Raw genomic sequence first — 126,058 nt, forward strand, 5'->3', positions numbered from 1 at the left:
TTTTTTTTTTTTATAATGTGCCTAATTCTTTTCTAATAGGCGTGACTTCAAGAAAGGCTCGAGGGCTGTGATTCTGAGAGAATTTGCACATTTCCCTGCTAGTAAAGGGCCAGAGAGGTGAAAGGCCACTGTCACCAGCATGTGAGCAACAGCTTTAACTGCCTCAAGAATGTGCTGCTCATCCTTCCCTCTCACAGGATCTCTTCTACAACCACACATTGCACAGGGCCCCGTTGCCAGACTTCAGAGACCTCTGCAGGAAACCCATGGTGTAGGCATGTCAGTGCTGGGTCCATCCCAAGTATGTGACCAAGATCAGGGACCATATAACCACACAACATGGAACAGTGAAAGTGATTCTGTTCTGCCTGTGATCAGAGCCTTCAGAGTATGAAATTTTGTGCCAATTTTATGGGGCAAATGAGCTCAAGGGCAGGCACAGAGCAAACTGTACAAACACCACTGCCTCAAGGTAACCACCAAGGTCAAAGCAAAAGCAGATCTGGTTTTCAGAAAACAGGTAGTCTCTTGTCTCTGGCCCAGGAATGGTGCATGTGGTCCCAGACTCTGTCAGTGAGAAGCAGAGCAGGAAGAAATACTGTTCTTTTAACCATGGGCAACACTGTTCTATGAGCTTGTATCATCTGCGCATGTACTGTGTGTACAGCTGTGCAACTCTTGCATTTCTATGAACAGAGGAGTATAGAACTGTATCCATACATAGGGGTTTTTTCTGCTGTCGTTTGGTTGGGTTTTGTGCCTATCAATCAGGATCAAGTCAGATTTGTGGCAACAGTTGATAATTTTTCTCTGAAAAAGCAATTATTCATTAATTTGGAAGATAGCAGTAAAAAACAACGATCCTCTCCCATAACAGGAAGGTTTCTGTCCCCACAGATGGAGTATTGCCACACAAGCAGTTGTTTGCATCCAGTGTGTTAGGCATGGGGAATTAAGGAGCACAGGATCCTCTAAAGGGAAATCCACTGCTGGTGGAGAAAGTTTCTATTGCAACAGAAGCTGTGTGACACAAGGCTGCTGCCTCTTCCCCCTCACTGTGCATTTCAGCCTCCCCACCTCCTACAAATCCCTTCTCCCCCCAGCATGAGCCAATAGCACAGCCTTTGCAGAGATGTTTTAAGTCAGGGCTAGAAGCTTCCTGGAGGAGTTAGGAATAAGCAGCTGGGGCTGCTGGCAGAGGGAAATTTAAAATGATAATAAAATGCAGTGGCTACTGTTTAACAATTCTGCCTTTGATTTAGATTACACTAATATTAAAAACAGGAACACCAGAGATGGCATGTCCTTGGGAAAACGTTACATATGAACACAAAGGCCATGAAAGGATCAGTCACAGCATCTCGCCGACGTACAGGTTTCAGGCCATTCACAGATGTATGAAGCAAAGGAAAGGACAGATACTGTAATTACTGGGATGTACAGATATGCACATGCTCCAACCTTCGCTTCAGAGCAATAAATCTTTGTTAGATAGATAAATCTTCGGTTGATAAGAGAAGACTCTTGCAGATGGTTCTTGTAAAGAAAATGTGCTTTCACATTAATGAGCCTTAATAGTGAACAGTTCCATCGATTTTGGTGGGTTTACTTGCAAAATTGAAGATGGTAACATTTCTTTGTAAGAAACCTGACCAGGGCATGTTTTGTCATTGCATTTCAGACACATTTTCAGTGATGCTTAGTAACTTTTCCAAACTGAGACACCAGCGTGTTGCTTTTTTATCATTAAACCACTGATCTATAGCAGTCATTATTTTTCTCTGGAATAGTCCTCAATACATTTACTGCCGGCAGGTAAGGTATGATGGTTTTACTACCACACCAGGGAGTAATTGTGCTACTACCATTCTGTACTGATGAGTTAAAAATAAGTGTACAAGGCTCACAAAAATGCCCCCAAAAATGAGTGTAAGTATCTTCAGGGTTTACTACCATGTAGTTAAAGGACTCGGTGAATCTCAATTTAACTCATGCAAGTGGCTGTCTTACCCATAGCAGAGTTGGGCAGAGTATGCAGCAATATTAATTTCATCTACCCATCCATGCCTTTGTTCTGTTCTTCCTTCAGTCTTCAAAGCAGAGCCTCAGCCTTTCACATCTCCCTTCTCACAGAAGCCTGTCCATGTTTCCATCACTTTTGGTAACCATTTTGTTATCCATTTATTTCTCCCACAGTTATGGTCAGGTAAGCAGTTCTAGCTCAACAACAGCATGGGCATGCTGTTTCCTGGTAGTACTCCTGTCAAGTCTACATGTATAGAATGGCATCTACCTCATGTTGTGCCAAGGAGCTCCAGGGAGCCAGGAATGCCTTTTTGCACTGTTTGGACAGCCTTGCAACACTAAGAGGCTTTGTCATCAGCAGAGGTTACTTAAGCAAAGTGAATAATTAACCATTAATCATCCAAGTAAGTCTAACCAAACTCCACAGCTTATAGGATTGGCTCTGACAAACTTTCTCCAATTAGGCAGTATTTCAAAAGAGGCTGTGGATTTGGATCATTATATGTGGCAGTTCTTGTGGGTTCCGAGGAAAGGGCCAGAGGGAATGCCCCCCTCCCCCCCCCCCACATAAGCAATGAAGAGTCTTCCCTGGAAACCACTCCTTTTAGTGCTCTATTAGTATTCTGACATACTGTTCATCCTATTAAAAATTACCTTGTCACCTGTGCCTTTACTAACTGTCATTGCACAGATGGGGCATTAGCAGGCAATTCATTAGCTCTACCCTGTTTGAGGCTATCTCACAGCTGCTGAGGAAGGGTGTGTTCTGGATGGGACATGCCTGTAAACATAAAAATGCACACACCTTTGTGTTATGTGACCTATGGGTCACAGCACTATATTGCTAAGGGGACTCCCTAAATCAATTTCAGACACGTTTCCTCCCTCCATCAGAAAAGGGTGAAAAATCAATGATGCTAACAGCTTTGTCAGGGACACGGGTTGAGTTTTTCTGCTGTATTTTTCTGCTCATGTTTCAGTTACTTTTTGGACATTAAGAAATACTCCGTTTACTTTCTTCTTTTCTTTCCAGTTGTTTCTTACACTCAATTTACATAAATTCTGATCCTAAAACGAAATTTGTTCTATTTGTTCCTCTTTATAAGTTTGTGGTGTCTTGTATTCTCTGGCTGACCCAGGCCATGCTACAAAAAGGCATATTTCTAAATCCTTCTTTGTTGTTTATTTGGTTTCTATGGTATATATTCTGCAGGAAATCTGCACATGCCTTTTTATTTGGGAAAAGGAAACTTCATTAGAGGGGCCTTCTTTGTGCATTAATACTTTACAGAATGGAACAGAAGCAGTTATGTACAAGTCCAATGCAGAGTCAATTGAAACTCCTGGTAATCTCACTGCTAACTGCTTTGTGTGCCCTCTCCTCCCCCCCCCCCCACACACAGTCACCCTTTATCACAAGTGGTGTCTCAGCTCCCTCACTGCCAGAAGCACAGGGGAGATGCAGCCTTCATCCTTTGCTCTGCGAGTATAAAAACAAAAACATGGAGAAATCATCTTGAAATTATCTGGGATTAACAGATCTAATTCAAGAAATCCTCACCATATTCACTGATGGATGCACTGGGTCAGTTAGCATCTGCTTCCTTGACAGTGCACTGTTTCCCAGGGCCTGCATTTCTCAAAGCAGATAAAGTATTTGCTGAGGCACTCGGCCTGTCACAGCCCAGTAAGGGGGCAGCCCCGGGTTTACCCACAGCAGAGGTAAATGTCAATCTGAAATGAACTCTAGAGTCCATAAGAAGAACAGCTAAGAAAGCTGTTTCCTGCTCTTTACCTAGGGAACAAGGAACAGTGCTCTGGGACCTGGCTTCCCACTAAGTATCATAAATAACTACACATAGCAGTTAAAAAAAAAAATAAAAAAGAAGCAAGCTTCTTAATTTATTTCCACGAGTTAGGCACATACTTCAGGAATAAGTGAATCATTCTGTTTGCTTCCTGTCTCCTACCAATAAAAGGGGAATTATTTTAAGCATTATGTATGCTGATGTACAACAGAGCTGCTCCATTCTTACAAAGAGACATTGAGTAATTTTAGCAAAGTCCAGCAGCACAGTGATCCCAGGTGTGCTGGAGCTGTCAGACCTGAGGGCTGCTTCCCAGCAGGGAGCCACAGCTTGGAGAGCAGAAGGTGAGGGATTGCTCACAGGTGAGGGAGGCCCTCGGTGAGATCATTTATTTAAAGATGAAATGCGCTGTTTGAGCAGCCCAGCAAGAAATCCACCTGCTAGCAGTGTGTAAAACTCTGTAGCCTCATGATGGTGGCAAACACCATCTCTGGAGATCCCTCTTATGGCAGCCCTGGGACTGAGGGGCTCTGGAAGGCGTGCTCGCCCTGCCCGAAGCTCCATGAGGAGAAGCAGCCCAGGGACAGCGAGTACAAATCTCCTCCGTGCCCTGGCGGCTAAGGCCGCCATTTTCTCCCCTGCCCGGCCCACAAGGGGCGCGATCGGACCGCCAGGTCCCGCCGGTCAGAACCCAGCCCCGAGTCTCGCCGCGGGGAACCGGGTCGGGAGGGGTTCGGCATCGCACCCCACAGGGCTGCTGTTTGCCGGGTCCCGCGGCGGCCACCTGCCCGGCCCGCGGCTGACACCTTGTGGCTGCCAGGCAGCGCGCCCGTCCTTGGCGGCGGTGGGTGAGACCATCCAGAGACGGGGGCTGGATTTCGGCTCGGCGGAGCGAAGGCTGTGGCGAGTGAAGCGGTGTCTGTGTCCGGCCCCTCGCACTGCTAGCCCGGACACTCATCTGCCCGAGGCCGGCGGCTCCACGGCAGCACCGCGAGGTGGCACCACAGTGCGGGAGGTGCCGGCGCCCCGAGTGAGATTCCAGGATACCTGCCGCAAAGATTGTGTTGTCAGGGTCAGAAAGCCCAAAGTTTGGCTTTTTTTGGGAAGAGAAATAACGCATGTTTGAACAAAACAGCCCAACTAAGGGCTGGCTGTGCCATCTTCCATCTCTCTGACCCCCTGCTGTGAGCTGCCGGTCTCCCTCTGCACCATTATTTGCCAGAAGCATCTGTGACTTTAAAGAAACAGATCTCTGCAGTGCCACGTTTACCACAGCAGCCTTGCTCCCTGTATTGCATTCCTGGCTGTGGGAGCCAGGATGGACCTGGCTCAGCAGGGCCTGGCACGCAGAGGGGCATGGCAAGCTGAGGTGAAGTCGCTGAGGGGCTTCATCTGCCTTTGCTCATGTGGCGTTTCATTAAAGGACTTTGCACGCATCGAAATGACGGAGCAGAGGCCAGCATGTTGGCTCTGCAGGCTAATTAGTCTCTCAGACCTTCTGCTCCTCTGGAAGTCCCAGCCCTGCTGGGTAGGATGGGGCTTTGTGCAGCTCGTGTGGAGTGGCCAGGTTCCACATCTGCGGTGCTGGTATTTCACTGGTCTGCAGGGCTCTCATTTGGCCTATAAACTGCAAACATCTGCTGGGGTTATGGTCGGCTTGTTGGCTGATTTCAGCAGGGGTGGTGACCTGCTGTACTGCTCCATCAGTTCTGGAAGAGCAAACTGGAGGCAATGTGGAGGAGTATAAGAGAGCAGGAAAAGCACTCACCCGGTCCAAAATTAAAACTAGGTGAAAAAAAAAAGCTGTAGAAATAGTAAGATGCTGCAGATTGATATCCCAGCATCCCTGGCGTTTCCCACGCGTTCTCTCCCTTGACGGCTCGATATTATTTTTTAATGCGTGTTGACAATGGAGCAGAATACTTCATCAACCCAATAAGGAAAACAAAAACGTGAAGTCACTTAAGAGGAAGTAAATTATGAGAAGCAATTGTGCCTCACGCCTACGCTGATAAAGTACACTTAATTTGATTTAGTTGGGGAACAGTTTGTTTTAAAGTGATATAGTAGCAATTAATTCACAGTAATAGCCCTGATCACAGTGACGTCTTCTGCTGTTAATGCAGATGTCATGTCCGTCTCAGAGACACGTCACCCCAGTTTGGCAGGCCCTGTAAATGAAAACTGTGCTCTCCACCGCAGAGAAACCCCATCAAGCTTTCCCTCTCATTACTTTGGACTGACAGAGATGTACATGAAGGCAGGACTGGGCTGTCAGACTCTCAGCATTCACCCTTGTTTCTTTACAAAGCCCCTGCCTCCAGTCCACCTCCCTCCCTTACTGGGCTGACCAGCAACGTCTCTGGATTTGCTCTAGCTGAGAGCAGATCTGGCCTTTCTTCAGTTGAAATATGCATTGTTCTTCCCATATAAATTTGGTTTAGATGCTGTCATTTGGGTGAACAACTGCAGAAGATACTTATCCTGCCAGTTATTCTATAGTCTCACTGAGCATTTATTTCCAGGGCAAGCAGGGCAGTACATGCCGAGAAGGAGCGATGGAGCACAGCTCAGTGAAAATAATACATTAGGCCTGACCTGGGCCTATTTCTACTGGCCAGACAGTCTCTTTTTTTTTCAGGAACTTTGTCCATTTGGGATTATTCAACAAATGGAAGTGTTTTGTAGCACAGCCCTGTAAACTACACAGGGGTTTCAAAAATAAACAAATACAAGAGAAGACTCTGATGCTTATCCTCAATGCCTGATAATTTCTCATGAGTGTGTATGGCAGAAGAAAGGAGAGGAAAGAAGAAAGATTTCCTTTCCTGTGGTTACAGATCCTGCCTGTGTGATCCTGTCAGTGAGTGGCTGTCACTCACTGACCTGCATTATAAAAATACATGTAATTAAGTCTCCCCTTGGGTTTGTATACCTGAAGAAAGCCACGGCAGCCCAAAGTACAGCTCACACCAACAGAACTGCTTCCCGTGAGCTGGGCGAGCTCCTTGAGGGCACACACACAGCCTGTGTGCCCAACTGCTCATGAAGGCCTGGCACCTCTGCTGGGTGTCCCTTAGGGGAAGCACACAGAGAGGACACCTTGGTATGAACAAGCCAACAAGCCCCTGAGCTTAATGGAGAGTAGAAGACATGATTTTTTTAAATCAACCATTGTAAGTCTTGGAGTGGGGATAAAATTTTCCATTAAGTTCTGTATGATGGAAAGGTTATCACTGTCTATCGAATTTTCCTGGATTTTCCTGTGAGAGCAAACATGCCTGACTGATAGTGCGTGGCTATCAGGCACGAGGAAAATTATCTAATTTATAGCCAGCATTGAGAAAGCCACCAGAAGCAGAATAAAATAGTTCTCCATATGGTATCGTAAAGCTTCCAAAAACTATAGTTAAAGAAAACAACAACGTAGGCAGAGAAATTCTTCTTTTGTGTATAAAGTAAGGGGTGACAGTGACAAGGCTGGTAGCAACCAACAGGAAGGAGCGACGTCTTTGGTTATCCTATATGAAATTATTGCTTTTATGCAGAGGATTACAAGTATTAGATGCATCTTTGTGCTAACAGGGCTCATGTTTTGAAGTACAAGAAAACTCTACAGTTACATTCTGTGGAGGCTTCGGGACATGGTTTGCCAAATGGAAAAACATTTGGAGGTTTGGAAAAATCTTGCACATAAATTACTAAAGGCACGAAGCGCCTGAAAGATGGATGAAATCAGAAGCCAAGGAAAAGCAGCGTGTGTGCCAAGGAACAAAAAAAAACATGTAATGATTTCTTTTAATGACTCTCCTGCAAAATGGAGAGCAGGCTTCCAGGGCATGTCATATTCTCATAAAAGCAGCTTGCCTGGGTGATGAGAAATACCCTGTGAGTGGTCAGACCGAGACCCAATTTTTCATCCTTTCTGCACGTAGCTCTCCATTGATTATGTTAAGTGCTACCCACTGGTTAAAAACACAGAAAGCTCATTGTCTCTGCCTGTGGCAAAGGGCAGCTACACACTTGTTAATTTCCTGATTTATGACACCTTATAGAAGGAACTGAAAGCGGGCACATGGCGGCAGGGTTGGGGGGGTTAGAACACTATTAAAACGGAGGGAGATCAGGAAGTTTGTGATAAAGAAAAGGCAGGCTCTCGTCTGACATGTAATCTCTCTTTTGGCTTGGAGTAAACCCGCTCCTTCAAGGCAATGCCATCAGCAGGGTCTGGCTCAAGTTTCACCACTAAATCTGAGTCAACAATCTCTAATCTGGACACTGGGCTTGGGATCCAGGCTCAAGTTGCAGTTGGAAGCAGACAACAGGGACATGGGAAGGTGGGGGCCAGGGGGAGTGGGTAGAGGAGGAAAAAGACAATCTTTGTTTCTCATTTGATTGTCCACACAAGGCTGAACCGAGGTCGTGTGTCATTATTTATTTATTTATTTATTTATTTATTATTGGTCATCTCCCAGCTAGAACGTCGCACCTCTCTGGCCTTGAAATTGCCTTCCTGACACTTAATATTAAGTACAGAAGATATATGTCCAAGAATCAGGAGACGTAAGTTTGTGGAGCAGCTCAGATTTGGAGTTCTTTTCATCTTTCTGTCATGCGATACCGTGACATAAGCTGCCTGCAGTGGGGTTGCTATGCAGATATACAATTTCTGAAAAGTTACACCAGGAAAACTAAAACCTACCGATGGATTTAGCATTTCACGAAGAAGCGGGGTAAAATGTGCAGCGCTCAGACGAAAAAGCTGGGGAAAAAAAGAGAAAGAGGTGAATTGAACTTTCGTGAAAACAATCTCCCTTAAAAAAAATAAGAAAAAGGATCAATAAGTATAAAAGTATCTTGTTGCATTCTTAGCCTTTGGGATAATCCAGCTACTGTATATAATAAAGGAGACACTGTGTGCTTAATGGCAGGAGCAGAAAGAAGGGGGAAGTACTTGGGTACTGCTCCCCCTAATTCCATCCTCTTCTCCTTCTTTGTTGCTGCCTCGCAATGATTTTATTTTGAAAAATAAAGACTAGAATAAAAAATATGTTGTCTGAGGCTTCGAGCCAAAAATGTGCCAGCACTTTCCCTTCCCACCCCACCCCCCCCCAAGTTCCTTAGGCCAAAAGCCTTAACAAAAGCTGTTTTCTGTTTGGAAGATCTCTGGGTCCTTCGCTCTCTTTCCTAACCCCTAACACAGGAAATGATTTTATAATTCACGTTATTAAGGAATTCAACTCATGCTCCCCCCTCCTGCCCCTCTCGCGGGATGCTGACCGAAGAGAAGCCTGCAGCCTGGCACTCGGCCTTGCCGACCCCTTTGTGTCAGCAACTCTACCTGACCCTGTCGTAAATCAGTCCCTCGAACTTCTCCAGCAGGCAGCCACTGTTCCCAAGCCTCCAGAGGTACTTGTTTATGCTTGAGCCTAGAAGGTTACCTGTAATCTAGATTGAGGGATGCTCTTGACTCCCCCACCAGAGCATTATGTCTCGTGCATGCACCAGTGCTCGTCAGTGGATGCTATGACACAGGTTGTGCTAGTGGGCCGTAAATCAGTCTCTTCGTTTCTCCATCCCAGTGCTGATGGGGTGATGCTGGTGCAGCCTGGGGACTGTGTACTCCAAGAACCAAAGCAGTGGTGCCAAGACCGAATGATACAGTGTGCTGGGGGGTGGACTGAGGTGCTTACACAGAAATGTGTTTGTAGAATGTCAGGCTTTTTGAGGTGCCTTCTCTGAACACCTTATCATGGAATCACACCACGATTAAGGTTGGAAAGGACCTCTAAGATCATATAGTCCAACCCCAACCCATCCCTACCATGTCCACAGATCACATCCTTCAATGCCACATCTACACATTTCTTGAATTGCAGGGACAGTGACTCCACCACCTTCCTGGGCAGCCTGTCCCAATACATTACCACTCTTTCTGAGAATATTTTTTTCCTAAAATCCAGCCTAAACCTCTGCTAGCACAACTCGTAGCCATTGCCTCTTGTCCTAAATCTTGAAGTGGTCCCATCAGTCCCTGTGCTTCTGAGCCCTCAGCTGGCTGGGAAAGACTCATTTCGCTTTGCAATATATCAACATTTCCTGCAGCAGCTCTGAAACTCTTCTGGGAGCAGAAGCAGGTGTCCTTGTTGCAGGATTGAGCCTATAATATCAGCCTGAGGGCTGTACTCACATACACTGGCCCTATAGATGCCAGGTCTGTATCTCCCCCACAAGGCATGGAGAATTATGTTCCTCTTGGCATAGCTCACATCTCAGTGGGAAGCTGGGGGAGACTGTATCTCATCAGTCCTGGCCCGGGGCAGTGGGACAGCTGAGAACTGCTCTCAACACCTTGCTTTATTTGAGCCTCTGTGGGCTTGATCCTGTATCTAGAGAATGGAAGAGGACCTCTGTACTCTCACAGTCCCTCAGCAAGGTGTCCAACCACAAAGTTTTCTGGAAGAGAAGAAAGAATTTCTTCTTCCTCAAGCCTTCCCCTTTTACTAAATAGGTCCAGCAAGGTCTTTCAAAGAGGATGCAAGGCTGTGAGGACGCTATACTGGTGAGCCCCACATACAGAGTGTGGTGAGGATGTCCCTTCTCCTATGAAAGCCATGTGTCTGGACATCCCAGGTAAGCAGATGCAACTTTTAAATACTTACATCATTTGTAATGAAAGGTCCTGGTCAGTGGACCTGGCTCTGTCTCTCTCACTGTTGTATTTCCTTAGAAAACTATTTCAGGAGAGCAGCAGGTAAAGCAGCCTTGACACTAACCTGCTCCAGCCAATAGATGATGGTAGAGACACAAGGGAACAGCTTCAGGAAAACAGGCTGTCAGCAGCCTAGGTTTTTTCTTTGCATGGTGGCTCAGTCAGCCCTTCATGGTGCCACAGAAGTGATCCCAAACACCGAGTCAGGTTTGGGTGGGAGTGGAAAGCAAAGTGATTCAAGGGGCATTTTGGTTTTGAATTAGACCTCTGTGAATCCAGGGTGACTCTGAGGGAATCAACCCGCACCAGCACAGGCAAATGAGTTCCCTTTTTGACCACTACTTGTTTGTCATAGTTGTTATTAAATGATGCCTTTCCATATTCCAGGCCTATTTTTAAAACAAAGGCAGTGAAGTTAGAGCATCCAGTTCTATATATGGACACTCCGAATGGCACTGAAATGCCTCATGCATGTGTTTGGCTGAGTGTTGATTTGGGTGTCCAAATATGGATCTCAGAGTGGGATATCTCACTTGGATAAGCATCCTTGCAAATTTGGCTTGTGGCGCTTATTTGAACAAAGCAAATTTATTTCCATCATTTAGCACAAAAAAAAAAAAACAAACCAAAAAACAAAACCAACAAAAACCAAAAAAGACACTAAATCCTTTCATTGTATGGGACCAATCTTATTCATGGAATTGAGATAACCAAATGGCAAATATATAAGCCCTTATGCCCATCTAGGACAACACGAAGGTAAATTAATGCAGAGTGTTTGCAGCAAGGACAAGGCTTGATGGCAACAAGAATTCAGTGCCAGCAGAAGGACCCGAGCAGCTCGATTGCAGCAAACCCCTCTGATGAGGGGGTGCAGGTGGGGCAGAATTCAGGGTCTTGAGGCAAAGCCACATCTTCTGCTTGTAGCACAGCCTCTGCAGCTCCCAACAGCACATGTGCAATGGTTGCTGCAGGCAGAACCTTCCCATGCATCTCCCAGTGCATCAGGATTTTCTTCATCTGCCTCCTTGACGGTCAGTTCTCTGGGAAAGAGCTTGGCTTGGTTATTGTGAGTTAGTCTGTAATAAATAACGTCAGTGGCGAGCGAGAGCCATTCTGCAGCCCTTTGCTGGGTTCCTGTTAATTGCAAAGGACCTTCTCACGTCCTTTGTGTAATTCCACTCATTTTGTTGGCATTATGCAAGGGGTGGATTTGGCCTCAAAAACAGAGCAGGTTTCTTTTGCATAATGTATCATACCATTTGGTCTGCATTTCGCTGAAGGTTTATGTGTGCTTGGAGATTTCTCCACAGATACGCAGCTGTAGATATTTTTAAAATAGCAAACAATGAACCAATTCAACTGTCTCAGTCAGTTGTTCGTGTTCCGAATTTGGGGTTGGGGGGGAGGAAGAAAAGCATAATGCAGGAACATTAGAAAGCTAAGGTAAGTTTGTGATCCTTTGGAAAACCCCAAACCAGCTTCAGCCCCCATCACTTTCTGCACCTCTGCCGTCCCGATTCCATTAGTGGAAAAAGCGGCTCACAGGAGAGGAAGATTTCTCTGTAGAGTCTGTTGTTTTTCAGAAGAGTGAAAAATGTGTGCTAACAATTCTGGACCACTGACAAAAGCAAAATCAATACACGCGGCCTTCATTTTATAGCCAAGTTCAGATGAATAAATAGAGATGTAGCAAGCTGTTTACTAGCGAGACGAGCTCTGCTCTGCATGCCCTTCCAAGCAGCGCGCCTCTGCTGCTGTTGTTTTCCTTACATGACTGGTTAATGAAATCAAGTCAGAAGCTGCAAAGCTCACCGGACATTTCAGCTCCCTCTGTCAGCAGCACTGGCCAAGAGCTGGGAAGCAAACACCCTCCTGTGAGACAGCTCCGGGCCTGCAAGCATGTTGCCGTTGCAGAGTTAGGGGCATTTGGGAGGAGTTTGGTTCTTCAAACAGCCCAGGCTTGATTTCGGGGGGAGCTCATGCACTGAAAAACCACATCCTTGCAAAAGGCACGTGGAGCACACTCCATGAACAGGCCCCAAATGCATGGGCATGAGCACACTGTGCTCACACATATCCCCTTGAAGGGAACAAAGCTGCTGTCAGAGCACCCATACGGGGCTCTTCTGTATATTTCAGGGCCTGAATCTTAGTGCAAAGTGAGATGTTGGGTCCTTTCCCCACACCCTGAATACTGCAGAAGCTGAGATATGGAGGTGCGAAAATGGAAGGGACATAGATATGGCCTCCAGGATCACTTGGAATCACTGAATGGCTTGAATTGGAAGAAACCTCAAAGCCCACCCAGTCCCACTCCCCGCCATGGGCAGGGCTGCCACCCTCAGCTCATCTGCCCAGGGCCCATCCAACCTGGCCTTGAGCGCCTCCAGGGATGGGGCACCACAGCTTCTATGGGCAGCTGTGCCAGTGCCTCACCACCCTCCAATTTAAAAATTTCTTCCTAAAATCTAACCTGAATTTTCCCTCTTTTAGTTTAACGCCATTCCTGTTTTACTATCGCTAACAGACCGTGTCAAAAGTTGGTCTCCCTCCTGCCTGTAAGTTCCCTTCAGGTACTGGAAGGTGGCAGTGAGGTCTGCTCCAGACTGAACAAGCTCAGCCTTTCTTCACAGGAGAGGTGCCATCACTTACGCACATTTCTCAACCCTCAGAGTGACCTTTGGGTCAGCAGTGACCAGGCAGGTAGAGGACAGAATAACCACATGTGCAAAAAGAAAACAATAATAATAATAAAACAACAGCACATTTAAGTGCATTTTTTTTTTCTTGAAGATTTATTTTGTTTTAATAAATCTGACATCAGTCAGGGAGAGAGAAAAGTGTTGCAAGCCCAGAAGGAAAGCGGAGCACACGGCGGGTGCTTGAGGTTCTTGCTCTCTTGAAGATGTTTCATCGCTGTCTCTTGGAGCTCTCTCCCTTGGCTCAGGAGTTGTCGAATCCCCCCTCCCCCCCCGCCCTTTTTTCTTTTTTTTTTTTTTTTTTTTTTTTTTTTTTTTTTTGTCTTTTTTTTTGTGTGTGTGTATTTTTTTTATTTTTTTTAAAAAGCGAGCTCGCTCGCCCGGTGTGTTTTCCAAGCTTTCACAGCTCTAATAAATAAGGAGCACCTGTAAAACAGTAGCTTGACTTAAGTGAATCTGTACAAAGGAAAATATAGAAATACAGTATATACATAGTGCTCACAGTGCACCGTCGCTACAAGGCTCTGGCTCAGCTGACTCGGAAACCCCATTCATTCCCAGCACCGCCAACACCGTCAGCCCCGCTTCTGCCAACTGCTCTCACTGCCCCTCAGCAGCCTTATAGAAAAGGTGTGCTCTGAACACTGGAGAGTGAACAACTGCTTTATTCGAGTTAGTAAACAGTTACACTGTATCACAAGGTGATCTGATTTTTTTAATTTTTTTTTGTTGTTTTTTGATTTTTTTTAGTGTTTTTTTTTTCTCTTATGTATTTTTTTGTTGTTGTTGTTTTGTTTTGTTTCGTTTCAGTTTGTATTTGTCAGAATGGGATACTCCACGACTCTCTTACCAATTCAGTGCCAGTATAACATGCTCTAGTGTACTTTTGGACTCTTGGCTACGACTGTACAAGTGCACACAAGTAAATTCTACCCTGTTATCCTCCACCCACTGATTGAGGATCGAATTGCACATTTCTCTTAACCATGACAGGAGAAAGCAAACAGTGAAACAGAATCATGAGGGATCTTTCTCACTTTACCCTTGTTTTCATTGGTTTGTCCATACCATTCTAATTATCATGAAAGGGCTATGCATATGGAGAGATTGTCTCACTGCCTTCCTGGATCACTGAAAACCATCAGGGTTGAAATTTCATCCGAGTCTTTCGTGACGCCCAGCAAATATTCCCCTCAGATTATTTTACACCTTGAGGGAATTTTGGTCTTTAGTTCAACACTCTTGCTCTGTTCCCAAATGGGGCGCTATTTAGGGGAATTTAAAGAGAAAGCTGAGAAGAATAAACATTTACTGAGTTCTCTTGGCATTCAGTCTCTGAAAAACCACAGTATAAACTATTCATGCTGCTTCTTACATCTGTCAAATCAAAAATTAAAAGCCATAAAAGTGTAACACTGAAAATATGGCATTAGAAAGGATAAAGGTGGCCTTTGTAAAAATAACAAGGAAAGTATATTAGCCAATAAAATATTCTACCTCTTCATTTAAAAGTGCATCGTGGGTAGGACAGAGATGACTCTGAAGCGTTGCTACTCCAGTATTACCCCTTTCCCCCATCAAAAATTGAATAGGTCCAAAACCATACAATGCAAATCACGATTCTTAGTGTAGCAGCAAAACCACAGCAGTTTTTCGAAGGAAAAAAAAAAAAAAAAAAAAGGAAAAAAAAAATCCATATCACTGTCCAGTCTCAAATATCTGAACTTTGAAGTTGGGGAGGGAAAAAGTACCTACGTTGGTCCATGTGGTTTTTGAAACCAGGGTGAAAAATCCCCACAGCAAGAAACCAAGAGGAGAAAGCGTTCCTTGGAGGAGAAGAGGGGCGGTCGCGGGAATGCTGAGCACACTGTGTGGGTCCATGATGTGCTGTCTTCTGGGTCAAAGGCACCCGTGGGACTGAGGCTTCCTCGGAGGGACTTCGTGACGGGAAGCTGCGTTATTTGTTTGACTTTTAGCCAGAGGGGTGGTGAGCGGACCAGCTGGTGTCGTTCGGTGGAGCGATGTGGTTTGCTCTGCTCCCTTTCTCCATGCAAGGTACCCTGTCGGCGAGCATTCCTGCAAAGCAGACAAAGACGGCGTTAACTCCCTGAGCACCCAGACCACTATATATAGGGTAAGGGGAGACATTTGGGTTTCAGGGCGATGGGCCCAGAGCCATGTGAGCAGAGTGCTGAGGACAAGAACTAGACTGAGAATTGGGATGCGTCCACTTCCTGAGTACTCTTCATAAAGTACAGGGCTGCTTTCTGTCACTTTTTGGCTTGCGGCCTTGCTCTGAGATTAACTAAGAAGTGAAGCAGTGAAAACAAATTCTACATCCTCTCTATGAAACCTCCCTCTGCACTTCAATTGTTTTGTCTGTTTTTTAACATACATCAAAGAAAATGACTGTCCATCCCTCATTAGTTGGCCTCAAATGGCTCAGCAGAGTGAGAAGTGATTTGGGAAGGAGCACATGAGGATGCTCCCTGGCTCTCAGTGCTTTCTCTGTGGAGCAGTCAGCTGGCTCTGTGCAGCCAGTTCATCTTCCCCCACTGCAGATAGGCTCCATGTAACAGCGCACAGGCTGGAGAAGCATCTTCCCCGGTGACTGGTTCCCATGACAGTCATTGTGTTTGATGAATGCATCTTTGTAGCAATCAAGTGACAGAATAAAAATCCATATCAGACACAGCATGCAAAGTTTTATAAAAAACAGATTAAGTACTGATCATTACCACTTCACAGTCAGATGTTCTACACCTTGTGCCAACACCAGTGCGCATGGCCAGCACAATGCAATCAGCTAGTTGTATCTCCCCCCAAAAACAAATGACTTCTTAGGAGAACAGCATAGGGAAGGAGAGTAGCTCCACTGAATGATGACCCAGTTCAGATGGGTAATGTGGAAAGTCCACCTGTGTGGATGTGGATATCATCAAGGTAGGTGAGAGCTGGGCTAATGCCATGGCAGTACTAGCAGATGGGAATAGCTGCTCCTCTTGTGCCCTAACTCCTCAGACAGCCATGCCATTGACCTGGCTTTGGACATGTGTGCACTCACAGAGGGTTTTTTTTCATGTCTGCTTCCCTCTCATTCTGTGCTCCACTGAATGTTTCTGTCTCCAGATTTGCATCATATTGTTCAGGAAAAAATAGATGCTGGGTGGGGAGGGGCAAGGCAGCCATTGATGTGGGCAGAGTTGGCAGAGTTTTCATCATTTAGCACAGCAGTTAATTCACCCGGACAATGAATGTTGATGTGCTAGAGGAGGCCTGGTTCATCTGGGACATGCACGGCCCTGGAGAAAAGGCATCACAATTCTTTTCTCAGGGAAACTGCTCTGAAAATAAACCACAAGTGTGCATCTAAAGTCAGCATGGGAGCAAGCTCAGCCGTGGAAACAGTCTGGAGTCATCTGTTACTTGTAATAGTTCTGTAGTTTATTCTATTTTTTTTCAACTATTCTTAAAGCTTCTTCATTAAAACCTTCCCTTTTGAATTCTTGATGATTTATCTTCCCATGAAGGGAGGCCACCATACGGCAAGAGTCAGGGGAGGTCTTCAGTACAAACGGGATAACAAGGTTATTCTTCTTCTGCACCACCCCTTGATTCTGAGGGTGGTGTTTTCTTTCTGCTCTGTTCTTGCAAGCTATGGATCCTTCTTCACTTTCAGTCAGATAGACAACCTGCGCTCTACCTCCCACTGGAATGTCCTCTAATCATCAGGTCTGTATTTTCCTATACATAACAGCTGTCACCAGCAACTCAGGCTGCAGCATCTTGGATTTCCATTTTCACACCTCGAGTGTCCTTGTCCTCTTCCTGCAGAGCAGGTGCTGCCTTAGGTACTCCAAAACATGCCTAGAAGAACCTCTCTATCCACCAGCCAAGGTGGGCAGATAGAGAGACCATCATATCAGCAATTTCCCCAGGACCTCTGTAAATATTTTCTTAACATAATTTTACACCATTTCAAAGAAGTTTATCTTCTTTTAACCTTTTGTAGGACAAGTGTTCAGGCAGTTCAATTAAACTCCCCTTCATTTTCACTCTGAACTAATGACAAAACCCATGTCAGCTACACTTTTCTGCCCAGCCACACAGCACCAACATTCTCTGGGCTTTCGCTCTGATTCACATTTGTGTGCATTTTGAGGTACGCAGGCAAGTCATGAAAAGCAGAAAATGCCATGACAGCTCTGGACTTCCAATCTCAGCCATCTGTGGAACACCACAGAGCATGTGGAGGGAGGTGATCCTCGCCCACTACTCTGCCCTGATGAGGCCTCATCTGGAGTAGTACACAGTTTAGGGCTCTCCAGTTCAAGAAAGACAAGGAACTTGCTTATCAGTATCTAAAGGGAGATTGTCAGGTAGATGGGGCCAGGTTCTTTCCTGTGGTGCTCTTTTCTGTGCTGTTCTTGTTCTGTCACTGTGCCCAGAGAAAGAACAAAAGGAAACAGGCACAAACTGGAACATCATGAGTTCCATATGAACAAGAGGAAAAACTACTTTGATGTTTTACTTTGATGGTGACATAGCACTGGAATAGGCTGCCCAGATTTTCCCTGTTTTTTATGTGCCCTCCATCCCCAAGAAAACAGAAACAATATCTTTACCACCAAAGTAACTGGTCCAGCAATAACTGCTGAACTGCTTCAAATAAAACCTAATTGGCATGTTAATTGAACTTTGGAAGTTAGGGTCAGAATTCAAATCTTCAGTGACCTCATCATGTACCTTTTATTTATGCTAGCCTTCAAGCATCTCTCAATTGCAGAATTCCTGTGGTGAAGGGTATTTTTTTTTGCCTTTGGATAAGAAACTTAGAAGTGGCAGCACAAAGTGGTTCACGAAAGCTTCTAAATATTTGGAGTGTAAGCAGGCAGCAGATCACAGTGACACAAAGTTTTGCATTTTACCATGTGGGCTCCAAATAAATAGCTGAAAATTGCTCTAACCTTAGGTTTAAATATCAGTTGACCAATGATGGGATGCAGATCTTTCCAGAGAAGCTGCAACTTGATATTTGTTTTATTCTGCACTACCCAACCCCTAAAACACTGTTTGGTTTTTGTTTTGGTTTGGTGGTTGTGTTTTGTTTTTTTTTTTGGAGTTGTATGCTTCTATAGGAGCCGATTACATTACACAGCCTGAAAGTCCAAAAGCAGAGCTGGAAGAAGGAGCACAGCAGAGTCTGGGGATGTCCTCTCAACAAACACAGCTCAGCCTCTTTGCCGCTGGATAATTTGTTGTTGTAGGTTGGCTTGAATTTAAGACAGTAATGTTTCAGAAACACTAGGAAAAGCAAGCCAGCTGCAGAGAGGATATCGTTACAAATTGAGACACATGTTGTACAGGGACACCATTCTTTTCAAATACCAAAATTGTGTCTGGGGAAGTAAAGCTATGCAAATAAGTCAGAGACAGAACCTCATTCTGTAATGTGCCGAGAGCCTTCAGCTTTCATTAGAAGCTCCAAGAGCTAAGCGTGTACACTGCTTCAAAGGATCAAGCCCAGGCATTTAATTAACTGTAATTGTCATGGCAGAAGAGAATGTGGAATATGTGAGGGTTTTGTAAAATGCTGGAGTTTGATTCATATCTCTTACGAGATGGTCAAATGTACTTCCGCAGTCCCTGGTCCCAGGAGCGAAATGCATCTTCTTATCTAAAAAGTATGAACAAGGTAAGGTTACGGCTCAGGTAAGACTGAGCTGTGAGGCCTTGACTGGTGGAGGCATCCAGCAGCGTACTGAACTTCCCTGGTTTGCTGTAGTTAACCTAAGAATTAGACAGGAAGAGACTCAGGAGGTAATCTGGAAACATAAAAAATGCTTCAGAAAATCTTGCTTGGCATAGCCTTGATTTCCTCCTGATATCTTGCACAAACAGCTTTGCTTCTGCTTTGCTTGATTCTCCCATAGATTTCTGAACAGGAATTCTCTTTTTCTTCATCTCTGTCATTCACTGCTTGATTATGTCCAGCTCTTTTGCAACCGCCACCTTCAAAAGTGTTTTGCTCCTTCCTGACCCACATTCAGGTATTTCTCATAACACTGAGAAACAGTTTACAAGCTCCTCACAGCTCTTCAGAGTTCACCACTCAGCTCGGAAGTTGGCCATGGTTGCCTCAGGGTCAAGCTTCACAAAGGCATTTGAGCGCTTAACTCTTTATCAGATTTCAGTGGCAATGAGGCACGTGCTGTCTAACACCTTGTCCTCTGAATTGTAAAAGGTAATAGTTGGCTCTGATTATGTTTTTACAAGGATGGCTGTCTGCTTAACTCTGATCTTTGTTGTTGTACACTCCGTATTTAACCATGAGCTGTGCTTTTCTCCCCATAAATTTTATGTGCACCACTGGCTTTGGTAGTTCAACAGAATGAGAACACACTGATGGAGAGCTTGAGCTTCTCCCTACACCTATTACACACTCACAGGCAGCGGAGGGGCAGTGCTGAGCTCTGCTATGTGTGACAGTGACAAGGCCCGAGGGAATGACATGGAGCTGTGTCAGGGGAACTTAGGTGGCTGAAGATGTGTCCTTGTGTTTTATTTGCCAAGAATTCTAGATACCAACTACTTTCTGCAAAAGACAAGGTGTAGGTATTTTCTAAACTGCGTTCAGGAATCAGATTTTCTATTTAAAACATATGCCCTGGGAGGTTTTATGGAAAATCAGGAGGAAAATCAGGAGAAACTAGCACTTGTTGAAAGGATTTCAAGGCATGTACACTGATCTACAGCACTGTACCACAAACATACTATTTACTGCCACCGAGATTGAAGCTATCGCTCCCACATCCCAGCAGCAAGATGTGGGAGCTGAAAGCAGCTCTGCAAGTATGTCATTTTATACTTCAATATTTTGAGAACCCTTTCTTTTTTCTGTTTATTTCTTTCCTTTCTCCTCATTTTTGTTTCTCTCTTTTCCCCTTCCTTTCCTTCTTTTTCTCTTTCTCTTTCTTTCTTTCTTTCTTTCTTTCTTTCTCTTTCTTTCTTTCTTTCTTTCTTTCTTTCTTTCTTTCTTTCTTTCTTTCTTTCTTTCTTTCTTTCTTTCTTTCTTTCTTTCTTTCTTTCCTTCCTTCCTTCCTTCCTTCCTTCCTTCCTTCCTTCCTTCCTTCCTTCCTTCCTTCCTTCCTTCCTTCCTTCCTTCCTTTCCTTCCTTCCTTTCCTTCCTTTCCTTTCCTTCCTTCCTTCCTTCTCTTCCTCTCTCTTCCTTCCTTCCTTCCTTCTCCTTCCTTCCTTCCCTCCTTCCTTCCTTCCTTCCTTCCCTCCTTCCTTTCCTTCCTTCGCCTTCCTTCCTTCTCCTTCCTTCCTTCCTTCCTTCCTTCCTTCCTTCCTTCCTTCCTTCCTTCCTTCCTTTCCTTCCTTCCTTTCCCTTCCTTCCTTCTCCCCTCCCTCCCCTCCCTCCTCTCTTTTTCCTTTTCTCTTCTCTTCTCTTCTCTCTCTCTCTCTCTTCTGCCCTCTCTCTGTCCCTCCTTCCCTCCCTCCCTCCCTCCCTCCTTCCCTTCTTCCCTCCCTTCCTCCCTTTTTCCCTTTCTTTAGAGAAACACTTTTTTCTGACTCCATATACCTGAAAAGCTACTCAGGCCATTTTTAAACGTAAGATCACACTGCTTGAGCCAGGCAGCTCTCAAGGGCAAAACATCAGTTTCAACCAAATGTGTTTAAGGATATGTGGTGTTAACAGTCTCTCCTCTCACCCTTAGAATAAATGGAAATATTCTGTAGGCTCATAAGAAGCCAGATGAAGGAAAAATTCTGAACCATAAGAGTAGGTGTTAAGTGTATTAGTTCAATTACTTAGCCGATTTAAATTAATTTAACACCAGTAAAACTATATCCAGTTAAAATTAGCTAAGGCTCTGGCCCATAATAGCTTGTCAACAAAGATGACTGGCATAAAAATGTGTGCAACTATACAAAATCTGTTTTGAAGCAGACCTTTAAGGTCAAATTCTAGCCTGGTCAGAGCAATAAGAGCAGGGTATGATGCTGGTAGATAGATGCTACAATGATGGGTTAGCTATAAAAATTCTTAGGACAGAAAGGGAGGTTAATAGTTATGGCTCTTGCCTCAGGAATTTTGACCAGAGAAGGAAATCTTGTGCTGGACCATTATGGGCATGGGAATTCACAATGGAATATATATTACTTCTAGCCTAAACTGGAGTATTCTGCTCATTGTATACTTTTATGACTACTATGTAAGGATGACCTCAATATATCGACTAGACAGCTGGAAGTTTGGGCTTATAACTCATCAGATGCTGACCCCAAGACATATGAGTTGGTTCAGTAGGTGGCCACACTCCTACTATCCCCATTACTTCTGGGAGAAATTCTGTTTATACAAGCAGAAAAGCTCCTTCCTTTCTTTACCCCTCTGCCCCCAACTTAGGACAAGTAACAAACATACACACACATGCACATACACAGAAGTTAGATGTGAGTTTAGCCTGCGCTGTGTCATTTTCCATTCAATTTACCAGTACTATTACATTAAAGTCAAGCAATCTTTGGAGTTTTCAGTTCAGTTTTCCTTAGGAAACCATATCCTACACCAGAACTGTGGGGTTAAGGCTGAACCCTCCTGCACATAGAGAATGCAGGCAGGCAACACTAATTTAAAACTATTTTTGCTCAAACTCAAGAAAACTGAACTGAACAGTCTTCCTTGCTTCAGTGCTCTATCATAGTAGGACTCTGGCACTGGGACATCTTTTACCACCTCTTTGAATTGCATCAAACTAGAACAGCTTGACAGTTCACATCCTGATTCAGAGACTAAACTTTAACATCAAGGATTATGTTGCTGATTAGCACTTTCAATAATCAAGTAATTGGTACGTTAAATAATCTGGAGTTTGGCAACTTGCCTGAAAAGGTCACGCTTACATTGATTCCTTTATAGAGAGTCCACGTTGCCATTACTTGAATTCAATCTGTCTGTCAAGAACTGTAGCATAAAAATATTTGGCTAATTTCCTTCATTTCATACAATTTGATAGGAAATAAAATCCAGGAAAAGCTGCACGCTATGGCAATGTGTTCAGACATTCCTGCTGGAGGAGGGGATCAAGAGAGAAAAAGACAACTCTCTGGACATTTTCTTCTCTCAGGTCAATGTGACCAGTGCAATGAACAATGCTGAGGGCCCCAGTCAGCACAATTAGTAGTGCAGAACCTAATCTTTTTGGGTTTTTATTAGAGTTTTTGTCAGGCTGGGAGGCTCTGGTGTTTGATATTCCCCACAGCCATGTTGCTGATAGAGCAGGCTTTTCTCTCCACCCTTCTCAAGGCATGGGCAGAGAAGCCATGGGAGTGGTGGAAGTCCAGGCTGTGGCGTAAGCTTGAAGCGATACTGCGCCCAACATTTGTCCCCAACTGTGTGGACACAGAAGCTCTGAGTCCTGCACAGCTCTTGCAGACAAGCTTCTTGAAGGCCAGAAATATGTAATATAGAAAAATAGGTCCCACGCCCCCCCTGGACTCATTGTTACCAGCGCTAGTGAAAGGAGGGCTCTGCATGAAACCAAAGAGTCCTCACCTCAAATCAATCATCGGGCCTACACAAATCACTTGTGCGTGCCTTGAGAGACTCAAAACCCACCCGCATTTCACTGAGGTACCCACTGGAATGAGATGCTTATCAAACTGTTTATTTCTGCAGCGCATTTGGGGTATCCTCTTTCCTTCGAAACACACAAAGATCCTGGTTTCACGTGTCTGCATAGAGGCTACTTCTTTTCTTTTTTTGTGAAGAAAGGAGGGATGAGCACAGCTTGACTAATAGCCACTGCTGTGCTATGCCAAGCTGTTGCATGAAGCAGCAGTGGCATGACAGACAACTAGGCTGGGCTTTGTCTCCCTTCAATTCCAGTGTGTATGGGGATGTCGAGATCTGCACCAGTCACCCTCAGTTTCCTTCACAGCAGAGAGAAATAGGTGCTCCTAGGGCACAATTCATCTCAGCTGTCTGCACTGTGGATTCAGGATGAGCTCAACTGTCTCTTTGAAGCGCCTCTTTCTCTAGTCTGGCTTAAAAGAGAGTTCAGACAATGAGATCAGCTGTGTCTTCATTACTGATGTCTACATAGGGTCAGATTGGGTTTGCCTGGCTAACCAAGAACCTTCCTGTAAGGTAGTCCTTACACTGAGACAAAGGACTGTGTAAAACTGGGTGAATGGGAAAATGGTTATTCCTGAGGATAACCGAAGTGCTAGCTATTGACATTTAGAGAATATAAACAGCCGAGAACAATAACCGAGTGGAAAAGCATCTCTTTTTTCAGTGCAGACTGTACCATTTGCCCAATCCCTCTGTCAAACACCATCCTCGATGTCATGCATTATCATGTCAACAGGTAAGAGTACACAGCTCAGTGAAGCCACAACTCTCCCTGAGTTTAAAGGCTTTGAATGACACTAAAGCCATCCCACTGCTGAGACCTCAGAGAAGTGGCATTAATGCAGCCTGAGTGGTCCAGGCAAGCTATGCACACATGGAAGTCAGTGCACGCTAAGAAACAGCCTGTAAGAATACAGCATCAGCACACAAGTGCACAAGTCTTTTAGCACTGGACTGAAATAAAGCACAGTGATGGAGAGGTGGATTGAGGTGGGAGGAGTTGTGTTAACCACACTTGTCTTAAAACTAAATAAAAGGGATTCAGTCAAACAGTGGGCTTCTCATTTGATCCAGTCCCCACCCCTCAGTAAAAGCATATGTACATTTATGCAGAAACGAATTTTCAAGCTCCAAAGGCGGGACACTGTGCTATACAAAAAAGATCTTGCTGCTTAAATAACCAAATAATAGAATATACAGACATACAGTGCATCCAAACCAGGGAGAGTAACAAATACAAGGGAGTCCTGGCTACACTGTGGTTTCTTTGATGGTGCGATTAGCCCGCACTGGTGGAGCAGGGAGATACTGCAATGTCTCAGTTCCCACAACAGGCACTATCTACGGCTGTAGATGCCAAGCTGCTCAAGGTAATGTTCATACTGCACTGCTGCAGTCACTATTTGTGCTACCAGGGACACAGATTTACTGGAGGCTACAGAATATTCCATGGATTATAATGAAATCTGGCATCTCCCCAAGCCACATCCAGCAAAACATCAGTATTTTGCTGCTGAACAGATTTCTACTAACACCCACCATTTTCCCTTTTCCTGAAAGAAATTCTCCATGCTTGTGAATCTAAACAAATGCAATTACATTTGTTTCTTGCTTACAAGTCTGAAGCAATAGTCACGTATTAAGCTAACAGCTTTATAAAGGTGCTGTTTTATCAGAGGGATCGGTAAGTTGGGAATAAGTAGTGAAGAGTGGGGGAGGATTCTGCCTCTCTTGCAGAAACCTTGGCCAAGCCACCTGTTGGTGGACTTACCCAAACTGCTGCCTCATTTTGCAGCTCTCCCATTGACCACACACCCATAGCAACTGCAGGGCTGATGGAAATCTCAACTGCCAAAGACAAGTGCCTCAGCTAAGAGAGGAAAGCCCCGTGGCAAGACCCACAGCTGCATGCTACCTATTGAGTGCCCCTTAAGCTAAGCCACAGTGAGCAGGTGCAACAGCAGGTAGTCCCCAAGTGCCAGCACCCGAGGAAGGAGGGCTCAGCAAGAGAGACTCAGCCCTGGAGAGCATCCTGGCTGGAAGTGAGAATACGGTCTGGAGGCAGGCCAAAACAAGATGGCTGGAGATGACCATTTGGTAAGTCAACTGGATCCAAGCTAACTGTAAGCAGCTGGGTAATCCTGCTGTATGCCATGCTGCAGGGCAATTTCAATCATCATCATGAAGGCTTGAGTTGCTGGGTAACTCAGCTGGAATAAGTAAGCAGATTAATGGCCCAGACCTAAGCCATATCCTAGGCAGAAAACCACTGAATTTGACATACACAACACACAGCCAGCACCATCACAAAATGTTCTCTGAGCAGAAGTGTAATGAGGCTACTGACGGATGGAGTACTGACAAGAACAAATGCAGTGCAACACAAAGAATAATATTAAAACATAAATACCAATACTTTTCTTAAAGCGCTGATAAATTGGAATGTGTGTCCTTCTGTTTTAGAAAGGCCACAGCCACATTTGACCTCACACCTGCAAATAACCATTCCACTCACACAGAAGGCAGTAGTGATGACACAAACCTTTACTTATTCTGATTTCGAATTCGGAGACACCTCCTTTTCAATGGTGGCTCCAGATCCTCTGGCCCTGTGCTGAGGATTGGCGTTGACATAATACACGGTGCGATAGCAGTCTTTTCTGCTGGTTTTGGCACAGGTTGGATCACGCAACCTGTCTTGGGCAGCATCCGCAAAGCATACGCATGGTCCTCGTCTGCCGGGTTATTGAGGTTGGGGTCCTGCTTGTCTCCTCCAGCAAGGGGCTCTTCCCCAGCCTTCTTGCCAGTGTCTCCCTCCAGGTGGCAGTTGGATGCGCAGTTATTCTCCTTCACAGACTCCAGCTCGCTCACCGCCAGCTCCTCTGGGGGCTGCAGCTTTTTCGGATCCTGGGGTGGCTCTGGGTTCTTGGAACCCTCTGTGCTCTTTGTGCCATTCACAATGACATTGCACACGGCTGCTCCAGCTTCCAGTCCCGGTGTGCCGGAGGCCAAGGAAACAGGGCAGCAGTGGGCTGCGTCACCACATGGTAATGTCTTTGAGTCAATGGGGCTGCAATTGTCCCTGCAGTCACTGCAGTTCCTTTTGTCTGAGCTACCAAAAGCCAAATTTACAACACTGTTAGGCTCACGCTCGACTTTCACTTGGGCATGTAGAGCCCTGTGGATAACATTGTGCAGCCTAGACCGGTGGCCTACCGTTAGGTCTATCACACCATCCTGCGGACCCTGTAGCACACTGGGGAAACCAAATTTACTGTTCACAGGACTACTAGGTCTGACAGTCAAGTCAACAACTTCATTTTTACTGTGCTCCTGAAGCACTTGAGCTTGATTTAGGGACTGGCCTGAGCAGCTCGGAGAAGAGTCGGAGGGTTTGGACGATCCTTGCTTTGACTCTCGAGGGGATGAAGAGCTATTGGGTGGCTTTGCTCCAGGTGTCTCGCTGGAGTTACTCGGAATGAAGTTTTCACCGTTGCTGGAGAAACCACTGGGGGGTTTGGAATCGTTGATGTGAGGGATAGGGATGGGGATGGGAATGGGGACGGGCAAAGGGACAATGACAGGATATGGCACTAGTAGAGTCGGGGGTGGCACCAGCGGGGCAAGGGATGGCAGCCCAAAGTTCATCATCTGTGGCATAGGCATAGGACCATTTGGCATCATGCTGACGGGGGGAAAGGGAAGACTGGGCAAAGGGGCTCCAGGAGGAGGGGGTGGCAGCAAGCCTGGAGGGTTCCCAGGCATGGTCGGTGTCGTGGGGGGGTGGATGTGAGGGGAAAGCATTGGCCTGTGCATGGGGCTGGAGGTGGGACCCATATTTCTGGGGCCACCTGGTGGTGGACCGATTCCAGGGATCATCGGATTTGACAGAGGGCTGTTAGGATTTGAAGCATGGTGAGGCGGCCCACGAATAAATGGCGGACGGATTTGCTGCATAATTTGCTGTTCCATGAATATGGGCAGCGGAACTGGCCCACGGTTTGTCATCACCATGGGAGGACTGCGAGGTGGGACACCAATTGGAGGCACAATGCTAGCAGGTGGCTGGACAGAAACCGGCGGAATATTTGGATTCTCACTGATGGGAATAGGTTTGGGAACTGGCGTGGGGATTTTAGTGACAGAGCAGTTGGCAGTGTCAGACGGAGAGGCAGTGGTAGAGGCTGATGGTCCAGGACCTTGAATTTGGCCAGCTGCAGACGCTGGGGATGGGGCTTTTCTCCGAGCATCTGCTAGCGGTATATTCCAAGAATCTGGAGTCAGCAGCTGTACTCCAGTGCCTTCTGCTTTATTTTCGACTGGAGGATGTAATGTACTGCACAGTCCAGCTGGAAGATTGGCCTGTGTCTCTTTGTAGAAAATGTCCATTTTGTACTGATTGAGACATTTTGCACTGCAGAACTGAAGCCTTCTTTCCCCGTCCCCAAAATCCAGATACTCTTTTGTGTGTCTTATGTGCTTACACCAGTCACATACCTACAACACAGTAATAAAATCAAATCAGGTAAGAAAAGTAATTTTCTCCTCATAGTGTTATTTTAAAAGTCATTTTTCAGTTGCTTTCTAAATGCATTATTTTTATAGCATTAAAAAAAAAAGTTACGTTTGTGAAAACTAACATTTTTTCACCCAAAATATTGGAGAATGGAATACTGCTTCCTTTACTGGCTATTACGGTCTCAATTCTGTCTTATACAGTACGTCACATATTTTATAGCCATGCCACAGCAAAGATTCCTCAGCTGGCATAAACTGTTATAGCACACATATGTATACATAAAAAAGCCCCATATGAACATGGCTGTGATTACTCGTCAGTGGTAAACTAAACACACTGTTACCATCTCCAATGCAATACTAGATGGTAAATATAACAAGAGGGAAAGGACACTGAAAGCCACTGGAAATGAACGTAAACCATTGCCACTACATCATAAACTGTAATATTTTATACTTTATTAATGGTATTAAATAGTAAGGTGGAAAGGGTGTGGTATTTTAAAGTGGCATCACAAAGCAAGAGCATCATTCATCCCCTGCCCATTATTCCAGACAGTAACTTGGAAATAGTCAGGAAATCTGTGGGACATTCAAGTTAGTCCTAACTCACGATGTTTCTGAGCTCTTTGCCCTCTTTTGCATAGTGGTCACTTTGGCTAAACCTTCTTGGCGATAAGGCCACAGTAAAAAGTTTGCACTGTGGGCTTTTTCTTTTCTTTCTTTTAAATTCACCTCCTTTCCATTTAATCCCTTTCCGTGTTACTACTGGTGTGGTAAAGCTATAGCCAATTTTTTTTCTAAAGTGAGGCTGCAGAACTAATGAAGCTGTGAAAGGTTTTCTCAGTTGCAAACCACCAGGCACCAAAGTTCAAAAAATAGTCATTCCAGGCTTCAGAATCCATTACTTCAGAGAAATTATTGTGATTTCATTAACACATTAATTTTGCAACACCAACAGCTCTCACAGATGGTGAAGACATGATCTACAATTCAAATATGACTCTTGTTTGCACAAATGCCTTTCCTTCATATGGCATTTTAAACAAGAATTAATATGAGTAATCTTGCCATAGCTATAAACAGATAAACAGATGTCAGAATTTTCAGTGCCTCACTTTTTTGACAGAATTTTACACACACAGTTAAAAAAAAAAAAGCCTCCTTGTCATTTACATTAGCTCTCAAAATACTCCACCGGCAGAGATCCGCGGTGCTTCCTATCCGCACACTGAGCCTATGACCATGTCAGAATACACTGGGGTATCATTTGCTCTGCCTTTTCCAAACAGGCAGTTTGAGCCCGCTTTGAATGACTGCACCCTTTGTATGAAAACAAACAAAAAAAAAAAAGGAATATGATTGTGAAAAGTCTGCATTAAAAGGATAATTAATTTTAATAACGACTGGCCATATAAACAATTCAAAACAACATATGTCGGGCATCTGATTACCCATCTCATTTAACTCTCAGCTTTCTTGTAATATAAACAGTGGTGACATTTTTGAGTTTTCAGTAATATATCTTATATATATATACGTACATATACACACACATGCACACACACCCCCAGCACACTATCAGACCGCCGATTTTGGCTCTGCAACATTTGGGTTTCCCGGTCTAGTTGCTGTTTGATTCCTTCCCTGCCTCCACACCCCATTCACACCCACACTCCTTTTCTCTAGCAGGAAGATTTTATCCCAGGTTTTAAATCAAACTGAATAATTGCTGGAGGAACAGCTATGAAGTCACTGCTGAAGCACAGCAATTCCAGGCCCAGGTTGGGCACAAGGATGAGGCACAATGGGAGATAAACCACAGGGCATCTAATTCCATGGTGCTTCTGCAGCCTTCCTGTGGGCATGTTCCCCCCATGATGACTCACACAAGGAAGAATGTCCCTCTGTGTGTTACAAATGAGGCTTTACGTGGCTTTGCAAGGCGCCATCTCTCCCTTGGCTCCAGCACTGGGGCCTTGCAACCCCTTGCTGCAAACACGTGGCCATGGGCATTGAACCATCTCAGGTATTTGGCACTGGATGGATTGTGCCACCCCCTTGGCAAATCAACACCACACCATCCCACGATGAGCTGATGGAAACACCTTGTAATTGACCTCCTGAATTTTTTTGGCTTGCCACAACCATCCGAGCTGACAAAAGAGGAATCTGTGAGTCTATGCTGTGAGTTAATAAAGTGCTGTTTGCCTCGGTGATGCTGATGGATTTACCTTAAAGCAATTTTTGATGCAAAACTCACTCCTACAGTAAAAAACGCTATCTATCTATTTTGCACGTATGTAATCAGGACATAAAGCACTCTGCAGCCAAGGCTTCACCTTCCCCCAGGAAAAAGAAAGGAAACCAATTCTCAACTTGTACACCTGGTGCCAAAGAAGCACCTGAGAAATACAAGGGAAGATACAGCCCTCTTACCACCCCAGGAAGAGCCTCCATTGGTGCCTTCAATTAAACAGTCCAAAAGAAGAATACAGCAAAATCAAAACCAAACCCAAACCACTTATGACATTTCTCCTAATCATTTAATTTTATTAGTCAGCAGTTGATCAGTTCACTGAAATACTCTCCTGTTTTATTGCTGCATTGATTTGTTTATCCCAAGTGGACCCCTATGTCACTTGCAGCTAAACAAATATTTTCTCTTCTTGGGTAAAACATTTAGAAATCCTGCTTAGAAATTCTCTACTGATTTTTCCTGTTTTCAGTAATTCACCAAGGTACAAGAAAATCTGAAGTCTGCCTGCCTCCCTCATGCATTGATCACAGACCATTCTGTGTATTTTAGCACTAGATTCAATCAATGAAAGCCACAGAAATTAAAGGCAATAACTGTGTTCCTCTGAACACCCTGGATGGACCAAATATCTCATAACTATCTCCTTGATTTTATGCAGCATCCCAAAGCGTTGAAGTTAACATCAGTGAGAGATGTGTATCTGCCATGTCTATGTGTTTCATCACTGTGTTTCTATTTATCTATATAGGCAGTCACTCTACGTGGCTTATTTAAGACACTCGTATAAGATGTGCATGCTGTATGCAGGTGACAGGACACCTTAGAATAGCACACTAAAACGCAGAAAAACAGTCCCTCCGATGAGGAGGAAATGACTGGTGGAGAAAAAAATGTCACTTAAGAATTAATGAATCGAGTCTGTCTTACAGGATTGATCATTTAAGATGAGGTCAATGAATTTATGATACAAATGGCTGTATCACTGGAGGTAATAAAATGGAGCAATATCATTCATTTTACATCTAACTAATGACATGCTCAGAGTAATTACAGACTTCTTCTAAAAGCCTACGCTGATTAGTTCAGATGTGATAGGTGAAACATATATCTTTCAGTTTAATACAATAACATTTTATCTATAAAATACACAGCAAATGTCTTATTTTTTTTAAGTGCTCGCATCCCATATAGAGCATCACCTGTCTTTGTAAGCGTTCAGATCCTCTCTACTCACCTATTCTTTTTGCTTCCTTTTTCTGCCTTACCTTTCCTGTCCACTGTATAATGGCAAGGGGAGCTAAGCTGGTGTAAAGGGGCTGTGAGTGCGGAGCCATTTGGCAATGCTCCCCCACAGCAGGGTTAACCAGGAGAGTTCATGGGGGGGGGGTCACAGCTATCGGGTCTGACCCAGTGCCCAGGAAAACTATGGAAACACCTCTCTTTATTGCACTCAGCTGGCTTCGGGGTTATGCTTAACACCTGGGGCCAGTGAGAGCTTGGTCACTGGCCACCATGGGAATGGACATGTGGATAAGAGATTTCCAGAAGAACCGCAGAAGTTAACATATGAGATCCAAGGGAAGAAAATACATGCTGAAATTATGAATTTCAGACCTTTTCTAATACAGATAAAGTGACCATTTTGTACATTCCTATGCAAAAAGTGAAATCCTCAGCACTATGACTGACAAGGGATATAGAGCCCTGAAGATATCAGAGAGTAAGGATCTGGGTTCACAAGGTGCTAACAGATCCCCTACACATCTCTTCTCCCTTGGGGAATGCTCACAGCACCATCACTGGGCAAGCGCACTGCACACCGCGAATGTCAGAGCACAAAACCTGAATGACAGAAAGATCGGTAATGAGATAAGGGTCTATCTCATTCAGCTGTAACACAACAACCCTTGAGAAGATTAAATTTACCTAACTGGGGCATGTCCAACGCTAAACAACAGAATGAACATTTCCTTTAGTACATTTAATGTATTTATATTTTAGTGGCGGGTTGCCAGTGTGCTACTTATGAGCTCAATGACTTGATATCATTCATCCGCTTTCCTGTGAAACACAGGGCAATCTACACCACAGCGCTACTCAGAAGACACCACATCAGCAGAAACATGACTCGGTCTCGATACGGGAACACCAAGAAAGCCAGGCCTGAGCGATCATGTGTCATTCGGATTCCTCTCACACAAAGACGGGAATAAAAGCCATTCCTGTTGGCATTTGTATCTTTCATTTGATAGAGGTGTCCGACACAGAGCTTGGACTTGGCCATGAGGTGACACTGCAGGCACAACACGGACATCCTGCAGCCTGAAAAGAGCTGTGCCTGGGCCTTCAAGCATGGGATAATTAATGCTTTTACCAGCTGTCAAACACAGGCACCAAGTTCATCCATTAGTGCCATCTACCAACAACCTCTGAATGATAATCTAGTAGTAAACACTATTTTATTAAGAAATATGTTTGTTAAAACATATTTTCAGCAGGGGCTCAGAGTTTTGAAGTCTGCCGAAGACTAGGGGAAGCAGCAATCCATATACTACTATTACTATGAAGTAGTTTGAAATGCACATTGAGGTTTCTAGCAAACACCCAAATTAGTCATACCAGTACTTACACACCTCAGCTTCACTTCCCAGTTCCCTCAGCCTTTCTTCACAGCATAGGTGCTGAGAAAGAATAACACCTCCCAGATACCCCAGCCAGTCCTCCCACCCAGCTTTCTGGACAACATGTCTCCCTGTTGCCTTCCAACCTTCCCTCATTTCTTTACCACCAACACTTGTCCTCAGAGCAATCCACCCAAAAGGCAATAGTAATAGCTAAGCAAATCTCCTTGCAGATCTCCTCTGTGATGATAAGCCCTGTGCACAGCCCCATCTCTGCAGCCTGTTGCATGACCAAGTCTCAAAAAAGTTTTGGGTCAAGAGCCCCATCTCAAGCACTGATGTATTCAACACTTGTGAGCAGGATGAATCTTTGGCATCAGCAGCCTGTAGGTCTGCCTCAACACTTCATCCTCCACCCTGGGGGCTTGCCCGTAGAATGATTCTCACCGAGCCCCACCAGGCCAGGATAGCAACCTCAGCAATTAGTGCTCCAACACATGTGTGTTTGACATCAGGATGTCTCTGGTGCAGGGTTCCCAGTAGTGATGCAGGCTGTCCAAAGAGGCACAGGCATTCCAGAGCATCTACTTTTTAGACAACTGTAGCCAAGGCCATGCCTTAGTCACCATTACTGGGAATTAATGCTCTCTCACTACCAGATCTCATATACTAGGCAGAAGCCAGCATAGTGGCTCTGAACAGTCATCCAGGCTTGATCACCGTTTTCAATGTGCTTATTGAACAACGTTCAGCATGTTTATCATGGCAGGGTTTTCCTGCCCAAGATGGCTCGTAATTTTTCATAATGATTGTTCTACTTGAATGGAATGATTATTATATATATAAAAAAAAACCCAATCATTCCAGCTGAAACCTGCTGCGAAGGAACCCCGAGGCAGGCTCTGACACACTCTGAATGTGGTTATAATACAGCTCGTAGCAATGCTAGGTGTGAATGAAAACAGACTTTTACAATGTTTGCAGCTTTGTGCAAAAAAAACCCCAGATCTACAAAACAAAACACAGCAGCTGCCTCCAACTTAAAACCATCCTGTTGGAATTGGAAGTTTTTCTTTCAGTCCTCCTGCTTAAAAGAGAACAAAGCTTCCCTCCTTGCTTGCTTTTCCTTTTGACCATGTAACCCTCCCAGTCTCCTTTTCCTCCTGAAAACCTTGACCACGGTTTTCTGAAGAGCAAACACAAACTTGGTGTCATTTAAATGCAAGACCCACTGCCTCCATTTTTCATTCTAATTATGCAAAAGTCTAAGCTACATGAAGCAGAAGGGGAAAATAGAGCTATTTGGTAATTAATGGCTGATGATAAATTGATTTCATTTTTGAATCATTGCAGTTGTCATCTGTGGTATTTAAAACACAGACTTTTCAAAGCACCCATGTTCCTTTGTTTTGAGGGCTTTTTCACTCTTCCAGCCAACAGCAGCGAATGTAAGCTATGCTAATGCCCGATGGAAATCCAGGTTGGCTCTTGTTTCATCAGAGTGGCTACATATTTGATTTTGTGTATAAACAGCTGAGCTCTGTGTTTTCAACTTCAGGCTGAGGCTTTGAAACCACAGCAAGAACGCTGGATCTGAAACCACTGGTGAAGCCCACAGTACGGTGGGCGCAACTAAGGGAAAATGAATGTAGTGGGAAGCAGGATTTGCCAAGAGGGAAGTTCTTCTCCCCAGAAACCTTCCCGTCTGAAATAACACAGAATGGGACAATAATAGCATTTAAACCTTGAAATCCACGATGTGGGGTTTTTACTCATGTTCCATCCAGATTGCTGTCTCACTACTGGCTAAGGACATTTCTTCAGCAGCAACAGAAGCCCTAAATAAAATTAATATGCTGTAGAAGACGAAAGGAAGGTGAGAGTGGGAGAGACAGGGCTGTAGCAAGCAGCTCCATTCAGTCTATGTGTGCACTGGTCAGCCTGAGTTCTAGCAACTCATTTCTAGGCCAAGACTTCCCATGATGTGCATTCCTCAGCTTCCCCTGAAGTGATGAACATGAAAACTGAGTAGCCAGAAACAACTCAGTTGTGTAGGTGGAGCTGGGAGTCTCAGTGAACCACAGTAATGTGCCTTTCTCCGGACAGGTGGTTTTTCCCTTTTGCCATCCTTAAGCTGATAGTGCCACAGTGAGAGCTCTACTTCCTCCTAAAGGTGACGCTAAAAAGGCAAGCTGTAAACTGGTGGAAAACGAGGAAATCGCAGTCTGTGTGCTTCCCAGAACTGCCTGCATGGAGCCCCAACAGCCACAGAAAGAGAGGAATTAAGAGCCATTAACACTGTAAATGGTTACTTCAAATTGTTTTGAGAATTACTGATGCTGTTAAGTACAGGAAAACTTAAAAGGAAAAGAGAAAAAGGGGCACTTTATTAACCTCGAATAGCATCTCCCTTTTAGCCCTTAATAACTCCCTTATAACGGAGTGACCAAAACCTTAACGCTCACTCTCCCACATCTGCAGATAACTTAAGAAGCCAGATGAAGACTTACATTCTCTAATTAATTCACTTCCTTGTTCAGTATCTGAATAAACAACATCACCCTATTTTTCCGACCAAAACTTTATTCTGGTCATATAGCAAAGCAACATTGTGAGATGGGAAATAACCCATGTGGCTCATCTGTCTAGAATTTATATCTAGTAATATCTTACATGTATTTTTTCTCCAATATATTTTCTTTTTAATATTCAAGAGAATATAAAAATAACAATAAACTCCCTTCCATTATGTATCCAGTGGCTCATAAGACAGTTGACAGGACTATAAATGTAATAATGAGGAGGTTTGAGGGGCAGGTTAATGTTTTTTTCCTAACACATGATGCTTTTAGCCTAAGGCATTGCTGGAGGCCAGTACCACTTCACCTGGACCAAAATCACCAGTGAACACCCATTAAATCACTCAGACTTAAATGTAATATTACCGGGTCTAGAAAATATTGCTGTAATCCAGATTTGAAATGTCATTAGCCCATAGAATAGCAAGCAGGAATGCAATTTGAAGCCCCAAGAAATCTTTATTTACCTGCAATGAAGAGTTCTAAGTCCAATTCCTCCTCTCACCTATGGTATTTTATAGTGGAATAACTCTCACAGATTTGCATGTTGTTTCTTCTGATTTATGCTTGTGTAAGGAAGAGGCTTATGAATAAAATCTCTGTGTGCTTTGGACTATATATATGTATGCATATATATATATTTATACAAGGACTACATATATATATTTTCCCACCTATCTATCTAGGTCAGGGATCCTCAGACTTTATTATTACATGTTAATCTGCATCATGCAATAACATTTCTAGACTAGGAGCCCTTGTGCCATGTGCTATATAATGCACATCACCACAGTCATAGAGTCACACCAGCTGCTTGGTTTCAGAGCAAGACCAAGATGTGCCTCATTTCTTTCAGATGGAGCAGGAGAGTAGAACTCATGTTCCCATTTCCTGTAGAGCCAGGGGTGGGAAGAAGACAAAGTCAAGAAAGAGACAGGAGGAGAGGAGAGGAGAGGAGAGGAGAGGAGAGGAGAGGAGAGGAGGGAGAGGAGAGGGAGAGGAGAGGAGAGGAGAGGAGAGGAGAGGAGAGGAGAGAGAAAGAGGAGAGGAGGAGGAGAGGAGAGGAGAGGAGAGGAGAGGAGAGGAGAGGAGGAATGAAAAGAGAAAAACCCACATCTGTTGCTGGTAGAAAGGATTAATTATGGCCACTAAATATCTTAAACCACTGTTTTCCAGGATTTTAGTCCTAAAAATAATAAACAAGGAGTGATGAAACTCTGAAACTGCAGCCCACAGCCAAACATATGGAGAACTAATGTACATGAAAACTTCCCTGTGTTCTGCTAATGCCCCCTTTGTTTTACTGAGAACATTCCTGCCATGAAATTAGGCCTCCTGCAAGGGGCACTCCCAGCTTGCTGCTGGCCCAGGCTGAGGGAGCTGCCTCCTGCCATGCCGTTGTCAGGCCTGAAGCATCTGCTAGTGTTTAAGCAACGGCAAATGCCCCTTCTTCCTCAGTCATTTGTACCTACTTCTTTCTAAGTAGGGTAATGTGTGGGAAAAAAAGGTCCCGCTAGGTCTCTTCTACTCAGATGAAAAGAGAGAATATGCTTTGTTTATCCCTCTGTTTAGTGGAGCGTACCTGACACCCAGCTATTACATAAATCACATCTATTCTTAGCAACCCGGGATGAATCTGGGATAACTCCACTGAAGCCAGTGTTGCTTTTTTCAGTTTGAACCATGTAGCTGAGAGCTGAATTTGGCACAAAGTATTTGTTTCTCACCAAGGAGGGTATGCCGCAGCATAGGGCATCAGACACACTACTTGGTAAAGAACACAAAGACAGGGACCCTGCTAGGAATGAGCTGTGTTACTGTAGATGGCAAACACTCCTTGCCTCTGTGTATGATGCAATCAGTGACTGCCGAGATTTTATCCCATGAACACATCGTGGAAGGCACGTTCACACTCACAAGACCACTCAGATGATTCTCTAATTGCATAGCACAGAAGAAGTCAATGTATTTAAACCCTCACCCTACTAATATACTGCATGCTAGGTCCTCAAAAGTGCTGTGTCCTTTAGACTCCTCCTCAAGAGAGACTGAGTCTATCTAGCTTTCTGCAGCCCTTTTCCTTCTGTAGGTGTTTCCATGCAACTCCTGGACAGCAGCTGAGGCTTCAAGGGACAGCATGGCACTGGAAATGCTACTCATGAAACTAGCTGAAACCCGGCTGCCCAATGGAAACCAGCGGCCACTGCACTCACAGCCTCCTCCCTGTGTGTGTTCAATGCAACCAAAACATTTGCTTTTACTTTAAGGGCTTTTCTTCAACATTTATGTTAACAACCACTCTGGGTTGAATGCTCCTCCATCAGTGTGGTACTGTAATAAAAGAAGGAGGGTAAGTAGTTAGGGGCTGAGACAGGACTTACCAGTTGGCATCAAGCTCAGCCTTTAGGTTTTGCTATAGGAAATGCACATTGCAGGATGCAATATAGTAATGGGGGAAAGGAAGACAGAGTTAAGAACTGCATATTAACTAGGAGACCTGACTGGCAAAAATGACTACTCTTCACATCTACCCTGCACATCTATCACCCTGTGACATAGGAAGGAAGAGGACTGGGAGGTGGGGAAATGCCAGTTAACCTCAGGCACTAGTCCAAGCACAACGAGAGATCTGAGGGATGCGTGAGGGTTGAAATTCCATTATAGGTTTTAAATAATTAAGCACTACATGTTTGGAAGCTCATTCCTTCCTATTACTTTTTAAATAATTAATCTGTATTTACATCTATTGAACTTCATGGCGCTATACACATAACAAATTTGAGTCAAGCTGCAGAAGGGAGATTTTCCTGTCTGACAGCACCGCAAATGTTTCTTGTTTCAGTGGCTTCAGTCTGTGGGATCAGTCAAAATCCAATTCATCTAGATGCTGTACACTGCAGACACACATATAAAGGCTTTTCTATCAAATTATTCACAAGCAATCAAAACACTAAGAGGAGATGTAAATCCCTGGAAGAAAAAAATACGCTCCTAACAAACGTCTTAGAACAGCAAAAAGTGATTCAAGTTAGAAGAGAATAGACAGATATGAAAAGAGAGAGAGGAATGTACTTTTCCAATTGAGCACAGCCATTATGTTCAGTCTAGCGCAATCACTTCCATGTAACCTCTGGTCCAACTTCATAAAAAATTTAGAGATTGCTGTGATTGAAAATGCTAATCTCAAAAGCTAGAATAACAGATAGACAGAGTAACAGAACCTAGAACAGTAAAAAAAAAAACACCTATCTTTACCTAGAGCACTTCTCTTCCTGCAACATATATTCCCTAATACACCCAGCGGGTTCCGCTCACTGGGAACGACACAGGATGCACTCAAGAAAGCAGCCACTGCTGCTCAGACCTTAGAAACAATGAAGCACTGGAACAGACTCTTGAAACCATAGCTCTGCCCTGGGAAACCAATCTGTAGCGCTGGCATCAGGACTGCATGTTTGTGGCAATGTGATTTGCAGATCAAGTTAGCTCCTATTTACGAGTAAGCAGATATTTATGCATTCACTTATGCAATTCTAGCTGGCATTCCTGCAAATTCTGTATGAAAGTCCAACTAAGTTATTTCCGTTTGAAACAGCATTACAAGGAACAGAAATGCTGCCAGCCAAACAGTTCCTTCAATTACAACAAATGGAGCAAAGCTGCCTTCAAACTGAGATCTCGGTTACACCTGCACAGCTATTCTGGAAGTTAATTAGATTGCACAGGGGTAAATACAGACTTAATGCGCTCTTCAGAGGGCTCATAATGGCAGAAGACATATTAGGGATAAAAGAAAGAAACCGGCTTCACTTTCAAATACCCGGGTGCTCTTTGCCACAAAGGTGGGCAAAACATCTTCACCTGTAGGTGAAGCAATCTGGTGGTAGAAATCATGGAAAGAAAGACAGTAACCATTTTGCTCTGTGATAATTCTACATTGTCGCCTTGCAGGGGAGCAGGACACTTAAAACACTTCTCGCAACGCTCTTATTTTGCAATTGTTACAAGAAAAAAAAATGCAATATCACATCCATTATGGACAGCTATCAGCTCTCATAATGACAACTTTCCTGCCTGCTCCTCTGACCCGTGCACCTCTAATTCAGAGCCCTATAGACAGCAGCTCAGCCTTCCCGAGTGGCAGAGCTGGAGCAGAACTGAGCAAGAAGGTCAGCCCCCAGCGCAAAGCAGGCACGGAATCAAGGGCCGACTAACTCAAAGCACAGGAAGAGCCCGTGCCTCAGATGTCAGCTGCTTCAAAGCTGATGGCCCCACTGCTGCTAGAGTGGAGGTAACAATCAGAGCAGTGGATGCAGCAGGCTCCTCGCTGCCATAGCCAAGCCCGCGGCGCTGTGCGCGGAGCCAGTTTGGGGATTTTGCTTCCCTTTTAGACAAAGCCAGCAGATCACGGTATTCATATTTCAAGCCCGTTTTAAGGATCAAAACCCATCTTACTTAATAAAAAAGACGAGCAAGATTCAAAGTGAAAAATTATATGGGAGCTTCACATGCAGTAGGTAGAGAGGCAGCATTGTGTGACTTTTATCAGAGGTATGCGTTAGAGATTGCTTCTAATGACAGCTTCTAAAAGCACTCCCCCCCACCCAGCATTCATGTTTTCACATAAATCCAGATTCTGGCATATTACTTTACTGTGGAGACATCTTCTGTATACAGGATGGCTTATGCAAATTAACCACATGTCCTATAAATTAGTCCTGAAATGCCCGGGATAATGAGCTGCCTGCATGGTGAGTGGTGCGTGGTGCTCAAAGAAGGGTTCCTTCCAGGCTGGGAGAGCAGGAGGGCACTGTCAGTGTGTACGTGAGCGCAGCGAGGCAGGACGCTTCGCTGGCACCGTGCCGCCATCCTGCTGGGCAGAGCTCACTGACTAGGGCTGGAAAACGCAGTGCTAGGAGATACCTACAAATTGAAAACCCCATTAATTATTGGGAAGGAAGACAATGCGCCCCTGGCTGCTGAAATCCAAGCCTGCAGATCTGCCCAGCTGACTTGGCTAACACATTTAAGCTGGCTGAAGGCTGGGTTTTCTTCCCTGCAGAATTTGGATTTTCGCTGCAAACTTTTTGACGTGTCTGTGAATGTTACTGAATTCAGTGCCTTTGCTGGAGAAATCTGCCTGCCTACATAAGCTCTACCTTCTCTGCCCTCCCCACCTGAGATGGGCAGCACACCTCAAAATGAGCTCGAAGCTGGATCTCAAGAAAAAATGTTTTATGTCAGCTGCTGCTTTCTTGTGAAGTACAGGTTTAGGAGGAAGCTATAAGCACATGGGCTGCTTTCTGTGCCCCTGACTCAGGCAGTGCTGGCTCAGGTGAGGGAGTCGAACTGTAATAAATCAGATGACAAATCAAAACCACACCACTTGGTTTTGGTGTGTGCTTAACTGGCACTAGACATGTAATAATTAAAGCTATATTGAATTTGTGTGTGGGCAACTTAATTTGCAACACTACGATAATGAAACGACATTACTGCTCGGAAGTAGGTATCTGAAATATGAAGTATATTAGCATGACTTGGCAACACCAACAGACTTACAGATGCTTTACTTCGCACCCAATGCAGGCTTGGCCCTGAGCACGGCTACTGATGTTTGGACTAGACGGTCTTAGTGGACTTTTCCAACCTTAATGATTCTATGGTTCTAATCTGACGGCATCTTATTCCACCGGCCAGCAGTTGGGCAGAGGGGTGAGATAAAGGCAAAGCAGGTCAGAGGAATTTGTCCCCACAATCCCATAGGAACTTCAGAAATGCAATGACGTCAATTTTATGAACAGGGAGCAGAGACAAAGAGAGAGCAGGTGACTTGGCTGGAGTGATAGGGAGTAGCTGCATCAGAGCCTAGAGGTGAGCAGCTGCCCCACTAGGTGCTGGTCTAACACCACACATCAGGGCCATCTTCCTCCTATGGAACTCATGGTTTGCACTCAGAGTCACAAGCCTCACAGGCTGGTGGTTAGATGTTAAGAAAAAATTCTTTACTCAGAGGTGGTAAAGCACCAGCACAGGATGCCCAGAAAGGTACGGGTGCCCCATCCCTGGAGGCACTCAAGGCCGGGTTGAATGGTGCCCTGGGCAGCCTGAGCTGGGTGGTGGCGGCCCTGCCCACAGCAGAGGGTGGGACTGGGTGGGCTTTAAGCCCCTTCCCATTCTAACCACTCTATGATTCTATGACATAGCCAGATATCAAGTTGTGTACTGCAGCAGGCAGCAGCCTGGCCTTTCTTTGATGTTAAGAACTCCATTTAGTAACATCTGGGCATTTAGGAAAGGGGTTTTCTACAAGCACAGAACTAAGGAGATAGAGAACACAGGAACTTGACATACCAAAAATATGTGACACAAGTTGCCTTGTACCCATGGAAAAGGATAATTAAACTGAAGGAAAGTAAGTTTTCAAGGAAGGAAGACAGAAAGGAAGAGGGACCTAAGGAAAAGGTTGCAAGGAGCAGAAAACAAAGAAAATGAATTCTGAGGAATTCTGTATGGAGAAGTGTGCTCAGGCTGGGTACAGGCCTAAGGGGATGGGCGCAGAGGCAAGCTGTTGGGCTCCAGGGCCCAGGGCAGGGGGAGGCAGTGGCTGTGCCCTGTTAGGACTGCTCAGCACTGCTCAGGTGCAATGATAGCAGCAGATGTTTCAAAAATATCTTAAACCTTCCTGCCCTCCTTTTCAGAGCTCCTGCATGCAGATTCAAATCCCTGCATGCAGATTCAAATCCCTGGACATTCAGAAGCAATTATTTCCTAACGATGCTAGAAGCAAAGCTTCCAGTCCTATAGCTTCAAAAAACCCTGCTCGCCTGTGTTCTGCTGTTGACCTTTTCAAGACCTAAATATACACGAGATACCTAAATAGGATAATTGGCTAGAAATAATGCTGCTGTAAGCCACAGGCCATTCCCCAGAGGTGACACAGGCCCACGGTAAGCAGGAGAGAAGTTACAGGAGCTCCATCCTTCCTGCTTTGCCCCCTGCATTCAAAGGCCTCTCTGCTGCTCACAGCTCTCTTGACTTCGTGTGAATTTATTCATGTGCATCCCAGGGTTGGGTTTCACAGTGGATGTGCTTGGCTGTACAAACTGTGCCAAGAGAGCTTAGTGGCACGGCACTGTTTTGTGCGCAAGATGTTACTTTAGCAAAGGCAGGCCCAAATCCCTATTTCTAGCATTGCACAGTAGCATGTCGTGCAAGAAATAAACATGCAGTGGCCATGCAGACAAGCCAGATCAACAGCTCATCCATCACAGTGCTCCGCATCCCCACTGATGGAAAAGGGACAAGGGGCGATGCTGATGGCTTCTACACAGCAAACAAGCAGAGGCGGTGTTTGCTCATTCCAACGTGCAAAGCTGACTTGTTTAAATATGAATATGTTGCTTATAGCCAAATTTTAGTGACAGAAGCCCCATGGCATCTATCACTGTTTGCACTTTTGCTAAGAATAGTTGCACTGGCTGGGGAGCTTTTTGGATGTCACATCTGTAGGATATGTTTGTTCCCCCTATGCTGTCTCCACCCACTATGGTTCCCCCATGCTCCTAGGTGCCCTGTGTCAGGAGACATCACACACACAGCTTATGTGGTGTGGCAGTGGCCTGTATTCACTTCCCTGCTCTCACAAAGTCCTTTTCTCCTCCTGTCCCCTTCTCACTCTTCACCCATCCCAAATGCTGGCTGACCTGCCTTGAGCCAGGCTCCTCCCAGAGCTCACAACAATGCTGTGTTTGGAGCTATAAGAAGGAGCAAATCCCACAGCAGCAGCAGCAAAATATATCACAGGAACCCCAAACACTGCTGCCTCCCTCCAAGAGCCATGATCATAGAATCACAGAGTCATAGAATTACCCAGGTTGGAAAAGAACTTGAAGATCAAGTCGAACCATAGCCTAAACCATAGTACCCTAACTCTAACAACCCTCTGCTAAATCATATCCCTGAGCACCACATGATGCTGATGCCCTCCAAGTCCCGTCTCTGAGACAGAGCCACACAGGTGCCTGGAGGATCAGCAAGGCCCTCCATATCTCACCAGATAGCATAGCAGAATCAGTGGAATCATTGGACTGGATTTTGATGCATGTGGTATCTTTTCCTCCATGGATATGTCATCTCTGCAACACTCCTGCTGTGCTACAAGTGCCCTGGCACCCCAGAAGAGGGGAGCAGCACAGAATATTAAGACAGGCCACCAGCAGGGATCACGGTTACTTTGGTCGGCTGGAATTTCGGCTGGGTGATTGGGATGGGTTTTCACAAAAAGGCAGACAAATATCTAGCTTTGCTCAGGGGCTGTGTGGGCAGCCAGGCCCTCTGGTTATCTCCCTTCAGTGACCACAGCTAATCTGGTTTGACCTCTGGACAGCTGGCACTCACCCAGGCCTCAGATTTCAGCCTGCTTTGTGGCTGCAGGAAAGAGAGCCAAAAAGCAGGACTGCTGGCCTGTGCAATCCTATCAGCTGTGTAGCCCTCATTAAATGAACTCGGCACACTGGATAAGGACGACAGCACAGCACCTGATGGCAATACGCTGTGCAAACCCTGTGGGGACAAAGTATTTGTTCAGCCCAGTCTCCCGCAATATCTCAGAAAGCAAGGACCAAGGCGTGCATACAAGAAAGCTGCAGATGTTTTCCAGGCCCTGAACAACCCCTGTGCCTGCTACAGTGTGCATGCACCTGCCATGAGGGAGGCTGCTCCCAGGGGCACTGCCCAGCAGCAAACATCCAGCTGCGTCATGTTGCTGTCACGCACATCTGGGGCCCACATCTGGAGACTGAGATGAGAGGGAGCCCCAGAGATTTGTCAGAAGAAGGTGAAAGATAACTGATAGGGGAGGCATTTACCTTTTCTCTATACTCAATCTATTTGCTATTATTTTCGTTTCTAGCATCCTTTGCCCTTACAACACGGTGCTAGGAAAGCTGCAATAAGATCCACCAGCCTAAAGTCCTGCCACCACCTCTCAATACTCCACAAACTCTGGGCCAGATTCTCCCCAGCTGGAGACTCCTTTGCATCACTCCAGCAGCAGATAGGCACCCCAGGAACACATCACATGCTGTTACACCTCTGTGGTGGAATGAAGGAAAGAGATCTCTCAGGAAATGACTATTTCCCATCTTGAGCAAAGAGACATTTATTTCAGTGCAGTAATGTTCATTCAGGACTGGGCACAGGTGGTCAATTATTTTTCTGCCTGTCTAGAAGAAGCACGTTGATTCCTCATAATAAAAAGTATTAGTACAATCCTGAGTTTATTGCTCAATTAGGGAAGTGACATGGAGTTACAGCCTCTTGCAGGGAATACAGCTAGAAACACGTTTTTGCTGCTGAATGAAATAACCAACCTCCTCCCCATCAGACACAGAAAGTCTACACAACCATAGAACCAACTGACAGCTTTTTTAGGTCCTGTATTTAACTGGCCTGTGCAGCACTATACTGTACCACATATTGAAGCTCTACGATATAACTGCATTGCTTTCTCTGTTTAACACATATTTAATTGATCGTTCAAGCACAGATTAAAAATAAACAACCGAGCACAGAATCTAATTTTGGTGCCCAGAATAAATAAAGCTGTGCAATGAGCAGGATTTGAGAACAACGTACATGTGCACAGTTTGAATGCTTTGTGGGATCCTCATGGACTGCTCCAGCAGAACGTGCTTTATTGCCTGGGCAGTCAGATGGTTTTTAAATGCCTGAAGGTAAAGCTGGGAATCTGCTCTCCACTACTGTGTCAGATAACAATTCATAATAGATGAACCTCTCTTTGCAAATACCAAGGGTGCCGTTGTCAGCTATTTGGAGTACCACACAACTTTAAATAATAGATATCGTTTTGCACTTCCAACATTTTAATCTCAATCTCAGATTGCATGCAAAAGTAATTAAATAACAGAATCCTCATTTCAAAGCTGAAGATCAGACACCTAGACATGAAGTTAGCAGATAGCTCGCTGTACCAGTAGTACCTCTACTACTGGTATACTGGTATACTTGAACTGAATGGCTTTATGTGCAAACTCAAGGAGTACAGATGCAAAAACATGCTGCTGATCTCATGGTTACGGCTGCCAAAAATGTGGATGTCATATGGAACGTGTATCTAGTTAATGGACAGATACAGCACCTCTAGAAGCGGTTTAAAAAATCCTATATCTGCACCTAATTATTTTGAGTAAATCGTGCTCTCAGAGTTCTTCCTTTCCTTCATTAATGTCAGCAGACCCTGAACAGAGCTCAGCCCTGAGGTGCTGCAGTAGGAACATGAACCAAACCATGTCCTAAGCTGAGGGTGCTGTGGAACTGGAAAGACACGAGATGCAGCTGGAAACGAGAGTGAAATACCCGCTGTTACAGCTGTAGTGCATCTAACCATAGAATCATAGAACCAATAGGAATGGAAAAGACCACTAGGATCATCTAGCCCAACCACTGACTCTACGAGAAACGTGTGACCCCCTGAATCTATCAGGAGCATCACCCTGCCAAACACAGGGGCCACCCTCACACAGAGAAGCAATCTCCACCACACTGAAGGTTTCACTGAAGTTGCTAATGCCAGTTTAGTGCCAGGGTACAGCATTGAAATCGAACAAATTGCTACAAGCAAAATGGACCCTCCTAGTAAGGAACAGTTCTGCTCAGGGTATCGCTGGGCACTAATCTGTCTGTACACCCACCTGAATCTACAACTGAAAGCAACAAGAATGCTTTGTGTGGGGAAACAGACACTTCTTCCCAAAGACGATGACAACAGCACATCAAAATCACACTGTGCAAGACAACATTTATAAAAACCTTGACAGATATCATCGCTTGTTTGACTTATGGAGCCATCAAACGCTCACTTCCACGGAGCATTTCTGGGCCCTTCATCTGACTGAATCACCAATTTAGAATCTGTCAGACTTCATTATGCAGATTAAGAGCCTCTCCTTGGTTCCATTTGTTATGCATTAATAAGAGAGCATTGGTGAATGTATCCCCTCACACAACCAAATCCTTTGTGCCATTACATAGTAAATTTTGTTCTTTCGAGTGTTCAGGAAAAAAAAAAAGCCTCCACACAACAGCAACATGGCTTAGTTGCTATGCACAGACTGAGAGCTGCTGCATAGGGATCAGCTCTGGAGTTTGGCCTAACTCAAAGCACTCCAGGTGAACTACTCCTGGGTGCAATCAGACATGGTCTGCCTGTTCCTTTCACCTACACAAGTGTGCTCAGTCCCGACTGCTGCAGTACTCTCAGAGCGATGTGAGGTCCCCAGGCACAACCCCTGCCCTACTGCTCAACATCCAGTGCTGCTGCAATGCTCAGCACCAAAAAGCAGATTTATTATGAATGCTGGTAGGGCTCTTTTTTTCTCTCTCATTGACTAGATGTGACTCAAAAAGTTAATGGTAATTGCTCTCATCTTCATTTAGCAACGTGAGAGAGAGAGAGAAATGGGAGCAATTTGCAGATCTGAGAACAGGTCATTACAGGTGTGTTATATTAGTGTATTCATGAGCCCCCTGGGACAGCCATGCTGAGATATCCAATAACTTTCTTAATGTGTAATTACACACCATTGGACTATAATTGATTAATTGAGAAGAGAATGTAGGCAGATGCTAGGCCGAGGCTTCTGCTGCTCATTAAATGAATATGTCCTTGCTTCTTTCTAATAAGTTAAGTGAACTACTCAAAAGCAATTAAGTAGGAACTGAAATTCATTAAATTTTAAGTAATTATTGGTATTAACGTTTATAGTAAAATGCAGGATTTATATTTTGTAGAAATGGCATCCTACTGCAGAGAGCAGTGAAGCACCAGCTCCTTGCAGACAGGCCTGCTCCTGAGTGCCCTCAGAGCACAGCCCTGTGAAGTTAACCTGCCCTGCTCGGGAGTCATCTCCACACAGTTCCAAGTGTTCCCAAAGAGAGGGCCTTGTCATGGGATGGACCTCAGATCTGATAAATGAACGGACCATCACCTCCTGATTTTTGGGGGGAGATTACTTCTTTTTTTCCAGACATTTTTACTTTAAGATTTGCAGAAATCGTCATCACAAAACGGCCTTCTAAAATCAATTTTCAGCTAACGGTTTGCTAACTTAATTGCTTAAATTCCCAGCCAATGAAAAGATCATTATTTTTTTAAGATCATTTTTGAAAAAGCTATTTTTCAATGAGAGCATGTTCAGTATATTCTAAAAGGGAGCTACAGGAAAGAAGGGAACAGACTCTTTATTAGGGTCTGTGATGACAGAACAAGGGGACATGGCTTCAAGCTCAAAGGGGGTAGATTTAGGTTGGATATACAGAAAAAGCCTTTTACAGTGTGAGGGTGTTGAGGCACTGGAACAGGTTGCCCAGAGGTGTGGTGAATGACCCATTCCTGGACACTTTCAAGGCCAGGCTGGATGAATGTCCTAACATCTCCTGTCACCTCCCAGGGAAACCACCTGCCTACCACATTGCTTAATCCCACCCTGTACCACCACTGAGTAGGCCCTCATTCCACTCCAACCTGTGGTTGCTCGCCACCCCCAGCAGCCCTTTGCATCCAGAAAATGAGACATGCGTCTTATTTCCAAAGCTGCTCCCTCAGGTGTGACTATCTAGTCTGACACGGTGGCATTTTCTGCACTGTTCTCTGATCACAGCGTTCACATTCAATGTTACAAATAAAGACCACGATACGACCTAGGCTCCGCTGTTATTTCAGTCACAGAAAAGGTTGAATTTCATGCAGTCAAGATTAGTGAGTTTTCAAGAACACCAGTACCAATTCTCTGCTAAAATTGCTTTGCTCAATATTTCTGTTCCAGAGCCATAACTGCAGTTCTGACAGTTCTTTGGGCCTGCTCCAAAGCCCCTGAAGACAACGCTGGGCTCTCCATCGGCAGCCATGCCTTCCTACCAGCCGCAGGCCTGGATGGCTGCTGGCACATCCGACAGCGTGCCATGGGGTGCCTCCAGGATGTGGCCGCAAACTGAGCAAGAAGCTGATGAAACCCACTGGTAAACAACCAAAAAATGGCACCAGAGGAAAGAGGCAGCAAAAACCAGGTGTCGCTAGCAGGCTCTGGTGTGGAGGTTCTGGCTGGTGGTTGGGTACTACCACCACAGGGTGCTCCAGCTCTGGACTGCTCTCTCCTGCTACATTCCCACAGGGCAGTGGGATCTCCTTCAGACCCAACTTGGGGTACTGCCCTGAAGGCTGGAGGTGGCCAAAAAGCCTCAGTGTCCCAGCCCTTGGGAAGGCTGAGAAGGTGCTCTCCTTCTCTCTCTGTTGGTTTGAACCTAAAAAGAAGGAGAGAGACCATGGAGAGCCTCTGCTTTTGCTCTTTGCTAGGAATAAGGAGGCAGTGTGGGCAACAAAAGGGGATAGGCAAAAGAGAGGATAAGCAAAGCAATTTCCTCCTAATTTGGTCCTCTTTTAAGGGTCTGTGTTAGCAAGTGTACCAACAAGCAGTTCATTTCAGCACTGAAACAATAGCTGTTTTACTCGACAATGGGGCACAGGAAATAGGTCAGGTACCTTGAAAAAAGGGAAAACCCAAACCTTGCTTTCTGAAACCCAAATTCTTGTTGCTACCTGAGAACAATGATACACTTACTTATATTTAATGTGCCTAGGACTACAAAAGCTACAGGGCCTATCCAATCACACGTATTCTCAGTGCCCTCTAAAGCCTGTCTAATAAGTACTGAAGAGATTCCCTCTCCAGAACTGAGTCAATGCACACTGGAGTCACAGATTTATCCTCCTGGAGCAGAACTGCTGGGAGCAGACTTTTGGATTTCAAAGAGAAAAAGACTTTACTGCAGCACAGCCATGGATCACAGCTGAGTGTACGACTGGAAATGATTTTCTTTTTCAGTCTGTTTGTGTTTTTTGGGGTTTTCTTTTTTTGTTTGTTTGGTTGGTTTTGGTTGTTTGTGGCGTGTTTTTTTGCCTGCTTTGCATATAGTCCCAGAGCAGTGGGTGGTACTCAGACCATCTCCATAAACAAATGATCTGGAAAGTAACCTGGCATTTAATTTCCTCAGCCCATTGGACCTTCCTGAGCTTAGAAAGCAGCACACTGGTCTGAAACCTTGACTCGGTATTCTGGGCAGCCCAGAGGGGGGAAGGTTGATCTGTTGGTTTTTCTCTCCCACTTTTGTTAAAAGGCACCCAAGCATGGTTCTTCCTACTCTGACTACCCTGGGTAGGTGCCAGATAGATTTCCCTTTTCTCTAGGCAATGACTGAAGAATTTCAGCTGGCTAAGGCCAGGGCTGGAGGCTTTTCAGTGGCCTTTTCATCCCAGCCTGCCCTTTCTCAGCAGCTAATCTCATCTCTGCCCAGATCCACTATTCGCTGGACTGGACCGCTCCTTTACAATCAGATTCCAGAGGACTAAATTCTGCCTTTTCCTTGTGGAAACAAAGAGATCTGTCTGAAAGAAAAGCTTCCAGCCACTCATGGAAAAAGGAATTAAAATCCTGAGGCAGTGCCTATGGTAGTAGGGTGGGTGGCTGGCCAAAACGGCATGCTGGCCAGGCTCTTTAAAAAGAAATTTGCATTATGCACTTCTCAGTATTTATCATGGGTAACTAATCTTAAGAAAACACGATCCTCAAAGCTGCTGAAAAGCTCACAGGGAAAAATATATCTCCTCAATGACTGGAGCTTCTCATCCAGTTTGCTTTCTGTGCTGTACGACACAGTACATGACACAGAGCACACCTGGATTTAGTGCGTGACATTATGGCCCTTACCTAATCCTGTAACTGCATAATGGCTTTCTATGCCAACCAAAATCTTTAACTGTCTCTGCTTTTCTTAACATACACTGTAAGCACTCAGAGGGTTATTTTGCACAAGTTATAACTCATTCCTCCTCCTTTTTCCTATCAAGCTGTGTCTCAAATAAAAAAAAAAAACACTCAGCAGAGCTGTGCCACCCTAACCTATCCTCCTCTGAGGTGTGAGCAGTGAAGAAAGCACATGACTTGCAGTACTGCAGGCTGCCATGCTTTCAAATTCCTCCAAGTACTCAGGAGTTAAGCTCTCCCTGGTGCCTGTGACCCAGGCTATTAGCATGCAGCCCATGTAGTACAGCTCCCGCGGGCAAACATCCGTGCACAGCCCTACAGCGCCCAGCCCTGCACCCGCCTGCCAGCGACACACAGCACAAGCATCTCCCCAGCCCGCAGCCCACACTCAGTGCAGCAAACCTGGCCTGAAAGCGGCAGCTGAACCCTACAGCAAAGAAAGCACTTTGGAGCCTCTGCTACCCACCTCACCTGACAGGCTACGGCAGCACTCAACTTCACAAAGAAAACTCCAAGGACTTCCTCATTCTCAGAAGCATAAACAACTTTCAGTTTCTCTTTCCTTTAAGAATCTCAGCTATCCACTCCTCAGGCAGCGCCTGACTTGCACTGTTGGAGCCTGGGTAAGTTTTTACCACTGGGAAAATATTTTTTAGAGGAAGCAGCTGTCCCCGCTCCTTTCGTTCATATTTTTGGTCTCATCCCTCCCAAGGAAACAGTTGGTAGCACAAACCCAGGAATTCCAACTGGCCTTCAGGAGACAGATGCTGTCTTGCTGGCCACTTCCCGTGACATTCACTTTACTCTCAAGCACATTTTAATACATCATAGCTACCAAAAAGAAAAACAGAAGGCAGACATTAAGAAAAAAGCACTACCTCTCTGTGAAGCATCTTTAACAAATAAGAACACCAGTTCCCTCTTCCCCCAAAGCCTGGTCCCACCATTGTACATCCACTATCAGTTCCTAAAGTGCATCTTGAAAGATAGCAGAGGTACTCATTGTTTGCCTACTCTTTTTTGTTTCCACCGGCTAATTGAGTACTGGTTACATCCCTGCCAATTTTGTTTCCAATAGCATAGGAAAATACAACTATGACAAATTGCTTTTATTACTTCCTTAAACAAGAACTGAAACTTGTCCAAAAAAGCACATGAAAGACTAACTTGGATGGTTTGAGCTTTTGCCAGCTACAGAAGTGATACAATAATGCAATAACTTACATGCATATTGCTAAAGGAGTATTTAACAGGGCTTTGAAAGAATGCTTGATTTTAATAGTACAAAGGAGGTTAATTGGCTCTTTCATAGCTTGAGCTAAAAATATAGCAGATTTTCAGTCAAAGCAACACATTTCTTACTTTGTACACATGCCATTATGTTGTCTTATGACCCTAGTCCTGAAGTTCAGCAACACTCAGAAGCCATCCTGACTTCAGGGGCATCAAGGGGGTACGGAATGGGTCCTCACACTCAGTCTGAGCTAGGGCACGGTAATCAAGCATGGCTGTGACAAAACCCCTCCACTTAATAGGCAATAAAATTGTGACTACTGCAGGGAACCCCTTTTTGTGTTTGTCTACTTTCCTCACCTTAGCACGTAACCCTGTTGCCCCTGAAACCATCAGGAGCTTTGCAAAGGATTAAAAAGGAAGCAAGCCCAGGTCAAAAGGTTCAAGTCCCTTTTTGTTTGAGGAAATTACACTGGGAACCAGACAACTCGGAATTCCGAGTGTCACACGTGGCCCTGAATATCCTGAAAACATTGTCATGACCCCACAGGGGCTGGTTCCGCACTGAGGATCCTGGCGGTACATGAGCCTGTGGTCCACCAGTGTGGATGCCAAGCCCATCTCAAAGGGAAAGCAGTGTGAGCATCTCTACAAATTGCACCAGTCTTGGGGCCAGTTCTTGTGCTGGGTTGTCCCAGCTCGGCATCTTGGCTCCCCTGCCTGTCCTCCCAATGGATCAAGGCTGGCATTCGGTCAGCACCTTGTGCATATGCTTCAGTGCCTTGAGAACTCAGTTTGTTCTTCTGCTGTCCCTCTCTTGGCTATTAAAATTAGGACAAAAGCACTGTGGCTTGTTTCAGCTTGTTTCAAAATCTAACCCTGCGTTCTGGTTCTCTGCAAATATTTCCATTTAGCCAAATGACACATTTTATGTAGGTGAGGCCAAGAAAAAGGGTGGGTGTGAGGGGGAGATCTTCCGATTCGTCTCAACCTCCATTTTCAAACGCAGTGCATGAATCTCTTTTACATACACTACAATTCAATCTCTATTTACTCTAGGTAAACAGCAAAACTCATTGTGGAGCACTCATTTTCGCAAGCTAATCAAGAACATTAGGTCCCAACAGATTCATTTAATAGAAATATAATAGGCATTCCTGCTTGCCTTTCATCTCGCCTAGCTGCAAACGCTGAAATGAACAGAGAGTTAACCCTGCCTTGGAACTGAGATCCCTGTGTAGCTGATAGTGGCTGTGCTTCAGTTTGCAAACACTGCAGGCTCCCCATCAGCACTTCCTGGCTTTTGCTCTTTCCCCACAGCAGAGGAGCAGCAAGGAAAGGGCTGGGGGGGAGGAAGCACTGAGCCCTACGGCTGTGCATACTGAGTTGATGGGGATGAGAGTTTTGGGGCCCCAACCTGGCTGTCTCCTTGCACCACATAGGACCAGGCAGCACCACGAGGCCGTTCACATTCTGACATCAAACACAAGAGATTGGCAAGCAATTCAAGATCTTAAATCGTTCACGGATACCAGAACTAGCATTAGAATGCTAAACAGGAATGGAAAAAAAAAAAAAAAAAGAAAGGAAAGAAAAAAAAGAAAAGAAAAGAAAGAAAAAAAAGTAATATTTCATAATGTATGGCATAAAGAACAAAAGCCTTTCAGAAAGCAAAACGGTTTTCACTGTGCTAAAGTAACAATCTAGACTTGTTGTAAGTATGTTATTCTTACAAGTAGTTCGCAGTTATTCTTGAAGGCAAGTCTTGGAGTTTCCTTAGCATAGTGCTGCTGGGGAAAATTTTCAGCATGTCCATCTTCATCTCTAGCCTGAAGGGAAATATAATGGCCTATTTAGGGACTTACAAATAATGGAAGGAAAAAAAAATAATAGCTAAAAGCATAACAGCTCAGATCATTACAATAGACGGGAATCCCCAAACACAACATCATTAGAAAGTTCGTTTAAATACACCTTTTAGATACGAGAACCTGCGATGCCGTTCTCTTACACAGTGTATGTTGAACATGCAAATTCATCGCAGCACAATCATTAGAACAACAAAAGACAAACCCAAAACAAAATATTTGAGCTGGAAACCGTGAGTAACTTCAGGGTTTCCATTTACCTCATTGCATTTTTCAGGATTACATTACATACGTTCTTGTTTCAACTCTTTGACATGCGTAAGCAATCCCTAGATAATGTATTTGCAGTTTAACAGCAAGGCCAAAAAAAATAAATCAGCTTTCATAGTCATATTTTACATGTAACACTATTGTAGACAAACGGACTCCCCCTCTGTGCTTAAGCGAAGATCCAAAAGGAGCAATCAGCTCACAAGAACAGCCACCCTTCCATCAAACACGGGAAAAAATATTTAATTACCAAGATGCATTAAAAGTTATCGGTTATTTGGAGCTGCACTGTTAATTAAGAAAGCCGAAGTTTAAATGGAGACATTAACAGAGCCCATTAGCAACACTGCCTGCATACAGCATTTTCCTCGTAATCTGCAGCGTTTTCGGGTTTTGAGCTGAAGCAAAAAGGAGAAGAGGGTGAGAGGAGGAGTGTCGGCAGAGCACTCATTTGCACTGTTCATTTGGGTGACACTTGCACTCTGTTCCGCTCCGTCTCATCTGATCCCTGACTGTTCGCTCTCTCCCTCTCGCAGCCTCCCGAAATTCACAGCTGAGCTGTCTCCCTCGCATATGGCTTGCATATAATTATGCACATTCCATTTTACACTGCATTAAAATGATGAGATCCTGGCTCCCTGCCAGCGTATTTAAATAAGCCCCAATGAGCCAGGGGTGGGGGAAGGAGTGGGGCCGAGGAGGGAATGAGGGAGGGATGCAGCGGGGGGCACTGTGTAGTTCCAATCCCCAAGGGGTGATGGCCGCCAGGCCTGGGGCAAGGCATCCCCACGGCTGTGGCAGCTCTCCAGTATCGTCCCTCCTTGCGCGGTGCGGTGTGAGCTGCCTGTTTGCACGTGTCACGCTGCCAGCGCAGGGACATTTTTTTTAGCGTTGGCATTTGTGAAAGCTATTTGCACCTTGCACGTTGCATGGCTGGTTTGCCTGCAGAAAGGCTTCTGCTTCTATGCTGGAGCAGGGCTGGGAAAGGGGAGCAGCGGGTGAGCGGTGCAGGGATTTGGGGGAAAACATGATGTGGTTACACCAGCTGCACCTCAGCTCTCTGCTGGCTGCCCAGCAGTGCTAGCAAACTTTGCCCAATGGAGACAATGCGATTTTTACAAGTGCAAACTTTGCCCCAAAGTATCTTTGAAACAGCGCCTGCTGTCTGGAAATAGAAAAATAGCTCACAATGTGCATGTTGTAGCAGCTTAGATATATTTTTTCCTCTGCTGCCTCAATAGCTGCCGCGTGGAAAATGTTTTGCAACTTTCCTTCTAACCACAAAGAAGAGGCAAAGCATTGCGGAGCACCTGAAATCCCTTTCATATTGACAAAGGCTTAAATGTATTCTTCTAATGATTAACTTGGAACTGTACCCTCTCTCACACAATACATTTCCCTCCCATGCTGCATCAAATACCAAGTCCAAATCTGAACATAGTTTATTAAAAAATAAAATGAAATTGCTCATTCTGAAAGCAAATTTGGTCATTTTCTCATCTCGCAGCCTGGGTGAAGGGACACGGCCACTCACTGAGGCCCTTCCAAGCAATTCAGAACTCAGTGGGGCACAGATGCCCTCCCAATGCCATGCCCAGCTCAGCATTAGCTACTCCAGCAACAGCTCTGCCCTGCAGAAATGATTGCAGAGTTGAAAAGACCTGCATGCAGCCAGGTGGCAGGGACCTGCTGAGACCTGGCATGGGGCTGTATGGGTGCTGCACAGGGCTGGGAGCATTGCCTCAGAGCCATGCAGCCATGTCTTGGAGCTGCAGAGGATGCTGTACATGTGCTGGGCTGCAGGTTGCAGCCTGTCTCTCGGGGCCCTGTCCCAGTGCACACACCTTGCGAAGTGAAATGGATAGCAGGGTGTTTGTGATGCACGTGTCACAACACAGAGACAAAGCCTGCTGACCTTGAGCCACTTTACCAAAACTGCTGGTTCAACAAAGGCTGCTGCTGACAGTGACATGCTCCCCTCCTGCCTTTCCTTATTACATTTCACTTCAGGTGTCACCAAAATTTCCCTGTCTCAAAACCAGTTGAATGGCATACTGCTATCATTTACTTAAGCAGCAAAAGTATACTTGGTTAGCTTCTTTCAACTGGATAAAATACTCGATCTCAGCAGCCAGACCTATTTCCCCAGCTGCCTCACATGAATCCATCACTACCATCTTCCAGTTGTAAATAATTTGTAGAAGGAAATACCCTTCCAATGTTCAGCACCGTTATAAGCGTATTAAGAGTGGCTCGGGGTGTACTGTGTCACTGCAACGTTGTGATATGCCTGTATCTGCGCTGAACCCCTCTGTCATTGCTGCACACCAGCAAGCACCTGCCCCACTGCTCTGCCTCTCTGTCTCACTCCCAGCACACTGGCATCTGCAGCTTCTCCATCAGCCCCACTCCCATGGGGTGCATTTTGAGTGCTACAGTTCAAAAGAAAGCCGCTGAAAAAAAGAGCAAATCAAACCTGTCATCTCCCTGTTTTCTGAAATGCTTTTAAACCCCAATACTGTTACAGAAATGCTTTCAACAAAAAGTGCGTGTCCGAAGTGCTAGATGTAATGAATGCATGTATGCAATGTACGGTACGACTGCTCTCATAGCACATTTTGTTCCAGGACAATAAATGCTTCAGCTCTTACCCTGCACCTTGGGATCATGGTGAACACTCTCACTTTCATCAGCAGAAAACTACTTCAACTTTTCTGCAGCAACACCTCTCCTGGGATTTCCAATTCCCCCACTGAGCAGCCCCAGCTGGCAGGTAGCTGCCCGCCAGCAGGGTGCCATGCAGAAGGCACAAGGACTGCAGGCAGAGGAGAGCTCATCACCCATGGCGTGTTGATGGCCAGGAAGATCTATGGAGGAAACTACAGCCAACTCTATGGGACTGGCTTGACTTGTAAGTTCAACGTGAGGATGGGTGGCAGAAGAAATTGCGGCATTTAATTGCAGGTTAGATATCAGGAAACCCATCTTAATGATAGGTACAGCAAAGCATTGGAGTAAATTGCCTAAGGAGGCTGTCAAAGCCCCATCACTAGAGATTTTTAAGAGCAGATTAGGCAAACATCTGTCAGAAATGGCATGCGTAGAACAGCTCCTGACTTGAGGAAGCGGGGTGGATGAGTGCGTCTCCTCTCCCAGGTCCCTCTCCTTGCTGTTCTCTGACACTGAGCTTTGGTGGAAAACAGGAGGAGGATAAGCAAGTTTAAAAAAATAAATAAATAAATAAATAAATAAATAAAAAAAAAAAGAACAGAAAGAAGGATCTGAAAGGACCTCTCCGAAAATAGCACAGCATTTGATGTTCAATGTGTACTCATTAATAAGTGCATCATGACAACTATCTTTGGCTACACAAACTGTGCTATCTGTTCATCAGCCAAGCAGCCTATATTTGTGAAAGATGCCAGTAGTTTGGAAACAGACTATATATGAAGTCAGGATTTCCTTTTTTAACAAGAAGGAGGAAGAACAATCTACAGTAGAATTTCCTCCTCTCCAAAGTGCTTCAATTTCTGCATGGATATTTGTTTCTCTGCAGAGAGAAAAATTATCTCAATCCAGATTGGGGATCCCTTAGCTTCAGTGCCTTTTTATGCAGCCTTACTACTGGAAAAGGAAATCTGTGCTTGCAGCTTAATATTAAGGGCAGGATCTCATGATAGTGTAAGTCACGAGGCAGGCTGAACAGAATAATTTATTAAGATGGAACTTGTTAATGCAAAGCTTTCACTAAAACAGGACAATGCTTTTGCAATAAAATCCTAATGCTTGGTCCACGAAAGTTTAATGCCACTTAAATGAAAACACCTAACATCTACTTTCAAGGAGGAACGTCTGACTGAGTAATGCGGAGTGACAGAATATTAGTCTGCTTACTCAGTATAAAATTGCCATCTAATTTCCCTAAATGTCCTTTAAAATGGGTGAAACATGTGGCGGCTACATCTAGATATATTAAAGGCAGGCTGAGCATCTCTGGTAGGACAAAAAGAGCCATGGAAAGTCAAACACCATCACTAGAAAAGTGCAGACAACTGCTGTAAGGCCAGCATCTCATAGTGATGAGCAGCCTGCATTGCCCTCAGTGCTATGGACCTGGGTTGGCTATGGGACAGAGCACCGTGCCTTCGCATTCCCCACAGAGGTATCTCTCCAGCCAGAGGGGTGAGGAATTACTCCTCCTCCAAATGCATCTCTTGAAGGAAATCCTCAGGGAGACCCTAATGCTTTAAATTCCAGTTCCTGTGGATTGCTGCTGTCCCACATAATCAATTGTCATGGTCTCTGTATTCGCTGCACCACCAACGGTAAAAATAGTACTCCTCTTCCATCTGTTGTATGTATTATTTCCAGAAATGTGGTTGGGCTCGCTCTGGCCTGGGGCTTCGTGGGAGCACTGTGGCCCTGCACCCCCAGCAGAGCCTGCCCGGGATCCCTGCAGCTAGTGAGCAAGTCCCTCCCTCAGGAAAGACCCTGCTAATACTTCACGAGAAGTCTGCCCTCCACAAGGATTCCTGGATTTTCCTGAATGGCAAAACAACACAATCTGTGGGCTCATTACATCCCTCAGCTGCACATAACCCATTAACCTCCACAGTTGTCATTTCTGGGCTGCCCCATACCTTGTGCCCTCCCCAGGTGAGAGAAGCCTGCCCAGCACACAGCTCCCAGCCCCAGGGTTCTCTGCTGCAAGCAGCTCTGAACAGTTGGTGGTGGGCTACAGATAGTTCGTGGGCCACATGGTACTAACTTCCCTCATTTCCAGCTGCTAAATTGCATTAAAAGACAGCTAAAAATACATTAAATACTTTCCTAATGTTACTTTTCCATGTAAGCAACTGCTGTAGTCACCACAGGAATGTTATTTGATCGCCAAGGGGAGGGAAGTGGTCCACGAGACAATCTGTCTGCAGGAGGTGATCTACAAAGTTAAAAAGAAATTGGGAATGTGCCCCCTTGTAACTTCTATATGAAGTGTGCAGAGGAAAACCAGCAGGGCTTCTGCTAGCTTCTTTTGCTCCCTTGAAGGAAGCCACTGGTGAATGGAAGCAAGGGGAGCGGCTACCAATGCCAACCCATGAGCTGGGGATTGTGGTTCTCCTCTCAGCATGCAGCTGCAGGCAGGCAGATCTGTACCATTCAATTGCTGGGATCTGCCTACAGACTCCCTTGAAACTGGGAGACTGCCCTGGTACTCAGCCGCTCCAGGCTCCCATATGCTACAGGAAAGGCCACTGTGCTGAAGTAGCCTTCCAAGAGAGCAAGGCCATGTGGTCACTGAAGAGAGAAGATGACCTTGTAAAGAGGTCATCTCCAAACAGAATCTAAGGCACAACTCCTTGCAGGCACTCTAGGCAAGGCCAATGACCCTCTTTAAGCAGCCCATGACTTGCAAAGAGCTGCTGAGGCTTTACTACCGTATGTTCACAACCAGTGGTGGTGAACCTGGCCTCCAATTTTTGTCCAAATTTTAGTTGGCATTTAATTTCTACAACTGCCAAAAGTGAATACAAAGTCTGAAAACAACTGCACTGATGGCAGACTAGATCAGAAAGGAGTTTCAAATCCATAACTTTAGGGAAAGGGTTGATGTGGATGTGGAAATGATTTGGGGTGTCAGCGATCTGACTGGTGTGATTAAAACTGGAGAGAAGGCATCATTGAGAACATCCTGCAACCTCCTCCTCGGAGCTGACGTAAGAAACACTCTCTGACTTTAAAAATAAATGGTCACTGGGTCAAAGCTGCTATTCTAACCAAATCCAGCCCACTCTTCCTCATTGTCCCTTTCTGAACAGGTGTGAAAACTTCTGGGAAAACTGGCAGTTTTGCTAAGAAAAGCTGCCCCAGCAAAATGCCTTGTGACAAAGAAGGGGAAGGCGCAATCTGTGGAACGATAGGGCAGCGTTTCTGAAATTATCCTTGTCAAAGCAACTGAAGAATGTCACGTTCATTTTCTTGCATAACAGAAGCACACCAAAACCTTTGAACAAATGTGCCTGGAAATCTGATCAAACAGATATTTGTGGATCTTCTCTTTTTTAAAATAATGCTTTTCTTCACGGTCTGCGGCTTGGAATGGTACAGCTTTTTGTATTACATTTTTCACTCAGTTTCATGGCATGAAATTAACCACAGCTTCTATTTAAAATGCAAGCTGCACATTCTACTATAATGTAGGTAATATTAGAACTGAATCAAAAGGAAATGCTAACAACAGTACTATCCTGGTGTCTGGTAAACCCATAACTTTCTTTCTACCGTGTTTAAAACTCACTTAAAACTTACAAAAAAGAAAAAAAATAAATAAAAAAGGAAGAAAGATTTGGCTGTATGGATTCAGTACAGATTTTCCCTCTCTAGGTTTGTTTTATATTCTTTAGAGAAGAACTGTGATTTTCTGCTCATCAGGGTTTTCTTTCCATACAGCTTGCTCCGCTGTACATGCATAGCCCCTTCTATCACAATAAAAAGAAAATCTTGGTCAAAACTGATGACAGCTTCCAGTTTTGCCCTATATTGGGAAAGAGCAATGGATGGAACAACAGCACCTGCTGTCCTGGTCCACTGCTGTAATGAGTATGGGAAGAAGTGAACGACTGAGAAGCTCAGAGTCCTGGACTCTCCAGCAGGTGAAAGTGGCCCAGCCTCCAGCCAGCAGTTTAGGCAGGGAACTGCCTTCTGCTCCCAAAGAAAAACTCCCCATTAAGTCTCCTTTCCCCTTTACTTTCCAGACCTATACACCTTCCGGACAATACAGAACAATACAATTTGTCCTCTTCTGGACAATAACCAGGCAGTTTCTGCAGCTTTCACAGTACAGTGATATACGGGACATATTCAGGTGACTGCCAAAAAGGCTCATTTTTCAAGCTGCACGAACCTTTACCATATCATAAATTTTTAATAACCAGTTCTGAATTGCCAAAGAATAAATATGATAACAAAACCATCACACTGAGATAATCTGGAAGAAAAAATACTTTGTTTATTGCCCCTACGAATGTTTCTTCAACAAGCCACAGCTGTGTGAGACCTTCATAACACTGGGACTGTCCTGCTAATCTCCCTTCTGATTCACGGCAGGCCCAACTCGGAGACACTAATGGACTCTTCTTGACAGTTATTGTAACTTATTCAATGCACAGCGTAAAATATAGCCAGGAAAGGAATTAAAATATACTACAGATTTCCCAGCAGATTCCATTTTGGTAACGGGCAGCTCACAGCAGCATAGCCGATCGTTCCCAACAAGCTTTCCCTCCCTCTTCCCATTCTTCATGTGTTACATTTTATAGGATAAAAACATTTTCTGGGGCACTTTGTGTGTTTCACAGTCAGGTAGCTCAAGCATCCTTTCCACCACTGCTTTGCCTACCAGAATTCCCAGGCACAGAGAAGAGGCTGCTGCTGCACAGGGCAATCACATGCTTCCAATCAGCCTGCCAGAGACACGGAGAGGCAGAAAAACAAAACACCCAGGAAAAAATAGAATCCTTGAATGCTGGTTATGGTTAGCTAAGGCTTAAAGACACAAAAAATTGCTGTCCCCAATGAATTTGTTTCAATGCATCTGCTTCTTTCAAGCTCTGGCATTGTCAGTACCAAAGTAAGACTGCTGATTTCCTCTGACTGTGGTATCACATATATGATTAATCATTTTGACCCAGAGCATATATTTTTTTAAAGCAATTGAAGGCTGGTTTAATGAACTCCTCTCCCGCTGGCTTTATAGACCAGTGATGATCAACATACCATTAAGATAAACTTTGTACCCTAACCCTCCCCTCTATGGCAGCTTGCCTTATTTGCCTCACAACAGTCAATAACCAATTAAGAGACAACGGGTTTGGTCGATATGGAAGATAACAATAAGATTTCAACAGCTGGAAAATTCTACTCATACTCTTTCTTAATTCACATCTTTTCAGTACATAAATAGTTCTGCACTTGGAATAAATGTGGAGAAAGAAAAACAATGGCCAGATCTGGTTGGTAAAGCTTTCCTTTAAATGTTCTGCATCTGAAAGCATGATAAACACTCAGCTGTGATCAATGCCAGACAGGCAGGAAACTATTCTCTGGATTTGTTGTGGCCTTTTAAAGTGTGAAAATAGAAATTTCTCCCTGATTTGGCCATGAGTGACAGATCATTTGGGCCATTCCCATTTGAAAATGGAGTGACCGTAATATTTTTCAAAGAAATAATTTAGGAGCTGGGTTATGGGGGGGGTTAAAGGGTGATCAATCTGTCAAGGGGGGCAAAATCTAACAGGGATGGAGCATAAATAGGAGAATGGGCAAGGAAAGGATGAAAAGAAAGGAGAGGAAGCTTTGATACAAATGACATCTTCTATCATCTCCCAGCCTTTCTTCAGATGATGAATGGTTGCAATAAAGGGTGGGATAGTAGCAGCTATAAGCAAGACAAAAGCACGGCCTGGCTGGTGGTGAGAAGCACTGATTATAATTCCAGACATCCCAGCTGGAGGTCAGTGACTGAGGTCACAACATCATCACTGGCTTTAGCTCTAACACCAGGTTCTACTTCCCCTCCCCAGCACCTTTTATTAGGTCCTTATTCAAAGTTTTACTTTCAAAGATAGAATAATAGGTTGATACAACACAAATCAGACAGTCCCCTTTTCCAGTATTTCCACTCTTCTGTAAAGGAGAAAGGTGCTACTCTCCTCCTGACAAACAAGATGTAACTCAAATGCCTCTGAGTTTGCACCAAACACAGGCAGCAAATTATTTCTAAATAACATGCCTATTACTATGCTTGTCCACAGCAACCCTCTATCACCCAGAGGCCCCACAATCATGCCTGAAAACAGGAAACTGTCCATTCAAGCCCATAAGAAAGTTCAGAACACACAGGCCTTTTCAGGCAATAGGAGATAGGCAACTATAACTTATCTTCCCAACTTGCCTTGAGATTTGATAAGTCCTATTCTGAGTTTTCTCCTTTTTGTCACAGTAAGGTGAAATCTTCTGAAAAGCACCTTTGTCTTCTCAGTTCCCTTTACTACTGTCATCCACAGGGAGCAGATAGAGGTAGATCCTTGGCTAGATTTCTGTGCTGACAAGAATCCGCTTATAGCATCTCCAGCAGTTTACTTCACACCCCTGACACTATCTAATTGCAGCTTTGTTTTCAACTCTGTGCATTGTTAGTACAGAAAAATATATATCTACATACTATTCGACCTCTACATCTAGGTGCTTCCACTAGAATATGAGCAGGCAGAAACATATTCACCACCACCTTTATCTTCTGTGTTGATTCAGATGGCTTGTTTGCCTCCTCCATTCCCAACCCAACTTGTCTGGCCTCTTACAACATGCAGAGGCTATCTCTCTCCTGTGGTCCTAATTTACTCTTTCCTATTTCTCACCTGCAGCTCCTGCCTGGAGAAGCATCCCTGCAGGTTGAATGGGACTCTTGTATGTTCCCAGAACTGCTGTCTCCTTATATGTATGCATCAACCTGTTTAAGCCATCCACAGCATTTCAGGGCAATGTCATCAGCTTTTTAAAGCTTCCACAGGCTTATTCCATCCTCTTCCATGCTCTCTTACACAAGAGCTGCTTGTCTGACACTTCTAACAATGTGTAGCCAATAATCTCATTTACAGCACCAGCCCTCTTTAATCTTTACCCAGCGTCTGATGCGACTATTCAGTGTCACCTTAAGAGAGCACCTACTGAGTTGCTGGACCAACTCATCTCCAACTGGTGCCCTATGCAGCAGGTGATCCTGTCACATTTTCCTCAAAGACAAAGCTATTGCATCGTCAGGGAAGCAAAGAGATGGGGCTAGGGCATTCCTTTGTGCATCTAGGAGCTGCCAATGAATGCCCCTGACTCATCCATTTAAGGGCTATGCTTGAGGCATCAAGGTGGGCTTGGCAACATTCAATGACTGAGGTACTCTTGGTGTTCCTTAACTTCCAAGCAGTAATGCCAAAGTTTGCCTCTTCTGAGGTCAGGACAGATAATTACTTATCTCATTTTAGGGTGGAGTTGAAATGACAAATCTATCTAAGCAGAGCCTGGAGAAACTTGTAGAAACGTGGCTTTTGGTCTTTCATCCTCCACATACAGCTCCGCTACTCCCCATTGTTTAACTAAGATGTAGAGGCACTTATCTTGATCACAGTACATTTTACCACAGAAGGCAGAAAGATCTGGGGGAAATTCATGCTCTTGTTACCACCAGTACGTAGAATTATAAAAGTGTCAAGCAAAGAATCAGCTCCAAACTTATTTACACTTCAAGCACGCTGATATCTACTGAATATAGTTGCTAAATTAAAAATCCTGATATAATTTTCTATCTCATATTTGACCTCAACAAAATCCAAAACCCAGTTCTCCTGCCTGCATGCAGACTCTTCTGTATTTGCATTGTAAAGAACCTTTGCAGTTCTGTCTTCCTCAGTCTGTGCCTCAAGCTTCTCTAAAGTGAAGAAAGCACCTGCTTGCCCTGAACACAGCCACCAGCAAAACTGAGCTTGATATAGCCCTGGCTAGCTGGACTTGATATCCACCAAAGACTGTTCAACCTAGCACCAAGCTGTGCCTGAAGGCCAGCAGGAGGGATGAACAGCCCATGCTTCCCAATGCCACAGGCAGACGAGGACTACTACTGTGTTTTCTTTAGTAACAGGGTGGCCAGAAATTAGAAAAGCTAAGGCATTCCCTTTTCATAATCAGAGTGAGTTCCAGAAACAGAATTATAATTCAAATTAACTACATCTAACCATGTAATTAACATTCATGTCCTTTTATTACAAGCATCTTCACCATCTATTTTGTGAAACGCAACTTAATAACTTTTTTTTTGTGGGGAATGAGATGGAACAACCATTTGACTCGTTTGAATTGTTTATATATTAATCGTTGAATTGTTGCCATTATTATTAATCTTATTATTCTAATTACATGTGTTATGTCTTTTTACAGTAGCGTTCCTTCCAGAATTAAGACTAGTTCATACAACTCCATTGTTCCTCTTGTTTTAGAAACCTGACACGGAATCACTGGCACCAAACAAAGTGAAAATGAGCATTGTGCGCGAGGAGCTGAAACATCAGCTGCTTCACAGGAAGGGGAAACCTTCGAGTATTCCCTAACAACCAGCACATTTCACAGCATACAGTGGCAGAAGATTTCACACAGCAGAGGCAAGGTTTAAGAAATTGGACTGCTCTGAGCCGTTAAAAAGCAGGCAGGGTCTCTTTTCAAAGTCTAGGTCATGTGCCTGGCACCGCGTCATATGGTGTCTCTCTTCCGCCATTTGTTTATTTGCTTCTGGCAGTTTTGGCAGTGAGGTATCAGAGTGAAATGCACACCACTCTATACATATGGTGGGAAGAATCTAGTGCATCAGTTGAATACATACTGTACTGTATACACATTCTGTTTTATCTCTGAGCACAGCTGTGCTGTAAAAGCTTACAAAATGTGAAGCCTTCTGTGCAGGAAAAACATCGACAGGAGAAGCTGGCCTATAACTTATTAGGTTGTGACACAAATCAAAAAAAGCCAGAGTTAAAGCTGACAACTCCTGGCATCGTGATGAAAAGCAGAAAGGCTCAAGTTAAAGAGGGAATGTCAGTCCCAGCTTGATGCTGCTGCCGTGGGTCGCAATTGTTTTGTTCTAGGACAACGGTTCCTAGCACAGTCCTGGGGCCTCCAGCCTGCCACCAACATACAGGCTGGGGTGGATGCAGGGAGGCCTGGGCATGAGCCCAAGCACAGCACTGTCTCTCCTCATCCAACACAGTAGCCTTCAAGCTGTGCTCAGTCCTGTGCCTCCTACTCCTCCAGCTCTTTGGGCTGAAGGTTGTGGAAACATATGGCAGAAAACTCTCCAGCACTGGTTGGACTAGATATCTGAGTAGATTTTTTCCACTTACAACCTTGAAACAGGCACTCTTTATTTTAATCTGAGGAAGAACAGTCACACTGGACCAGACCCCAGAATCCCCTAGCCAGGCTTGTCTCCAACAGTGACCAGTACTGAACTTGTAAGCACTACTTGCGGAACAATGGACCACTGGTCCTTCAGTGTATGGGCATGCCATGAGGGCTGCAGGAGCAGTGTGTGAGATGTTTGGTAAAGGAGCTCATCCTCTATGTCTACTGCTACTGGATTCTGTAAGTATGCCTTGCTCTAGAGCACTGAGCTAGGCAAAATCACAATAAGCCTCCTTTCCTACTTTCTCATGGACTCCAGACATGCAAGTAGGTGTAGGCAGAGGAAATGTGGTGAGTAAGCAAGAAAGAGGAGGAAAGCACAAGGGCTGGTAGTTTTAGGATACAGACCATCTTCTCTGATAATAAAAACTTGACTGGAGACATCACTTTTCCTCCCTAGTCCCATAGAATGAACAAGCAAACTGCCAGGGCTGACCTCTGTGCTTCCTCTCCATGCCAGAAAGGATGAAATACAACCTCCAGCTAAGTTTAGCTCATCTGCTTCATCTCATGGGAGCACATTGCATGTCTCTGCCATCACCCTGTGTCCATTGCCTTCTTCCCCAGCCCTATGGGTGACTCCTTGCCTGCTGTGTGGCCAAGGAGAAGAAAAAAGGAACAGCAATATGAGCCTCAGCAAGACATTCTGTCCCATCTCCTATCAAAGACATGAAAATGAAACAGAAGCAAGGAAAGGGGAAAATAACAAGTTCTTGCCTCAAGCATTAATTGCTGATGATGCCAGTTCATTTTCAACAACCGACTTTAATTGCATCTCCACATTGGATAAACCTATTTTTTCAAATGCTATTAAAATGTTATTTTAAAATGCATGGCAGGCTCCTCCTTAAAATCAGGCCATCGTTTGTATTGAAGGAAACTGTTTGAGGAAATGTACAGTGAAGGGCAATCAGGGGTTTGGAACAGTTCTTACATAAGAAGATACCAAACAACAGGGACTTAACCCTTTTAAAAAGGAAAAGAAGTTGAGTGAGAATGAATATGTAGTTTATGTAGCATATGCAGCCATTTATGTAGATCACTATTTTATATTACCGAAAACTTCCTTTTTTTCCTTTGGTTACCAAAAATGTGGTTATTAGCTACCCAGTAACTATCCTCTGTTTCTCACAACGCAACAACCAAGACATTCAATACATTTCTGAAACATAAACAAAGGAAAATATTTCTCTGCAGAACAAGTCATCATGCAATACCCAGATCAAAACTATACATGAAACCAAAGGGAGGCTTTTTGTAAGCTAAGACATCTCAGCTTCTCTGGCCTCCCACATGTTCACTCACACTACAACCATTCTTCCAGGTGTTTACTTCTGCTGTGAGAAAGCTCAGTGTTCCTGAAGCTCAGAAACTTTCAATATCCTGACTTGATCCAGAATGAGACAACTGTGCTTTGAACCCAACCAATACTGAGCTGGAAGCTTGCAAAATTATTGAGAAGTACAACAGAGATACATTTCATTCTGATTCCTGTTTTTCCTCTCTTCTGCTTTTCCTGCATTTCTGTGTTTGATTAAATGGTTAGCCGGGAAACTTAGATTGTACTCTAGAAACATACAAATTAACCAGAAAAGTCATCACTCTCGTGAAACCTTTCAGCAGAAGTTTAAATCTTTCTCTCCCCATCTAGAGAATGCAGAGCTGCTCAGAGGAATTCAGACAATTACAAAAGAGCATCCAAAAAAACACCACTATTAGAATGGGAGCTTGCTGACATATCACCAGTTACACAGGCAATTCTCTCCGTAACATACAAGTGGGAAAGGAAAGGGAAATTATAGATGTTAGGAAATTATTTTGTCTAGACATTCAAAAGGGCCTTTAACTTTTACTTTATTAAAATTAGGATTTGTTTAAAAATGAAAATACCAGTCCTGGATACATTTAACAAACTCTAATGTTACATCTTTAATAGCTACACTACCCAGGCCTTTTAGAATCACCTTCAATAGCCACACTGGCTTCCATGAGACCCCAGATCCCCAGTCTCTTGTTACTGTCAGCCACATGGTGTGATAAAAGTCGGAATGGGGAACATCTCTGCAGCACAGAGTCACAGAAAGAAGAACACGGAGACAGAAGAGAAGCAAAACTTGCAGGCTGTGCCAAGATACACCATTTCGCTTTAGATGATAGGGAGGAAAGATACAGTGGCCTTGACATGTGCATCTGTAGCTGAGTGTGAATCCCTAGCTTTGGTTCTACTGCTCCTGAGAAGTAATGGAAAACTTTAGAGTCAACTCTCCACATCCTACAACTACAGCTGAGTTGCTTTAACAGAGGGTGGAGCTGCCACATGCAGCCAGGGCTGGTCAAATGCACAGAGAGCTCACAAAAGTCTATGAGTTTTTTATTTCCTTTTTGAATCATTTTTCATCCCTGTTGGGCATTAAGAGCTGGCTGCTGTAGAAGGATCACTGCAGGAAGCAGAAGGATTTTAAGAACAAAGTTGAAAAGGGTTTTTCAACAACCCTCATTGGATCAGCCAGATCAGACCAACTTCCTTTTTTTTCCACATCCTTGCTCATCTCCTCATGCACCAGGGAAGACCTGTGTTATTCTATGAATTGACTTATATGGAAAACAAAAGAATAGGGGGCACAAGGTCTAGGGCTCAGCAGGATACCGAACTGCAATACTCACAATTAAACTGACAGATTTGATGGCAGGGTGGGTTTAAGGAACAGCTGGAATTTGATGAGTTAAAATCACTTCCTGAGAGAAAGCCGATCAGGAGAGTGAATCTTTCATGGATTACATTCAATTAAGAGCTTTCACATCACCAAGAGTCGGCTAGAAATTCAGGTACAATATAAGCTAAAAATAATTGGGTTCCAGGTTCACCCACCTAGGCTGAAAACACAGACTTCTGGGGTATACCTGCCAGGCTGCATACTGACTTGTGGGGTCAATGTGAGAACATCACCAATGCTTCCAGAAGGAGTGCCTCTCTGAGGGGGTCCTCTGGTGATAACAAAGCATACAGATTTTCTATACTCTTGATATGCAGAAAACAGGCTGATTTCTGAAACCCATTGTGTTTTTATTTAAAGAAAGGCAGAGAATTTCTATGCTCCTTTGGCTGTGGAGCAAAGAGAAGCCGAGCAGAGCCCACGGAAGGAGAAGGCTTGCTTTGCAAGGACTCCCAGGACATACTTTAAGCAAATCTGAGACAGTTCTCATGGTGTGAGATCAAGCCTACGCCATGAAAATTTCATAAAAAAGCAAAGGCAGAGAGACAGGTCCTGAACTCCTGGAAAAAAACAAGCCAACAACTGACTGGTAGTAAAGCACATCCCTTAGGAAAAAGCATTTAAATGTGAGTGATTCTGTAATGCTAGCATTCGAGATCAAGCAGTGACAAAAACTAAGACTTTTGGACTGTTCAAACTGGAAAAAATAGAAAACTGTGCGTGTGTTTTTGCAAATGGACTTGTATACACCTGCTTTTCAGCGCTGGATTTCTATAAAAAGACCACCTGAGCAGTGATCCTCCTGATTTCTTGTGAAGTAAAAGGAAGTTCGTATAAACATAAACATTAGGTGAAAATCACAACAGCTTTTCTGTCCTTTCTATCAGCGACTACGCAGCTTCCCTTAAACCAGCCCAAACGAAACATTTTATATTCATTTTTCATCACAAGAAAGTTTTAAGAAGGGCTGTTGTTGTTTTTTTTTTGCAGAAATTTCCTGTTAAAATGATGTAGTAATGAAGAAATTACAGGAAGAAATAAGGATGTGGATCCTGGACTTCTAACCAGTGCCAGAGCCATGAGACGGTGTAATCCACCCCCACTAGACGACGTGGGCTTGGGATCTTTGCAGGACCAGTGCAGATTCTATTGCAAATACTAGTGTTTACTTCTTCAGGGAAAAAGGTAGTTTAACACTGTCACATGCTTTAAGAAATCCCAGCAGAGGAAATATTTTTACTCTCTCCAGAGCCTGATGATGACCAGAGTGGCTGCTTTGGCACGGTGCTTGGAGCCATGGGGTCCTGCTGCTCCCCTCTGGGTGCTCGCTGCCCTGCAGCACTGACATCAGCCTGATCCACCTTGGGCAGCCACTGAGTTGGATATGCTTAGCTTAGTTTTTTGTTATAGTGGGTACTGGTGGGGGTGATGGGATTGTGCATTCTTCTGCCTTCTAAGATCAGCCTGCGATTCTGAAATTAAACTGCATTTTGTCATTCCCACTAATAAAAACCTGTGTGCCAGACTTTCCTGGCCATTACCTTGATGATGCTATCTGAGGTGGGAAGCCATCAGTTCTTCCCAGTAGTGTGACAGGGACAAGATGCATTTGGGTTGGTGCAGGAAGCATGCACAGCGCTGTGGTAAGCAGGGAGGTGCCATCTCTGCTTAACTGCTCTCTGAAAATAATTCATTTTAAGGAGAGGTCGCTTGCCTCTGTCATCCAAGGAATGGGGGCTCAGAGATAGAATCGGGAGCAGGAAGGACATGGTTAATAATAGAGGCAGGGGTTTAGGAAGCTGAGAGGGTCCCTAAATCTCAGGAAACACTCTCTTTCCCAAAACAAAAATCTACCATTCAGGCCTTGAAATCTGAAACTTGTGATGTGAACAGGAGCTTTGTCAAACCAGCCGGGTTTTCTGCAACTCTGATGAGGAATTCAGTGCAACGGCTCACGAAAACAGGTGGTGAGTGTCCAGTTCAGACTTGGACATGGCAAACTATTGTACAGCTCCCATATTCCCACCCCTTGCATTAAGAATTAACGTGTCAAAACAGAATGGTCAGTGCAAACAGACTGAACTGTACTGTAAGGGCCATATATAGCAGTGAAATACATGAGGTCTCATGAAGATTTTACAGCAGGAGAAATGAAAACGAACTGAAATGTTTACCATTCTGCTCGCAAGGTACAGGTTTGCAGCTTGCAGGAATAGTTTATGAATGGAACAACAGAGAGACTTGCTTTTTTCTTTCCTGGGTCACAGTTACAGCAAGGCAGCAGTAAAGAATAAGCCCTTCTCTCTTTCCAAGAATTGGTTTACTTCATTAAAAGCTCAGCCCCCTTTCTGCTGCCAGCTGAAATAGCTGCCTTTGTATCCGCCACTGAAATCATTAAAAACGTGTCAGGCTGAGGGAGAGGTGTTTTTCCCAGGTATTCCTGAAAGCCATGGAGTACTACGAGTCAGCACTACAGAACCGTGCTGCACCACTCACAGCACTCCTCGCAAACAGACTATCATTGTTCTTACTTTAAGAAATAATCCTCACAAAGCTCAAATAATTATTCAGCCCAAACAGCCCACAGCAAGCGAAACAGTCTTTAGACAGCTGTCATGGCTCAGTCTTCCGGAAGCTTTGATTTTAATGAAACTCATTAAGGAAAGAAATTAACAGAAATTAACAGGAAAATATCATAATTTGTCTTGTTTCAGAACGCTCAAACGGAGACAAAAGGCCCTTAACATGACACATAATTTGACCAGTCACAACTCCCTGTTTTGCTTGTTCTTGCACACTAAGTAAATAAGCCCTACGTTGCTTATGCTCGAACTCCACAGTTCGGTGCAGTGAAACAAAAAGGGCAAATGAGAGAAGCCCAGCTCTGTGCACTGAGCAGCCTGTCGCCAGCCTCCGCACACTGTGTGTTCATACAAGCAGGCGGGAATGCTCATCATAATGAATATGCTACCTGCAAACAACCCAGAGTAATGGAAGATGAAGGGTAATAAGCTCTCTAGAGAAGGCAACCGTCTTACAAATAGTTCGTGTCAACTGTTTCTTTATGCAACACAGTTCAATTGAGGGGAAAAAAAAATAACGCTTATCTTTTCAGGTACATATTAGGTATCTAAGTTCTCTCTGATTTCCTGTCCAAAAACACAAAAAGAAATATTTCAGTGTGGTTTTTAATCTGAGTGGAACTGACAGGGGAGCACACTGTGCTGTGCTGTGAGTGTCTCAGAAGGGCAGAGATAATAAAACTGGTGTGCCTTGGTTTACTGTCCTCAGCATCTTGTCTCCCAGGAGCTGGAAAGCCACTTCCTGACCAAGGCTGCTGCCTTGCCACCCCATCCTGGCAGAAGCAAGACCACTCATACTGTGGGCAAAGCTTCTGCTCTACAAGGATGCTTGTGCTGAAATCCTGCTGCTGAGAAAGCCACTGAAATTTACCTTTGACTTTTGAAGGGGTCAGGATTTAGAACCCAAGGAGCCGTGAAAGGAAAATAATCAGGAGATGCACTCCCGGTGAAGCTCAGGAGCAAAATGGGTATGGGAATCCACCAAGCACATTCATAAGCTAAAACTTCCCTTGGAGATGCTCTGCTCCCAATCAAGACCAGTTCTGGCTGCAGAAATGTAGGGAAAAACTACTGAGCATCTGATGAAAACATGTAAACAGGTGGTGATGCACTGGAACAGGTTGCCCAAGGAGGTTGTGGATGCCCCATCCCTGGAGGCATTCAGGGCCAGTCTGGATGTGATTCGGAGCAGCCTGATCTGGTGGCTGGCAACCCTGCATATAGCAGGGAGGTTGGAACTGGATGATCATTGTGGTCCTTTTAAACCCAGGCCATTCTATGATTCAATGAAACAAGAGTATTATACAGTGGGCATTTGCTCTCGAGGCAGGCCATATTACTTTGCCACCGTGTTATGAACCTAGTGACAGGGACAGTCACTGCTGCTTCCTTGAATGAGGAATAAGTATAAGTAGATATTAAAGGGTAAGATAGTATTTATGGGGACAAAAATGTAACAGTGATATGGAATTCTGAAAGTAAGTTTTTGGTTTTTTCTTCTCATTTCTTGCCAAGTTCACAGTAAGTGATATGGCATGCAGAAAGTGCCAGGATCTGCTAGGGAGGATAAAAAGAGCTGGTGTCACAAACAGGAAGATCTAGAGGGTACGCAGAAGTCGGCAGCAGGGGCAGCAAAGAACAGGCAGAGGAAAACAAGACAATGGAAATGTTGTTGATAAAGTAGAAAGTGCTGAGTCCTCAGACAAAGGAATTTTGGAGAAACAAGCAACAGCAAAATGACTCTCCTCCAGTTCACATAAATCCTGAATGATGACACAAGCTAGTATAGGATATGGTTTTGGAAACTGGGTCCTATCCAAATTGTCTCAGTGTCAGAACAACCTGCATCTGCCTTCACTGGAATCATCCCTACCTCCTTCTTCCTTTAGCTCAGCTCACTGGGAAATGCTTCCCTCTCTCTTAGTTAGATGTTTGGCAAAGAGATGTACGCTGCTTCTAATCAAGAACACCAGCAACATCCTTCACGCTAAAGGGCCAATGCCTAAAGAATGGCTCACTTGTGAATACAGCTGCTACAAAACAAACAGTTAATCTACTAAAATCACTTGAGATAAACTGATGAGAACGACCAGAATTCAACTCCACAGCCTACACACTTCATGTTGTATATAAACCAGGAAACTTAATTGTGAAACTTTTTCTTACTCTGTTAAACTATCTGGACTACAAGAAAGAGCACAGGAAAGCCTTCAAAATACACCAAAAGAGAGTATCTAAGTACCTACTTGCAGTCTCTCAGGCTATTTATTATATGTTTTTGTCTGTTACTGCCATAAGAATAGACTAGGATTAAATTAAACAACAATTAAACTCTGTTGCAATGTAGGGAAATGCCTGGATGGCCTCCAGGAGGTTATTTCTGCCGTAACTACTTCTATGTTAGAGCCATTTTAGGAACACAAATCAGAGAGGAGATTAAGAACGGACGAATCCTGGATATCAGAATGCTGCAGATTCACCAGCTTTCAGAATTAGCAGTAGTGCAAAAGGAATCCCTCAAAACCATCCTTCTCACTTATATTGCCTTCTCCCTGACTTTGGGAGGGCACTGTGTTTCTCTCCCACTGGCATTCTTCCTCGTGTGATGAATCTATTGCATCAGATTATTTACTTAGGCCTGAAGACTATTCTACGTGTCCTCTACCAGACAAAAATGTCATGTATAAATGATTCAGAAGTACATGTTTTATCCATTCCTACTTTTAAAAATCACATCAGCCAAATGCTCACCACTTTACTGCCACTCAGTTCGAGCCTCCTCCTGCCTCCAGCCTGCCCAGGAGCAGCCACATACAACGGGCCCATCCCACACACCGACCCCTCACTGAGAGCCCTTTGGTTCCTCAGAGCTGAGGTGTTCACAACACCTACAGGAATCAGATTGTTACAACACGGCTCCTACAAGTTGCTTCTGCAATTGCGGTTAGCAGAAAGTATTCCATCAAAATTCTTTTGCTATCTTGATTTGCTTTCATTTATTCTGGCACGTGATACACTGTGCATTTATAATATTTCTTCATAATAACTATTTTAAAATTGCTTGCACCTCATCAGGTTCCCTTTTATATCCTCTCTTTTTTTATTCCAAAGAAGGGCAGATATAATTTATTCACCTCTGTACAAAGGAAGCCTGGAATCCCATTCATTCCTTTGCAAACCTCCCACTGCCCCAAAACCTCCACAACTGAAACATTATGTTCTTTAATCCCTGGCACTTCTCCCTTGCTGTAATCTCTACCTCTAATCTGCGTGCTGCGGGAGCACTTGTCTGGTAGCACCTTGTGACCATCTTCCAGCAGTGCCCCCGGCCACCCCACCAGGGCTACTCCAGCTCTATCTCTGGGTGAGGTCAGCAGTGGGTGTTAATGGAGACCCCAGCCTTTGCTCTCAGCCACATTTATTTTATGCAAACAGCAGCATAAACTTTTCATTGCTCTAGTCTGAAAAAATGCCTTTTTTTTTTCCTGAGTTATAAAAGAAGAACAGCTTAAAGAACTTAGTAGGCAGCTCTGTGGATGAAGAAAATATGAAACAGAAATGCATTAAAATCATAGAATCACCAAGGTTGGAAAAGACCTCCAAGATCATTCAGTCCAACCATCCACCTACCACCAATATTTCCGCACTAAATCATGCCCTGTAGTACAACATCTAAATGTTTCTTGAACACCTCCAAGAACAATGACTCAACCACCTCTCTGGGCAGCTTGTGCCAATGCATCACCACTCTTTCTAATGCTGCTACCCAGGAGAAAAGGTAAACCCAACCTCACCACGACTTCCTTTTGGAGTTGCAGAGAGCAATAAGGTCTCCCCTGAGCCTCCTCTTTTCCAGACTATACAATTCCAGTTCCCTCAGCCGTTCCTCATAAGACTTGTGCTCCAGACCCCTCACCAGTTTTGTTGCCCTTCTCTGGACACGTTCCAGGGACTCAATGTCTTTCTTGTAGTGAGGGGCCCCAAACTGAACACAGTACTCGAAGTGCGGCCTCACCAGAGCTGAGTACAGAGGGACAATCACTTCACTGCTCCTGCTGGCAACACTATTTCTGATACAAGCCAGGATGCCATTGGCCTCCTTGGCTACCTGGGCACACAACTGACTACATGTGTCACAAAGCTTGCTCTACATCAGGAATGTTTTGTGACTTAGTGGAGGCTCACTCATGTCACTTCCATGACTGGTGAGCAGAGGCCTCCTTTCATGACAAGATCCCATCTCATGTTGAGGTATCTCTGCCCCAGTACTGCCAAACATGCACATTCCTTCTGACAGGGTAGTCAGAGCCAGCTAAGCCTATAAAATATGTTTGTTCATGGCACTTCAGCAACACAGCACATGAAAAGCCGCTTTCTTCCATAATATTTGCAACTGTTGATTATTTATACATTAACCCTCAGATTTCATTTCTTCCATCCTATACCCATCCATTGTAAACGTAGTGTTGTTGCCACTTGCTCTGTTAGGCACGAATTAGTGCATCAGAGGCATGTAATTTATGCATGCTATTTTGTCAAGACTGTTTGTATGGAATCTGCTTTGGAGAGGCAAGCTGCTCTCTACTGTGTGGCCAGAAATAGCTTTTTTTTTTTCCTCTTCTTTTTTTTTCCCCTTTGGTGCAATGGATCAAGGTAACTTCAGAGCAGTCACTGGGAAATCTCTGATGAGATGGAAATTGCAATGTTCCATGTTTTATGTGGTTTCAGGTAAAGATGATTTGTGCACATGCAGAAGCATGACACCGGTATAATAGAAGGAAACCCTAGATGACATGGATGTCTGGGGGATGCCATTGTCAGGCCAGCAGAAAAACCAAGGACAAAGGAGTGATTTACTCAGTTAGAATGTGGCTGTGCATTGCTAGGCTTTAAAAACAACCAAGGACACCGGACTGCCTGCCTTTCCCAGGAAGCAGTGTTACAACTCAGACAGCTTGTTCCACTTAAATGTCCCCACTGCAATAACAGAATTAGTTGGGAAATGAAGACACAACATACAGTCTTTTCTTAGTGCTTTACAATTCTCAGGTCAAGTGCTAATACAGGCTACAGAGCTCTCCCTGGCAAGTATTGTTAGAGCTGTCATTAAAGACCTCCAAAAGTCTTAACTGCGCAATTGAAAATGTTTCCAAATCCTCTTATCCCAAACATAACAAATCTCACTGTTGTTAAATCTGATGTTTTGTAAATTTGATACTAGTTGGCTTATTGAGGGGGTTGGAGAATGTTTTTGTGCAATAGCACAGATCTATGGAAAAGGAATAATGCATCTCTGCGGCAAGGGAGTAACACAGATCGCTGGGAAGGGATTTATGCAGAACGATGGAAAAGGAAAAAATCAAAGACCACCTCTCGTACAGCGTGAAGATGATTCTGGGATTAAAAGGCACAATAATGCCATCCAATTACAGCTCTGTCTAGGTCATGCACTACTCGTAGCAGAAAGAAGTAAGATGGCAGATACCCTGGGTTATTTTAATTAATTTAATCATGTGACTAATTGGTCTCCGCTGGGTTTCTGTGGTAACTGCTTCCTAAGTGCTGATGGGCAATTGTGTTAAATGTAGCTTGGAAACTGCACGTAGGGTGCAGTGCCTTCTAGAGAGCAAAGGGAATTGTGCAGCTGTGCTCGGAGGGTGCTCCTGCTGGGGCTCTGATTATCTCCAAGCAGACTGTTTCCAGCTGTACTGTCCTGCTTGCTCCTCTGCAAGCACACTTCCCTAGAGGACGTGCTTATGTGCAGAAAAGGCAGTAGGCTCCTTCCTCTTGTGCACAACAGCACATTTCCTGCAGGACGATGTGAGGGCGTACAGCCGCGGCAGAGCACATGCCATGTGGGAACAAAGGGGAGCAGCCACACAGCCCAGTGTGCACAACCAGCTCCTGCACCTTGTGTTTTATTCATGAAACCCGCATGTCCACAGCGCTGCAGAATGGCACAGAACAGGGCTCAAAACTGGCAAATGGGCAACTGACTCTGAGAGTCGTTCCTTGCTCCGTGAGTAGGATTTTGTGCCACTATGAATAAGAAGCTGTCATCCTGCTGGATCCAAACTTACACTCTCATCTCCTCACATGATTAATGTAACAGTATGAGTGGAAAGATGATTAATAATAGCAACCTACATTCCAGTAATCACAATCGCACATACAAAATGACTGTTTAATGGGGTGGTAAGTTAAGCCCTGTTAAGGGCACAGAGAAAAAAACAACCGAGAATCTCCATGGTACCTTTCAACAACAACAACAAAAAAACTATAAAAACATCCATAAGGCAATACAAGACACGCTGCAAATACAGAACACAACATGGAACAGTGAATCCCAGCCTTGCCAGTAAAAAGGCAGAAGCAGGCTAGAAAACACAATAAGACGCAGCCAGACAGAGGGAAAAAGTTTGGAATCTGTATTGTGAAGGCTATAATGGTTTAACTGAATAAAGCGAAAGGGTAAAGCAGAATGGTGAAGGAGAAAAAATGTGCATTACCCCCACTGCCTTGGGGAGAATGAAGGGCTAGCCAGCCTGATTAAGTGCAGCACACCTGGGCTTTATTTAATATAAATTAGGTTAAGTCTAAAGTACCTTACACAGCTTTATCAGCAAAAAGCAGTTCGTGACAAATACCTAATGCCTCACTTTTCCTATTAAAATGTTGCCATTGTCTTGCATCTTTATATTCAATTATCACCTCACTGGCATCAAGGGAAGCACTGCCCCTGATATCAGCATGAACAGGGGACCTCCTTTGTTTTGACTATGGCAATCGGTGCCTTACCACACACCGCGTTCTGCAAGATATTCCAATCTAAGTTCAAGGCTGAAGAAAGAAAAACTCATTTTGGTACACCACTATGACCAACTGGCTGGAGCAAATCATCTCACGAAGGACACAGTGTGCTCTAATATCTCCAGTTCTGCTCTCTGGAAAAGTCTGGCATAACAAAGGCACCTCAGCATTGCAATTTAAGCTGAAATGTCCACATACAGTGAATTAAAGTCGATCCTACGTGATTTCTTTTTTTTCCCCTTAAATCCAATCTCACATACTGCTTTAACCTGTTTACAAAGCCTTCTGTACTTTCTATATTGTATCAACAGTATTATGAACTACTGGAATTTGTGAAATATTTCAGAAGAACAACGTGGTGACAGATAATGGCATTATGAATTTTAATGAGAGATTAGAAGGTGATGGCAAATGAGACAAAATATTTTCATTTTAGCGATAATACTGAATTTTTTTCCAGACACTACAGTGAATCTATTGCTTCTCCAGATCACATAGAAAGTAAATGGAGCTATCGCAGTTCCAGTACGGGCCCAAAACCACAGCCAATGCACACAGCTCCACTAGTATTAACAAAGAGATGTCTGCTCACACCAGCTATGTGTTGGCTGACCAAATGAGTTTAGATTTGGACTGTGTCACCGAGTCCCACAGGCTCGCTCTGCCACCAGTGCAACCATTCTGCTGGGAGGACAGGATCTCACCACGCTGCTCAGACCACTAGTCTACTTGGTCTGGCAAATTGCACCTGAGAGCAGCCAATATCTGAAGGAAGGAGTGAAAAATATCCAATAATTTCTGTGGTTATAGGGTGCATATGAGGCTTGTCTAGGCACACAATATCTCTTATCAACAAGGTTCAGTTTCTGTTCTTGTTACCTGCCCTAGCCAGGTAACCACCTTGGACTGTATATTTTTAGCTTTACCCATTACAGTTGCATCTAAGCCCCTCCGCTCTTTGCTCAGTCTGCACATCCCAGCCACATGGCAGCCTTCTCAGCAGCCTTAATGCTACAGACCCCATTCATGGCTGTTTCACTTTTGCTACAGCACCATGGTCTGATCTATTACGTGTAATTAGCCTCAGCTTCAGCCTGTGGTCCAGCTTTGCTCATTCCACTAAGATAGCTGTTTCAGGGTTGTTTGCTTTTTCTTTCCCTAGATATATTAACTTACTTTTGTCAAAGTGAAAGTAATTTAGTTGCCTTTTTTCATTATTTCTAATTCCTCCAGAGATTTTATCTGTTTTGGTATCTGCAGCTCCTCCTAGCTTAGTATCATCTGCAGAGTTTGTGAACACACAGACTGTTCTCTCCTGGAAATCATTAATGAAACGTGAAACAAGACCAACATTATACACATCCTTCCAGTCCTTCTCTATACACAACTTGATGTGCTGCTTTTTATCACCACCTTTTGCTTTATTCCTTGAGCCCACTTTCAGGACACTTGACAGGGTTCACATCCAATGTAATTTGAATTAACCTGAAGGTAAGACTTCACAAGAAGCTATTTCAAGTGCTTCACTAAATTCTAAATCCATTAGAACTTCTAATTTCCATCCCTTGTCTAATTTTCGTGCATGTGTGTACATATGAGCTATGTTTGTTTGGCAAAACCTCTGTACTCCTCTGTTACTCCTTGTTGCCCACGTGGCTTAACTGCAGAAAATGGGGATTGAGTGAAGTGTTAAAGTGTCTGCTTTCTGTTGAAAAATTCAACTTTTTTTTCTACAAACAATTAATTTTTATGTAGTAAGCTGGAATATAAACTTTTGTCATGCATATAAAGCATTCCTCAGCAGTACAAAGTAACTTTTGCATTGGCACTACACTCAGGTCCTGTGGGATATGATCAGCCTCACATTTAAAAGTCCATCCTCACACAGAAATGTGGAGCGATACATACTTCTGTGCCAAAACACATTCACTGTTTGTACCAAACTACTCATCGACATCAAATAACACATCAGAAATAAACAACCTTTTATACAGCAAATGTGATCTGGAGTCCAAATAAGCTATGTTCACCTAAGTATCTTTGTTTACAATAGGCAATGTTCTTTTTGGCGTTACAACCTGCCAGAGCATGTCTAACTGGGAGTTGCCTTGTTCTGCCATTAGACCAATGAAATAAAACTTAAGGAATTCTCAGTTTCACTTCTGATGTCTAAAAAGAAAGTAACCTCCTTATCGCTGTCAGCTTCTCTATTTCTCTCTTTTTCTTTTTCTAATTTTATTTTGAACACCATACAAATGACTTCCAAATTTTCAGGAACAGTTGCTGGTTTTAATGATACATTGCAGATCCTTGTCAATATCTCTGCTGCTTCACACTTTTATTTCCTTCGGAACACTCGGATGAGTACCATCTGGTCCTGGTGATTTACTGCACTCGAGTAGCTGAAGTTGCTCCGTAACTTCCTCCTAAGAGACTTCAATCTCTGTTATAAGGCCACACTCTGATTTCCTGTGAAAAATGTCCTTGGAACAGGAATTTCTTCATCATCCTCTGTGGTGAAGGTGGACACAGAAAATTAATTGAGCTTTCCTGCTGTTCCACTATTTCAGAAGGGGGCAGAATCACTGCTGGGTGGCCTATGAGAGCTGGGGACTTATGAGGGGTTTTTTTTCTTTATTTTTTCTATAGATGTTTTTTCCACACCTTCTGCAGCACTGTCCTTCCAATAACTTCCCTGTTCTTTTAATTCCAGTGTGCACTACATCTCAAAGGCATTTTGTTGTAACTGTGAACTGATCATGTTCACAGATATTTTGAAGGAGGAGCTTCGAAGTCACACTTTAAAAAGCCACACATTTGGTATTTCTGGTACAAGTGTTCCTGGGACCCCACTGGCATTTCCATAGTTTAATAACCACACTTCCAAATTGGAAGGGAAAAAAAAAAACCCACATTTTTTTCCACTCTTGCTGTGTGAAAAACCACAGAAACAATGTGAAAGCAGACCACGTGCAAAATAATGAAACAGCCTGTACACAATGTACAGTCAAACATGCATAGGGCCTGATCCAAAGCTCAGGAAAATCAGTGGGGGGGGTCCACTGACGCCAATGGAATTTGGATCAGGCCCAAAGAAAGAGCACCATAAAATAGAACGAGTTGTTTGTCTCATCTCCCAGCTACAGTAATCATAGGTGTTTTTTGCAACAGTAGTAGGTAACAAATTTTCCAATAAAAGTGTGATTTTTAAGTTGACAGTGTCCCTTTAAGCTTATGCACTTCTTCATGTAACTATGCCAGATTTACTCTCCCCTTTCTACTTTCTCCTTGCTCAGAGGTATATGTACCATCTGTGCATCTAATATGGTGTTCTTAAATAGCCTCCAGAGTGATTCAATGCTTCTTTTTTCCTTTTTTTAAACTTTCTCTTCCTTAGCCCTTTTCCTCATTATTTCAGAGCCTTCTCCTTCAGAGCTCCTCATTCTCCCTTCCATCAGGGTAAGCTACCATACAACAGCACTGAAGTTAGGAGCATGGTCACATGTTGTTTTAAGGCCTATGTATTAGACAAAACCCAACATGTTAAGTGCCTTTAAGTGCATCAAGGCACTGATATCGACAAATGGAGGCACAACACTCAACCATCTGACAACAGCCAATTAAAACTGATCCTTACTACCAAATGATGAAAAGATTCAAGCACATCAGCTCACAGAGGTCTATGTGTCACTCTTCTTTTTGAAACTCTAATGTAATCATCTAAGACACAGATTATCAGACTTATCACTGGAAGAGTTCAAGGCCAGATTGCACAGGGCTTTGAGCAACCTGACCTGTTGAGAGATGTCCCTGCCCCTGACAGAGGAATTGGGTTGGGTGGTCTCTGAGGTACCCTCCCCCACAAAACTACACTGTGGTTCTGTGTTATGTAGTTCCAGGAGCTCTCAACCACCCGATTTGGTGGCGTTGTGCAGCATAACTGTGAAAGCCTGAAAGCTAAATTGAAAATAATGAGATTAATGGAGACAGAGTTTTTGTTTGGCTTACAACACTGTGGGTTTCCAATTTGATTTGACAGTCTGGATTTCAGAGAAGGGAAGGGTTTGTAAGATACTGAGCAGCATTTGGCCACTGCTAATGGGGGTAACTGAGGCCGCTGATGGTCTCACATGCTTCCCAGCATAGCTGCACTGGGCAGTTACACTGCACTTATGATCCTCCTCCATGCAAAGCCCAGCAAAGAGCCTCTCTGCTCTGCTCTTGGGACAAATGGGTGGCAACGGAGCCATGCCTCCCTCTCAGGCTGCACAGGCAGGCAGAAGGCTGGGCCAGCAGGAAGGCCTGGCCACCACCAGCACCCCCCACCCAGGTGCCCTATGTGCAGCCAAAGTCAGGCCAGCCATTGCTCCTCAGGCAGGAGGTGAAATAAACCAAACCCATGTGAAGCCGAGCACAGGCACAAAACCCTCCCACCCCCAAAACCATCAGACACTTTATGACTGTTTCTAAAAATTATTAAACAGATGAGTACATTTACTTCAGCTACAAAACTGCATCCAGGCTGACAATTTGCAGCATATGTTTACTTTCAGCCCAATTTAAATTCAAACGGGCGAGTTATAAATGCTTGGGTTTTTGACAGAGAGCACTCTGTAATTGAACTTAGCTGGCCAGCAAACAGTCTTCTACTATTGCAGAAATAATTTTCTAGAGGAAAGATATTTGACATTTTCAGACTTTTGCCCTATAAAAACTACCCACCCAGCTCCTCCAGCAAATTTAACACTTTGTATATCAAGTACTACTTGATATATAGTGAGAAGCTGACTTTAACTAACAATTTCCACCAGTAGATTTTCCTGTTCATCTGGCAGCTTACAAGTTACAACCATTTGGCCTCCTCTAGCCCTGTGGAGATTCATGAGGCCAGATTCAAGGTTAATGCGTGTAAGGGCTTCTTCCATCTTCTCATAAACCAGCAAGTGTTTGCAAACAAAGCTAAAGGGGTGAATCTTTCCTACCCAGAAGGGGACAAAAGACACAATGTGATTTATTTGTTTCATCTGACTGAAACAATTTCATCCCTGAATTTGACCCAGGATTTCTATGCACAAAGGAGAGGGAAGTCACTGCTCCAGAACAGCAAGGGAGTAAATATAGGCCATTGGCTGACAAAAAACCTTATAACCACACTGGATTGCCATCTCACCTGCACAAATCACTCAGCCACCAGCTCATGCTGGGGAGTACTGTGACAGCAAGATGCTCTCCTGAGAAACTTTAGGACCAGAAATGACAAAATTTCTGTCATTTGCTACCTAAAACTATAGAATCATAGAGTCACAAGGTTGGAAAGGACCTACAAGATCATCTAGTCCAACCGTCCTCCCTTTACCGTACCTACAGAAAAAACACTAAACCATATCTCCTAGCTCCCTATGTGACACTGTAATATGCTATTAATCTTCTCGGGAGTGTGAACACAGGGTGTCATTCACAACACTCTTCCTAATCCAAACATATTTCTGCAAGCCATATTTGCTTAATTTTGCTTTTAAAATAAAAATATAGATAGAGCAAAAATATATGCAAGCTACTTTTTCAATATTTCCCTAAGTTAATGAGCTGACTGGGAAGTGAACAGATGCGTTAAGCCAATAATTTATTCAAATGTCATGATATTTTTGAACAAACACATTATTTAATATGCATTTCATTATTTACCCAGTTCTTATTAGTGTTAATGATTGATGTATTCGTCAGGAAAGAGAAAAGTGGCATCAAATGTAATCTGCACAAATTAGATTAACTTTGGATATCTACCCTAAGTTTTCATTAGAGCAAGCACTGTTTTTGATGCTCTTTTTGCATGGATCATGTAGAAACAAAGCTGGAAAAGCTGGAAGGTGCATAAATTCACATGAAGCCAAGATGGGCTCAGACAATGCAATGTGAACTGGAGTGCAGGGGAGAGCAGTATTTTATTGAGTGATTGTCTAGATTGCATACACTGGAGCCAAAGGGGTTCAGAGGTAAAGCAAGCACCCCAGTGTATTGTAACTGCTCACTTTCTGAATGCATCACTGTTACATATCTAAAACTCTCTAATCAAAAATCTCTTGGTGATGCAACAGTGTTCTAGACACACACCCTGAAGCACATCTTGCCAAACTTTTTAACAAAGTAAAATGCCTATTTTTCCCCTAACATCTCCTTCTCCCCTCCAAAAATTCATCTAAGTGATTTAAGACTTCAGTTAAACAAATAATAATAATAATAATAATAATAATAATAATAATAATAATAATAATAATATTTTTAACAATATATATATTTTTTAATTTTGTTCAGAAAAATAGCTACAGCAATCCTCCTTTAGTCACTCTGAGGATGTATTCGGTAGAGAGAAACTTCTTAAACATCTTCAGTATTGATGTATCATAACATCTCTCTACTTAAATCCAAGCCATTGGTCTGAACTGTTTACCTTAAAAGTATTTCTAGTCAAGTCCTAATGTGATTAGTGGTATTGTGTTGTAATGTCTGCGCATAAACAAAACCTACTTCTGGCACCAAGGAGAGATGCCACTGCTGAAGCCATCCAGAATTGATGTGAGGACACCTCGTGTAAGCCGGTCGATTGATTTGAACCAAATGCCTGCTGTCCAAGAGACAGCAGATTCTCAGGTCCTAATTAGCACATTCATCTTGATAAAGTCGAAGTAGCCAGAATGAGACACGACTGATGTAATGTGACATGGTGGTTAAAATTAAAGTGAACACGCCTTTTAATTGGATTGGATACCTGCTAGCAATTCAGACAATGGGAATTTGATTCAAATTTATAGTATTAAATGGCAGCAGATGGACAGTAAAATGTCCACTGAGTTTGCAAACTGACAAGCATGCTGGTTTGCCAGATCCTTTCATTAAGTCTTTGGTGGCATCAGTCAGGTGCTGATGCATTTCATCGTTAGCAATGTTAATATGTTCTGCTTTGGTGCAGATGAGCAGTGAGGTATTCTGACCACTGACCTCTGCAGGTTAGCTTGGAATTTCAATTTCCTCTTCTCAACACAGAAAATCTTCCCTCTGGTTTAAGTAAAGGGTTTTATGAGAATTCTGGCCTCAGTATGCAGTAAGCAAAAAGGCCAGCTGATAACAGCTCAACAATGACATCTACTCTTCTCTCTAAAGCTGGCCATCTCTTTCACAGCTCAAGATTCGCTTTATATCTGTGTGTGCTCCAGATTACTGGACACAGCCTATGGTCTTTTACCTCCTGCCCACATAATTTAACACCATCCTATGAGGGATAATGCTTTCTTTCCCCCTCTTTCTCCAGATAATTTCTCAAAGAAGTTTGCAACTGTGCCCCACACTCAGACTCTTTCCTCTGCCAACTCAGCGTCTCATCTGCATTCATTCATCAGCATTCATTTATATCTTAACATAGCAATCACAGCTACGGAAATGTTTGTCATCTTCTCCCCTTCCACCTTTAAGCCTTAGCAAGAAACCTTATTAATTGGCTTCTGTGGCAAATATGCATATTTGCACCTGCATACGTGCACACAGATCCAAGCAGACACAAGGAAGCACGCACGCATCCTACGTAAACCCACACCAGAATGAGTGACTCTGCAAACTGTTCATTAAACCTCACTTCTCTACCACTCTGTGAAGCCAAACACAGACACTTGCATGCAAACCAAGTAGAACACCTGCTCAGCACTGACCTTTCTGAACACCTAATTAATGCAAGTTAAATCTCTAGGAGAAATAGGTTTTCTATTCAGAGCCCCATGTGTTTCAAAGCTTATTATGGGAAAGGAAGACATAACAGCTAAGCCTTTTCTATTTTTTTGTTGGTAGGGGCACTATTTGTATTGAGATGTGTGAAGCAATTTTCCAAATTTTCATGAATGATGATCATTTTACAAATTAAATTTCACAGGTGCCTGAGAAAGAGACAAAAGAAACGTTTTTTGCCATTACTCATTGACTTAACAGAGAGATTGTTAAATATTTCTTATGCGCTGTTAGGCTGCATAATTAAGCTTGAAATCAAGAGAACTTTCTATGACAATCCTCAGTAATAATTCTGGGGAATGATAGCTTCTGTTTACTCCCAGTATTCAGGATATGTTTGTATATACAAGCTCATAGTAATCACATTGTATAATATATATTAATTAGCTGAAGAAACAATTCAAGCAAGAGTACTAAGGCTTTATGATGCTGTACACAGATTATTGTCTTGAAATATAATTTGAAAGAGTTAGCAATCATCTGCTGTGGCAGAACAGAGGACTAAATAAATGTGTATGAGCTCACCCTCATCCCTGCTGCACAGGTGGGCCAGAAGAGCAGAAAACATTCCCTCCTTGGGATTTTATCCTCACCTCTGATGTAGGGATACAGATTGCTGCTTAGGAGAGCAAAGCCAGATGCCGACTTTGCGGATGGCCTGCACCAAGGACACCTGGCCAAGCCTGCATCCAAACCATGACAGGAGGAGGTAGCTTCCCCCCATGCATAGCCATCCACAGCAGGTGCCATAGATCTCCATCCTTTACAGGGGAAACAGCCCCTCCATTTACATTTTCATGCCACTAAACAGTAGTTTGCTTTTGCTTTTTGATTTACACCTTTCTGTTTATTCCTATAAGTGAAACTGGGCTGCACAATATGCACAAACATCTATCATCTTTTTTTCCTGATGGTAAGGCAGTGCATACCAGGGACAAGGCCAAGAATAAAACACTGGCTGACAACCTTGCAGCCTCTTCCTATCCAAGGTCTTAGTCAAATCAAGTTAAGTTATGCTATAATGTGTGTGTGAACAGAGTCTATAACCTCTACGAATTCAGTCCTCGTGCAAGGTTTGGCCATTTGGTCATAATTAATTTGTTTTCTGACCCATTGATTCAATAAACTTAATTTCAAAATTAATCTTTTCAGGCTTCAAACTCACTGGATCCAATTATGAATCCAATAGTTCCCCTTAAAGTTAATATTCTGAAACTTGGTGGTCTAACGCTTTTTGCCCTTATGTGCCTCTTTGGTACTTAACTTTATATTACTTGGTCTATAAAATTATATATCTTAGGAAGAGAGCATCAAAATGACTCCTAATCTTAAATCTACTCAATTACAAACATTAGTATGAAACGTTCCCTTTCCTGAATCATTGAATGCCCGGGGCACTGCTGCTACACCTGTGTTGTGAGAGGGCTGGGGAAGGAAGCATGGGCTGGGTGCAGCCACTGTCCACCCAGCCTGGGGCTCTGGGGGCAACTGTGCTCCTCTCTGGGGGTGCTTCAAGACAATCCCACATTGGTGTGCATTGTTCCTGCCTGTTTATAGGGTGATTACAAAAACCCTAATTCTGAACACAGTAATTGGCATTCAGGGATACGCGATTGGCAGAGTTATTTAGTGGCATTTTGAGACATGAGCAATGATTTATTCTGTACTGTTCAAACAGTCCTATCATTGTAAGTGCGTGCTTATCACAGCACTTCCCATCTGGGGGAGAGAGGGAGCACAGCTCAGCATGCTCCATTAGGAAATTCAAGCCTTAAACCAAGTGACCACAAAGTTCTATCAGCTCCCTGAAATGCAGCAGCTGTACATATTTAACCTAATACAACCCCATATTGTTGCAGAGGTCTGCTGTTTAAAACACACATAAGGCAGGTGAAACGTGACTATTTCACTCCTCCGTTTGAAAAATGAGAAAGTGTGGAGCGGTGTAACTTCTCAAACACATAAATAAGCATTAGGCTCCTGGAGGAGACAGGTATGTTGTTGGACTAGCAATAACAGATTAAAGGTCAATGGTTAAATCTGAAACGATTGCAACCTTGTTCTTTCAATCTTGTTCCTCAGCACTCTGCTCTTTTACTAACAGGTCAAGTGCAAAATAAGAAGCACGAGAGTCTGCTGAATTTTCCCAATCCTGCTTTAATTTAACGGCAGCATTTCCCAAATATTCTGTCCCCTGATTATTTAATGACATCAATACACACGCAGTGGGTAGCTATGGATTTCCCTTGCTAGGTCAGATTCTGTATAGTTAATATCACAAGAGCAAGAGACAGAGAAAATTTGATTCACATGCTTTCTTTGAAGCAGAGACAATACAGCAACCAATATCATCAATCCTATGTAATCTTGTTGTTATTTGTATATACAAAAATAATGAATGCTATGCATTTCTGGATAAAAGGTGCTGAAAATATCTAGAACCGCTGAGCTTCCAGAAGTTAATAGAGGTATAGGAAAGGGAATCAGGGGGAATAGGATGCTCTCAGCTGTCCCTCATCAAAATACAAGGGCAAAAAGGCATTCAGCAGAGAACAGTGGTAATTCATTCTAATTTCAGTAATGGGGAACTTGTTCAATATGATGCCTGAGTGACTGAAATCATGGCTGTAAACTATTACTACTGATTCCTGCTACTAAAGGTTTAGTAACAGGTTTAACTACACCTATTCTTTATATTAATATGTGTTCATTTTAGTAGGGGACCTAAACCTTCTACTTCGGGATCTAGGCTATGAGATTAGAGATAACAGACCATCAACTGGTCGTACTTTCTCAAGGTTTTCTGTGTTGTCTGGTGCTCATCACTGCAGTATACATAGGACCACCTAACTAGGATCACTTGCAATCCTTTCACTCTTAAAATCTATGACGGCTGCTCCAAAAGTAATACCTCCTGTTCTATTACATTGGCCCAAAATGTCAGAGGTGGACTGTTAGTCATAAAGCAGTAGTGGTGAACTTTCCCACCAATATTCCATGCTGTTGTCGTGTGACAGATGGCAGCAGAGGGGCAGTCTGACACAATAGCATCTGATGCAGAAGTGTGTATAAAGCAAATGCATGTCACTGAATTCCTCCATGCAGAAAAAATTGCACCCATTGACATTCATTGATGCTTGCTGAACACTGATGGAGACCAAACAGTGGATGTGAGCACAGCGAGGTGGTGGCACGTTTCAGCAGTGGCAACAGCAACATGAAAGACAAGCCACATTCCAGATAGCCATGCAGATTTTTATGAGCGTGGCATGCAGGTTCTTGTTCATGGCTGGGGAAAATGCATAGTTAATGGTGGTGACTATGCTGAAAAAGAGCATTTCACAGCTGAGAATTTCCTCTATTAAATAGTGTTATCATACTCTTTGTATATCTGTTGTTGTTTCCACGGAAATAAATGGGAGGCATTACTTTCAGAGCTACCTATGTATATAACTCATGCCAACTTATGACTCATAGTCATGGGCACATCATCTGAGTGTGATCTGGATCCTGTTACATCACAGAGTCTCACACACTTTAAGAGACATTGAACTGCATATGCATGCACGTATACATGTGCAAGCTCATTCTGAAATGAAGAGCATCCTAAGAGCATGTATTTCCCTCTTCTACATATGTAGAAAGAAGGATGTAAGAACCACTCATGGCAGAAGGCTCCACGTGACTTTAACTTGCCTGTCTGCTCCAGTGGACATTATGAGCTTGATTCTCCAAGACTGCCACTGAAATTCCACTCTACTGATTTTTGCAACCTAATTCTTCAGGCACTTTTTTTGTTGTTGTTGTTTCAACAGGATGATGTGACCCAAATTTCTAAAGGAGGGTAATTTGTTGTAACAGTGCATCTTGATTCTAGGATCTGCATGCACTTATGTGTTATTCCCACATATTTAGAATACTAGACTCGGAGAACTGAATTTTGTTGCAACTTGGCAAGCTTTGAGTGTTTTGTAGCATGAGGGAAAACAGTATCACTTAGAAAGCCAGAATTTGAAGGATTTTTTGAATAATAAATATTTGTAAGACCATAAAGACTATCCAAAGACTCCTTTTGCACTAGTAAGTCCCAAAAGGCCACGGTTACTTTTAAAACAACTACAAATGCTGCAGCATTCCTACATTATTTTCCCGTAAATGGCATTTAGCACATACTGCTGTAGAAAGACAGCTGCTGAAGCAACCTAGAGGGCATTTTCAAGCACTGTACTTCAGCGATTACAGCAATTTTTGTAGGCATTCAATATTAGGATTACATTCTAATTTTAGACTAAGTTAAATTTGAATTGAGTAGGAGGAGTTTTCATGGTACTTTAGATGTTCTAGTATTGCTTACCTCAAACCAAAAATGTATAGTGTCTGAATTTTGCAGCCATGATGATGTTATGAGCCACAGTACACTTTAAAAGAGTGAAACTACAGCTCACTAGCATCAGGCAGGTGTCCTCTGCCATAATGGGACCCAGACTTAGGTTTTAAAAGCACAGCCATGATCTCACTGCCATGGGACTTGGTGACACAGCTCCCACTGCCTGGTAAGGCTGAGGCTGTCACACTCAGCCACCCTCTCCTATACCTGCTTGATGCCTTTTCTTAGTGGTGTGTGTGCAGAAACCATCCTGAAACCCTGAGGCCAAACTGGGACTGGTAAGCTCCTGTTGATGTTTATCTAAGCTCTCTGATTCTCTAAAAAAACCCAAGCATCAAGCTGAAGGGAACTGAAAGAAACAAGGTTAGTAAAGAGCTGACAGTCCAACAGACGATACAGATGGAAAGTGAGGGACTGGGTGAAGCAGAAAACAAAAGAAAGGAGCTTCTGTTAGATGCTAAATGAGACCCAGGCTGGGCCAGTTAAAGCTATGTCTATGCAGATTACATCTTTCCTTATTTCTCTTACCTTGTTTCTCTTGAAATATGCTCTTCGGCAAGCTGCAAAGCACTTCTCGCTGCAGAAGCATTTCACTTCACTTCCCATACTCAGGGAATAGCGCTTGATTCCAACTTTCTGGCACCAGGCACACATTATTTGTACATTTGACACATCATCTTCTACAACAAAAATATAAGAACAATGTTTACATGAGATGCAAACACCTTCCTCAGACATCTGCACACTTACTCTTAGCGCAAACTGCACCAGCTCATCTTATTTCTAACCTCCTTACCATTTGGGAACACAAATGTGCCTGCCTGCCACTACCAGCTTGTTCACAGGCAGCTGGCGACCTGTGCCAACCCAGCTCAATAGATTAGCAGAGTTTCTAGGGTGGCTGGAAAGGATAATTAGCTTAAAAATGGTACATTGCTGAAAAGCTCTGGAAGTCTTGAGTTTTTTTACATGTACAAGGGTGCACAAATCTTTACTAAATAAGCAACCCAGAACAGAGGCTTAATAAGTCCTGCTGCCTCACTCTTGTTGCTTGCAGCCCTGTGCAGTGAGCACTTCAGATATTCTGCTCAGCAAGCAGGTGACAAAAAGCACCTGGGTGGTACTACACCAAAGCAGGTCTCTAACAAAAGCTCTCTGTTAAATAAGGAATGAAAGATCCCCTTGCAGTGTTGATTTGAAATAATGACTGATGTACAAAATGGGAGCTTTCATTGGAATATAGCAGTCCCCAAAACCTACGCTTGAGCAAGAAGGGAGATGCAGCACTGGTGAGGTCTGCCAGGTTACTTCTCAGTCTTTGTGCTCATCAGCCAAGCCTGAATCCAGAGCCTCTTTCAAGCTCCTCTCAATAATGTGCTACAAATATGAGGTGTATGCCTTCTGAAGTGTACAACTGGAAGACTGCAGAAGTCCTAACAAGGTTCTTGCGCATTCATCATCTTTACTCCACTTCACAGGCAGGGAATAGTTAAGCCTCTTAGGCAGATGACTGACACAAGTTAGCAGGAATCTTTTGACTTAAATCCCAGAATTCTTCAGTTCTGATGTCCACTCTATTGTACAGCATGACCTTTCAGTTACAGGCAGCTGCCATTGTCTAAATGCTGGAAAAAAAAAAGTCCCTGAAGACTAATTGTTAAAGCAGCGCCTCATCCCTGAGCAGCAGAGAATTCATGGCTCAGAGAGTCTGTCATGCAGCCATCCCATTTCCCTATAAAGGATTTGTTTTCGAAGCTACGCTGTCATCGTTCTGTAAAATTATTGGCAAACTAATTTTTAGCGGAGTGATTTGGCTCCTTTCCCCGGCTCTCATAACTCAGAAGTACGTGCTGCATTTTATTCACCTTAACGGAATAAATATTGCCAGTTTAATAACTTTTTTTCCTTCTGCAAATTGTGTTATGATTTATCGCTACAAATAAAATTGTACAACGTTAAAAAAAATGACCTTTTTAGTTTTAATCAGACTGTCTACCTTTAAAGCTGTATTTAAGGCTAAGTTGTAACATAGATTTGCACTTAATGCATTTTATCATTCGCTCTTTAAAGCAGGATTTGCCAATACTATAAATGCTGTAATATATTGCACATCAAGGGAAATCACAACAATTTGGACAAAATAACCAGCAGCTATACAAAGGGTAAAGAGGTCTGCAAGCACCTCCCTGCACCAGCTTGGAGTTAACTATCCCAGCAGGGCACAGCAGCGTTTCTCTCCATTCTTATCTTAACCAAGCTTTCACAAAGGAGCCCTGATTCAGCTGTGTTTGCACCAAAATAAAGCCATTCCTTACATGCTGAACTTGCCCTTTGAACACACCATGACAAGTGAATCTCCCATGAGCCAGAGGAAACAGCCAGCAACCCCTTGTTTCAGATAACACCAACATATATTCTCCTACTGACAAGAAGTATTTTATCTCCAGAAAGTGGAAGATCTACCAGAGATAACTTTCTAACAGCCTTGTTACTGGTGAGAATAACTGTCATTGACGAGGAAGGAAAATTACAGAGCTGAAAGAGAATTCACTGGCCAAGTAGGTGCTGGAGCACCTTGTTTTGAAGTAGGCTTTGTTGTGGGCATAGACCTAAAGGAGAAGCACAGAGCTCTGTCACTGGGGATTCCCAGTTTTCATGCACAGCTTAACAGCGGAGATACATCAGCTACCATTCAACTCCTCACCACTGACACACACTGACTGCCTCCTGAGGATGATCAGAATGATCACAACATTGTTCAGTTTCAGTTAAAGAGCATCCCAGCAGCAAATGTTTAAAGGGAAAGGCCACATCACAACTTCCCTGCATTAGGTTATGCAGGAGAGTAAAGCTCAACCCACCTCCTTTTGCCATAGGCTCCCTTTAATACAGACACGGGCAAGAAGAAGAGCAGTGGCAGAGAGAGGCACCTGCTTAGTAAAGCTGTGGTCCCCTCGTGCTCTGCAGAACTTTGTTACTACCTCAAGGAGAACCCTTTGGAGCAGCATCACTTAGTACGTGATCCATGGAGCTGACAGTCAATAAACCAGCAGAAACTGACCATCCATCTACCTCTAGCTGCTCCCTGCACCTCCAGGAAAAGACAGCTGATATACAGAAGTATAGTAACAGCAATAATAAAAGTAGGCGCCTCTTCCATTAATAAGGCATAGGAACACTGCAACATGAGAATGAACTTCATATAGCCACGTAAAGCAGCCAGCAAACAGCAGTACTTCAGAAGGGGGTAGAGGACATGCAAATTTTTGATGCAATTGCATCTTCTTGTAATGCAATGCATCAGATGAAAACTTCCAGTATCATATGACCAATTCTCTGTGGAGCATCAACGAAAGTTCTGTGCAGCCTGAGAGGGGAGAATTGGCTCTAAAACCAACTCATTTCTTTTAGCTTCCAGTGAAGCTGAGAACAGCAGACTGAAGTGCCCATTCACGATTGGTACAGAGCCATGCCCCATGGCTGATAAAGCAGGGTGTGTGGGTGACAGATGTGGACAACCATAATGGTCCAGATCAGGCAGTGTGCTTTCCTTCTTGACACTGGTTGCAGCAAGGATCCAAGCAGAAGCTGTGAAAGCACTTGAGGGGTGTTTCACTACAGAGCATTAAGCTTAGTGACCGGAAAAGAGGACTGCTATGTTAACAGAAAAGTAATAGTCCATGTACTTCTACTATTGCAGTCCATTGCACTAGGAAGCAATAAGCTTAAAAATCCATTAAGATTGTGTGAAATAAGAAAAGCCAAAGGCCAGTGATTTAATTGCAATCTTCCCAAACACAAACTCAGTAACTCAAATCTACCATTCAAGACTACTCTCACTTTTTCACAGACCTTTGTTTCTTATGGCCAAATTCTTTAAAAATCACTTTACCAGACTCTCGTCCTTCTTTCAGGAAAATGTATCAAATCCCAGTATCTGCAACACTCAGCAAGAAAAACCCGGGACAAGAATGCAGGGCAGTGGGGAATTTCAAATGGAGTAGCTTGAGACTGCATCCTGAGTCTTTCTTCTGAACTCTTTTAGGCCAGGTCTGCACTAAGAAAGCAGATTCACAATAATTGCACTGGTGTACTACATCAGCAATGCTCTCCTGTATACACAGATAAACTTTGCTGGTAGCCTCGCTGTGCATATCAACTTGAGTGACATGAGCTCACCCCGACAGCATGCCCATGTCCATCATACAAGCTTGCTGGAGCAGCTCTGTTGATGAAGATCATTCAGCATCACTTTCAGGACTCACATAGCTAGGCTGACACACGGTTTAAAGCACAAAAATAACACTTGCAAGACTTAGGACAGATCTGAGGGTGGTGAGGTGCTCAAATGGGTTGTCCAGAGGGGTTATGGATGCCCCATCACTGAAGGTGCTCAAGGCCAGTTTGGACAGGGCCCTGGGCAATATGATCTAGTGCTTGACCTAGCAATTGGCAACCCAAGCCGTTCTATCATTTTACAATCATTTTGAAGTGAAAGCAAATTTTTCTTAATCAACTGCATTTTTTTCTCCCTGTGGGCTTGCAACTTTATGAACTGCCCTTGTACTGTGCTGAGTATGTTCTCAGATTTGTCACACCTGTGAGAGGTAGGATGAAGAGGAGCTGGCAGAATATCTGCACTGCTACTCCCTACAACCACCTCAGGTAAGAGGAAGGCATATTCCTTCTATATACAGCACAAGACCTGAATTTCCAGCCTCTTCTTTTGTGAGTTCTCCAGTCTTCATACAAAGCTTCATAGGAAGAACTACTGTGGGAGTTGAAATGCCTTGCTTTTAGTGCCTCTGGGTTGTATCATTACAGGTGAAAGAAGCACTCCCTGCACCCACAGCACAGATACTATTCAGATACATCTCATTGTGGTTTTTTGCCTGTGTATTTTTCATAATGAACAATGCAATAAACATGGTGTGTTTGCAGTGTTAAATCATGTTCCCAAAGGGAGCAGTTTGTATAACAAGATAAAATTATCACATTATAATAACTAAATATGCATCAGTCTAAAGCATGCTCCAATTAATCATCAAAAGTTTGCACCGCCTCTTTAGGTCTTAATTAAGCAGAATGTTTGGTGTTGTTTTTTTCCCCTTTCAAACCAGTGTGGAGGAGCTGCAGAAAATTGTTCCTCTTAAAGCCAATGAGCAGCAGTTTAGACTAATCGATCTTATATGGAACCATAATTTGGAGAGGTGGAGAGAAGGGGAGGAAGGCAAAGAGTACAATAGAGCATATCCATCATGGATAGCTCTGTCCCTTTATCTAGGCAAACCAGCACGGCCTGCAGTGCTTAGAAGGCTGATCCTAAAATCCCTGCAATTCTGGAGTTAAATCCCAATCAGTTTACGAACTTTAAGACTGCAGTATTCTGCTAATACTGTTTTGAACTCTCTGATATGCATTTTCAACTTTAATTCTATTTTAACGAATCCAGAAACACTAAATGCAGACAGAGCTCTCATTCTAAAGATTATGATGATCCCTGGACAGGTGCTCCTAAACCTTACTTTCCATATTTGCTTACAAGGAATTCAGAAGGAGATGTTCAATTGTTCCAGCAAGAAAAAATTACTCCTGAAGGTGCCCACCTATAGTACAGAAACAGTGATGGTGAGCAGAAGACCACAAGGATGCAGGGTCTGGGGCAGAGATCTCAAAGCAAGTGAATCTGCGTGGAATCTGTCCTTGGCTGCAGTTGTGTCTGTCACTTGATATAGAAATATTTCAGCAGCTTATTCTCCTGGATGTCTTCCTACAGCCCAACTTCTCCTGGCATGTGAGTTTCCTTCTTCTGCAGCTATCAGACCCAGGCATCACCACTACTGTTTCTTTTTTCTTTTCTTTTCTTTTTTAACCATGTGTTTCCACCCCACTGCACGGCACTTGACAGTGGGAGTTTGGATCCCACTTATCGTCCTGGACACTGTTAAGGCACATGTGAGATGAGGAAGTGATCTGTGAAAGCCAGTATGGCTTCACCAAGAGAATATCATAGCTGATCAATCTGGTGGCCTTCTATGACCGTGGTGGCATTGGTGGATGAAGGAAGGGTAACTGATGTCGAAGGCAACACCTTTGACATAGTGCTGCACCACATCCTCAATCACAGAATTGAAAAAGAAATGGATTTGAAGGGTAAACCATTGCATACATTAAGAACTGGTTGGATGGTCACAGACTGAAGGATGTGGTCAGTACTACATCCAGTTGGTGACCAGATAAATGGTATACCTCATAGGATAGGACAATAGAGAACAGATTTAAAATAAAAGACAGGAGATTTAGATGAGATGTTTGGACAGAATTTTTCACTCAGAGGGTGGTGAGGCACTGGCACAGGCTGCCCAGAGAAGCTGTGGATACTCCATCCCTGGAGGTGTTCAAGATCAGGCTGGTTGGGGCCCTGGGCAGCCTGATCTAATGCCTTATTTAGTTGTTGGCAACTAAATTAGAGTTGTTAGCTCTGAGTTATCAATTGGCTCTCCTGAAACTGACTTTTCACTGATGAAGACCAAGCAGCATGTGTTCAGATTTTGTTAATCCAAAGCAGTTCCTGAGGCAGATGCTCCCAAGAGAGGCAGAAGCACTGTTCCCATCATTTTTCTTATATCCAAGATAGTTTATCTGATTAAACTTAAATTTTAAAAATGAACAAACATAACTCATGCAATAATTCCACAGAACCCTTTGTTATAGTACTTCAGCGCTGATCCTCTAAATAGGTGGGCTTTGTGACAAACTCAAGTGATAACAAGTTCTTTGGAAAAAGTAATTGTGAGACGAAGATTAAAAAATAGGGCTTACAACAGAAAGCTTTTTGCAGCCATAACCACAGAAATATCTCAAGAGGTCCATAAAACAAAGAAGAGTCTCTTAAAGTCTGCTACACCACTAAAAAAGTCAAGTGTCCCACCTCTTTCAAATAACCATTTGGGGAACCACAACTTGCCTATGTTTTCTGTGTTTACATTGAGGCGTGTTTTCATGCATAGTTCAGTAAGAACTGAATGCTGAACCAAATAAAAACCAGCTCGAAGGCAGGTTTGAAACACCAAAGAAAAAAAGCACATATTTTCACTAATGGAGGTGGAATTCCCTGTGCATTTTTAATATATGCTATTGAAGTACATGCATTAAGTACAAGTATACTTCCTTGTAGCACAAAGGAAACACTCCACAGAGAGCAAAAGGTGTCAATAGTGGGCTATATAGGGCAGGCATATGAGCAGATATTGACACCTTAAAACACAGGCACTAAAACTCTACAATCAGTATAAATCTGATGATGTTTCAAACCATAAACAAAAGGTAGTGTTTGAAGAGTAGTGACTCTAAGTGTTGGGTTGTGGTCGTCTTTATTAGAGAGCTAAGCCTGCAGTTACAGAAATTGTAAACTGGAATAAGATTTGGAAAATACAGAAAAAGGATCCAGAGTGCAGTAAAATTAAAGTCTCCACAATATATAGGCTTAATTAGATCTGATAATATGGTCTTTATTTAAGGGAAATTGCTACTGGGCTCTGCCTGGAATAAGACTTCTTGGTAATGCAGTCGTAGAACCAATTCCTTGGTGAATTCAGACAGATAATCACAGGATTCGGCTTTACTGCCCTGCTAACTACCATTTAAAAATCTTTTATGCTTCCAGATCCCTCCAATATAATTTAAATATTGATAGAGTTTACAGCATGCAGCTCCAGAGCATTGAGGCAGGGACTCTGCTGAATCCCACGTGTTGTATGGCTGATGCACCAAGTTATTCATGTGCACCTACATGTACAAAGGATTGTAAACCCTGATTCTAAAATTATGTTAAGCTATAACACAGAAAATCACTCATTCCTTTCTATAAAGTACCTCATTACTCTTTTTAGTCTTTGAATGTGCCATTTCCTTGCCTGTACTATAAGGGATGCAGTACTGGAAGTACTTCTGGCAGTGACCCCCTGGCAGTGCTGCACAGCAGGGACTCATTTGCAGCGCTGTGGATAACAGATGTAATTTGTACACTGCACCTACATGGGGGAGGGAACACTTGTGCTTGATGCCTTTTCTCGAAAGCCAGGCCAAACAGCAGTCATCCTCCTCTACCAAAGCACTGCCACAAGGCTCTCAAGGGAAAATAAACCAAGGACCAGGAAATGGAGACATCGCATCCTGCAGCAGGTGCGAGGAAGGAGGAAGCATGCTCCTGACTGCATTTAAAGAGTTTCTTGCATTCTACTTTTGCATTCTTCTAAAATCAAGCAGACTAGACCTCAGCTGCCCTGCATCCACAACAGACAGCCACAGCGGTTGATTGAAAGGGCAGAGTCACCCAGCACCCTCACAGATTTCCTCCCTGGCACTGAGGACCTCAGGACACAAGTTAGGATGGTTGGTACTGATCACTACGACCTGCACAACCGTGGAGGTATTTTCATTTTCAGATCATTCCTGGCTACTGCATGTCTTTTCCTAGCCATTTCTGAGCAAAGAAAACAATACTTTCTTTAGGCTGCTTTGCAGAAAGCAAGATTCTTCTAACACCAAGCAGAAATATCAGTTTGCTGCAATGGACTGCACTTGAGACTAATGCATGAAGATTACACAAGACCTGCTGCTGCCATCAAACTGCTGCAACTAGTGGAGGCAGCAAGGAGGAACGGTGATCAGCCACCAGAAGACTATTCATTAAAGCAGCATACTGGAGGCTGCACTGGTTCTGTATCTACCTCCAAATGCAAGTCAGACACTGACGTTGACTAATAAAACCTGTTTTAATATGACTTCTGCCAGATCACGGCATACCTGCCTGGTGGTGTCAGCAGCTCCGTCAGAGAGGAATGTATAACTTCCACACATGGGCCACAACCTTAGCCTGTAGATGTTCCATGATTCACATAGGGCCCATGCATTCATCTCAGCTTGTCTGGGTATAAGCTTGGGGTACATCACCTTTATACCTATATCTGTTTATATTTGGTCAGGAGACACTCCAGTGTTTCCTAGGATTGTATAAGCAAATTTTACCTAACATATTATTTGACTGAAACATTGTCTGGAGATGTATTGTAGTAATGCTGCTCAAAATCACCTGGTTTTTAAAAGAAAATAATAATAATAATAATAATAATAATAATAATGTATAAATATATATTGTAAAATAAACAGGAGGGAAAATCATATATATAAAATAAATAGGAGGGAAAAAAGATAATTTTGTTACCTATTTGAAGTTTTAGCCTGTTCATTTAAAATATGAGTGTAGATAGGATACTACTCAATGGTTTCCAGCAGGCTCATGGAAGATCTAATCTGCTGAAATATTTGCTGACTGCTTCCCAGACATAGATCAGGACAAGTGCTCCTTCCTCAGCTGGTGGCTGTTGCTGATACTAAGAATCATATCCCTCTCCTTGGAAAGATATGTCTTCCCCCAGTGATTTTTCTACCTTTGCAATTGCTACATCAGTGCACTTCACAGAGTATGTCTCTTATTTCTCCCTTCAGGCTCCTGTGAGCATCCCCAGTGCTTTGCTCTTTCACTTCTCCCTCTTACTTCTTAGAATCTTATCTTCAAAAATTATTCAACTAATAACTCATTGTGGCTGTTTCTTGGATCTGCTTATCCTCTCCAGATCATTGCTCTGCTGTCCAAATGACTGCGTCTGCCTGTCCCTCTGACACTTCTTTATGGGTGCTGACCCTTCAGTTCAAAAGCAATATGGCAAGAATTAAAGTCTTAATAATAATTTTTCCTTGAGTTTTCACTCTGTATTATTTGCTTAGTAACGGTGGATTGCGCCATCATCTTTCCCGTCCTTCAGGTTCACAATTTAAATACCATTTTCATCTGTGGGCACCCTCTTTTGAGCTAGATTTTTATCCTGTTAACTTTTTCCCTGAACAACACCCAAAGCTTTCCCCAAAGACTGAGCTCATCCCAATTCTCAGCACCTCATGTCTCAGTCACTGCAGTGTACCACTACCTGCTTTTCTCTCTGTTGTGTTCTGTACCACTGCATTAAGCCTATCCATGCAAAACATGCTTCAAAGATCCCTTTCTCTGCCCAGTATTTTAACCTTGAAGTCTTCTCTCTGCCTGCTCCCTTCTGTCCCCTTTCTTTCTTTATTAACTCTGCCAATATAAGCTGTGCTTGTTCTTTCAGCAGGTCACTCACAGACTGTCCCAGCCACACTGAGAATGCTGACTTTCAGCTTTAGCAATCACTTACAACTTTCCATTTGCCGACATGATGCAAATAAGCGCCTTTGTGCTGCTCCCTAGTTTGTCCCATATGCTAGAAAAGGGGGGAAAACATCCCCACGGTTATTCTTGCCCAGCTTTGCATCACTCTGAAGTTCTCTGCTTTGATGTAGTGCCCAAAAAATGGTGTCAAAGTGCGGTGCCAACACCACTGACTTGCACACGGGCTCTCCCAGTTCCTTTGTACTCCCTTTTCTGCTTGTATTCACCCGTTGCTTCTTGCCTGACACTGTACTGCGGGCTCTTTGGGGTGATCACGACTAGGGCTCCTACGCCCTAAGATAAAACACGACAATTACTACCGGTGCTTACTGCAAAACCCACAAAGGCTGTGGTTCTCCACCCCCTCCAGACTTTCCAAACTCTGCTCTCTAAAACAAAGGTGAGATAAATACATTCATTTGCTCAGAAGTCATGGTAATCTAGCGCTCATTACTAATCACGGGATAAAGTCAGAGAAGGCAGAAATTATGCATTCACATCCTTTATGTGAGCAAAACAATTATTTTCTTTATGAACTAAAGAAGTAAAAACCTGAAGATGGAAAATACCTATGAAAAGCCTTGTGTGCGTGTGCTACCTTGACTGGTACATCTGAACACAGGATTACACATGGTAGGTGGATGGGCAAAGAACAGAAAGCAGTTGACTTGGCTAAGGTTCCCATGCCCACTTAACTACTGTTGCAGTAATTTGTATTTCTACTTCATTGTTCCATCTCCTTCTGCCTATTTGATGTCATAAAAATCCAGTCACTGTGGCAGTTTGCACAATGCATGTTATAGCCTTGCATCCACGTACCACAAATTCAACATTCTGGATTCATTCATGACTCAGATTGGGGGGAGAAAATAGTTTGGGATGATACAAGCCCTTGATTAAAGCTTTTGGGCCAAATCAGCAACAGCTGAGGATCCAGCCCATATGGCCCGAGATCTTTAGCAGTGTAAAGGCTGCAGGAATGGGCCCAAATAGCTTTAGTAATTAGCAAATATCATATAAAATAGATGAAAAGTCTTTGGCAGAGAGTGAATATTGGGTAACATCTGAAAATTGCACAGAGCATATTAGTACACTTCTTTAGAGAAAAAAACTCAATGGCATCAAAATAACCTGGGAGGGGCCACTGTATCTGTCACGTCGCTATCAACAGGAAAGCCTTTGTTGGACCCACCAGTATTTTACAATTACCAACCACCTTGAGTGTGGCACCAAGCCCCGTGCACAGCTTTGCCTCCAGAGAAATGTCCTCACAACCTGCAGGACAGTGCCACAAAGCTGCTCCCTCCAGGCCAGCACCTCCAGTGAGTGCTGCAGGTCACCCTGAGAATTCAGACACCCAGGGACATCTGCAGAAGAAGGACTGAGCCCATTGCTACCTTACTTCAGCAATTACTGTGCCACGTACAACAGCAGACAATAACGTGGCAATTAATCACCCTAGTGGAGCTCTACAGGTTACTCTCACGGATTATGGTAAGCAGCATGCTGAGCAGAATAAATCATCTCTCACACAAACTCTGAGCAATGGCATGTTATGAAATCACCCCTGATAAGTCTAATGAAAACGTAAAACATTTTGGTGCAGTCTCCCAGGCAGAGTTAAGATGATAATAAACCCTCAAGAGACGATGGTCAGGGACTTCAATGGGAACCAAGAGACAGTTTTCCCAGGATGAGCTTGTTAACCTGACATAAAGAGCGACGCGATACTGATTTGATGGCTTTGTCTCTTTCACTGTTTCCCTCCCGGAGCCTATTTTTAATTTAATCATCTTTCATTAATTTACTTAAGGGCTTTATTCATCAAAACAATATCATCTTTTTTTTTAAAGCAGATGTTGCTGAAGCGCTGAGGAAGTACAATCCACCACACAGACTGTCACAAGCAGCAGGAGAGACTGTCTGTTGGCACTGCATCTGCAATTGTCTTTCAAGAGTACTATCAAAGAACATCATCCCCCAATCTACCTTGAAGTTCACCGCGACTGGTTACTAGAGCACACTTACAGATAAGCCATAACCCAGCAATTTAAGACCTATGTCAATGACAACCAACATTTTAAAATGAGGATTTACCTGCTGGTGGCTTTATGAAAGGTGGCGGAATTAATGGGACAATAATAGGTACATTCCCGTGATCCTTTGACCCTGCTGGTGAGTCTGAAAGTCCATTTCCCGTGGCAAGCCCTGGGTAGCTCGTGTTTATATTATATGGTGAAATAACACTGTCCTCAGGTAATTTTGGTTTTGGCAAAGAATTTTCTGTAAAACACAAACAACACGTTGTACAGCATGACAAATATATTTCTTAGATGCATAGGTTGAAAAATAAAACAATTCCTATTTCTCTATAATATGATGAGTAACAGCAGTGGAAAGGTCTTAAAGAAAGGAATAAAATATTTAAATTAAAATAAAGTGTGCATAAAATGATGACAGTTATGGTTCTAATTCTTTAATCCCAAAGCACCTTTGGATTCGTATTTATAGGAATTCCTCTAATGCACCTCACGTATCTATGGGGTAGGACTTAACTCTTATCACTGTCTCTCCTCCCATCCCTCAGAGAAAGAAACATGCTTTTTTTTCTCTCCGACAGACTGCATACATTGAAAATCTCTACCTGGCACAGCTATTCGACATCTTTGTTTGCTACATAAAACATATGATTTATATCATGTTCCTATAAAGAAAAGCATGTCACAGATTTCATTAGGCATAGACTTGGAGCCGCAAATAATTCAATAAAAGATCTATTGATTAAGGCACAAATAAATTAATCCTACTGCTCCAAAGGAACAAGTTTCTTTGAAGGTGGCTCAACAACAGTGTATTTTCAATGAAATAGAAATATTGATCACCATTGTAACTGTACAGCTAACAAGATGTGAATTTTCACTTTAAACACAGTTACACTGGTTCAGCATACCTCTAATTTCCACCTTTGTTTCTGCCCTCAGAGCTGGTCTCTCTGGTCTCAGCACTAATTGCTGCACTCATTGAATACAGCGCTGCTACCAGAAAGCAAGCCCATACACTGCCAGCCACAAACACAGTGACAACCGGAGCTGCAAAAGCACAACAGCTTCTGCCATTTCCCCTTTTTACCCCATCTATGAGAAAATCGTGTTGGGAAAGCCAAGATCCAGCAGCACTCTGCTCTCATTTCCCTCTGACCACAACTCCCTACCTACCGGCTGGGGTTGAGGCATCAGAAGGCAGCAACTGAGCAGCTCAACAGAAAGTCGAGTCTCATAATTTGCACGTTGAGTAATTTTGTGTTTCATTGCATCAAGATCCATCAGTGCCCCAAATTGAGAACTTCTAAGCACTTGCAGGACACAGCCTACTATAAACACGGCTAAGGAGCCTGTAATGAGCGTTGATGATGATTCTTGCAAGCATCGTGAATATTCCAGCTCAACACCTACGGGCATTTTAAAAAGCCTTGGGCCAAAGCCTTTGTTTTGAAAGCAAAAGGGTTTCCTTAAATCCAAACCACTAAGAAGAGAGAGCGTCTGCTCTCTCTTTATCCAGCGGTGAGCAGCTTTTTGGTACGTGACTTTCACCTGATTAACAAAAGGTATTATTCATGAAAACGTGTTACTAAGTGCCTACTAACAGCAACTTAGTTAAGTGATTTTTCCTGTACCCTATTGGATTCCTCTTACCAGGAGACACTCTCAGATATTTTCATAAATCAACCACAAAGCAAGAACACGTTTTCCAGCCCACACCAATTCAGACAGGTCAAGATATTAATTCTTCTTTGCACGAATACAGAAACATTAAGTCTCATTACCTTTGAGAACAGAAATGTGCTGGCGGCTTTCCCCATCTGCAGAGTAGTTCCTGAATTCAATATCTTCTCCATCTTTCAGTTCAACCTTATCATAACCATACCAGCCAAGGAGCTCATTCATAGTATTTTCTGCAAAGTTCTGAAAGAGAAAAATTACCTACTTATTTATGTAATCAATAACCATCTGGAATGAAGGGAGGACTGCATAAATCGAATGGTATCTGTGCTACATGAGGAAGTGTCAGGTTTGTCCCACCTCCTCAAAGACTAATGCGCATTTCATAAGTCAAGTGTATAAAGTGTAATGCGTTTAAATCTCAGACTGGCACATGTAATTATGACAAAGACTCACACATCCGTAATGTAAAGAAAGCGAAAGGGAGATTTATTTATGACTTTTGCTCCGGCATTCGACGTCAGAAATGTTTTACCACACATTCGTCACAAAAATTTGTCTGTATTCCCATAAAATATTTAAGACTAAAGAAAGAAAGTAACAGAAAACTATGATTTCTTCAGGCAGCAGTTAATCAATCTTACTGCACTACAGCCCTTTCAGCTGGAGTAGGTCACCGACACAATTACAGTTCCTTGAGGTGCACATGAACCAAATGAAATAAAATCACAGTGAAGACATTTTTCCTCAGTTACAAACCTCTGCTCAGCCAAAGCACTTAAAAACTCTTTACCATGAAAGCACTTTACCATAAAAATCCCCCTGATTTTTTTAAGAAAGCCTTTTCATTGCTTTGACACATTTATTTTTAAAACAATTTCCAAGTAGCAGCGCGGTTATATTTTATGTTTGTATGGAAATACAAAATATGGAACATGACTGTCATAACTCTCAGTCTCTACTACAAGCCACATCCTGCAGGTCATGTGTCAACAATATTTCTGTAGGAAAGGCTCATTACTGGGCTGGGAGATATAGTGGAGTAAGTCAAGAGCCCTGCAGCCAGGCAACGAAGCTTTGTGAGACAGGACGGTGCTGCGGAGCCATGGCTTATGGGTTTAGGAAACTCCTGGAGGAGAACGGCTAATGAATCGTTGCCACTGCAGAGGTCAGCTTAAAGTAAGATGACAAACGTAAAATGAAAAGAAACAGCCACAAACAAAGCCTTTCAGTTCAGACTCTTCATTTTTATGTTTATTTTATTATCACTTCTATAAGACATTCCAATTTGATTTCACCGTGAGATCTTGACATCTAAAATAACAATCCTGAAGAGCCATCTTCCTGTACCTGGCTACCAGTAAAGAAAAAAAAGGAGAACAAGACACTCATTCAGAACAAATGGCATATAGGTTGCAAGATTTCCTCTAGCGACTGCAGTAGTTCAGTTTTTGAGTGGGAGCAAGGCTAATGATGGAACGCATCAATTCTCGAGTCATTTAAATAAATAAATAAAATTAATCAGATCCTAATTGCTTCCGAATCCTGAGCTGCAGCAGGAACCCTGCCCCAGAACAGCCGAGCTACACTGCTGCTGGCTCATCCATCACAGCAGATCACAGAGGTGTTCCTGCCACTTGGGAAGAGCTGGAGAGCGGCCGTACACAACACACTTAGGTCATTTGTACCCTTATAGGAGCATCCCTTGTGCAACTTGTGCTACAAACACTCACTCCAGGAAAAGGAAGACCAAGACAAAAGCTCGCAGCAGACCCATGCAGCACCGATTTCCCTGCTTTTTCCCCTTTCACTTGACCTCCTGCTGGAAGTCCTGATTCTATGGCTCCTCTGTGCAGCCCCAAATAGCCAGAAAATGTGTCATTGCTCCACATCTATGCCTAGATCCAGCATCGCGCCTATGACAGTCCATTATGCCTCAACTAAGTCAATCTATCAGTTTACAGCAAAGAACACTCTGCAGCGTAACATGTTTAATACTTACCCTTATTTCTAAAACATATATTTCAATTCTACCATGAACAATGCCATTTTGCAAACATTTTAAACAATAACAAAAGTGTTTGTGATTTTTTTCTAAAGTTTTGGGGATTTTTGGCATTTTAGATAACTCTTCTCTCATCACTGAAAATGCAAATCCAACTCCCCCTTCTCCAGGCCATGAGACTCCAACACAGAAATGTCCTGGAGACATAATGGGAACAACCTGATAGAATCTGTAGAGTGCCAAAAGAAAGCTCCAGTGCCTTCCCTTGCTTTGCCACATTTCAGTTATGGAGACATAGCCTCAGAGATGAATGCAGCAAGGTGGAGGTCAAGTGACTAAAATGCCACGCAACCCAATTAACCAAGTAGCTCTGAATTTACCTCCTGTGGATGCTTTGTGTTTTATTTGATCAACTCAGGAGATGAGTAACTTTTAATTACTTGTCAAGGAATATGTAAGCAAGGCTCTGTGTGTTTATCATCTTCTGCAACAAAGTACTCTCCCTCCTCAGAATCTAGTCAAAATGATTGTTGGGTTTGCAATGGCACAAAACTTGAGTACCTTTCAAGCCTCATTTTACTGCTTATGATGAGCCATGCACAAAAATGAACAGTCACAACAACAAAAAGATATCCTCAGTTTTGGAATGAGTCATAACTGAGACTTGACTCCTTAGGAAAATAAATAAATGAGTTAAAAGGGTCAATGTAATTAACTTCAGCCAGAATAGAAGGAAGTCACATATCAGTGGTAACAAAAGTATCTTCTTAACATAGTGATTCCTCAACAAGGATGTTCAAATTAAAAAATAAAAATGAAAAACCCGCTGCACCGTTAAGCCATTTTCCTTCATAGTTTGTCTTGCCTATTATAATGACAGTTATTATCCTTAATGCTGTTCTCTCGGTGGCTAACAGCCAGGGCTTCATTACAGAGCGCTCTGTACATAGCAAACCAAGAGAAAGCACCTATCCTTGACAAAGCTGAGAAATGGTTTTTCCACACTAACTGCCACGCATAGATGAGCATCCACAGACCTACAGAATCACCTTCCCTCAGACCACTGATTAAAATAGCCATCTGTGGAGATATGTAATATCTTGTCTGTCCAGATAACAGTCACGCATGTGTTCACTGAAGCTATCAGCCTGAAACTGACCACTATCACGTCACTGTTCCCATGCACTTCTTCCATTTCTACAGTAGGCCCAGTCCAAGTCTATTGAATATATGATAACAATAGAAAATGTGCAAAGGCTAGTGTGGTGGCAATAATCAAAATACAAATAATGAGATGAGAAATTTTTTCTCTGTGTGAATGCAGGAGGAAAAACAGCCTCATTTGTTAATGAAGTAAAAGAAAGGAAGCAAAACAATTAATATACAACTTGTGTCTGCAGAGCAGAAGCTTAATGAAAGATGAAGCTTCAAAGGCTTAGTGAAAAGAAGGGTGATAATTGTAAACACGGTGCTTGCTTGAGAAAAGCAAGCAAGAATGAGGGACCTGACACTGGAGTAGGAGAGGGGAAGAAGCAGTGATGGAGCACATTAGAGAAGAACCAGCTAAACTGACAGATGATGGACCTGTCAAAGCCCAAGTGGAATGCAAAGTGAGGACAAGTGTGGATGATAGGATGGAGCACACACATGGAGTTGCAATTCCAAGCTTCTGCGCACCAGAACAGCAAAGGCAAACCTAGCCCATGCTCACTTTCAGACACACACCTCAAAGAGATATGGAGGGTCTGCAGGATGGAGGCTGCCAGCTGAGCTCCATGGCTCTACTTACTCCTGCAGACAACACATGAGTATGATTTCTCTATTCTTCTACTAGGCAGAAATGCCCTCTACTCTGGAAGCTCCAGGCTAGCTAACAGTTGTCCCTGTTGGTAATTTGACATGAATTTGCTTCCAATTCATGGGAAAGACAAAGAATAGTGTAGTAACTCGCCTGCCTGCAGTTTCTCTCCATCATGGGGCTGACTTATATGTGAAGCAGTAAAAATATAATCACATTCATTTCCGCTTCAGCATTCATTTCATCGTAACAGTACACCTATAGCTTGACTTTTTTCATTGCCATGCATCATTTTCCCAAGTTTTCACTAATTAAAACCCTCTGAAGCTAACCTGCACTTCTCTTCTCACCTCATAGCTCCCGTCTCTCCTTCTCCACAAGCCCTACCCACAGGGGGCACGGCCTGGCCCCGCACAGCCAGCCTGGCAAGCGCGGAGGCAGGAAGCGCACAGGAGAACGAGTCTGTCAGACTCATTTTCTCCTAGGTTTTACTGCTGAATGTTTATTTCAGATCTTGGAGGAAGCGCGATGGCTCCCTTCCATTTCCCCGCACGCACGGCCCGCCAGGTGTAGAGTCCCACAGATTCACTTTTTGCTTTCGCCACATGGAGGAAATAATAACACGTCTGTATTCACGACACGAACCTGGTGTCATTTTATTTATTTTTTTTACTAGCCCTCATTTTCCTTGTTTATTTACATCATCGCCATGTTGAACATCACGGTCAGACCTCCACACAAGGACCAGTTCTCAGGGCGCTTTAGTTCCAGTGTCCCACCAGACGCAGGGCGAGCTTTGTGAGGTGGGCCTCAATGCCATGCTGAGCCCTCCCCACAACACACAGAGAGAGGGCACATCAGAGATGCACCTCCCCTCAGCTGCCACCCCACTTCCACGCAGACTCTGTGGAAAAACCTGGCCTCGCAATCCCAAAACAGCACGGCGGATAGTCTGTCTGCTTTTCCACTTCCACACTTTTTGCTTTTCAGGAGAGAAGGGAGGAGTTTCCTTGAAATCTCTTTAACGTTTGCAAGTTCTCTGGCTCACTGCGAGCACAGCACAGCTCTGCCTCTTCCACCGCTTTCCTGGTTCTGACAGTAGTACTTTTAAATGCCAAATGGGGAATATTAAAACACTAAACTGAAATATCTTCTGATGAGTTTACTATTAAGCTATAACAGATGGGGCTGCCTTAAGCTCTAGGCATCAGGAACGAAGCCCAGTTTTAGATCCAAATTCGTTATTGAGAATATTTATAGATGGTAAACTCCTTGGGCGCACGGAGCAGCTCTATGAAATTACAGCAGAAATTAGCTGCTAGCTTTTCAACTGACAGAGACTCCGAACATGTGGAGACACTGACTTGTTTGTTCAGGAGAACTTCCAGTATGACTTACTTGCTGCAACTCTTCAAATCGATTCCAGCCCATCTCACAGGATCTGGGGGTACCTGGGTGCTGCTCTTGAGAGGCGTTACTGCCTGACGGCAGGGAGAAAAAGAGGAATAAACCAAGGAAAGATGAACGTGAAGCCACCACTGAGCCTCCACAAACACTTTCATTGATTAAACTCCACAATAAAAAACAACCATGTACTTTAGATTTGAAATAGTGCCAGGTTCCCTGATTCTGCTGGCTTTGGAACCATTGGGTGTCCTGCTATTCACCAGCACGTGAGGAATGACACCACTGAATTTCAGAGCAGCTGTCTGCCCTTATTCTAGAGCGTGAGATGAACAATGCTACCTCAGGCTGGGAGATGGAGATTATAACACTAAGAAGGAAGAGGGACAAAATAAGGAACACCAGCAAAAAAAAAGGAAGGCAGTGACTGAAGGTCACAAAGAAACAAAAGCAGTTCCCCCGAACATATTTTGCACTGAAACATAATATCAGAAAACTGTGCAGAGTCATGTACTCTTAGCACACAACACTGTATCAAATTAAAATTTGTTATAAGCACGGTGTACAGGGGGTTAGTGATAACAAATACGTAACTCAATCTCAGGCACAAGGCAGCGGCAAGCCAGGCCAATACCCGGTCGCGCTCAGACCGAGCAGTGGCACAGTGCTGGAACACACCAGGCGAGCGCTGGGTTTTGTCATCGGGCTGGAGTAAATATCTGACCATATCAAACAGCAAATCTTGGAGGAATTTTATGGCTCATTCATAGCGCCTTGCGTTTGCAGTTCTTAAAATAGACACTTGTACCAATGGCCTTTTTATTACCCAAAGGGAAAAAAAAAAAAGAAAGACACATCCACACCAGCCCTTTTTCTTTCTGCTAGCAAAGGGAGGCAATCTGATCCAACGTGGGCTGAAACCTGAGTAGGTCACTGTACACCATGATAAAATTCCCTAATCCCTGAGCCAAATTTCCCTGAGGGGGCCCTCCTACTTCTCCTTCACTTTCCAGGCTGACTTTTCCATTCCCTCTCTCGTCTTTTCCTCCCCTTCATCTCTTTCATTTCCCCTACCTTCAAGCCTTGATATCTGATCTGCTGCTGATACTCAGGTTACAGTTTTTACAGCTTAGGCTGTCTATTGCTGTATACATTCCTTTCTTTCTGCTCTGCCGTGATTACTTACCAGAGCTTATTTTACACTGGTCCAGATGAAAGCAGTTCAGATGAAGGGAAACAGCCAGGCCGTTTGAACATTACAGATACGGCCCTACACAAGGGCACATTGTGTTCCCTCTGTCATTTCGCCGCACACATTTTGCACAATGCAACCAATTTGTTACATTATTGTACTCCTCGGGTTTATGGAGAACAAACTCGACGCCTTAACTCCTCAGTGCACAGAAAGCACAAACCATCTACACTGGATTTCAACTTTCTCAATGAGCCAACAATTCAAGCTACGTTCTCCCCCTTTCTCTCTCTCCCCCTTGGATCACAGCAGCCAACTGTCCTGCTAAAGACATAGAGCAGCACAATGGCATGGCAGCACAGCCCGCGCTGTAAGGTGGCCTGCGGTGTGCGGGAGGTTCTGCCACCGGCCACCTCCCTCCCCACCACAAATCCTATCGGTTCAAAGCACCGTTTCTATCCGCATTTAATTACCAAGCCAGCTGAAATCCCGAGATCTGCAGCCCCAAGCAGCTATCAATGATTAAAAAAGAGAAACTCTCGACACGAAAGCTAATGCCAGCGCTTAATACCGAAGCATTAGCTTCAAATTGTGTAATTTTTCTCCTTCGCACAATGTTGTTTTTGTTTCTTCCTCACCCTTTCAGACAAACATCTGTTATACTGCAGAAGAACAACTATCTCCCAAACCGCCGAGTGCGCCTGCAGCCAAAGTAAACAAAACAAACCCAGAGGATCCAGCACAGTCAGCCTTTATATCCAGCCAGGATAACATTTCACATGTTTTGATTAAAATTAGCTAATTTGTAATTCTAGAACCTATGAAACTTAAAAGCTGCAATCCGTATAGATGGCATTAAGCAACGTTCTGAGGGCCGGTGCCCTGCACCACGCGTCCCCGCAGCCCTCCGGACTGTGCAGGAGCACAATGAGCGAGGACTCTCGCGGAGCGCACTCGGAAAATAGGACGTGCCATACACCTCGCAAAGGGGAACAACGCTCCTCGGGAGCTGGAACTGGTTTGCTCCCAAAGAGGCGATGCCTTATTTTGTTTGTGGCACGGATGCTGCTGCTGCTCCCCTCCCTGTTTGCAGCCGATGCGAGCGCAGCCCTGTGCGCCTGCCCCTCCGAAATCAGCGCCGTGCAGAGGGGAGGGGATCGCGCACCCTGTTTAATTTCGCACGGGGAGATCAGCGCTCCGGAAAGCAGAGGTATTTTTATTAGACATCATGCATATTTATACACTTGCCCATATAGTATATATACTATGCAAAACATGTGACATTTTCCGGGCAGCCCTTCACCTACAATCAGTCTTTTAATAAATGACATATTCGAAGGAAATGACAGGGGTTTTATCCCACGAGCAGGGCACGCCGCCTTCATCACTTCATACGTGCCTTAAACAACAACAAGTTCGGCTGGAGTCTCCTACTACGCTGCTCCCAACTTTGGGGAATCAGAGACATAAAGCAGAGGCGTGGAAAACAGGCACAAAAAACCTAGGACCGGTCAAGCCCGGAGCGGTGACCTACGAACCAAAGAAACGCCAAAACCTTGTTTGCGTGCAATAGCAGCCACCCCAACATCTGGAGCAGCCGCTTTCCCAGCACAGCTGGACGGGGCCGCCCATAAGGGCTCCCATAAGCGGCTCCTGGAGGGCACCTTTCGGAGCACCTCGGCCGGCAGCAGATCGGGGAGGAAGGAGCCCCGGGGCTCAGCGCACGGAGGATGCGCGGCTCGGAGCGCCGCATTTCACTTTGACAATTTAATTACACAGTTGCAGCAGGCTACTGGAAAGGAGAGAAATGGGAGGATGAAAAGAGGGTCCTTTCTTTCCTAACTTTAGGGCTTCCCCCTCAACCAGAAGGGGTGGCTATTTAAAAGAATAAAATAGGGAGGGGAGCGGGGTGGGGGACGAAAGGCTGATCTCTGGGCACCCCGCGAGCTGAAGAGCCCGACAGGGGAGAGTTTTTTAAGAAATAAATAAATCAGAGCTGGTCAATGAACAGGATTTGCAGCCTGTGAATTCGTCTCTGTTTTCAGCCCAGGAGGCGGAGTTGAGACACATTCAGTGCATCCTACAAAAAAAAAGATGACAGAAGATCCTTTCTTATTCCATTTCCATGCACGACGACGGCGGCGGCGGCGGGGGGGGGAACGGGGGGGGACCCCGCTCCCTTCCCCATCACAGCACCTACCTTCATCTCCTCGTTGATCTCCCGCTTCACCGGGTGCGCCGGCTTCCTGCTCCTTTTATTTTCGGGAGGTCTCCCTTCTTTCTCCATTTCTGCCATTTTTTGCGCCTACTTGGAGCCGGAGATGAAATGGCTGCTGGTGCTCTGGGGGGGCCGGGAGGGGGGGGGATCGGGGAGCGGCGGCGGCGGCTCTCAGCGCTGCCAGGCGGCGCCGCGGAGGGCCCGGGGGGAGCGCGGCGGCGGCGGCGGCGGCGGCGGGCGGGCGGGGGGCGCGGGCGGGCAGGGGCGCGGGTGCCCCGGCGAGTCAGCCATCTTCTGCCTCGCCGCCGGCCTGCATGGGAGCGGCGCGGCGGGGCGGGCGGCGGCGGCGGCGGCGCGGGCGTGCGGAGGCAGCGCGGAGAGAGCCGGCCCCGCGCCTGCTGTGGCGCTGCTGGCGGGCTGCCGCGGAGGGGGCGGCGGCGGGGACGGGAGGCCGGCCTCGGCCCGGCGGCGGGCGGGGCTTGCCGCCACCGAATGGGCCGCCGCTGCCCGCCATGCAGCCGGGGGGGCGACGCGAACAGCGTGGGGCGGAGCGCGGGCCGACCCCCGCCCCTGCTCGGAGGTGGGACGGGGGAGCCGCGAATCCACGCGCGTGGATATCCGCACCCCTCCTTCATCATCCGGGAGGAGATGCCTCCGTGCCCGGCCGGGATGCCCGCGGTCGGCGCTGCGATCGTACGGGCGGTTCCGTTGTCGAGGAAGCGCGGCTGCAAGATGCGTACAGTGGGTTCCACGTGGAGATGAGCTGACTGCTCGCGAAATCCCGGCTGGGTCTAATAGAAATAAGTTGGCGTTGCGTGCAACGTCTCCTTTACACTTGCTGGTGGTTTTCTGAGCACAATAGTCAGCAAAACTCCTTTGATCGCTTCGCTTGCCGGGGCACAGCGGGGGGGACACGCAGCACAAACCCCGTGGCACCGGGAGTGGGAAGAAAGCGGGATGTTGTGCGGCCTCAGCTGTGAGAGCAGCGAGCACCGCGGGCGAGGAAGCAGCAGCCCTGAGCCCACTAAGGAGTCCCAGAGCAGTGGGGTCACGGTCGCGGCCAGGCAAGGTGCTGCCTCTCCCCTGGTAGCCAGAGAGAACCCGAAGCTGGGAAAACCAGGTCCCTTCATGTGCAGGATTAGTCTTTTCTTGCTTGTTGTATTTTTAAAACACAACGAGCTGAATCTTTCGGAGCCTAACTCGCAGCTCCACAGGTAAGCTCCAAAAGTACGGTGCTTCCTACTGCTGCACCGCACCACCAGCAGCAACCACATCCTTCTTTTCTATTCATGGGATTCTGTTACAAATGAGTCAGTGCGGCCAAGCCCTCATCAAATGCAGGAGGTGCTCCCAGGATCTCAGCATCTCATGACAGGGTAAGGATAGGCAGCATAAGGGGAAGCTGCTTATAAGCACCATCAGAACTGCAGGTTTGAAACCTCTGAGAGGGAACCTCAGGAAATCTTCCTGCTTTGAATCACCAGCACCTTGTTGATTCATCACTCACAGGAAAAAGGCAAAATGAATTTTTCCATTCGGGACACATCACTGCTTTCTCTATAGAGATGGTAAAACAATTTTCATGAAAATCTTGGACCTTTTGCTACATGGAATAACCATGTTGCTCTAAATGGTTATTGTTTAGCGAAACATCTGAAAACACATAATAGACTACTTGTTTGCAATGCTTGCTATAGATATTGTAATAAAGTGCCGATTCGCTGCATCAGTTTAACAGTCTGAGTTGATAATTTGACAGAAAGATTAATCCTAAACTCCCAGCATAAAGAGAATTAATATCAGAAGGGATTTGGTAACTGCCAGCCCAAATGGACTTCAGCAGGTTACAGCCAGCGTCTTCAGGATCGAATCTGACATTCCTTTTCCTGACTAACAATTGGTCGTTGAGAACTGAATGCCTCTCCCAGCCCTTGCTATCATCTCTGAATTGTGATCCTCACTTTTTGATCACCCAGACCGAGGACTTGCAGACTTCTTTTCCCAAATGCTCACTGCAAAGGCTGTGAGCCCAAATGCAGGTGTTGATTTGTGCCTCCTGACAACAGGCTCGGTTTTCTCAGCTACATTTAGTAAGCTCCTAAAAACAGCCCACAGTCCCTCAGAACCTCACCAACAACTGGCTAACAGCCACGCTCTCAGTGTATCCTCTTTGTCTTGGTACCTACTATAGACTTTAGATGGGTACAGAAGTTCTACAAGGCTGGGTCCAGATCTCTCCATCTGACAGCACATTCTTTCTGCAGCCATCACATCTCCTAATTTTCTAGAGCTGTTATTACCTTTACATATTACATATTATTATAGATAATCTTGGGAAGTTGTTCTTGTAGTGGCAACGTATAGAGAGGACCATCAACTGTCAAGACAGAAGTTCATGCATTCAGAATGCTTAGACACTAACGTTAAATACACCTACTGAACTGTGACAGCACACATTTCTGGTATGAAAACCTGTATTTTTGATAAAGAAACCTGGTTCAGCAGTGCTCAATATGGATTCTGGCTAACATCTTAAAGAGGTCAATAAGGGTGGCTGATTGGATCGGTAGCACGGCTTTTGTTTGTTCTACCAGGCAGAGGTACAGAGCAATGTGGTATCAGTAGGCAGATATCAGCCACAGATACGATCCCGACCCTGTGGAAATCAGTGAAGCTGTTTTTATCCCTGGTGAAATATTCCAGGGGATTTCTTGTCAATTCTATTATTTAGTGTGGATTAGAAAGAAGGAATTCCATTCTCTTAATTAAGGTTTTCCAAACACATTTCCATTTTCTGAAGCAAAATTAAGATTTTTCAAAGTGAGGAGGAAAAAAGAGATAATACTCTTTATTGTAACTCAGCTTTAGGAGAGGCTGAGAACTTCAGGCTTCCCACAATGAGCCCCAGTTGCAGTGCCGTCCATAGTCTCTCACTGCTTTATCTGCTGGAGAGTTTTGCTTATATTGTTACTTTGAAAGCTGGGAAGGAAAAAAAAGGCGATACGATCTGACTTTTGGTGGACACTGAGACACTTGTGAGGCTGAAGTCCAGCTCCCTGCTATGTCTGAGTGCCAGAGAAGCCTCAGCTTTTTCTTGCATTGCCCAAATCAATGTTCTTTGCACACAGTGGTTTGCCCAAGCTGGGTGCTTTCATCCTATTGAAGCTTTGCATTCCCAGCTCTAAATTTGTGCTTGAGTTTTTGCAAGCACAGTAATGTGGACTCCTGAAATATCGAGTGACAGGTGTGAACAAGTTGCCTTAAATAAATTGCCCCAGCTTTAATTCATATTCTATTATTCGTATTCTGATTTATCGGTCTTTATTTGTTTTTAAAGGGCACTCTTTCAAAAGGGCTTTGAAAAGAACAAGAAAGCAATGCTCTGCCATAACCAAGTTCTGGCTGGTCTTTATTAACTCACAACTCTTTGATATTATCAGCCACGCTTTTCTCCTTATTATTGCCTACCGGCATGGATGAGACAAGTGAGAAGGCCCGGTTTTCCATTCAGCACATAAGCAAGCAGCCCCCAAAGCTCTAGCACGGGCTGCGGAGCTCGGGGCTGAGCGGGCTGCCAGGTGCCGCCCGCGGGCGCTGCGCGGAGCTCCCCCTCCTGGTGCCAGACGCGGCCTGAAGCCGCACCTGCGCCCGGCCGCCTCGAGGGAGCTGGAGGGAGATGAGAGACACGACCCCTTGTTCCTCCATGGGTATCTCAGCGAGTGGCTCCCTGCTTGCCAGGAGGCCACCCCAGCTCTCGGTGATGCCGGTCGTTACGGAAAACGTATGACTTGCACGGTCTGTCCTAAATTAACTTGTTCTTGTCTCAGCTGTAGCTGAGGTGAGCCCTTGAGAAACAGAAATTTAAAATCGGGGATTTGGTTTGCTAAATGGTTTCGTTAAACAAAGGAATTCATTATGAGCGCTCATAGAAAACTGCTGTTATGGTGAGGTTTTCGTTTGGCTCAAGGTGGAACCGATCCTCTGGCTTTCTGTATGACGCAATAAGGTGATTATTTATGCCATCAGGAGCAAATAAATGCACCAATTCATTAAAATATCTGCTCCAAAGCTTTTTTCTTTCCTCTCCTTTTTTTTCCCTCTCTTTCTTTCTTTTCCTTCCAGCCCAACCAGCCATTTCATGCATACAGAAACATGCCTGTGAACTTCTCCCTGCAGTCAGCTCCTTCAGCTCCCCACTTCCATGCCAGTGATGTTATTTCACCCACACCTTGCAGAAGGGGCGCATTCCACTCATACCTGAGCTGGGACGAGAGCCCGCAGCGTTACTCACCCACAGCAGTGTCTGTAGATCCCTGTCTGCTGTGGATACTAATCTCAATCCAGAGCTTCCTCAGACGATTAGAGGCTGTTCTGCAAAATGTCAATACTCAGCCTCTCCGAAGCCAACACGGTGTGGTGGTTGAAATGGGAGTCGTGGCAGCTTTCCAAATATGAAGGTCTGGAAATGTTTGGAGGTATTTTAATATTGATGAATATTTCAGATTTTTTTCTGTTGCTTCAGTGTATCAGTGTTAAACCTGTGTGGATTCATGGCAAGATAGAGCCCTGATACAATTTGCGTCTGTCAAAGTTCTGGCAAATGCTAAACAACTTATTGCTATTAACGATTGCTCTTTGCCCAGAAGTTCACATAATTCATTAGAAAGCAAATTTTGATAAACAGAAAGACATTAAGCACTTCTGAGTCTTCTGTTAAAACGCCTTTCTTTTTTACTTTGTTTAACACCTTGTGTCTCCTACGGCAAAAGTAAACAAGGGGAAGTCTTTTCCCTCTTCAGCATGTGCCATGGTTCAGCATGAAAGAGCACTACTGGAAAACAGTTGAGATTAAACCTTTGAAAAGGTATCAGCAATTTGTGTAAAGCCAGATTGGTAAAGTGTGCCCTGGACACCAGTTTTGACTTTGAGGAAAATGCTTTATCATCTGCCTACTGCTACACTCTGCCCATTCTCCACCATTACTCAGTAGATCTGTGGTGACAATTTTATACCTAGCATGAAGCCAAAGATCAGGGAGAGGCACACATCAAACAAGACTTGAACTTGGGATGGCAAACCATACATTCTAGACCTCATTCCTTTAAAGGACTGTACCTCAGAATGAAACCTGTGAGCCTTCTCTAAAGTTTCATTTATTCAATACAGTGCTCCATTTGTTCTGTAAAACAAGTTGGTAAAAGCCCTGCTTTCCTGAGATCTTGTCATTCATAGTGACAGAAACCTAAAATGCTGCCCTATTGTACTAAGGCAGGTCTAGAGTACCTGAGAGACCCACCTGCTCCCTATGCCTCCATTCCATGTCCTTCACACACCTTGAAACTTACGAACTGTCAAACACAAAAGCAAAGATGGTGAGGGGTGGACTCCTGCATTCTTTGCAGCTTCCCATGGCTATAAAGCTCACCCTGAAGTGACCTGAGAATACGTACAACAAAAGACAACTCATTTCTTCACCTGCCATTTCTAAACAGCAGTCTGTTCCAGCTCTTGTCATTCTTCTACTTCTCCACACAGAAGAAAGCAGGAGAGAATTTCCTTGGTTTCGCTTTAATAAATGGGTAAGTCGCACAGACACCACAATGGTAGGAGGAGGTGCAGAGAAGTTGTGTGTGGTTGGAATACAGAGGAAATTTTTCCATTATTTTGAAATTATTTCTTTCTTTAAAATAGATCATTCATACTTGTACACTCCTGAAAATGTTTCACAGCGATCTACATCAAGTTCTTCCTAAAAAGCATCCCTCCTCTCTTTGTCTTTTTGTGAAGAATAGAAGATTTTTTTTTTACAATGAAGATAGTGGTTTACGCATTTTCTCATAATTCTGTATTTCCCCTGTGAGCTTTGTTGCATGATATAGTATGTCAGTTTAAGTAACATCTGTCAAGGGATGGAAAACAATTACAGGTTCTTTTCATTCATAAAAGTCATTCTGGAGTTTCCTCATCCTTAATTTTCTTGTCATGCTTTCAAAAACATTACATCATTTTGTCCAAATTACCCTCTTCATTGCTTATACAGTAGGTTATTAATTTCTCTCCTGGACCCAAAGAAACACATCAAAATACATACAGTCACCGGTACTAAATATTTTAGACCTGTTTAAAGTTGGGCTTTGACGTGTCATTATTTGACAATTATTCTTCTACTGCAATGCTTGCTTTCCTGCCAGCATCTCACCAGAATCCTACATGACAGGTGATTCAATCTCTTGATCTTCTCAGTTAGATTTACGTGAATTTTACACAGCCTAATATATAATGGCAATGAATTCACATTGCTGTGGCTAAAAGTCTGTCAAAATTCCAAACACATCATGAGAATACAAATATATGCAGGACTAGAACATGTCATATTTCTTCAGCACAGGAAACATTCTTTGTCCTAGAATCAAAGAATAGCAGAGATTGGAAGGTTCTTGAGAAGAAGAACCTCACTTTCCTCCTCAGTGGTGAATGTGTTGCTCATGGCTGTGTTTAGTAATGTTTCAAATATCTCTAAGGCAACCACAGCATCTCAGGACAACCTGCTCCAGAGTTTGTCCACCTTCACAGTAAAAAGGGGTTATCTTATGCTTAAATGGAATTTGCTGTATTTCAATTTGTGCCCTTTGTTCCTTGACTTTTCTCTGGGAAGACTGTGGCTCCGTCTTCTTTTTTCCCTCCCATCAGATGTTTCTACATACTGATGAAATCCCCTCCAAGCCTCCTCCAGGATGAACAGACTTGGATCTCAGCCTCTCCTCTTACATCAGATGCTCGAGTCCGTACATCATTTCTGTACTGCTATGCTGCACTTGTTGCAGTGCATCCCTGTCTATTTTGTTCTTGGGAGCCCAGAACTGGACCTAACACCCCAGACACGTCTCACCAGTGCTGAGTAGAGAGGAAGGATCACCTCCCTTGACCTGCTGGCAATGCTTTGCCTAATGCAGCCCAAGCCTTTGCTGCAAGGGCGCATTGTTGGCTAATGTTCAGCTGGTTGGATGCCAGCACCCCAGGGCCTACTCTGCAAAGCTGCTTTCTAGTTGGTCTCCCACCTGTACTGCTGTAAGATTATTCCCTTCCAGGTGCATGACTTTGCGTTGCTTTGTTGAACATCAGGAGATTCTTGTCGGCCCTTTTCTCCTGCAATTTATTCAATTTGCTTTGATTTATAAACTTTTAAGCAATTAGTATGACTATTATCTGGAAAGGTTTTGATTTCCTGAACCGTGTAGCTTTTTCTAATTAAACTGTGCATGTAACATTAATGATAATAATCTATGTCTTTTACTGCCATAATCAAACATGAATTTCCCTTAAAGACAGTCCCAAGAATCCTTCTCAGCACAGATGAGATTTTTTTTCCCCTTAGAACTGGACCAATATATGTGTCTATCTCAATTCAAGATTCTTGAAGCTGCATTTGGTTATCTACTTCTTTTCACAATGCTGTATCTAAAGCAGAATTGATGCCCTCACCACACCTTTTCACATCACCAGAGGATGCTGATGGGAGATGATTGCAATCCATCCCACCCTGCTCTCATGCAGAAGGCTTGCTACTGGATTTCAGATTTTGGTAACTTATATGAGTAATAGACGAAAAACTGATGTCACTCCAGTCTTCAAAAAGGGCAAGAAGGAGGACCTGTGAAACTAAGGGCCCATCAGCCTCACCTCCATCTCCAGGAAGGTGATGGAATAACTTACATGCAACCTGCTCTAGGGAAACTGCTTTAGCAATAGCATTGCACTAGATGATCTTCCAGCCCCCATGATTCTGTGATCGTGTGATTCTGTGATACTTGAAGAATGTCACAGTCTGAACTAGAACCCAGTTCTTATGTCCTGTAGGACAGTCCTGTCACTGCTGGAACATGTAACATGAAATTTTTGTTGGGGGAAAAAGAAGCGAGTCTCCCTTTGAACCATCTTGCCTTTGAGCTCATTCATGAAACACCAGTGACCTTTGAAAGAATACAGAGATGGCACCGCTGACAGATTTTTCCCCAGTTGGCTGCAAATAAAGTTATTTCAAATAACTGCAAAAGCTGTAATTTATCAGACTTTTTCACAGATTCCACAAAAGCAAGGAAACTCGAAAGGCTTTCTCCAGGCAGAACATGCCAGTCATTTGTGCATAAATTGCAAGAGGGGAAATTATATGTTTCTTTTAGAGCTGTTGTTGCCATCGTGGAAAGCGAACAAGCATCTGTGCTTCAGAAATCAGTGGAAGGAAGGTGTTCCGTGAAAGAGAGCATGTGGGAAAGCGACTTGAAATGGTGAGAGTATATGAAAGTAGCAGGAGTTCTGAATGCCACTGGGGAGAAGAACTGGAACAAGGCTGACACATAGAAAGGTGGTGAGAAAGCAAAAAGAAATGTAAAGAGGAATATAAAAAAAAAAGGAAGAGGGAGAGAAAAAAAATTGGCTAGAGAGTAGGTCTGAGCAAATTCCAAATGTGAGAGAGGAACAGGAAAGGGAGGGAAAAATATAGGGCAGATGGAAAGGTTATCTGTTGGATAACAGCGCAGGTAAATGTGAACATGAAAGTTTTAAAGTGTGTTTTACTATGGAAACAAATAGAAATCTGAAAATCAGATGTCCAAGAAGGACCCCTGATGCAGCAATATTCTGTATGTTTGTATTACACACAATCTGTATGATGGCTGTTCTCTGTCACTGATTCTGAACAAAGGTTCTCAGTCGCTAATATTTAATTGGAGAGGACTGCTTACCTCAAATCACTGCAAGTAGAGGCTGCACCACCAGCCCCGAGGTTCTTAATTTTACTGCTAGGCTGACTATTTCCTGTGCTACAGTGCAGTGGATCTGAATCCAGAATACCAATTTAATACTCGAGTGCCCAAAATCAGGCAGGCACTTTGCATAAAAGTCTTTTCCTATGTGTGCTGAGCGCCTGCAGCTCCCCCTGGGAATCAGTGGGTGCTGAGCACCTCCAAAAACCGGGTCATTGTCACTTGGCAGCTGTGAAATGAAACGAGATGAGAAAGTTGAAAACTAAACTTACAAGTGATTGACATCTCTGTGGAAGGGGGCTTCTCTGAAGGTCATTCAGATTTTGGTAGGTAGTAGATGAACGTTTTTAATACAGATAACTATATAGCTCATAAACTTTCCAGAGGTAATATGAGGATAAAATGAAGTGAGAAGGAGAGAGAAGCAAGTTAGGGGTAATTAAGAAAGAAAGAGATGGGGGTGTTGTTCAAGCCTAATTCAAGACTAACTCAGGCATGCCTCAGTGGCCTTCCCTGTCCATTGGGAGCCTAAAAATAAACATAATGAAGTAGGGATCTTTTTTTCTGATATGATGTGTATATTAACCGTGGGACACCTGTCTGTGGGGTGTTCTGAGGAGCAAAAGCCTAAACAGTTTCAGAGAATTTAGAAGAGCCAGACCTGAACATTTGGGAAAACACATCCATTTTGGTTTGTTAAACACAACAGACTTAATAGGGCATCTAAGAAATCCCTAAAATGCAGACAAATGGAATCCGAGTGGACATACGACATGAAATACTTCCTTGTAGTTGGCTGATTTCTCATTCTCTTCCATTAAGCATTTTAAATCAGTGCTTATCAGAGACACGATTCTCTTATATTCCATTTTGCATTTTCAGCTTATGGTTTCCCGACCATAGCTTCCGTTTGTGTTGGCCTATATCAATTGTCCCTTCTTGTGTACAGCAGCAATAACTATGACTGCCATGTTGTTAACATTTTAATCATTTTAGAGCGTGTATTGAAGAGGCAGGCAGGCATTTTAATTACAGAGGTTAAAAGAAGAACAGATGCAGTGAGTAAAGAGCTAGATAAAAATGAATGCGTCTCCCCTTGTACCACGACGGTCACTATTCTTTGTCTCCAATGGATTGGCAGGGGGACAAATTCAAAAGCAGAGGATGTCATACTGAAAAACACTTACACTGAAAAGAAGGGTTTACCTAAACCAAGGGGGAAATGTGTTGATAGTACAGTATAATAATAAAGGAATACTTTTGTTTTTATTTCCCCGAAGCCATTTAGTTAGTGCTATTTAAAGTCCATTTCTTTGTTCAGGCACCGAATTTGAAGGACAGATTTAAATTATTTTCTTTGTGCCACTTAAAACAATTTTGAAGCCATTTTCTTCATCATTTAGGTCGTCTTTTGTATACACAGACCTTGTTCCCAGAAAGACATTATTGCCTTTGTGTTAGTAAAGCAGTGAGCAGGTACAGAGTGAGAGCAGCCCTTTGCATAACAACTTCCTCAAATGTTCTATGCTTTTTAAGTTCATCAGGAAACAGAAAGCTAGAGTCAAACCTCTGGTGCTGGGTGCTCACACTGTGCCACGCACCTCAGCAGTGGGCAGTGGGTTTATGTTGAACCAGATCTTTCAGGCACCCTTCAAGAAGGAGTCATAAATAAGAAGGGGAGATAAATAAAACAAGGCCCCAGTCACTTCTGCAATGCTTGCTTCAGTAGAAAAATGAAGCCAAATATACCAATATAGCCTTGGTGGGTAGAACATTGCTTCTCGTGTAAGTGGAAAAAAGAAAAGGACAAAAACATACACAGGTCTCCTCTCAAACTGAGCATTGCTGGTAGGAAAAAAAAAAAAAAGAACATTTAATATTCAGTCTGTGCTTTGATTATGCATGTGAATAGCAAGCTGCAAAATATACATAACGCTTCATAAATTACACACATTTATCCCTGTGATATAAGTATTTTAACAGAGAAACACTTGGATTTATTTATTAAATCCATAGAAAATGTACACATTCTGTATGTTAGCCGGTATCTTGATATACTATGACTTTAATCACTGCATTTTATCTCCTACTCACCAATTGTGAAAAGGCTTAGATAGCTTTTCAATCTACTTTTCATCTAAAAGGCTAAATCCTGCTTATTTTTCCACTGGACCCTCCCAAATTGCACCAAATTCTTTGATTTCAAAGGATGCTGTGATGGAAAAAAAATAATAAAATAAAAAAATCCATATAAAATCTATAGGTATATGGGGAGGAGTGTTTAATGGTGTGTGTGTGTGAGTAAGCCTTTGTTCAGCACGGCTGTCATTTACTCTGCTGCCTTCACTCTCATCCCGACCATGAACTCCGTAAGCAAGGGACCATCTCCTTTGTCGCAGTACTAAAATGTGTCTGGTTGGAGTTTTTCACTGCTACTGGAGTGCAACTAAATAGAAATAATAAATAGTTAATAGGTTGCCGAGTTGCAGAGGTGGGGCTAATTAGCTGAGGCTTCACGGGGTGGTTAATGATGGATTAGGAATGGGGAAACTGATAAAGCTGCATATGTAAAGGCTAATATTGTACAGGGTGATGGATGCTTTGTCAGCTTCGATTGCATACAACCAGAATTAACATTGTGCTTATCTTCCTCCTGCTCCTTCCATAGATTACTCAGCTCTAAAGCACTGCTGTTTTATAAGTCCCTGCCCAAATTCCCCTGAGTGGAGCGGTGCCAGTCATTTAAGACAGACTAAGAGGCTGCCTTACAATTGAAATTGGGTTGGTAGGTGAAAAAACGGTGACTTTCTGAAGGAGGGGTGTTATCAGCTGCACACTGCTCTGCTACTATTCCTCCTCAGCTTGCTGAAATGGAGGGATTTCAATTGATTTTGTTTTCTTGCAGTGCAGGCTGGTGAGCAAGTGTGAATGGAGCTGTGTGCAGTAAGCATGCAGCACAGGAGGGCTTGCCTCGTTGCCTGCACAGTGCTACCGAGACCTATTGGGTGCTTTGGCTCCTTATCCGTGCTGTGCACTGACTATAGACCCAAGTGCCGTGTTTTGTGTGCAAAGGAAAAATGGTATCACACTCCTATTCACACAAAGCATCCCTATATATCACAGCTGTATTTATTTATTTGTTAAGGAAAATCAAAATAATTATGCATTAATTACCATTCATTAACCAGCAACAAATCATTTTCTGATATTGCTATCTCAGCAGGTATATTTAGATTTTAAAATTAACACATTTTCTTGCCAAATTCTATCCAGAGAATGTGGCTGCTACTGAAATCACTTGACACTGAATTGTACCGGCTTTTTGTGTGTGTGTGTAACTAAAGGATCAATAAGCATTCATACTTCTCTGTAGGCTATAGGCCAGTAGGAAAACAGGCAGCCTTGTAGACAAGGCACAGACAGTCAGGTCAAGAGAAGAGAATTCTTTTCTCAGTTTGCCTTAGGGCTTTTTTGAAGCCTTGGACAAATCACATAACCTCTAAGTTTAAACCTTCTGACTTTCAACACAGAAATTATCATAACTGTCTACTTCTCCAGGATGTTGTGAAGTGAATCAATTCACTGTATGTATGTCTGTGTGGTAGGGAGACTGCTTGGATACTCTGCAAAACAAAGACACATTCCTGTTAGCTTTCCTTTTTGTAAATGTTTGTGGAGTACACCAAGTGTTTTAATGTATTAAAAACTTAAGCAATATCCAGAACAATATTTGGTTACATAGAGTATAGATAGTATAAAATACAAACATTTCTAGCTTCGTTCTCCCACGGGCATTTTTTATTTTGCATAGGGCCAGAGTAACTATGAACAGTCAACTGTTCCACAACGAAGCGTAAGTCCTTTGCAAAAGTTTTGCTTTAGATGATAGTCAGGAAAATACTGCCACATTTCATTTGTTAGAAGAGATCCAGAGCTGGCATTGATGCTGGCTTTGATGTATCCTGTGGCATACAGTCCAAAGAATGATGCTGTAAACAGAAATGTCCCTTCACATCTCCTCTTTGTTCTTCAACTTTGATACTGGCCCCCTGCAGAGGCTACTTTCTCTTCCTGGGAAGGCTTAACGAAGTCAATTGATAGGGGGAAAAAAAAAGGAAAAAAAAAAGGCCTACCATTTCCTTCTCTAGTAAAGACTCCAAAGAAATAGACACATATATCGTACACATACCGAAGCCCTAGAAATAGTGTGGCTTTTTCTATTGATTCCTGAGGGGAAATGAACCAAGACAAAAGCAAGCAAGCAAGCAAGCAAGCAAACAAACAAACAAACATACTGTTGTGTCCACAACTTAAAATACAGTGAATACATCCCACTTTTGCTTCTGTTTTATTTATTTATTTATATTCTGAGTGGAAGAAAGAAGAAAAAAACTGAGAAACTCAGTATTATAGGCGGTACAAGCAGCAATACCTCTGGACAGGATTGTCTATCATTACCCTTTATAAGACTCTGGCTTTTAATGCTTGTAACTGTCAACTAAAAAAGTGTAAGTAAATACCCTTCCTCAAAATGGCATTTCTGCATTCTGCTGCCTGGAAAGTCGAACAGCAATAGTCATCTCCATTAGGCTTAACTGGACTTCAATTGCTTTTCACAGAAATAGGGGTGTTATGGAGCTCAGCACAAGAGCAGAGAGAAGACTTTGATGCTTCTCCCAACAAACCACACTCACAAACACACATGAAAAGAAGAGTCCATGATTAGGATGCAGGCTGTGCAGACAAGAGGATGACTGGAACTTAATGAGAAAAAGATGAGGAAGCTGTCACAAGAATAAGAAGAAAAAAAAAAAATGCCAGTAAGGATGTTGTGCTGCACTGAAGTGAAGAAGTGAGGAGGTCAGCAGGGTAAAACCATGTACCTGGAACAAGGGTAAAAAATGGGCATAGAAGCATGGCTGGGATTAAGGCATTGGGCTGACAGCATGAGGAGGAAGGTCCTAGAGTATTATGGTATAATCCTTTCAAAGAGTTTCCAGATTATCCTGTGGTGAAATAAATAAATTAATTAAAAGAAAAAAAAAAGCTGTTTAAGAATGGCAGCCTACTGTTGACGCTCATGAAATCCTGAGGAAGCTCTAGTAGCAGTATACTGTGTTGTGGTTATCAAGCTTCTTGCCCTACTTCTAAACCATTTAGTCTTAGTTGAATTCTATATAAAAAGAGCAGAGGTGCTTGGTTTCTTAGAATAATATGAAGAATGGCAGCTTTGAAGAGCTGAAGTCTCACACGTTAGGAGATGGTAGGTTTACTGCCCACAGAACTCTAATTCTCCTCACTCTGTTTATAAGTAACATTTTAAGTAGACTGTAATTGAATAATCATGTTAGTTTTTTACA

General features: G+C 43.7%; 1 protein-coding gene across 2 annotated transcripts; it reads right to left on the reverse strand.

The window, feature by feature from the left end:
- Positions 1 to 13,599: 13,599 nt before the first annotated feature.
- On the reverse strand, positions 13,600 to 112,077 carry SOBP (sine oculis binding protein homolog). 2 transcript variants are annotated; one of them, XM_015858744.2, is made up of 7 exons: positions 111,919 to 112,077; positions 103,424 to 103,562; positions 101,698 to 101,883; positions 89,880 to 90,031; positions 52,678 to 52,773; positions 25,433 to 27,387; positions 13,600 to 15,323 (listed from the first exon to the last, which is right to left on the reverse strand). In XM_015858744.2, the coding sequence occupies exons 1-6, from the start codon at positions 112,012 to 112,014 to the stop codon at positions 25,435 to 25,437; spliced, it is 2,622 nt and encodes an 873-aa protein (XP_015714230.1). In that variant the 5' UTR covers positions 112,015 to 112,077; the 3' UTR covers positions 13,600 to 15,323; positions 25,433 to 25,434. The 2 variants fall into 2 exon arrangements, with proteins under 2 accessions (XP_015714230.1, XP_015714231.1); XM_015858745.2 differs by lacking the exon at positions 52,678 to 52,773.
- Between the last annotated feature and the right edge of the window lie 13,981 nt (positions 112,078 to 126,058).

Source organism: Coturnix japonica, chromosome 3 (genome assembly GCF_001577835.2).
Source record: "Coturnix japonica isolate 7356 chromosome 3, Coturnix japonica 2.1, whole genome shotgun sequence".
Taxonomy (NCBI): domain Eukaryota; kingdom Metazoa; phylum Chordata; class Aves; order Galliformes; family Phasianidae; genus Coturnix; species Coturnix japonica.

Bases quoted from the DNA above. Each gene is read 5' to 3' on its own strand.
- SOBP (XM_015858744.2), bottom strand. From the start codon at position 112,014: ATGGCAGAAATGGAGAAAGAAGGGAGACCTCCCGAAAATAAAAGGAGC. The intron at 103,563-111,918 runs GTAGGTGCTGTG...TTTCTCTTTCAG, and splicing joins AGATCAACGAGGAGATGAAG to AACTTTGCAGAAAATACTAT. The intron at 27,388-52,677 runs GTAAGAATAACA...ACTGTGTTGTAG, and splicing joins AGAATAACTGCGAACTACTT to GTATGTGACTGGTGTAAGCA.